Source organism: Aquila chrysaetos, chromosome 24 (assembly GCF_900496995.4).
Source record: "Aquila chrysaetos chrysaetos chromosome 24, bAquChr1.4, whole genome shotgun sequence".
NCBI lineage: Eukaryota > Metazoa > Chordata > Aves > Accipitriformes > Accipitridae > Aquila > Aquila chrysaetos.
In genome coordinates, this window is record NC_044027.1 from 1,017,160 (window position 1) to 1,139,055 (window position 121,896).

Here is a 121,896-nt window from a genome sequence, read left to right on the forward strand (position 1 = left end):
TGCTAATTTCCTGCATTTCCACGTTTTCCAGGTATAGAGGCAGCCAGAGTGAATTTGAGCTTATTACAGAGCTTGTTTGCAATAAACCTGTTCTGAACTTTGAAAGGCCACGAATGGACCTCCAGTGCCCGGACCTGAACCCCATCAGCCTATCAACTGGGTGATGATGCTTTACACTAGAAACAGTAAACATCACACCCAGAAGCCTTTAGAAAATCCCTGTGATGTACTGGAGAGTAGAACAGCTCAAACAGACATTTCTGATGAGTAGTCAAGAAAGGAGCGCTTGGCTGGGGATGAGCAGAGCTCAGGAGTGAATGAAGACAAAAACGTGTGGAACAGGAACGAAGGCATGAAGACAAAGAGGGAAAGAGATGTCTGTGCAAGGAGGGGTGAGATTTAAATCACAATACAATTAGACAAGCCGTTCCTGCTCAAAATGAACATACCAATAGAGCAGCCCAGGCACAATCTACAGCAAATTTGGCCAAAGACACCTAAATTTGGTAACAGGAGAAGTCTCATTATAAATTATTCACTTCAAACAACTCCAATATTAAAGAAGAGAACAGGAAGAGAGGCTGCCCTGGCATAATTTGCATTTCTCACACATTTTGTAATCATCTGGAGCTGGTTTCTAGAGCCCACAGGACACCCCATCTCCCCCGGTGAGGTCCAGGGACAGAGGCAGTGCCAGTGGCATGGCACCCGCACGCACCAAACCACACAGCTCGTGTTGCTGACAGAAACCCCCTTTTTGGATCAATCGGGTTCTGTGTCCAAGGCCACCTTTGGGCCCCATTGCCAGGATCTGCTGAGCAGCTCCTCGCCCAGAGCAGCCCAGCCCCGGGCGATGGAGGGTCAGGCAGCGGGGCACTGCGCTGCAGGACACACATGAAAGGTTTGCTCTTTCGCCTGCCCACATCATGTTGCCATTTGTTCTTGTAAAAGGGGAGCAGAGTCACGTTTTGAGACAACTGACGCTTGCAAAAGGTTACCCTCGCTTTGGCATTTTCCTAGTGGATGTCACAAGACAAGTATCTGAAGTTCACAGCCAAGCTGCAGAATTAATACTTCGCTGCAGTTGCTAGTTTGTTCACTCAACAGCTTTAAACGGCTGGGGATGGAACTGAACACAAACCTGCTGGAAAAGCCTCCCTGTCTTGCCCGCCGTTGGACCACCCCACAGGGAGCTGCTCATACAGAGGGTCCGCTTGCATGCACTGCACATTGGAAAACTTCACTGGACCCGCACACAGGACAGGTTTCGAATGTTGCTGGCTGCCTGCCTGCTAACCGCAGCCCTTCCACCTTGGCTCCCCACCACTGCATCATTTCTAGAGCATCATTAAAATCTGCCTCCCTGGGCAAAAAAGTCTGACAAAACTGTACGACAGAGACCAAGCCTGCTGTTTGCAAATGCAGCTGTTGGAAAGCCATTCCAGGCAAACCAACACATTATTAATAATTAAATAATTATTTTATTAATTTATAGCACATTTTACAAGCCGATAAAATAGGGGAGCCTCATCCCCCCCATATCCCTTGAATCCCAGGGCCCTCCCGCTAGCGGGCTGAGGACATCCTGGCTGCTTCCTCCCCTCCATCCATGAAGACTACCTCGGCAGCGCCGGTGCGAACCCCTCCTCTACCCACAGCTTCTCATCAGAGCCGGCTGTCGGCTTCCCCTCCTCCTCCTTCAATTATCCTCTCAGTTCATATCTCCGAGCTTTCTCCGTGACCTCTGCCTCTCAGCATCTATCTTCCTCTGAAGCTTATACTAACATTAAGTTAGTCCTGCACAGACTTTGGGGGTGACAAATATTTCCCATATATGAAAATTTCAGCACAAATTTATCTCTGTGTTATTTTAAACCCTCATCAGCATAGTTTCCGTGTGCTGCTGCTGCACGGAATTGCATCTCTCTGAAGTCATCTTAACTTTGGCGCCTTTGCTGTGCGTCTCCTCTCCATGCCCGATTACATCCTGTCGAAAGCATTTTTCTTCATTTGCAGGAGCAGTGGTACTGCTTAATGAGGGATACCGTGCACTGCCGTCCCCTGCTAATGGGAGTCACTTCATTATAAGAAGGGCTCTTCTTTAAACCACAGCTTCATGCTATGCAAAGACCTAAGTCTTACCACAAGGATTTTAATTTGGGATTAACCGATCGGGAAATTAGATCACTCGTTGCATCAATCTTCTGCACTCCCTGTTACTTCATGCTCCACATGGCTTTGCCGCAGCCGGGTGCCAGGAGCTGGGCACCAGGAACCAGGATGCTGCTGGGGGGAGAGCGCTGCTGAGCGGAGCAGGGGTGGCTGGTGGCAAATAACCTGAATCCTGAAGTTTTCTCTTCAGACACCACCTGCTAACAGCCAGTGCTTTCCTCTAACGCTATTTTTGGTTTTCAAGTTATCTCGATGTCTGAGTCTTTTCTATAACTCGCATACAATTGCTGAGCTGCTCAGTCTTTATACTTTAAATAGGAACCACTTCCGTTTTGTGACATGTGCCTTTTCTCTTTGGGATGAACCTATCCCTTAGGAGTGCATTTTCTTACTTACGCAAGTAAGTTTTACTCAGAAGAGTAATTCCTTGAGACTCAATGAAGATACCTGCACGTGCAACTGCTTGCAGGTTATCCCGTCTCATAAAATAGCCTCTGTTTCCATGAATGCTCCTACTAGCAAACTGGCTCAGTAGTATATTCTTAGCACAGAAATGCAAGAGAGGTGTAGACACAGATGAAACAATTTTGTAAGACTTAAGAATCACAGAAAAGTTTTTTCATACTTTCAGTACAAAGATTCAACATAAATCTTTCCTTAAAAGCTTTTGATTCCAGAACTTACTTTTTGCAGTCTAAATCAGCTTAGAGTCCAGCAGAGCTTCTGCAGCCTGACTGCTCCCCGAGGCTCCCAGTGACCAGCCCCAAATCACCAGGTGTTGCTGTTGGCATTAGATTTATTGACTCTCCCTTCATGTTTGGCAGCTGGTTTAAATAAAAATCAATTAACAATGAGACTCACTATTCTGCCATTGTTTGGTGTGTGGGTATCTTACATTGTGTGATTACTCTTTAGTTTAAAAGTCAGGAAATCCTATATCTATGGAAGAAAAGTATCCCGTACTTCTACTGCAAGTCCCAGACACATAACCTGATTTATACAGTGAGTCAGCCTGGCAAGTAGGTGGGGATGTTATGTTACTTGTAGACAGGAATTCTTCTGGACTGCAAGCTACTTCGAAAAGAAATCCAACTGAAATATTTACATGCTATAAGCAGTATGTGGGAATCCCTTGTCCAAGGTCAAAATCAATTCATTATACTGCTAAAAGAAATACACTGGTATATACACAAATATTTGCATGTTATGTCCCTGCATATACATGCATATGCATGCACACACGGGTACACACCGTATCTTGTAAATTCTTGCTTTTTGCTTTCACTTCTAGGGCAACACTTAATACAGGATGCAACATAATAGAAGCCCCAGCTGGGGAAGCCATGATACAGCCAGGGTCCCAGAAAGTCAATTACACTGTAGGAGAGGGTGACGATAACTAATGAGATTTGCATGGAAATAACTGATCTCCTGATACAAAGGATCACACAGGCTGTGCTGGCAGACAGTGCTGAAGAGAAAGGTAAAGACAGAGGATCAGAATACATCAGACATGGCTGTCGTAATAAGCATTTCTTTATTCCTTTGTTAGAGACGGCCACGCAGGAGACTGAACTGGTGGAGATCTGGCTGCATTCTTGCAAAAGCCATTCATTGAAAATTAATGACAGCTTAAGTTTTCAATTAAATTTTAATTTAAAGTCTGTGACTGGTGCAAATCAGCATAGTTCTACTTGTGTCAGTGATTTATGTTAGCTGAGGATTTGGCCCGACATCTCAAGTGAAAGCCCTGCCAAAATATGCTGCAACAGAGATCTTCCAGCCAGATTCTTAAATGTGTTTAAGCCCTGAAAGGTGTAGAGAGGCATGAAATCAATGCGAGTCAGGCACTTCTGAAAACTCCATTAGGTGCCTGTCTGAATCTTCTGATGTTTAAAAAAACCGGCCCCGAGTAATACTTTGCCATAAAGGAAAAAAATCCTGCAACCCCCAAATCCTCTTTTATTTTCCAGGTGGGATCTGTTCACGGCACTGCTCAGGTTCCAGAGGAAGATCTCTGAAGTCTGTCTCTGCTCGAGACATCCCTTGTGTGGCTGAAGGAAGGTGACATCTTCAGCAGGGCACAAGCCCCTGACCACCAGTCTACATAAAATACAAACCCTGGGCTGACCTGCTGCCTGACGCAGCCGCCGCGCTTCCCGCAGCAGCTCTGCCTGTGCCCAGGCACCTGCCCACGCAGAGGCTTGGCAGGATTGGGCCCATGGTGCGCTTTTTTGGTCAAGATCACTTGGAGGTCAGAGCCAGGAAAGGCAGATAGGGACTGCTGGGTTTCACCTCTCTGTGTCATTGCAAAATCGCAACATTTCAAAGCATACCTAATTGATCGCTGGCATTTGAATTTGCAGAGTCTTTTAATTATGAAGGATTTAACTGTCTTTGCTGCAGCCCCACTCCCATTTTTGCCTGGTTTGCCTATTTTGGCATTAGCCTTTTAAAACCTAAATGGACACTGGGATAAAAGCGGGAATCAGACTTTTTAATGTTTGAAAGACACCTCCCCCACTTTGGAGAGGGTATAAAATAATTAGCCATTGAGAGACATTATATATAATTAATAAGCCATTACTGCTATATTTTAGGTAAATAATGCATTTTAATTAACACATTAATAGTAATTGTAGAGGAGCTGAATGACTGAGGCGCTGGTGGGGGTGCTGGGGAGGGCACTGCGCACCCCCTCCCCGCACCACCTCTGCCCGGCCAGCGGCAGAGAAATCAGTCCCGCGGCCGACGTGCCCATGGCACCGAGCTCTCGTGCGAGGCCGGCCCGTGCCGGAGCTCGCAGCGCTGCACGCCATGCACAAGGGCGCGGGTGCACCCGGGTTTCGGTGCCTGGCCTCGTGTCGCCGGGTTTGTGCCGGGCTCCCAGCCGGTTGCTTCTCCAGTGAGCACATGCTGTGGGAGTGTGTGCACAGTCCTAAAAAACACCGTGGGTTTAAATGGGTGCTGCTGTTGTATGTCACCTTGCACTTGTTGTATTAACTAAATATAGCAGATAGAGAACTTAAGGTAATATTAGACATGAGCAGCAGTTCATGAATTGCAAGCGCACGGTAGAGCTTTGCCTTAAATAAGTCCTCTTTTTAAACATGGTTTGTATTGGTGTGAGGATTGTTTCTGCTCTTTTCTTGCTAGGAGGAATGAAAGGCCTCAAGGACCTCTCCGCTGCCGGAGACAGCCAGCACCTCACTGCCGAGCTGGCAGCCCCCGCTCGCCTTCCTCACCTGGTCTGTCACCTTTCATGCCGACACCAAGTGCCACCCAGTGCCACCAAGGGCCAGGCAGCAGAAACGTGGGCTCCTTCTCCTTAAAAAGCATCACTTTGCAATGCTGGAGCATGGCTAGTCTGGGTCACATTTCTAAGAGCATCACCTAGCACCACCAGGCAGTTGGACCAGATGATCATTGTAGGTCCCGTCCAACTGAACTATTCTAGTCTAGTCTAGTCTAGTCTATGTAATATTCCACCTTGCAGCTGGGACAAAATGCCTGTCATTTCACTCTGCTGGCCCTCAGAGATTTCACGTCCTGGCCAAAGGATGAGGGGAATGAACCCCTGCAAGGCGTGTGTAGGGCTTAGTGATGGAGGAAAGCAGGGGCTGCCAAAAGCTGTCTTTTTCCTTCACCAGCTGTCAGCTGCCTCCCCCTGCACCCATGCTCGGCTTCAAGTGATGCCCTGCATCGCCAGCTGCAGCAAACCCTGTCTGGGAGCCAGGCAGCTCAAGATGCTTGGTGCCCCAGCCTGGGCTGCCTTATGGGAGACCCTAAAAAAAGGAAAAAAAACCCCAAACAAATCCTCACCGGCCCACTTTCTGCGCAGGCACGCAGGATGCTCACAGAGCAATGCATTTGTTTGTCATTTGGCAGTGGAACGTCCCGGGCGGTTGAAGGGACAAGAATGGCCATGCTACCATGCCACATCTGGCACAGCTGGAACACTGTGGGCACAGCAGCGCAAGCTGGGGAGGAGGAGCAGCCACTGAAATGATGTGAATCCTCGATGGGAAGCGGGTCCCCGTGCCACCTCTGCGAGCTCATGTCCTGGGAAGTCATTCATTTGTGGGAGGTGCTGAGCTCTCCCGCAGTGGAAATGAGACAGGTTCCCCCAGGAGTGAAATCTCGGTGTAGGATCTCATCCCTGCTCTAAGGAAAATGAAAATGAACCAGCTATAAATAACCTGCCATATCCTGTGTGTGGCACCTGCTGGGAATGTTGACAAGGCAGCCTGCTCTGCAGGAGGATGGCAAACGGCAGCGGGGGCCGCGCTGGGCAGGAAAGCTCTTGGCCTGGCCCCGCGGTGATGCTCCGGCTCCGGCGGGGTTTGGTTTCAGCTCCCAGCCTGGCCCTGAGCCACCTTTCCCCGGGCTGCAGCTGTTTCCTCTCCCGGGATTCCTCACGGTGAAGCCTGGCACGTGGAGGAGTGATATTCCTGCACAGTGCACACCAATAACTAATGCCAAGGCGAGAGTGGAACATTTCTAGTGATGTGCAGTGCTGCACGGCCTGATGGGGTTCAGAAATATGTACTAGTCATGACAAAGATCATTAAAGCTAAGAAATTTTAAAAAACAAAACAAAACAAAGCAGAATTAACAAGTTTTCCTAGTGCTCCGGTTTTCCAGGCTTTCCTTTTGTTTGGAAATGATACCACTAGTTGGATTTCTCTTCTCTGCTTTAAGTTAATCCGGTGTCATAGACATCGGTAGAGGGGCTCTGACTAATGCGAAGGCATCCTTTGCTGAAACGCAGCCTGTAACAAGGAGAATGAGAACCCTGAACGCTGCTGCAAAGCGCTGCGGGGCTGGGATAGCCGGGTGCGGTTCGGCGTGGGGAGAGGAGATGCTGGGAGTCGCAGCGGCTGGAGCCCTCGCTCTGTGGAGCGGGAGCAGGGAGGGTATGACGTCGGCAATACTGGACGCCAAACCCCAGACGTGACAGCACGGCAATTAGCTGTGTTAATGCCGGAGCGGCACCGCGGGGGAGGCTCGTTGCTCCCCGGCGGGCTGGTGGGTGCCTTGTCAGTCCTGCGTGCTGGCCCAGGCGTGGAGCTTGCTTCTGAGCGCATTCCTCTCGCGTTTGAACGGCATGGCTCCGCATGTCTCCCCTCAGGGCAATATAGCCTCTCCTTGGCTCGCCTGTGATGGTTCCAGCCAACACCCCGGGGGGGGCACCTTGACCTGCCTCCTGCACCCCTGCCCAGAAACACCCAGCCCCTCACCGGCTCTGGCCACCAGCCCCAGCCTCCGCCGGGACACGGGGACAGAGGCGGAGAGGAGGGGATTGCTAGGAAGTCGTGAGGACTCGGTTGTTCCTTTACATCCCGTTTAATAGATCTGTGGCAGGAAATTTAATAAGTTAGGAAGTTTTACACACTCTTTTTCTTTTTTATATTTAATGTAGTCATTTCTCAATATGCCATTCTCAAGAGGTTCTTTTTTTCTCCTTACTGTTGAAATCTAGCTGGACTGAATCATTATTCCTGATGTTCCACAAGTCCTGTTCTGAATATTTTTAGAAGAAAAAAGTGAGATTTCTGCTCGGGACTTTTTTGTTTATAAATTTTGCATAAATTTCCAATACAAAAGCAGCAAAAGGCATTTAACTGAATCTTTTCAAGAACAGGAACAGCTTGTGATGTACAGAGCAAAACCATTGGCTTTAACAGGCTGAGAGGTTGGAAGAGAATGAAGCAATTATGGGGAAGGAGGGATGTGGAAATGAGGGTCACTCACACTTTACAGAAAACCAGCACAACATTTAGTTATCTCTTAAGCTGTGAGGGCCTGGCAAGTCCAAGGACAGGGAGGCAAAGGCTCTCTTGACGTGACTGCTTGTATTTTTTCTGGGAATGATACTGAGGGTGATGATAGAAAACACTTGTGACTACAGCTTTAGCCCTGAAAGTTCATGCTTTTGTGCATTAGGCTGGAATAGCTGGTTACAACTCATTTGGTGATAATTGGGCTGCGTTAAATTTATACAGAGCAAAAGTTCAGGAGACATGAATCACACCCTTCCCGCTCCCCAGCATCAGCAGCAATGGGACAAATTTGACTCACACCCATAGACTCGATAATGTTAGTTAAGCACCTTGAAACAAAAGTCTGTGACAAGTTGTATTTGTCAGGCTCATTTGTACTGTTTGGAGAAAACATACTGCGGGTTCACTCTCAGTGATGCTCAGAAAACTTCAGACCAAATGGCAGCGATGGATGGGTTCGTAGGATCAGAGCAGGCAGTGCCAGCTTCTTCCAGCCAAGATGGAAGAAACGAATTGGCCATTTCCCCCCCACTGGTTTTCAGTGAACCGTTCACGGCATTTGCAGCCACATTCCGGTCCCCCTCGGAGTGGCACAGTTCGGTGGCTTCACGGGCAGCTGCCCGCTGCCCTCAGGAACCTCGCTGCCCTGTAACTGCCCTTGAGGTGACCCAGCCTCCTGGAAGAGGAGACCTGCAAGGGCGAGACGCGGGGAGTGCCCCCCGGGCTCCGCTAACGAGGGTCGGCAGGCTGAACCGCCGCAGCGTGGGCGAGCAGAGCGCGGGGCACCGAGACCCGCGGCCGGAGCTGCGGCGTCCGCAGCAGCTGAGGTGTCAGACGGCAGGGAAGCAGCTCCCATTTCTCCATCGTAAGGAAGTGCCTGGGCAGGGAAGCAGCTCCCATTTCTCCATCGTAAGGAAGTGCCTGGGCCTGCCTGTTCCCCCCCTCTCGCCGGTGCAAGTGATGGGCAGCGATGAGAGCCCAGCCACGGGGTGGCATTGCCCCTTGGTTTTGCTGGTGTGGCTGCCACCGAGCGTGGCCACCGGCAGGCTGGGCTGCAGCCCTCCTTCCCCGGGGCTGACAGCAGGGAAGGCTTCTCTGCACGTCCGTCTCCTCCTCGTGAGGTTCTGCAAGTGGAAGCAGGCAGGGGAGTGAGCACCGGGACGCTCCTCCGTGCCCAACACGACAGTTGTCCTTCCAGCTGGAGGACAGACCTGTGCCACTTTAGACACCTTGCATGCCCTTTTGTAGAGCTGGCCAAGAGGGATTCTTGCCAAGCCCACTCAGCCAAAGTACAAGAATATTTTAAAATCCTACCTCTTCTCCAGCCCCAGCTTCTCCTATGGCCATTGAAACCAGCCGGCGGAGCTGGTTTCCTTCTCGGTCGTGCTCAGCCTCCTGGAAGGAAGATCCCCAAGGAAGGGTTAAATCAATCACAACTAAATTCACTGGCCCTTTATTAACAAGTGTATCAAATTTAAATAATTAGCATTTTTATGTCACATGCCATATACAGGGACACCAAAGGGATCGCAGGCACTGAGCAGAGCCATATGGTCCTCTGATTAATAATGTCAAGCAGAAGCAGGCAGAGCATTCAAGGGGAAAAATACGCAGGTTGCAAAGGCAATGAGCTCTTACATGCCTTAAGCAGTGTTCTCCCTACGTTTGGGAGCTGTAGCCGCACCGGGGGGGGCGGGGTGGGCTTGGGCACTGCATGCCTTGCAGGGGCTGTGACGGCCGGAGCCCCGCGGGGAACCAGCATCTCCCCCATGGGCAGCCTGTGTCCTCACTCAGTGCCTGGTCCTTGAAAAAAAGAGGAGCCTGCTGTGAGTTCCCTTCTGACTCACGTCCCCAGACTTCAGTAATGAAGGTCACAGCTGGATCACTCGGCTTCAGCCGAGGTCTAAAAACGTCAGTGAGAGCAGCAGAGGTCGGGCAGTGCTGGGTGCTGTCCCGGGCAGGAGGGGCCCGTGGTGGTGGCAGTCAGACCTCCCCACCACGGCCGGGGAGTCGCTTCTTGTCTGGAACTAGGTCAGATCTGAAAGTGCATGGCGAGATGGGGATTCGTGCAGACAGGGCCACCGTCTCTTCTGTTTCTGAGTAAGGTCATCAGCAATTTATCTTCAGACATGATGATGAAGCAAGTGGCGTGTGTGGGAGAGTGCAAATGTCCCTCTCCTACTAAGGGACAGAGATGCACATACAACTTATGATCACAGGCTGCAAAACTCTTGGCAGGGATGTTCTTGTTAGGGAGAAAGCCCCCTCCCTCCTCCGCCTCCGTGCTGGGGGACAGACGCTCCACTGACAGCTGGTCTTGGACCCAGCTGCAGCTAATGCTGCTATTCCCACTGGTGGCATGTACAGGATTTACAAAGGTGGGTTTTCTAAGAAGGAGCTTACAGCTTTTATTGCTCCCACATCTCTGAACAGGGTAGATGAGAAAGAAAAGTGCTTTTCCATCTGGCTGCAAAGGACTGTTATGTTCTCATTCATACGTAAAGCAGATCTAGCAGAGAATGTTACAGACTCAATGACAGTACTCTACAAATGTTAATATGGTTTTTAATTGGAAGAAATAATAGCTTACTGCTGCACACTTAGCAGACCGCTCTCTGTAGCTACTTGATCCTACCCCTTTCCTAAGACAGAAGGGAAAAAATTGCAATTCTGCATTGCAGTCAGGATTTATTTTAAGTAATTGAGGTGCTCAGCTGACGCAGATGGTAACCCTCTGCTTATCCTTGGGACGGCAAAGGCAGAGCCACCACTTCTGCAGCACGGGTCTTGCTGACACCCTGCCACGGCGGGAGGGAGTATCCAGAGCCTGCAGACACCCCGGTCCTTCGGAGGGAGGGGGACAGGACTCCTGAGCCCTTCCTTAAGCAGAGACCCAAGTCTGCGCCTTTGGCTGTTTGGTGCAAACCCTGGGGCACGTCCCAGGGCTGGGGTACACCTTGGGGCTGGCACCACCCCGGGGTGCAAGTGCCCGAGCAGCCGGAGCTGCTGAGATGGGCTGCCCATCGCACGCGTCGGGGCAGCCTCCGGGAGCTCTCGCCGGAGGCCGGTGCAGCTGCAGCCGTGGCAGAAGGTGAAGCAATAAATCCGGGCGCTCCACAAGCTGGTGTGAGCGCCTTGAAGCAGCTCGGTTGTTCTCGCTGCGCGACACAGCTCAGAGGCGAGGAGTTTTGCTGCGCTGCTTTGCCTTGTGAAACAGATGAACAAATAAACCCAAACTCGGCCAAATACAAATGACAAACGCTGATGGCAGCAAACCACTTCCCGCTCCATCGCTAAAGTCAGCCCTGTGGGTTGGGCTGCATGGCCTCTTCAGGGCTTGGTCCATCGCCAAGTTCTGCTGAAGTTAATGAGGGCCTGTGTGCACAAGGCTATCAGGAAGATAATCTGAATTAACTTTTAAATGGATTAGTCAAATTGCATTAAATACCTTTGTAGACACTTTTGTTTAGAATTAAGGTGGACTAACTTGATTTTGTTTGCTTCACTTTAATTCCAAGTAACACCATCTAAATGGAAGCTTAAAGCAATTTAACCAAACTGCTTGAAACTTGCACCTTAATTAGTCAGGTGAATCTCCCTGAGCACCCAGAGTGGAGTTTGGGGTACCCTTCAGCTGCCTGTGTGGGGTGGGATCCCCCCTGCCATGGGGCTGGGGCACTTGGCAGTGTCTTCTCCATCTCATCCTGGGGAAACCTCCCAGGAAGGGACTGCTCCGACCAAGCTTCTGAGCCCTGACCACTGCCGCGGGGTGGGGGTCTCAGCCCCCCCAGCTATCAGACACTCGGTCAGCTCTCGGCTCACGCGGGTGCCCAGGTCTGCTCGGATGGTTTGCACCCAAGCTGTCCCACCTGCACGCCTGGGCGTTAGTGAGGAGAAGGGAGAGATGGGAGGTTCAAGAAAATGGGACAACAGCCCCCTTGTTTGGAAACTCTTCTGGTGCCGACAGGCGGCATCTCCCATGGCAGAGAAGGAGATTCGGGCTGCCACTCCGGCTCTCCCAAGCCTCTCTGCCTGCTTTAATTTGCCTCCATGCACACGTTTCTGCTGCTGCTCCTCGCTTGGCCAGTCTAACCTCTGCCACGCTGGGGAGATGTGGACTTGCAGAGCCTACTGCTGCGCGGGATTACTTGCTTGAGCTACAGCAGAGCCTCTGCCGGAGAAAAACGTTCAATCACGGTGAATCAATCCTGCTTGATCTTTGTACTCCAGACACTCTGTTTACATCTTCACTGGGTTTTTCCTCCTCGTTTCCACATTTGGCACATCTGTGGGGCACGGTCTTTGCTTCAGCTGGAGCCAGGAGGGCAGACGGCGACTGCTGGTGCTTCCCGGGGAGCCCCCGCTGGCCCCCAACGCAGCTCGGCGCTGAGCCTGCCAGGCTGGAGGTCGAGACAGCATCTGGCTTTCAGGAGCCTGACCCAGGGATTTAATTGCTTTCTGCATTTGCGTGGGGGAAACAGAGGCAAAGGGAGCAGGAGAAATCTTGTCACGGCCGCCGAGGCACGTGGGGTAATTAGGGTAATGGTCGGTGGAGTGTATTGGCAAACTTCAGTTAATCTGTTTGCAGCCAATCCCCCTGGCACCGCAGCTTTGCTCCAAAAGTCTCTGTGTCCTTCTTACCGGTGGCGTGTGGAGCAAGGGATGGAGAAGGGCCATGGAGACCCTCCTTGGGAAAAGGCAGAACACTGAGAACACGAGGCTTGCCCCGACCAGAGCACATCCTCAGCTGCTTCCTCCATCCACCCACGGTACGGTTCATCCTTGGGGCAGAGACGGCAGGAGAACTGCAGAAAAAGAAAAAGAGTTCATTCTGCATTCATTCAGAGCATGACCAGCATCGGGAAGCGGCAGAGCTGCCCTCGCACCCGTCGTCCCACCCGGCCCCGGTTCTCCTCCTCCTCCTCCTCCTCCTCCTCCTCCCACGGCACAGGCTGTGCCCCACGGCCACCCCGTGACCCACCGGGACACCAGCGAACGGGGCAGCACCGCAGAAGGACAGGGGTCTTGGAGAATGATGGTGTTGGCTGGAAACTGATGTCAGCTGGCATGATTTTCAAGGACAGAGGAAGATAATTCCTGCCCAGCTTCACTTGCTGCACAGAACGGTAAGGACAGCCATGCAGCTCTCCCCACTTTTGGAAGAATTACAACGCAGCTGAAGTATTTTTAGTAAGACCTTAATTCAATAGTCAAAATATTTCAGGCTGGTGTTCATCAGCAAGTAAATTCAGAATACAGGACAAGAAAAGCAGCTGTGCATTATTTTTCTGAGTAATTATACTTGAATCTCTGTGGTAGAGAGAGTGGGGAAAAAAGTAAATTATACAGAAAATGCATTCAAGAAGATTTTAATGTTATTACAAACCTTCATTATAATGTATGATCAAGCATGTAAGTGAAAATCTTAGGACCCGTGGGTAACATATCGATTCTGGCAGACATTAAAATTTCTATTTGATGCTTAAGCAAAATCTAATCTGACTTCTGATTTTGCAAAATATTTTAGGGTAATTAGGCATGTTTGTGCTTTATTGATTCTTAAAATGAACATAAGCATGTGGGGAATTGCTAACACTCTGGATTAAAGAGAACGAGACTCCTTGCTTTGCGAAAGTTCCTGCAATTAAATCACCTTCTGCTAATATGGCCCTCATTATTCTGGATGGAAATGAATGCAGGAAAAGCTAAGGGAGTTTAAAATAATAATGATCATAAAAGTGAAGCTTTAGGTTTTAAATGAAAGTTTGGTTTCTCGTACTTTTGCTGATGGCTCCCACAGGCTTTGGATAAATCTCTTGTCTGGAGGATAAAACCCCAAACAGCCCCAGAGCGTGGGGGGAGGCAGAGCAGCAGCTTCGCCATCGTCTCCCTTCCCTCTGCTTTGCCACCGCCTCTAATTAGGGCAAACTTTGCAGCATTGGGTAGCACCCCCAGACACGCTATTTACTGACACTGCACGTCCCCTTTGCTGCTTAATTTAAAAATAGTTTTTATGATAAGCAAGAGGCCGAAAGGATGCTGGGTTTGTCGGCAGAGAGGGGGTTTGGGAGCATCGTGCCAGCACAGCTCAGCCAACAAACGGTGTATTGCCTCTGAGCAAACAGCCGGTGAGCGCAGGCCAGCTCTGAAGGACCCGAACCGAAGGGGGTCCGTCAGAAATCGGCTTCTGAGAAGTCAAGCTCAGAGCAAATGCTGAGGGCAGGATCGGCACCGACAGCCCGATGCCCCGAGCCCGGCTGCCGTCCGTGACGGCGTGCTCTCCCTGACCTGTGCCGCCCATAACCCTGCTCAAGTGATAACCACCCGTGGCCGTCGTAACGGACGTGTCTGGTCGTGTGGACTGGGGGAGACAGGTAACAACACAACAGCCAAGGGCTAATTGGAGCAACGCGCCCACCTAACCACAGCGCTGGTTAATGTCCGACTCAAGCCAAATTTGGAACAAACTAACATCTGTAGTTGGTATGTAAATATGACTATAAGTCAATTATCTCACTCCATAAATAGTGGACAGCCCAGGGCCCGTCGAGCTCTCCTGCACGGCAGTGGGATGCACGCCAGGATCTCCCCTTGGGTAGGGACACCTCTCAAGGTCACTCCTTGAGGTTGAGAGAACCCTTATCGTGCCAGGTTCTTGGGAAGTGAATTGGGAATAAGCATGCTGAAACTTTGAAATCTTAGCTAAGTGACATAAAGGATTGACTGTGCACAAATAATCCTTTAGACATAAACCATTGACCAAGTCTGGGACAAAGTCTGGATCCAGCTGTGCCTGAACTCCTCTCCGAGAAGGAGTTTAGAATGCAAGTGACTTTCTGAACCTCATGACTCAACGGGACGGTGTCCCTGACAGTTTTGTCTGACCCTGTCCTCTATGTAGTAAATAATCAAGTGTACCTTGCCATTGAATCTTGTTAAACCAGTCACATTTATTGTCAAATTTTATTAACTCACTGTCTTATATCAATAAAATATATTTTTGCTTCTCTCTTGCGAGTGAAATGCATCACTCCATCCGTGACACCGTCCTGATCCAGATCGTCCCTGTGCTGTGCTTGCCGAGGGAGGAGATCACCCAGCACCTTCCCGTGCATTTCCTAGCAAGAGACCAGCGATGCAAATCCATCCTTGTGCCACAGGGATATTTACTGCTCTGCTAATTTTTGCTGCCTTTTCCCCAAGCATTTTGGAAGACTGAGGCCAGCGTATGAAGCTCTGGCAGAAAACCGTGACACCTCTGCAGAGCTGCCTCTCCCGAGGGAGGAGCAGAGACCTGCCTCGCTGCATCGCCGCAGCCCCGTGGGTGCTCGCAGCCAGGCACCGCGGCTGCGCTGGACCTGCTGCTTCGCTGTTCCCACCCTGTGCTGAAGGAAGCGAAGGGTTAGCAGGTCTGGGTCATTAGTCCCATTTAGCTTGTCCGCACCACCGCTCACACGAGATCTCCAGGGGCTTGGTGAAAGAAAATGCCTTCTTACCAGTTTTATACACGATAACACTTCAGACCTGGTTTGTCCTAGTCCTGTAGCTGAAGAAAGCAGGCGACGGGGAGCCTGGCAGGCTGCGGGGACGAGCAGGGGTGAGCCAGGCTGATGGATGCTGAATCCAGGGTCAGACCTGGAGTCAATGGACATTTCATTAAGGCTGGGAGAGGCTCGTCTCCAGTTTGCTTATTAATATGATTACAAATAATCTTTCATCTCGGAGACAGAGGACTGGTTCTTACCCTGGCTGTGAGTCAGAGCGCTGCGTAGAGGCGATTTGTATTTTCTCCTCTCTAGCAAGCATGTGAGACTCCTCCAGATGTATATTTTAGCCAGTGCTGTGAACTCCAGATGCAACATTTTGGACAGAAAACCAATATAAGGACATGTGTATTCCCACCCTGAGCTACAGCAGCACAGACAGCGGCACAGAGTGTGCCTCCGTCTGCTTCCACCCTGCCTTTATCCACAAGTCCTCGCATCCCACAGTGCTTCATCAGGTTTACATCCAGCATAAAGTGAACTCGGAAAGTCATAGATTTTAAAGCCGGAAAGTACCGCTGCAGTTGTCTAGTCTGGTCTCCTGCAAGAGTCAGGCACAGGACTGCCTGGAATATAGTGTTCTGATTTAACTGACTGCCTCAGAAAGGTAAGTCTAGCCAGGGTCTAGGCTCCCTGATCCCAGGAAGCGTAGTGGTATTAAACTCAGTGCTTGAAAACCCCACGTACCAAGGGCTGTGCAGGATGGTAGCGTGCAGCTCTGCTGCGGGATGCAGGTGGGGCCATGTGCTGCAGAAACACCCATAGCCACCCCGAGCATCCTCAGGCAGGAGCTCATCGCTCTCCACTGACCCCATGGGATGTGGCAGCTCAAGTCCGGGACTGGAGGCTGCAGATCCAGCCCAGCCATGCCGAGGACACAGCCTGGACCTCAGAGCAGAGAGGACAAAGTGCCCCTGGGAGCAAAACCCACATCCACTTTGCAGGGTACATGCTCTAAGAGCCGGCTCTCTGCAAGTGTGTGAAGTCTGCTCAAAATGCACAAAAGGACAGGAGTTCAACCGGTTTGAACAGATGGCTGAGTAACATTTGCTGCTGGAGCCTGCAGGTCCCCAGCAGGGCCTTTCTGTTATCATTTACTGCACTTGCCATTTTTCATGGTGATGCAGAGACATGCACACACGCGTGTGTGCGCACAGCACTGAGCTACACGCGACTGCAAGGGGTGGCTGTGGCCCCCCCGTCCCCCACCCCTCGCTGGCACTGCAGGTTAAATGAAGTCATAAATAAGCAATAAGCAGAGATAAGTGTCTGATTTATTGGGGAGCTCAAAGGAAAAGAAGAGCAAAAGCAAGGTCACATCCACAGTTAAGCACATCCCTGACACAGCTCTCTCCTCTCTGCTCCTCCCCTTCTGCTCCTCCCCGATCTGGGAAGCACCGAAACAGAATTTCTACCTGCACTTCACGCTTTGGCTATCTTTGCAATATTCAAACCAGCCCATTTGCTCCAAATCCAGGCAGTTTTTCTTAATGCAACGCCAGCGTACCGCGCCATGGCGGGATGACGGCCGTGCTGCTCCTGGGCTCTCCCGTAGCGTGGCAACAAGTGCTAAGCAACACGGAGTTTGCAATCAGGACTTCGGTCTGGCTTTCATCTGGTGAGGGACCACTCGGTTAAGAGATTACTCTGTACAACACACTGTCCCTCTGCGGGGCTGGCAGCGGTATTACTCACCTGAACTTGCTTGAAGTGGATGCTCATTTAATATATATCTCTCTCTCTCCTCACTCTGACAGGCAATATGTCAATAAGGGAAGCTCGCTTTAATCCACATTACTCTGACCGGGGTGCTTTGTCAGGATGAGAGCTTGTGAATTTCACCTAACGGCTTCTCAAGGGAAGAGGCTGCTTCGGTGAAAGGGGAGTTTTGCGTGGGGTGAAGTTTCTCTCCCTGCCGGTCCCCGACTTTCCCTGCGGGGTGTGCTGGGGGCTGTCGCCCTGCCTGCGGGCTGCCAGCCCTGCTGCCGTGCTCCCAGGGCTGCGATGGGTGCCCATTCCCAAGGACGAGGGCAGCGCCCACGCGGCCCCGTGCCAAGGCATCCCTCCTGCTCCCGAGGGTGGGCATCCCGGGATGCACGACCCTGCCGGGGCCGTCCCGGGCGGCCGCAGGACCCCTCCGCTGCTCTCCTGCACAGCGCAGCCACATCCGTACGGGGCCCCGGGCTGCCCTTCACGTCAGGGTATCGCTGCAGAGCAAGAAAGAAGAAAAACTTCCATCTGGCAGGAAGGCAGCTGCCTTACCTCCTGGCCAGGAACGCAGGCTGCGCAGGAAAATGTGCATTGGAAAAAGCAGTGCCTGAAAGATACCTGGGAAGACAGACTGCTATCTCCTGTCTTTTTGCTCTCTGTCATCACCTGCAGCATTAAATAAAGCCAGGTGGCCAGAGATAGAGGGGTAAAAGCGATGCTTCTGCATGACATACTGAATTTTCTGTCACTTGGTACTAAATAAGCCATGGCAGATTTAAAAGCAGTGTGATTGCTGAAAAAATAACCTTAATAAAGTGGGTATAAATAACTGTATAGCAGTACGTCTGTGTGTTGGAATTGTTTATGCAGGTAAAATTTAATAGCAGAGGTGTGACCACATTTATAACAGAGTAATCAGTATGTAATTTCACAAACCCAGTGTGTTTGCTCACAGGAGACAACCTTAATGTCTTTTAAGAAGAGTCATTAGATTTAAGTAATAGCCAGCACCCAAGTACTCGATCAGGCAGATATAGAACAAATCAACTTTTATTGCCAGGCAAAAAGTAGAAAACCCAATTCCTTGGAAGCTAATAAAAATTTTATAATTTTTTTTTTGAGTCAAGTAAGTGCAGGGCTTATTACTTTGTAGACGTCTTCATAAAACCCAGAGCAAACCTAATCCAGACGAAAACAACAGCTGTGAGGCACAATGTATTTGACCAAGATGGATGCCTCAGAGGTATGATATTCATTAGTTCACTAATTCCAAATGGTAAACAAGGTTTAATTAATTTTGATGGTCTGTTGGTCATACATAGGTGTGCGCCTGGGATGCAGCATTAATAACTGAACATACAGCTGCTGTAGGAGCAAGTGTTTTCTGAATAATTCTGCATGTTCTGTTGACATTTCTGCTGGGAGAAGTTTCAGGGACAGAAGAGGGGGAGCATTAATCTCCTAATTTTGCTCTTCTGCAAGAGCATTGCTGGGTGTGAATGGCTAGCAATGCAGCTTCAATAAGGATTTTCCCAGATTAATGAGTATAGGGTATGCTTGGACGTATCTAAGTAGAGACTAAGTGCCTAATTTGCTACTTTTATGTCTAATTTGTGCATTCAGTGATGGGGGTGGGGTGGGAGGTGGTGTACATTTGCAATGTTAGGTATTTGCATAAGCTGTACCAGTTCTCTGATGTGTCGTCCACAATAACTTCTATTGTTAGTCTTTAAAACAGAGTTTAGAGGAAGCGGTTATCAATGCTTCATTGCGAAACATCTTGACCTAAAGCCCTGATAAAGACCCAGTTTTAGAGAATGAACAGTTACTCAGCCAGCAAATTTACATATGCAAACACTCACTTCTGTAGCCAATTACACATCTGCATGTTCAGCTTCCCAGTTTTATATCCAGCTGCATGCACAAATTAGGCTGCTGCTGCATGCACAGCTTGTTTAAAAACTTAATCCTTTCTTAGTTTTTAGTTGAGCCCTTGGTAAAAACATCACTTCTAGCAGTCAGTTCCAACTCTGCAAACCTGCCTGCAGCAGCCAGATCTTATTTTTCTACATTGATGTTACTGTTTTCTGCAGGGTGACTGCTACTCATTTGTACTGGCATAAGTGAAAGGGGAATAGGTGCTGTGGTCCATGAAGATATTGCATGTTATCTCCTTTTTAGAGTCTGAGCTCAGCTGACAGTGCAGCATCACCCCTCTGCTCCCTGCCTGTCTCGCAGGAAGCGCAGGTCCCATTTTGTCACCACGACAGCACATTCCTGGAGCCCCAGCAACCTCGTTCGAGGGAAAGAAAATAATTCTTTAAATGGGATGCCTCACCTCCAGCAAGGAATCGCGGCAAGCCTTCTGCTAAAACAATATCGTGAATTGCTCCCTCTCCTTCATTTCCAAAAGATCCCAAAGTGCTTCTTGTACAACCAAGTAGAGAATTACCTTTATCCTCAAAACAAGACGGTTATTTCCATACTCTGCCTGTAAGTGACATGCATGATAGCTCCAAAGACCGATAGATCCATGATAGATAGATGCCTGACAGACACAAAGATCTTTCTTTGCATTTAACTGAGCCACACTGACTTCCATCAGGTTTTCCTTTCTCACAGGGAAAAAAAAAGTGGACACAGCCCGAGATGATGCGACTGCCGCACTGACACTCCATGTTTCCCAGGGTCCTTCCAGTACCCACCATTCCCCTCTCTCAGCTGCTCAGGCTCTGCTCTATCCAGGGTAGAGCCTGTAGTTTTGTTATGTGTGACGACGGTGGCTGGCATCATGGGTCCCTGCCAGGGTCCCTGCCAGGCTGCTGCACCCCGGACAACTGCTGTTAATAATAAATCTTTTATTGATGGATTTGAGGGAGCCTCCTGATGGGAAGCATTTACTCAAGGGGTATCTAAACAAAGTCCAAAGCCTGAAAAATCAGATTTTGTTGCTGACATTAGTGACCCGAGAGAACAAAACACTCCCGCAGACAAAAATCGGATGCAAAATGAAGATACACAGAAATAACAACAAAACAGAAGGCAGTGCGGGGCCCCTTCGTGGTAATGCATGCCTTTGGCTTTCCAGGTGTCTCAAGGAGGGCTGCTTCCCTCCCAGAGTCATCCGTCATGTCTCTGCCCGCAAACAAACCGAGTATCAGCAGCAAGAATGCCCTTCAAGGACAAGTGCTTATGTGGAAATGCATACCATAATTACCATGATAAATGCTGTGCTAGATAAGTGAGGCGCAGCAGCACATACCGGTACTTGGTGCTAGCTGTCCATGCACCATACTAAACAGCATCTCTGCTCCCGTCCCCCACCATGCCAGGCTACATGCAGATCGCTTGGCCCCGCATCCCCCACCCTCACCGCTGACCCCCGTTTCGGTGAGCCCCTTCTTGCAGGGCTGAGCCCCGGCATCCCACCGCCCCACGGTGGTCCCTCCGACCGCTCCGCTGCGCTCCCCCCAGCTGCACCGATTACTCATTACTCACTTCTGATTTAAAAACTGGAGTTTGTTGAACTTAATAAAGACAAGGGGTGGGGAGGAGCACTGGAAAGGCCCGTGCTCATCCAGGTGCTGTGGGCTGCCATTAAAAAAAACAAAGGCAACCACCTTTAAAACCTTCTTGCTGTGCTCACGGAGAACTGAACGTTGCTTTGCATTTCTGGCAGAAACCCTTTCTATGACGGGGCAAGAGAAGGATTCTCCATTTTTGGGGAAAACTTCAAATGCCCCAGCCAGGACACTGCAGGGACGAGGACGTGCACGTCTGGCATAATCTCCCTTGTTGTCTCTCCATGACATTACCTGTGCTGTGCTTCCACTTGAGAAAGCTCTGCTTGTGCCGATGAGACTCTGGGGAACTGGAAAGCTTAGCGCAGATCTCTCTGGAGAGAAGTTACGGCGTGAAAGAAAATCTGTCACCAAGCTGCTGCTCGGACGAGCTGTGGAAATGCCCGACCCTTCAGTGGGAAGGGGAGCAGAAGCAGGGCACGGTTTCACTGCAGAACATCTGGCCCAGCTGCCAGCAGTGTTGGACAGTAGTTTGGAGGGGGGAAGGATGGCCACAAGGCACAGCTGAGCTCTCCCAGGGTTGCAGCTCCCCAAGGATAATTCCTAGAAATAAGCTTACACCTCACATCTGACTTTGCCATCTTTTTTCCAGCTGTATAGAAGTCCCTGCTATGAACATTTTTGAATTGCAGGCTAGGAGTGCACGCTGCTCGGCAATTGCCCAGCGGCAGTCGCTCCCGTCTAACAAATGGCACCTTGCCTTGAGATGCAGAACTTCCCTGGGCTCCCCAAAATAGCCCTAAAGAGGGAGATGTTAATTATCACTTCAATGGGCGTGAGTGCCTCCTTTGCATGGGTGCCCTCATGCTCGTAAGCAGCTGTTCTCAGGAGACGCTTGGACAGGCTTGGAAAGCCACCGTGAGCCCCGACACTCGGCTCTTTCCTCTCCAGTGCCACCTCTGGACAAGCACGTGCATTAATGGAGCTAGTTATAGGAGAACCTGCCAAATAACGAGGTTCTGTTTCTAAGAGTTCTCATTTCTCAGTCTTTGTGATTTTTTTAAAAAAAATATTTTCATTTATCAGTAAGCTTTTGTTCTATAAATCTCAGAAATCTCTGAGAACCTGGAGAACCTGCCCAGGCATCCCCGCCGAGCCACGGTGCCGGTGCCCGGGCAGCAAGCCCAGTGCTGGCTGGGAGAGGAGCCCCGTGCGGGGGCAGAGCCACCCGCCTCCCCTGCACGAGCTCTGCCGCGGGTGGGTGCTGCCGGTGGGCAGAGCGTGCTGCCCTGGCCGTGCAGGGGACGGTCCCTTACACGCCGCACCGCGGCTGGGACCGCTGCACCCCAAAGCATTGGCCACCCCCTAAGAAGCGGCAGAGACAGATCTATACCCACTCCTCTATTTGCATCAGAGCAATATTAATATTACTAGTGATAATTAAATTTCAATCAGTGACCAAGCGAACTCCAGTCTGCAAAGGCTGAGCCTGCACCCATCAGGTGCCCGAAGCAGTTCTGGTTAATAACCATCTCTACACGCTGCTCTGGGAAACACGGGCAGCACAAGATGCCTCCTCTGGCTGCAGGACCTCTCCGGGCTGGAGCTTGGCACAGCTGAGCAGAGGGGCTCGAGGTGCAGGGGTTCTCATCAGGGCTGCCTCCGCCGTCTCTCTCGTGTTTGGAAATGTCAGCATCGCTCATTGCTACTGACACAAGAACTGCTTTTCTAACATGAATCACTGGTCATGGCCAGAAAAAAAATGATGCTGAGACAGTCTGATTTATTACTAGTATAAAGAAACACTGCGCCAGGATTACAGCAAGGAGTTTCATTTCAGTGGGCACGGTGGAAAGAAGAGTCATTTTGATTTTTCTTTTTTCCCCCTCTGAAGATCTAAACCCGTAACTGAATCTTTCCACCCCGAGGCAGATTTCACAGTGGAGGTATTAGGCTTGTAAACCATAATTCCTCTGCCCCACTACAACACGAATGGAAAAATAACCTGGCGTGCAGCCTCGGAGTCTGGCATCAGTCACAGCACCGACAGGACGGGGCTGCTACAGTCCCTCCACCTGTTCCTGCGAGCTGCCCAGCAGTTAACAAAGTCGGTGATTTTCAGCTACTACTGCTCAACACCTTGGTGTGTAATAGATGCCGGTATCCTATTCCTGCCAACACATGCAAATCAAGCCCCCAGCCCAATTCCACATTAAACAGACCCAGCCCTGCAGCCCAGAGCTGCTGGAGTGAAAATGGAGGAGAGGAACAGGCTTTGTACAAAACTTTCATGGATGGATCATTAAAATGTCACAGTACATAATTTGCTTAAGTATTTTGGAGTTAATTGCATGACTAGTGCATTTATTTCGCCTAGGCGTCCTACAGCTCTGTCATTGTCCTTTGGCGATGTGCGGCTGGGGTGGGATACGCCGCACGCCCATCACGGACCCACCCGTGGAGGGGGTTGGCTCCAGGGGACCGTGGAAGTGTTTACTGTCGCCTCTGAGTGACAGTGGGACGCGGACTTGTTTTGTACTTGTGAACTGGAAATTTATTTAATTCAGGCTCAAGGCAAAGTCATGGGCTCACAGCCCTTTAACGTGCTGCTGGATTTGAAACCAGCTTGCAAAACTGTTCCCAAAATAACCTTGCGAGTGTCTTTTATCCAGAGAACTGTATAAAATATTTTTGTTCAACGACAGAGATGCAAAGAATTTAAATGTCAACACTTTCCCTAGAGAGAGGGGACAGGTTTTGGGGACTATTTCCAGCGTGACTCGGTACTGGAACCCAGGAGGGCCGCGGCCGTAGGGCAGCAAAGACTGAGCGTGGTTGTGCTTGAGCTCATCCTCGTCTTGGTAAGACATGCCCATCTCCGCGGCAGGGTTACAGTACCACTATAAGAAAAACTATCAGAATGTATAAAAAAAAAACCCAAAAAAACAACAGCTTTTCTATGGGATTACTTTCACCATCACTTCATAAAACTCTTCAGTTACCTGCACACAAAAGCTAAGGGGAGGCTCTCGTTCCTTGCTGCACGGTACAGCAGTTCCCAGCAAATCCGACCCCAGGGCTGGGGAAGGCGCCTGCACAAACGGTGTCACAGCCAGGGCTGGACTGATTCGTCTTTCACATGGTTCACCAGGAATCTGCCATGTGGTTATACACAGGGAAACTTTGTTGACAAAAAACCAGAGCTGGAAATACGCTTTAATGAAGCACAACAAGAATTAGCTATAGTCACTTCCCCTCCCTCCTTGTATCATAGACATAAATATATGCACTTAAAGAATGATGATGTTTTGGGTAATCACGGCTAAATAAATAGGACGGAAACTTTGCATACCTTATGGAAAAGAATTTGCTAGCTGCAAGATTTCAAGTTTCATTTAAAAATAATCAAGTCATTGGAATGAAGCCTATACCCCAAAACCGTAGCTTTCCATTTCCAAGTGCTATAGCCATAATGCAATAATGAATATATTTGTCTTCTTCAGACTGTCATCCTATTAGTTGCTGTGTCTAACATAATCTGCTTTCAGCTAACATCTATCATAACACACAAATAGAAGAACTGAACTGCATTAAAAAGAAAATTGATTCCCTTCCGTGCCCCTCTTTGTCTGGTTTCTTCATTTGCCTATTAACAGCCCACTGTGCAATTAATTATGTACAATTTCAGGTACAATCCTTGTACCCCTGCAGAAGAGAGTTGATCAAGTTCTGCAGACATTTCCAGCCTGGAGGTAATATTTCTCCTCCTGAGCCACGCTGCGGGTTTCTGCTGGGACCTGGGTTGCACACAGCAGCTTGGAGAATACAATAGCACCAAGGAACACGCAGGACAAAAATTGTTTGCTTAAAATATTCAGGACTGTCCTGATGAATAATGGATACATCCATAGAAACAGGGCTCAACCGCACACAAAACAATGGTTAAATTAATCAGGTAATTTAACCGTGAGGCATAATTTGACATCTAGTGTCTCACTGGCGCTACTTCCCCAGCTTTCCTCCAAGCAGGCTAGCTTATTCTCATCACTGCAGGCTGGAGTTTCTTAATGCAAGGCTTTTAATTATCCTTAGAGCAATACTTCTCATCACCCCTGAGAATAACCTTCCCCTCCCAGAGCAAGCCATGGACTTCCAGGTACACACTCGCGGTGTGTTAAACAGATCCACCTTCACCTAGAGGAAAGGCAGGGGGGGACTCCCTGTCCCCTGCTTTAGCAGAAGAGCCACCGGCCAGCCTGGAGGTGCCACGACCCCCCCTCACACGCAGAACCCCCCAGCCTGCAGCACCGCACTGCCCTTGCGAGACCCATCTCTGCGAGGTGGCTGCGTCCTCCAGCCTGGATGCAGATGGTAAAAAAGAGCTCTAAAGAGCGGCTTCTGCTGTAGTCCAACTGAAGTACAGGGGGTGCCAACGACATTGTTATTTTTCATGTAGAGAGGGACTTTAATTATTTACAAAGCTCCCACCTAGATGCTCAGCGTGCCTGGCACATGCTTTTTCTCCCCCTTGCTCTCCTCTCCACCTCTCAATTTGAGAACAGATGCATCCGAACACGTGGAGACGGGCGCTGCCGTATCACTTCCCCACACCCAGAGCACAACAGGGCCGGATCCTGCGTGCCCAGCGCTGGCCGGTCCCTGTCCTCCCCTCCGCAGCAGCACCGGTGATCCACAGCATCCCCGCTCCCCTGCCGGCATCCCCAGCCCATGCCTGGCCGAGCTGCCACCCTGGCAGAGGAGCGATCGGAGCTAATGAGTTTGGCCTTGGGCAACCACCTCTCGCTCCGTCATTTTTATTTTTTTTGGAGCCTTGCAGCCCAGGGTGCTTGTTGCTCCTCCAACATCAACAACATTAACAAGCTCTGACATCTCATAAATTTCCCTTGGTAAAACAAAGGGAAACAAATAGGAAAACAAGTTTCAGCAGTACAGGGGTTTTGGTGCTTTGAATTTTTTCCTTCCTTTTCCATATATTGGATTTTGTTGTGAGCAGCCCCTTTTATCCTTCTGGTGTCTCACTGCTGCAGCCAAACTGCCCTGGACAGCGTGGTGCAAGCTAGACCATAGCCATTTTGGCTTCGGGTAGAAAATGCTTAGATAAAATGAGATCTGATCTAAAAAAAAATAAATAGATCCAATCCAAGCCCAAACATAAAACTGTTACAAGCTTAGAAATAATGGGGTTAATCTCCTTTCTCTTAATTTTCACCTTATTCCGGAGATGACCAAGAGAAACTGGATGAAAAGCAGAAAGTTTGTATCTGTTCTCCTGCCATTTTCTGCCTCAGCAAAAGCTTCTGCAGAGCCAGGAGAGCCCTCCTGCACATCTGCAAGCGGGGCTGGAGACGGGACTGGGAAAGGAACCGGCTGTTGGTGGAGACTTTGCAGCTGAACAAGCATCAGCCCCTGGGGTCACTCCAGCTTGCGTGCCTCGGTTTCCCCTGTTAAAAGCGTGTGTAGTAATAACTTGTCAGAATAATAAAAATCTTTGGTAATGTTTAGTTTAGGAAGTGGGAAGTTAAAAATCTGAATTGATCGTCACTGTCACAAAGACTTTGTTAGAATGATCTCTGCTGTGGCAGCCCTGGGCCCTCTCGACACTTTCCTCCTTGCTCTCTATAATGCTTTGCTGGTGCTCAAAATACAAATTGGCTTGCTTTAGGAAATGAGAAATCTCTTGCCACTGAGCCTAGCTTCTGCTCATAGAGTGGGGATGTAGCTACTGTAGATAGACAGGATTTTCCCTTTCAATCAAGTTTGGAAGTGCAGCTCCTCCAAGGTGCTATTAGAACTCGCAGAAGGATGAAGCAGCTACGAGCCATTCTCTCTTTTCCATGCAATTGATTTTCTTTAAATATATATCTCAGATCATCTCAGAGACACTTAAGTAGGGCTCTCTTGTAAAGCTCATTTTGTTATCGGCAGCTGGATGTGGCACTGCAGCAAGACAAGCCAAGCTCCATCCTCCCTGAGCTTGTGGGCAGCATTTCGGATCAGAGACTCCCAAGGACGCAGCTAAGGGCCACGGCTTCTTCTGAAAATGTTTTTTTATTGTCATTTACCCCTGTTCAAAGGGAGTCTCAGCTGGTGCTAAACCAGTAACGCACAACTTCCAGCGAGGGCACAAACCATAACGTTAATGAAGCCAAAATGGACTTCTAGCAAACCTTGTCAATGCCTGAACGTAGGTCCCCAGGTTGGTTGTTTTTTCCAGTTACTGCCCCATCAATATCATAACATATAAACTATGATTAGAATAATGCTACTGGAAGGGAATGTGAGGTGGAACAGAGAAACTGATTTTCCAAGGATAAAATTACTTAGTAGCAATGCTGGATTTGTGAAATGGCATTTTGGACTCTAGTGTCCATTGCTTTAAGCAAGGCAGAATATTTTCCTTAGGGATCTGGTTCTTACTTGAAGCTCCTGTGTCCCCTATGTTATTGTAGCATCATAAATATTGGGAGTTATGGTGCCTTGCAGCAAGCACGCTGCACATTGCTGAGCTGGTTTGAATTTAATATGAATTTAATATTAGCATCCAATAGTGCTACAGCAACTGTCAGGAGGCAGCCCTGTATTTATCCTGTTTTGCTTTCTGCCTTTTCCTCTTACTCGTCCTCTCTACGTGCAGAGAAATAACAATTAGAAAAACCATTTCAGGGCACAAACCTCCCAGAGGCCAGAAGAGCCCTGCTGACATCCTCGCTGGTGTGATGAGAGTTTGGCACATGGAGTAAAGTGGTGGCAGCGTGGCCTGAAGAGGAATTGTCTTCCATCTCCATCCAAAAGACTCTGAAGTGGCCATGGAAAGTTCACCCCTTCTCTGTTGCACAGGCTGGTCGCGGGACTCGCCCAGCATGTCGGACGGCTCAGAGATGCGCTGCTGGGATGCCACGTGCCTTTCCAGAAGAACAGGGCTGGGTCACCAACTTCCACAAGCTGTGGGGAAGCAGACGAGCATTCAGCTGCTTTGACCCTGGATAGATTGTCACTGGACTTCTGGGTGCAGGAGCAGAGCAAGAAGAGTTTTCCAAGGAAACCTTCTTGCAACAACACCGAGGTGTCAGAAGGACACTTGCAAAGGAGGACAATGAATCTCCCAAGTTGTCATGCTTTTGGAGAACATTTGGAAATTGTTTTACTGTGGCTCTCTGGTATTTTTAAATGGAAACATTTCTTTGGTATTTAAATACATTTTAGTTATTTAGTACTAAAAGTTTAAAATGTTCTGAAGAATGGAATTATAAACAATAAACAAGATTATTTCAAATTCTGGATATTTGAAAAATATTGGAGATTTCAACTCCTCAGCTTGCTTTTCATTGGGAACAGTTATCAGCATCTTAACAGCTCTCTGGAACAGTCCTGCCCCAAAACATGCCCCCAGCAGAGCCAGCCATAATAGCTGAATTAAAATAACATCATGGAGGAGCTGTGCTGTATTCTCGGAAGACGACAACATTATTCTGGACTTCAAAAACCCCTGTGTGTCTATTGCTCTCACTGCAATTCCACTCTGCATTCACAAACCCATGTGCACTGGCACCCATTTTTTATTCATTCATCCTCATATTCTGCTTTTACAGACCTTCAGTCTGGGGCTTGCGCAGGGCTCTACTGATGTTGTTTGATTTGGCACCACTAAACTGTGTACGAGAGGAAAAACCATGAACCCTTATCACTCCTCCATTTACTGGCATGCTGTTGCTGCTTTGGTGCAATAGGATATGTATTTAATACCCTGGCAAAATTGTGCCACATTTTAGTACATGGAAATGAATCGGATGCATTGCATCCCTGCCCAGGGAGGCTCCTGTGCAGAGCACGCTGCTACCACAAGACGGACCAGAGCTGCAGGATTAATGTAGCTGCCTCTTCAGAAAATTACTACAAGATCTTCAGTTGCCCAAATCTCTTTTACCTCTGAACAGGAAAAAAAAACCAAACAAACACCCAGCCCCCCCAAAAAACCCACACCCTACCCAAACCCCACAGACAGTTCAGCAGTTTGACTCAGAGGTTGCTGCTCCTTGCACGCTGACGGAGCCCAAAGGGTTAATCACCTGATCCTCTCCTTATTTATCTGCAGCTGGTTTACTACAAATGAAGAAAAATAAGTGCATACTACATCACCCATCATCATATATCACATTAATATAATAGTAGAGGGTGTCTGCAGATCTACTGCAGGCATAAACTGTTTGTTATGAATCTTGTTACCCCGGAGGTTAGTACATTTCTTGAAGTAATATGATTTAGGGAGAAAAGTTTATTTCTCACTGATCCGGTACAAATAAAATCTGCATTCCATCTATGAAAACTTTTTGTTTAATACTTTATATTATGCTACAAAGAAAGGAAAAAAAAGTATATATATACCCAGTGAAGAAATCCCATTGCATGAAGATCAGAAATGAAACCACCAGCCCTGTAAGCTGTGATTTATCAATCAGCTGAACCCCAGGACAGCTCCACTTTGACTTGTCCTGTGTTTTTATGAGCACACTAAAAGCAAACATTTCACAGCACAATCATGAATCCTGATGTTTGGGAGACAGACAGTACATCTCTGTCAGTTATATGGGTTCAGAAAATAAAACGATCTGAAATAGCACATCTGATTAAAAAGAATAAAACACCATGTACATCAAGAGACACTGGAGCCTGAAAAAGTGGTGGAGACTGGTGGTACTGTACTGCTCAAAGGAGTGGAAAAGAGATGGATATTGCAGAGAAAAGACCCAAGAGTTTATCATTAAGTGCTGTGCCCAAGAACATGAATATAATTACAATTTTAATGTAAATGATGCACTCTATACAAATCAGACCTAGTGTCAGAAGTCTGCCACCTTATCCCAGGCATTCAGTCTGCCTGTTATTTAACCAATAATATTCACATGGGAAGAAACTGGTAGAGCAATTCCTGGGTGAACAGTAATTGGTTTGAACATGATTTCTCTTACCCCAAGGGAGACTGAAATCACAAATAAGATAAGGCACACTTTAAAATTAATTCCCATGTAATTGTATAATGTGCAAAGGGAGCAGCAAAAGATTGTTTGTCCCATCTTTGTTCGGAAGGGTACCAGCGCTGAAGGGATACAGGATGGAGGTGCCTGGAAATCAGACCCAGTGCAGATGAAGAGGAGCTGTCTAACTATGGGATCAGCCCCACCAAAGGGCTAGTGCAGCACTGCACAGCAGCAGTGAATCTGTCACGGGCAAAAAGATGCCTCCTTTTGCAAAAGAATGATTTTAATGGTAATTTTTATTTCCTGATGGAAGAAACTGACCTCACAGTCAGAAACTGGAGGTGAAAATGGAAAACATTTCTCCATGTGTTGTTGTGCTTACAGCAGCACAAAATCCACTCTCTCCACCAAGAGAGCAGACCCTGTGCTGGCTGAAGATGCTCTCGCCCCTCTCTTGGGGAGCATTGCCCCAGGGCAGAGTCAGCAGCACGGAGCAGGTACCCCAGCCTCGCCACTCAGCCCAGCCCTGAGCTCAAACCCCTTCCTCGAAGGCTGGTGTCCACGTGCCAGCTGGAGACCAGGAACAAGAAGGGGAGCGTAGCGAGCAAGAACAGCCACGTGTGCCCTTCCGAAGCCGTAAGCCCATGAGGCTCTGTATCTGCTAATGCAAAGGCCAGTGGAAACAAGCAGAGCAGCAGAGGATATTTGTAGCCAGATATAATTATGTTTGCAAATAACAAACATGGCTATTTGGAAGGAGGCACTACCCACATGAACTTCATGTCACACGGAGGGTACAGAAGCACTGCTAGGCATTTCTTTAGATACTTCCCCCCAGCAAGCACTACTCAGTGACACGTCCCGCTCCACAGGCATCTCCTTCAATTAGAAGCCTCCTGTCTTCAAGGAGGTTGGCTCTGCCGACACTCTTGGACTGAGGATGCAATTGAAGACCCGGGCACGGTCCGCCGGGTAGCCGCAGCCTTGCCCATCTGCTCCAGTGGCTCTCTGCCTGCTCGAGTCAATCAGGCTGCTCTGCTGAAGAGTAAGTGCCAATCAAAATAGGATTAAACGGGCAGCTGGCGAGAGCGAGCAAAAGTCACCTCTCCTGCTGGGAGCGCCCAGCGCGCTGCTTCCACGTGCCTCCCGCCTGGCACCGCCGGCCGACCCTCACTGCGGGCATGGAGCCGCGCGCTGCTGCCAGGAGGACAGGTTGCAGTGTGCTGGCTGCCAGCAAGAGCAATTAAAACCACTTGGTTTGTCAACGCTTACGCAACACGAGAACATTATTCTTTGGCACTTTGTCTTAAAGTAAAAGCCCCACTGAGGATAATGGCACAGAGCAGCACTGGCACCCGCTGCTGCCCTTTGGGAAGAGCTGGGCTTGTGTGTCGGTAGCAGTGCCTTCAAAGGCATCTCCAGGGGTTTGGCTCCTTCGGCAGTGATGGAAAACACATGCCACCACTCACCGAGACCTTTTACAAGGGGTCGTAACAGCCTCTCAGGAGGGCCCTTCGCGCGAAGGAGGACGAAGCCAGCAGAGCAGGTAGTAAGCAGAGGAGGCAGGACAGATGGAGCAGCAGTGGCAGCTAGTCAAGAAGGTGTGGAATAGCTGCCCAAAGCTAAATAAAGAGAGAAAGGCTGCTCTCATTTGTCAGAAGCCTGTGCTGGTATCTATCCCATAAGCACAGCACCACGTCAACATGAGCAGCCCTCCTGTCCCATAGGTTGGAGTTTTTGAAGACTGCTTCATTGGGAACCAAGACAACCCTCCTCCCTTTCTCGCTGCCCTTGTAATGTGCACTGGAATGGAGACATCAGCCACGGCAAACCCATTTGAGAGCTGCATATTGCACTGGTGTCCTGTCAAGGATTGGCCCTAGGAACAGTCCACAGAAACTCCTGACGTAAGATGCCCAGAAGAGGCTTCCCGTGGTGTCCCTCAAGAACAGCTCTCTGCTGCTGACGGCTTCTTTCTGTGAAGAGCCAAAGACATCCCTGATGGAGCTGGGCCCAAGCCCAATGCCATTACTGCAGCAGGGATGAGTGCTGGGCCACTCGTTCGGCATGACCAGGTGGAGAAACCGATTCGTTACCGAGGGCTTTGCTTTCTCATGTACTCTGGCCTCTTTTCCTCTCTTTGGTGCTTACCTCTTTCAGATCATGGCTGGTATTTATGTCTCCTTAGCCTTCACCTTAAGCCTGTATGTTTCTTTCTCATTTCAAGGACCTATATTGTTCCTGTAAGTAATGTTGGATAAGAAATGTCAAATGCAAATTGAGCTCAGAGATGCAAAATTCGAGAAAAAGAAACAAAGAGTCAGATGTAGGTAAAAGTGAACCCTGAAGCCACTTCTCACCCTGAAGAGGCATCAGGAAGGGCAGATGGCTCAAGAAGCACCAGTAACCGACTAAAACACCAGCAGAGGCTGAAGAAGTGATGAAAGGTGAGCATACATATGCATGGCAGCAAGGCCCTAAGGGGACGGAGGGAAGGATGGGGCTTTTTTCCTCGACTCTCAAAACCACTTGCTGGCTTTGCCAAGAGCAGATAAATTGATACAAACCAAAAAGATTTGAGGAGCTCTCTATGAGGTAGCTTTGGCATTATTAAGCTTATCTTGGGAGCAGAGAGAAAACAAGGGACAGAATGTCAATTAATTTGAGTGCAAGAATTCCCCAGCACAGCGACTCAAGGAAAGCAGGAGAGCAGCACAGATGGCGGTGTCAAAAGGAAATGGATTTTTCTGCACAGACCTAGGAACTTGAGGCCCTTTTCATTTCTATTTGTTTAAGGATTCTGTTCAGCATGGAACAATTTGGGCTGGATGAATGCTGTCTTACAGAGTAATAATTGGCACTCTGAACAAAGAGGAAAACTCTGTATGAACAAAGCCAGCATGGGCTGAGCAGTGCTGGAAGGTGAATGGACTCATCCGGCGTTGCCTCCACCACACAGGCTGCAGCAGGGCTGGGAGCTGCTCCCAGCAAAACCGTCCTCCTCTTGTTCCTCTAAATGTTGTAATTGCCAGTACTGCTACGAGGAGTGGAGCACCCGGGGCTGGGCACAGCCCTCACGCCGTGCTATGAGGAAAGTGCTTGGCTTGACTTTGAACTTGATCAATAGCAGGATCTTGGGTTCAGGCCATAGAGGAGCTCACAAATAATGCACGTCTTGCTGCCTGGCACTGCAGGTAATTGATCAGCTGGGAATTGCACACGCGCATCTAGGATGAACTCATTTAATGTACTCCCAACTTGCCTCTGTGTAACCACTGTAGTTTCAGAAATGCTGTTTGCATCTGGAAAATACATCATCAGTGACAGAAGCGAGCTAAAGCTCATTTCAGTCATCGTCATTAAATCCAAGAGAACAGAAAGACTCCTCTGCTTTGATTTTTTCCTGCTCATACACTGAATTTGGTGCTCCTGACAATTGCCAGGTATTGCAGTTACGCTTTTCACCTGAGGCAGGTACAGCCTGACTGATGCCAGAGCAGATCCCTCGTGCTGGCCCACCCTTCCTGGGGACAAGGTGCAGGGAAGACGGATGAGGCTGTGGGCTGTGACCTGGTTGTTCATCGACCAGGGTCTCCCCTGCTGGGTCCTGCTCATCACTCTCCCTGGCATAGCTGCATACCGACCTACAAGTCAGGGTACAGCAGCCAAAATCCTTTGAACTTCTGTGCTTTTGCGTGCGCTGCCCCGTGCGCAGCAGCAGAGAAGCCCCCCTGCACTTGCACCAGCGCAGTGAGGTCAGACGCTACCCCAAGGAACACGGCTCCTGTCGGGGCTGGCACAGCAGTGAGCCCTGGCACGCTCCTCCAAAGCTCCGAGTGCTGCAGCAAAGCTTGAATCCTGCAGCCACGTCTCCCGAGACTGGCCCAGAGCGTGGCAAAGCACAAACCGTGGCTCTCCACCCGCCTCCACGCCTGGCAGAGCGCAGCCCTTGCTCTCAGCAGGAAGGACAGCGGGCACCATCCCACCCCTGTTCAGGCTGCAGAGCCGTTCGAGCCGGCTGCATCCGCACGATGTTTAGTGCTGCAGAGCCCTCATTTATTTCAAAGCCTCAGGTGCTGCTGTAATGCAATTGCTAACAATAAACTCTTCGAGAATACAGATACATCCAAAATAGAGAACAGCATTTAACCCCGACATGCTTTCCCGATCACGCGCAGCTCCCCTCCTGCCCCGTCAGCTTTCCTCCTCTTGCTGCATAACCGCTTTTGCTAATCACAGTCCCTTGGTGCGTGGAGCAAAGTCCTCTCTTTGTTCCTCCCACTCAGTTTGGAAGCCCTCAGGGCAATATTTTAACATTTCCTTTATCATTCGCACTTGATTTCTGTAGAATGTGTGTTTATGCAGGTTTTCCCTGGAGGATCATTCTAAGCAGTGATGCTACATGTTTATACTTAACACGCTCTTTAAGGAACCTGCTCTATTTGCAACACTCCCGTGCATGCACAGAGATGCTCCTGGAGGAGCAGAGCTGCCACAAGGTATTTTCCCTTAAACTGCTCAGAATAAGCACAATCCAACAGGGTCAGTCTGCGAGGGGCAAGAGGGAAAATGGGTCTGGTCCCATCTGCCTGCACCTAGTCTGCCTTGGTACAGTCACAGCCAGGGACAGCCTTCCCCAGGGCAGAAGGGAAAGCATCCCAATGGCAAAGCCAAGAGCATGAGCAGATCTTTACAAATGCTCACCGATTTGCCCTGCCATGAGGGTTGTCTCAGCTGTGAAGGACAGATCACTCAGTGTAGCACGCTGGGATCCCACCACAACGTCGGAAAGGACAGCCTGGATGCTCTGCGGGGCTCACAGCGCAGGAGCAGATGTCTTCTGTCTATATCTGGAAAGTGAGGCAGTGTCTATCCACTAGCTAGTTATAAGTCAGGTCAAAATCTTCTACAAGTAAAGCAGCAGATATAATAAACTCTTGAGGAATTTTCATTCCCAATAAACTTGAAACACTGTTTTCTCTAATACTTGTATTAATAGTTTCACACTAATAGCACGATCCTTCCTGGGAAAAGCAGGGAAGCAGTGCTGCTGTCTTAAACCTCCCTGCCATGAAATTACCTTTTACACTCACGCAAGTCATCAGGAATGATGCCTACCTTAGAGTGAAGGATGCCCTTTGAGAGCTTTGTGCTGCACTGGTGGAAACGCCTGCCAGACTAATGCTGACACAGTGTAGGGTCAGAGAGATGCCCTGGCCCATAGATAAACTGATAGCGGGATTTTCCTTCCAGCCCCATCTCCTTTCAAGCTGCAGCCAAGCAGCTCTCATGGCACAAAACTGTTAAAAGATCACTCAGGGTCTGAGCCATCTCTTTTGGTATCTGCGCTGACGTATGGTAAATGAAAATTAAATGATCATGAAGCTGGACTATCGGCTCTCTTTTCTCCACCCCTCCACGAGACTGCATGGCCACAGCATGCAGAAAACTTGTAGCTGATGGCCTGGCCACGAGGCTCAAGGGAAGGTTCCTGCAGATGATGTTTCAGCAAAACCCCGATAAAAGCCACGTTTGCCTCATGCTGCCCTGCCTGCCACTCCCTACATCGCTCTCTGGGCACAGTCTGCTCCCCATCAGCATCTTCCACTCCCAACTTCAGAGATGCTTTTCTCTTGCAAAGGGCTGGGAGTTTTTGTTCCTGTTCCTCGTTTAGGCCCGACATGGCTGCTGGAAGAAATTTTAATTAAAAGCTGTTCTGCTTTTATGTCCAACATGCTTCAATGGGCAATACATCTTTCTGATGCCGGAATTGCCTACTTAGTATTTCTTACACCCTCTAAGCAGCTGGTGCAAGGCAGCACTCGAATTAGGATAGGGAGCTGGATAGAAACTGCGTGGTGCGGCCACAAAATCCTCTGCATCTCCATTAATGCTACTAATTATAGCAGTGGCTGGATTCCAGCTGATGCCCCGCGAAAATGAGACTGTAGGCCTAGAGAATAGGGAAAACATGCTAAAACCTATCCAGACGTCTCCTCACGGGTGGCTCGCTGTCTTCTGCGACCAGCGTTTCATTTAGTGACACTGGAAAATGTCTCAAATAAAGGATTGTTCCTCTGCAGAGCCAGCAGGAGAGATCTCAAATTAGGAGGAAGCATCCTCCCAAATTTACATCCTCCTCAACCACTGCCATGAGATGTACAGAAACTGGCTCAGCTGCAACACCCACTGGGTCAGCACGGCTGTAACCCTGTCGAGCCAAGCAGGGCTGTTCTCAGCTCTCACAAGTGACACACAAGAGCACAGTCTGGATCACACCTTTTCCATTTGGATAAAAAAAAGTCTTGTCACTTCCGAATAATGTGGATCATCGTGCTGCCTGGTTTGTGGTCTGCGCAGGGAACGATTGCCCATAGCACTAAGGGCATACAGTTTGGCAGAAAAGAAAATGCTGGGGAATGAAAGAGAATGAGAAATAAGAGGGAGAAGCAGCTGCCTGAGCTTCTGGGCTGCTGAACTGCCTGCGGGTCAGTTTGCCAGCTGCAAAATCCAGGCACCAACTCCCCTTTTGCAAGGGAAGGTGCCTCTATCTCCCTTGCACTTATGGAGATCTGGGAAAGGCTTTGGGCTTTACTTGCAGCTGCTTTAACTGCTGGCATCTTTGCAGAGTCAGGGCTCTCCCTTGAGCAGGCAAGACCCAGCAAATCCTGGCCAAGGCCAAAGAAATTGCATTTTTTCCTCTCTTTTTTTCAAGTGAAACGTTAATAGTAAGCTGCAAAATGGATTCTTTGTCCCTTTACGAAGTCAGCCTGCACAGCCACAAAGCTCCTTCCCCTTTATCGATCTGCAGGTCTCTGCATGAGCTTTCAGGAGCCCCCACACTGGACATGAGCTTTGCCAGCAACCAACCACGCATCAAAAGCCATTACAGGTAGAAATGTTGTCAGGCTGTGTATAGGAACATATACATTTAAAGCTGAGAAACTACTTAATAAATTCAGACCAACACTTTGTGACATTTCCCACAAGACTTTAGTGCTGTTTACAAATTCTGAAGAACACCTTGAGTCATTGCTGGCACAGAATTATGATTTATTTCAAGGAAAAATGGGTCAGAGTGTGTGGGTCTGTGTTTAATGTGAAAAGGGATTTGGAAATGAAAAGTCAACTGGCATGAAAGATTGCAGGGCAAATGTAAAAGCACTAAAGCGTGTGGGTGGTCTCTGAGCATGTAATAGGATATTTGTAAGGAAAAGAAACATGCAGGATTGTAAGCTTTAATAAAACAGTTCCTTTTTACCAAATCAATAACATAATTGTAATTTTCCAAAGCAAATTGCCTCTTAACTCCCTTTTCTCAAGGGGAGAGTGGCACAAATGGGAGAAGGACTGAGAGATTACTGAGACAGCAAGCGTGCACATTATGTGCGTGTATGTGTGTGGGACCCTCCCCTGCCTCCACGGCAGAGGTCCTGCTCGCAGCAGGAGCACCCGGACCAGGCAGAGCAGGACTTGGCTCATACCGGGGATGAGCAACCCCCAGACAGAGGAGGGTTTTCTGCTCCATCGCAGCTCTCTAACTTCCCACATACCGCTTTTGTGCATTTGCCAAAGGGTGTTCCTGAGCAGCCTGAGTGCTCCGAGATGCAGTTGCGCTGGGAGAGGCGAGGGCTCAGCACATCAGGAAAAGGCTTCGCAGAGATCGAATGGGGAATGCAACAGCTTATTGGAAACGCAGCGAGGCGGTGGGGTTACGCGTCTTCTGGAGGTGGGGGGAGAGCAGTGTCAAGGTGGAGCTGGCACGTGGTGCCAGAGCCCAGCAAGGGGGGAGAAGGACCCACAGGGGCAGAGCGGGCAGTGGCAGGACAGGAAAATCATTGATTCAAAACGCAGATAATGGCAGGGTGTTATTTCTGTCCAAGAAGACTACCCACTAACCAGGCTTCCCACATCTGCCCAGTAGCATGAAAGCCCAAACTACATTCCTAGCTGCTTCATCAGAAGTTCCAGTGTATCATGTTGAAAATTAATAAATCATACAATTCCCTTGTATGAAACTAAGCTCCACCTTTTGTTTCAACACTTAGAGAGTATAAGCACAGTTTATTTTTCAAAATTCAGAAGAAACACTTAAAGGTGAAAGACTCACAGGAGTATCTATGGCTGCTTCATCATTCTTTAGCAGCTTTCATTGTTCACTGTAAAATAGAAGATACCATGTTTTAACTGCTATAGATTAGCGTAAAGAGCGTCAGGCAGTGAGCACATCTTTGGCTTAGACTCATTACTGGGCTCCATCTCTCTTTTGCCTCACAAGGGTGATTGATTTCCTTCACACCTTCATTTGGAGCTGACATGCATACTAATAGAGAAGATTATACAGGCATGGGGGGTCTGTTCATTTTCTTTAGCTTTTAGGAAATAAAACACTTTCAGTAAGAAGAAAATGTAATACCCATCAGATATTTTGGACTTGAATCAAGCAATAAATACCAGCACAAAGATTGATGCTCAAGTTGGGATGGAAGTACTTTAGATTGGAGGACAGGTAACCCCAGCAGACCATGACTCTGCTCAGCTCATTAGAGGCATTAACATGAAACAAAATGCAGTAATAAAGGTCAGAAGCCCTGCCACCAACACAGGGACACACTGCCGTGCAGGAGAGGAGGGCAGACTCCCCAGGATCCTGCTGGGCCAGATGCTGGAGGGGACAGGGGGACCACTGCAGAGGGCTGGCAGCAGCAGGCAGAGCAGCACACAGCTGAGGATCCTTCCTCGCTCTCCTCCCCCAAGATAGCAGAGCTAATTAGCAAGAACAACCTTTCTCAACACGCATCTGTGCAGCACCAAGCACACTTAGACTGTAACCACAGGAGCAGCTTCCCTCTCTCCTTCTCACAACAGAGATATTCCAGTGCTACTGAGTAGTTAGATGCCCCTGTACAAATGACAATTCCCCACATGCAGCAAAGTAAACCATGATGTGCTGATGGGCACTAAACTGAGTATACCTGAGACTGACCCACCAACAAAGCAACCCAAGGTAAGGGAAGCATCACAGGCCCAAAGCACTGCTCACACACACCAGCTCCCAGACACATTCCCTGCCACACTGAACAGGGAGAAAAACATGAGGAAACCCTTGGGAAATTGTACCAAAAAAAGGAGAACAAAATACAGGAAAAACAACTTACTTACTCATAGGCTAAGCAGGCAGCAAATCCTCCTTACACCATCCTTCTCCCTCTAAAGCCTATTCCAGGGCTGACCTGTGCTGCTGTTTTTATTTCCTCTGGAGAAGCAGGTGACCTCAATGAGCCTTCTCCTCACCCTCATCCCCAGCCAGACCTCCTCCTGCCTCCTTAAAGCCTAATTGGAGGATCACTGCCAGTAGCTGTGAATCTTTTGGTTACTGGGGAACTTGTTCATCCTTTTAACCTGCTCTTGCCATATGTTTTGCAGGTTTCACCCTTGCTTGCCAAAAATTTGCCCTTTTAGCAGAGAACAATGTCTAGTGCCCAAGCTAAAGAGTCTGGTGAGCCTTTCCATGGAGAGCTCCCATGGGAGCCAGCTCCAGCTTTCCCTGCTCTTGCTGGTCCTGGTTCCCAGGGCATGGCCACTGCTCTGTGCCTGAGCAGTGCAGGAGTCTCCAGAACTGGGTGAATAAAAGAAGGAATATTTATCCAAGCATATTCAAAAGTAATTAGACGTGTAAACCTGAATTCAGATGACAGAGTTTTCCTGCACCCGCAGTTTTGCAGTGACAAGGTCAGCAGTTTTGCAGAATTGATTTAAGACAAAACCTAGTGCTTACTCCCCCTCAAAGTCTCCCTGAGGGACTTTTTTGTGCTCTCTTCTAACCCAGTAACTTATTTCATTTGCCTGAGCTGCTGGTGGACAGTGCTTGGGAGGGAAAGGCTGTCAGTCATCCCTGCTGATGAGCTCTCTGTGAGTGCTGGGGAGGATGAGCAGCAAACGCCCAGGCTCCCACCATCTGTGGTCCTGTTCCCGGCCGGGTGCCTGCAGACACAGCACAGCAAGCAGGCTTTTAATTAGGAGTGAGAGTCAAGTGCATAGTGTTTCTACCAAATGAGCAGCTGACAAAACCTCTGGGTATCCCGGGGATCTCAGAACGTGGTGTCAGGTACCTCCTCGCTGGGCTCCGAGGGAGGTCACAGCATCCGTCAGCCAGCTGGGGCTCAGGCGCTGGTCCTGCCCGGGACGGGGCTTGCGAGGTGGCCTGTGTGGCCAAATCTGCTTGATGGTTTGAAAACCTCAGCTGCATCCGTGCCTCTAGCATTGACTCCCCTGGGAGAGTGGCTGGAGATTCCCAGTGTGCCACTGAGCAAACTCTTCTGCAGAGGGATTTAGCTTTCTGGACAGTTCAGAGTCAGAAACCAGCTTCAGGTCTTTTTTTCTGCAAAGGAAAAAGGAAGACAGTTTGAAAGACTGCCATTATCCTCCAGGACAATAACACAATAATTAAAACCACCCTACACAGCCCATTTTCCTTCCAGATCTTGGAATACTATAATAGACAGAATAACAATTGCCAGGACCCTTTTCTTCTACCCCCCAGAAGAACCTCACAACTGACAGAGACTTGAAAGCTTGGAGCCGGGCTCTTGGGGAGAAGATGAAATGCTGCTCAGAATATAGATTTTGGTGCCAGATGGGAATTACAGCCCTGATCCATCCTCCTCTGTCACTGGAGTCTGTGTTGCTCTGTGGGCTAAATGGAAGTGAATACAGTTACTTTCCCTGTCTTGGGGGAAAAAATGACATTCCATTTTGTCTCAAAAAAATACACATTATTTAACTTATAAAATATTTAATCTATGTAATTAATCCTCTCATGACAGCGCTTTGCACATTTTTGCTGGCAATCCATACTTTGAATGGCCTATAGTTATAGCTAACTTTGTTTCCTTTTTCTCATGAAATTAATCAAAGGCTTGTATTCTAAATTATTCAGGAACTGAATGAAGCCTGCTTTCTATGGCTTGCAGCAAGAAAACTCCTATTTCTTTCATGTGCCAGCAATACAGCAATTCAACTTTTCCAAGGGGGAAAATACCAGAAAGCAGAGGCGAACCGCAGCCTGTGGTGCTGGCACGGGCAGCAAGTCGCCGCTGCACCCTGGTATCACAGCTGGGGCTGAGCATCCCCTGCCTGACAGGTCCACGCACGTCCTCCAACTACCTGGAAGGAACGGCAGCACCAGACAAGAGGCTTCAAACCACCAACGCTCAGATGCAACATCTAAACAGAGGTGGCCTAATTTCCAGAGAAGTTGGGCTCCTGCAGCAATCGCTCAGTTCAGTTTGATTTATCATTGCCAGCTGCAGTTATGGGGCTGAACAGCGTGGCTTCTCCTTTCATGACACTCTAGGAGAGGTGAAACAGTGGCTGTGGGGGCCACAAGCTTGGGGTGCTTTGAGATCTACAGAGACAGGGCAAAGATATACTGCTATAATCCAGAGCAGGATCTTGCCCTTAAAATGCAATGATCTGTGCCTGGGCCTTGGCCAGCAGGATTGCAGCATGGTGCTGGTGTGCCACCAGCAAGAGCATGGGGCTCTTGAGCAACCTCGTGCCAAGAAGCAGCATTCCCTTCTGCTCCTCCCGACTTCAGCCGCCCATCCTGTGCAGCTCCTTTCTTTGCCAAGAACCTGTCTGGGCTTCCACGTTTCCTTTGGGATATGCTAATAATTCAAGCAAGGCAGAGGGACACATGCCTGCAAAAGTTTAGGGGTAATTTACTATACAAAACCAGATAATTAGGGACCTGAAGTCCATGGGGATCTTTCCTTGGCTATAACGGGCCACGCTTCAAGCCCACAGTGCCTGTCTGCTCCTCTGGGAACCACTCGTCTTGAGAAACTTCAGACCATTTAGGAGCATCAAAAGCTCAAAGCACCCCGCGTCTTCCATTGCGAGCTTGAAAGGTACATTTTCTTCACCAAAAAAAAGTGGATCTCTCATGAATATCCCACCTGGTTTTGAGCCCTGAATGCTGCTCAAAGTCTACATCAGTGGGGCTTTGGGGCTGGCGAGCTCAGGCTGTTCCCCAAGTGTTTCCCTTAACCTGCCCAGCACCACCCTGCGCCGGACACTTCTGCTGTCCTTGCCTTCATCTCCTTTCACACAATATGTTTGTGTAATTTCAAAGGGTTTGATTTGCATTTGGTCCCCACCGGTGCTGGTGTTCATATGGCTGGCCAAAGCCCCGTCTCCTACTGCAGTGGAGCTGCAGGAGAAACCTGATCACAGGCTTGGCGAGGTTTTGAAGTGCTTTATCAACACTTGCTCTTCTCAGCTCCTGGATGTGCATAAGGCTCTTGCTGGATTCAGAGTTCAGCCCCTTTGAAGTTTTCACCTCCAGGCTTATTTTTTTCAGCAGAAAATTCTCTCTTTCACCACTTGTGGAGGAGCCATATGGAAAGTCTCACTGCAAGGGAGACACTCACTAAGAGCTGCATATGAATTTCCTGAGATCCTTTTATTTTTCTTATCTAAAATTCTTTCTTCTTTCTCTGAGCAGCCACTACTTGCAACCTCCCAGGAGTCGTCTTTCGCCTCTGACTCTTGCCCAGCATCATTGAGGATTTTAGTGACTCCACTAAGTACAACCAGCGAGAGCTCCGGTTTAGATTCTGGGCCTCTGGAGATGAGGTTTTTGTAACACGCAGAACATCACCACTCTCTGTCACATGGGCTCTGGGAAACCTTCAGAGCTCACTGACTCTGTCCCCTCCAGACTGACAAATCCTGTTCTCAGGGAAATAAATTACCAGTACTTGGCACAAAAAGGAGACCCAAAGGGGTCTGACAGTTCATTAACCGCACCCAAGAAAATGTCCTCATCTGCCCTTTACTCTTCAGGCTTTAGTTTGGAAGTCAGTCTTTGTTACCAAATAATATGGGCAAATTAACAGAAAACTCTATTTTCTGGCTGTTGCACTACGCAGTGGGTTGTCAGCCACTAGCACTTACAGAAATGCATCCCAAAGCACACCAGCCTCGCATCAAGGGAAGGGGCAATGTTTGTTAGAAAGCATTCCCAGCGAGCAGTTGGATGGAACAGCGACAAATTCAGTAAGAAAACCTTAAGAGTAAACAGAAAGCATTAGTCATGGCTTCGGGAGCCAGCAGCTGCGTTGGCAGAATACAGTCAAGTTTCAATCTCTTGTATTGTTAATCAGCTCCAAAATTCATAGACAAAGAAAGTAATAATAATTAAAACCAAAACCAAACCCTTGATTAAAGCATGCGTTGCTGCACAGCAAAGTTCAGCATAAACCAAACAGCTTTGCAGGGCACCGTCCTAATGCATCGAAGCATCCAGTGCCGCGCTGTGGTACAGATACAGGAAGTCTTCTAATGATGAAACAAGCATTAGGAGCATCATTGTTAATCAGGTTTTATGGATTTACGAAACAAATATACACACTTATCTTGTTTAATATTATTTTCCAGTTGGAACCTTATTTTAATACAGATGCCCTGAAATCATACCATTCATAAATAATGCAAGCAATAAAACCTTTCTCTTATCCCCTAGCGCACACAAATGTGCTTAAATGTGGATTTAAGCAAAAAATGGTAGAACTTTGGGTTTAAAAAACAAAAGCATGTACAAAATACCAGCCACTCTGAGACCTGGTGGCAAGCTGAGAAAGTCAGTGCAGCTTCCAGGCTCCAAGTCACAAATGAGAGTTTATTTTTAAGGAGAGAATTCACGCCCTTGGTTTTGTGGTTAGATTTATATCACTGGGTCATATTTGGTTTATTTGGACATGGGGCATGGATATATGATCAAACTGGCAGTGGAAGCACACGCACCCTCGCCAGGTGTCTTCACCTCGTAGAGCTTCACCGGGGCCACGGGGACTCACAGGGGTTATCATCCCCCTTTGCCCACAGAGTTTGCACAGGTTTCAGAAAGGCCCCCCCATTCACCAGCGAAATGCTCTTTGGAGGATGGTGGCATGAGAGCGAGCTGCTGGAGGAGCTGCTGCAGACAGATGGAGCTGGACGCTCAGCACGGGCAGTACTCCGGCTGTGTTAAAACCTGCCAGCGCTTCAGTTCATTTGCTATGCATCTTCTACATAATTCATATCCCAGAGACTTCTGAAAATCAGGAACAATAAAAAAGGCAGCAAAATCGGTACTTTTGGTCTGGTTTTCACAAGGCAAAACACACCTAGAAGAAAAACATGGTCTCCCTCTGCTGAATTTGGCCAAATCTAACCATGGGCAGAACTGCATTTCCAACCAGTAAGAGGCAACCGCCTTTTTCCTTTGAAATCTTCAGAAGAATCAATGTGTCTTTTGTGCTCAGAAGCCTGGGACTAATGGGGAGAAGGAATGAAAAGAATCTATGACCTGTGGGGCATTTTGCAGGCACAGAAAGGGCTTAGAGCAGGCACAGGCAGAAATGCCCGTTAGGTTCCCTGCAGCCTGATCTCCTGCCTTGGTGCTTCCCCTGCTGCACATTTCCTGGTATTTTCCCGAAGTTTCTCCAGCCAACTTTCAGGTTCTAAGCAATGATCCCTCCACTGCTGCTTTGTGGAGATCACCACCTACGAGAACATGCTTTAAAGGCTTTTTTCTTGCTGTTCAGAGCACACGCTCTGTGTTTGGAGTTACCGAGGGCACGAGGCCCAGAGGTCTGGCGGCAGCAGGTCCCGCTGCAACTCCGGCTGCCACACTCCTCCTCCTTCCTTAGGCATGCTGGAATATGTTCTTATGAAATGCATTATGCCCCGAATGTGAGAAGCTTGTGCCCTTCTGCAGCCAAGAAAGGCGGTTTCCCTGCCAGGGCAGCCCGGCCATGACTCCCGCAGGCTGGAGATGCCCTGTGCTGCAGCACGGCCCTGCAGCCCCCAGAAACGCAGGAGACGTGGAGTTGGAAGAATCTGAGAATTCAGGTAAATTGCTCTGGGGGCTTGGTACAAACCCCGCAGTGTTAGAGTAACTGGCTTTAGAGTAACAGACTTTCCCAGGCTTGCGGCTGAACACCAGCCTGGGGAGGTAAGCACAAAAAAATCTGTTTTTCCAGCACACACCACCTGCAGCCCATCTCTCCTCCTGCCAGCTGGACAGGGTACGGCGCTCCATTGCCTTCCAGGTGAGACAGCAGACAGCAGCGACAGAAGCCTTTAGACCTGCTGGCACCACGGCTGAAATGCCAGCGGCAGCCTGGGCTGCAGCTCGCTGCTCCCCCTGCCCCAGACCCTGACCCAGCCGAACAAAACCCCGCTGCATTGCCCGCTGCTTCCAAGCCCGAGCTCCCGGCTCTGCCAGGCTGTACCCCATGTGTGTCCCTAGCTTTGCCTCCTTTGCACCCCGCTGCGATATGTGCCTGCTTTCTTTCACGTGCCGACGGACCCTACGTGCTTGCTTTCCGCCCACCGCCCACGTGTGATTGCACGCGTGAAATTAAATCTATACGTGAATACAAGTACGTACGTCGTCCTCCCATCATTCCTTCCATCCCGCCCCGGCGCCACATCTCCCCTTTCAATCCACGCAGCTCCTACCCCTGCACACGCCTGTTTGGGTGGGAGGCAGGCGAATGCAAGAGGCTGCAGAGAGATGAGAGCCTGATGTTCAGGAAGCCGACGCTGACAAACCGCACAGTCATCACTCCCAGCAGCCGCCTGCTCAGCCAGCAAACAAGGGAAGAAAATAGGCTCAGTGGCTCGAATAAGCCCCAGAGCCTGCATTTGAATTTACAATGAGCTGCTCAGTGGAGCTCAATCTGTCAAGCACCATGTCCCATTAAGATGAAAATTTGAAGGTCTCAATAGAGCAGATAGATAACCTCTTTTATTCTCTTTTATTAGAGGATGCTTGTGAGGCTGGCAGGTCAGGCTGGCTCCAACAGGCCTTCCACTATTGCAAATGCTTCCCCAACAGAAGCTGCTGTTTCAATGGCCGGGTACTCCTTTTCTTGCTTGTTTGTTTGTCTCTTGGGCTTTTATTAATTCTCAGCTCATCACATTTGCATGTGCTTATGCCAGTGCCTCAGTCCCGGGGCTCCTCGTCTGCATGATGCCACTCGGCGCAGGGTGTGCCGGATTAAAGCCCCCCATGCTGTGCTCGCGGGGAGGTGTCAGCACCAACCCGGCTCTGCCCAGATCTTGCCCGCGCTTCGTGGGAGACCTGGGCAACGCTGCCCCAGCAGAACAGGCAAGTAGTGGTGGGGCTGTGGCTTTGAACAAGCAGAGAAGGAGAAAATGGGAACATCTGGGTTATAAATCACCTCCCGCCCAGCGGTCTGCTGGGGCTGAGCACTCAGAGCCTTGGTTTTACCCAGAGCTCCTGACAGCTTCTTTGTCACCCCTGAAAATCCAGCCCTGAGTGAATGCAACTCCCTGCCAAAAAGCAGGAAAAAACTCACTTTGCTGTTTCCCTTCGTCATTACAAGAAACAAAATGCTTTACCTCTCCCTGGCTCAGCAGCAGGTTGTACCGGCGCAGCTTTGAGAAGGAGCTGCCTTGTTCCCGGTTCAGAGGTGCCACTGGTGGCAGCTCCTGTGGAAAATTCTGCATTAGAAAAGGATGCCTTTCCCAGTGTCAGTGAGCCAGAAGATGTGTGCTCCTTTTCTGCAAACCTATTAACCCTTTCCTACTGCTCACCCAGGAGTAACGGGGATGTGCTCCTTACTCCTTCCCTGCCATGTGTTTTGGCTATTGCAAGCAGTGAATATTTGCAAAGCATTCGGTGTTTGTTGAAATATTCTCTCTGGATCAAAGCTCAATATTTCTTGGCTTCTCTACGCTTTCTGAGCTGCCTTCTGCTCACTGTTATATATTTGCCTTTCTCTCCTAGGTTGTTAATAGGACTGAACAGCTTTTGTTTATTGGTTGGGCTTCCCTTCCCGTACAACCCACCAAAGCGCTTTGGCCTCTCTCATACCTTTCCTGTCTCCTCTCGACCAACGTGCAGCTGGGATGAAAGAAACCAGCAGGCAATTTCCCTTTCTTGGCATTAGATTTACTGGAGTGTTTTAAAACACCAACAAACTATCTTTATGGCAAGAATGTTGACACTTTAAAAGCCAGGTTCTTTGAAAAAACCCCCACCTTGTTCTTCTTGTTCTGCTTTCTGCAACGCGGGAGAACCGTTCTGCTTAATATTAAAAAAGTCCATAGTACCGAGCTATTTTCTTAGCCAAAATCCTGGTGCTCAGGTATCAAAGCCACCTAAACAAAGTGAGGTTTTTCCTTTAATGCAGTGTTGTCTTGATAACAGTACGGGGACCTCAGAAACACTCTCCCTCCCCTCCCGCAGCACTGTCAGAGTGAACACCAGGACCTGCCACCAAATCCCGAGGGACATCATGCTGCGCTTGCTGCCTGACCCCCGGGAGAGGAGGAGACCCCGCCGCTGCGGAGGAGACTTGGTCTCTCCCCCGAGGGAGGACAACAGCTCTCCGGGGGCTTCCCCACCACCTTACCCTGCCTGGAAACGTGCTGCTGCCTTGCATTTTTAGCGGAAAAATGATGTGGCCTTGCCAGCAGCTGCCAGTTCTTTTTATTGAATTTAGAATCAATAGTGCATCAAGTGGCTTGGGATGTTATTAATCAGAAAATTGGCATGAAGGACCAGTGAGCCCACTCTTTTCTTGCGGAGCGGCTGTACATAGTTCTGGGTAGTGCTAATTACTCCTTGGGACCTGCCTTTCAACTGCGTTATAGACAAGGCAAACTACTGCCTACCGGCAGTGCAAAGCCCAGCTGCTCCTGGTTATTTTCCTGTCATTGTGATTGTAACCTGCGGCAAAATACTCTATTGCATTTCCTCAAACCCAGAAGAAAGGATGTGAAAGTTGGGGAAAAAAGGCAGACATATTTTGGGTCAAAAGCCACTAAAGAAATATGGGGCATCCTGCCAATCCTGGGAGTAATATACAACAGCTTCTCCTGATGCTGTTATTTCCCAGGTTCTTAAGGTTATATATATATATATATATATATATCCAGGCTATAGGCACCAACTGTCTTTCATCTTCCAGATGCTCTCTGGGTCTCGCTGGACAGCATGATGAACTGCAATGTTCAGATCCTGAAGCTGCCTGAAAACTGGGCTGGTAATTGCACAACCCCTAACGAGGTCTGCCCGGTGTACCCGTGGGTACCCGCAGCCCACCTCCTGAAGGCAGTACAGGACCTGATGTACAGAAACTGGCTGTTTTCATGGAAACTAGTTAATCATATTCAGAGCATTTAAACTAACTTGTATAGTACCTACTTGTCACCTCCATCCCAGCTCCCTAAAATGCATCAGCATGGCTCACAAGCAAGTTGCATGTGTGCAGCACTAGGGTTCATTATATGCAGGTCTGCGACAGGTAAGATACTCAACTCTTAGAAGACTTTCCATGAACCATTTTCAAAGATTTGAAACCTCTTCATTTCTTTTTCACTTACCGTTTATAAAAAAGTCACTGTTTGCAGGACCTGTTCAGGGTCAACAGATTTAGTAGTGTCTCTATAAAAATAACACAGAATTTCTGAGCCTCTGAATTCGTGCCGTACACAGCGTACCGCAGAAAGGAAAATAACTCCAAAAGTATTAGAACATACTTTAATAAGCTCAGGTCTCCTGCCTGTGACCCTGAAAGTGTGTTTATCTTTGGGCTTGTCTTGAGCAATCGTTATTCCACCACCACCTTAGGATAAGCACGAATGCATGAATTTACAGCTGCAAATCCCATTTGACTGCATGTAATCTAGTGGTTTTCCATGGCAAAAAGGTTTGAAATTCTGCACCTGTCTTGCTTTTGCAGAGATGGGATTATGTTCTTATATAATTATTGTATCATTGTGTCTAATTGGATTTCCAATGCCATTTATTTCATCATGAGGCTAACCTGGAAGTAACCTCCGAATGAATTTATTAATCCTAATGAGTTAGTAAATTTGCATCTAATAAACACCAAAAGGAATGGAGACAAACATACTGTTACCTCCACTGAAAGGATTGTTAGGTGTATAAATGATGAATCTTCCCCAAATCATCCCTCCAGCTCTCACCTATCTCTCCATAGCCATAGGGATTAGGTTTGTCATCACAGGACCTCCAAATTATCAAATCATTGCTTTCCTGCAGCCTTCCTGGTCTCCTGAGAGAACCTCTGGTCTCCTCCCAGGTTCTTCCTCATTCCCAACACATTATGGAGTTTTTCTGCTCTTGTGAAAAAAGATGTAGAAAACATTCACAAAACTATGGAAAATGTGTGCATCAAGGTATAATTAAACAGCAACAGATAGGACGTTTGTGTAGCTCAACTGTTAAAAAGAGGAGCGAGCGATACAGCACGGGCACTGGTAGCCTGGATCTGTAGCAAACAACCTGTCGCTTATGAAATGTGCAGTGTATGTGCATTCTGTGTGAAATTGCTTATTCCACACGTTGCTCAGGCTGGGTTGCTGGTGGATATGGTGACTGTGCGTGTGTTGTACCACGGAATGACACCCACTGCCGGGTGTCTGTAAAACGGGAATGAGTAAACCTCAAAAAAAATACAAAGTTTGTGCTTGCAAGTCCCCCAAACCAGCAGCTTTTTTAGATCAAAAAGAAGAAAATTAAATATTGTGTAATATTGAGTATCTGTCAGGGAAAGTTTTGGGGACAGAAAGCGCTGCTGGAACCCGGGGCTGGGCACAGGTGAAGTTTGCAATCGGGCCTTGCCCATGCTACACCCGCGCGTCAGGCTCGGGATGTCGCTGTCCTGGACTCCTGCCCACATCCTCCTCTGGTCCTTCACCTCCGCTTGGAATATTTAGAAAGAATAAAAAAACCCTGACCTTTCTAGCAGCTATATGATGGTACCAAGATCCCTTTTAATCTCCCTTCATTCCTACATTACAAATAGTTTTAATGTTAAACGTAACAGTTTATTGCTATTCTCATTCAAATAAGCCATTCTGCCGCCTGCCCAAGCTCTCTCCTTTCTGCCAGCCTGGCAGGAGCGGTGAGGAAGCCAAATGAACGCAGAGGTGAGCCAGGGGAAGAAGCAGCACTGATGGAAAAGTTGCCGAAAGCACTCCTAAAAATGAGTCTGTCTCCTGATTTTCCCTTCCCCCTTGTACACTCAGTCAGCTAAATCTGTTCCTTGCTGCAGCGGACAGCCTTTCCAATCCATCCCACCCCTCCGTCCCAGCCCCGGCAGCACCGACACCACTAAAAAGGGCTCCAGTGCAGAAGACAGGTCCCTGAGAGCAGCACGTCAGGCTGGGGCTACATCAGAGGGGAGTGGGATGGATTTCCTAACGTTAACATTCAAGCTAGTGTGCTGCACAGTGGGCATTTTGGGGGGTAAAACTTAGGTGTTGTACCATAAAATCTCAGTACCATAGTTCTACCTGCTCTGGAAAAGGCAGCTATAGATACCAGAGTCATTTGTAATTAAAATGTGTGATCTTCTCAAATGCATGACTTAGTTTTTTACGCAAATCCATATTCTGCAATTTGTAGGCCGTTCCCATTTTAGGATTATACTGGCAGATCAAACGCATGGCAGTGAAGCCCTGTGATCAGTGCTATTGCAATTTCAGATGCTTTAGATCTCTCGTCTTCACTTAAGTTTATTTATTTATTCATGATGATGTCTTCTCCTGGCAAGCTCTTGACCCTCCTGTTTCATGGCTTGCAGCAAAACTTCATCAACAATGACTGCTTTTAGTTAAAAATCTCACCATCAAGTGGTATTGAGATCAAGCTCTTCTTGAATTCACATCTCTCCACGGACTGTGATTTTTCTCTCTGCTGCTGCATTATGTGATTTTTCATATTGCTTCCAAGAAATGGGGCTGTTACGTGGTCAGCCTCATAGCTCCGCTGCATATCTGAGAGTCGATTCCTCATCCCTGCTGCTGCTGTGGCTTCTTCCTCTGATTTTTAATCAAGAGTCCAGACATCCTTGGTTTAAGATAGATCTAGGGGCCATAAATGGAAACCTGCTGCCCCCACAATAGGAATTGGCATGCAAAATATATTTTTAAATTATGGAATTTGATTCAATTGTCACATGCCTTAGATAGGAAACTACTTCAACTTCTCATCCACTGGCTTCATGTTTCCCAGCGCGCAGCAGAGCCCAGCTGGGACAGGAGGAGAGGGGCTGACTCGACAGACACCCCGGCACCTGAATTGGGGTCCCTGAGCTGGGCTCTGCCCCCCCCGGCGGTGCCACCCACCTCCAGCCAGGCTCCAGCAGTGTCTGCGCTGCTGGGGACCCCCACTGTACTGGGGGGGTGGGAAGGGGGCGGCTGGAGCAAGGGGAAAGATGACCAAAGCAGCTAGAGAAAGAGATGCAGGGAGATGGGGGAACACTGGGAGTTTTCTGCAGCACCCGAAGGTGCCTGGGAGCTGGGGCTGGAAGGGCTGGAGCGGGGGACAGCCAGGGTGCCTCAGCCACCCTTCTTGTAGGTCCCTTCCAGCTGAAATATTCTATTCTGTTCTGTTCTGTTCTGTTTTATTCTGTTTCCCAGTGGTTGGACAGGAGGGAGACAGAGGGAGCAGCCTACAGCCTCAGCCCCAGGGGTCCAGGGTACATTTTCCCTTTTTTACAAGAATCTGGTTGCTACTTTGGATTCTTACAAAAGTACAGAAAAAATTTAGAGAGATACTATGGATACAAGACAAAGCATGCCCAGCCTTGCACTAAAAAGCCTGCTGTTTTACAGCAGCTATTCATTTGTAGCCCCTACTATTTATCACCTTGGTATCTGATCACCACGTAGCAGTGTACTAAAGATGCAATTAGCATTCTCACAGATATTATCTATAGCAATACACAGTCATAAAAGCCAAGAAGTGGAGAAGGCAGCATCCAGTACAGCTCCCACTCTGCTTTCTGCCCAGACTATAGATTTGCTTTATACACTGGAATTTCTGACAACCACAAATAATTGGTGTTTCAGTTTAATCTAAAATATAGCAATGTCTCCTAGCATCAAATAAGACGTTGGTTCACATCCTCGTGTATAAACACCACTTCTTATTGCTTTTTCCTTGCAGGTTCCCCATACAAACACTGACCCGCTTCAAACCTGTTGAAATTACAACAGCCCCAGAATCACGTTATGGAGAGGTATGATTGCCTGTTATTTACCTGCCAGGAGACCTGTAATCAGATCTGTTGTTTACCCGGCTAACAAAGAGACCTGTAATCAAGTCTACAATTTCAGCGCCTGTTTTGCTAGGTGGGGACCCAGGCTGGGTATGAGGTCCAGGGAGGTGGGGGGGCTGGTGGGGAAGTGCCAGGGTCTCTGAGTGCGGAGCAGGATTTCGCCCCCGGGGTGCTCAGCTCCTCTCTGGCTCAGGGGCAGGTGCTGGAGGGGCTGGGGGCAGGAGGGGGAGAGGAGCCCGCCAGACCCACAACGGACTATACCTTCCTGCAAGAGACCCAAGAGCTATTGCTCAAGATTTTAGGTACATTGTGCCACACAGTTTTCATCCAGGCCTGTTTGGGGAAGATGAGCGTTGGCACCATGTCAAAGATGACTTTAATCTCATTATGAATATTCATTTGTTCATGTTCCGTGACAGTTTTCCTTGGAGTCTCAGTGCGGCTGTGGCCACAGCAGGCCGGAGCTGGGCTATTTCCCTGCGGTACTTCTGGCTCCAAATGCACGGAAACAACAGTGGGGGAAACTCTACCATTCAGCAAGTTTATGGGCAATGCAATTTATTTTATGATCAAATTACACCAGGGTAATGCTGCCTTTTGCATCAGACAATTCAGTTCTAGTAATTGCTACCCTGGGGGTCTCTCCTCTTCTCTGTATACCCAGCCCATTTATAACACTAATGGTAGCAATGTGTGAGCAGAGGGAGGATAATAGACCTTAAATAGCAGCAACATCTTGCTGGAGGAAAGAGAGTGCTTTGTCTTTATATTTCCAAGACTTGTTGAGCCTTATGAGGTGCATGCCTCTCTCAGTGAGCTGTGAAACAACACAAAAAGTTGATGCCATGTGAACTGCTTTCTGATCAGACTGATCAGACTGCTTTCGCAGTGTGCCTCCTCCAACTCTGCTGCCTCAAGATGTGATCTGTTTCCACACACAAACGCTTTGCACCTGCATTAGCCTCTGCACAGATTGGTATGTGCATGCATGTGCATACATCCACTGACCAAAGAGACGAGTTTGCATGCATATAGGTTGCACAGAACCGAGGAAAACCTGCAAAGAACTGGAAAAAAAAAAGTCTTTTGTTTGTGAAATGTAGCCAACTGATTTTCCAAATGCACTAGGTAGGAAAGGTTAAAGTACTCTGCTAGGTAAAAATTCTGAATATTTCCAAAATACAGAAAGGCAGACAACCCAAGTGGAACATAGTTATATGGAATAATCTCTTTGGTTGCCTATGGTAAGCAATAAGGCTACTGTAAGTCCCTCAGATGTCTGAACTTGTTCTATTTTTATGGCAATTATGAAATTGGAAATGAAAATTCTTCATTCGTACGCAATTTTTGGTGCCTGTTCCCCAGCTGGCCCTTGTTCCCTGTGATCTCTGCTGCAATGTCCCTTATGATCTTAACTGAGTTGGGCAGGATGGATCGAGTTTGTTACTGCGCGAGGCAGAAAGTGCAAAGCAGGACAGAGTCTCAGAGGCACTAACAGCCCCGCCGGGAGGTCTCTGCCGGCTTTTTTATACCACCCCTCCCCTCCTTCCTTTTACTCGCTATTGTATTTGCAACCAACTCATAATATGATTTTGCTCTGGACTATGATTCAAATGAGGTAAGGCCTTGGATTGCCTCTTTTTTGGTACATTTAACAAAATACTTGTGTATAAAATCAAGCTCCCCTCTCAAGCAGCAAAATGAGGTGAATATGGCTCAGCATTTCTTTTCATCTTACAGATAAGAAGAGCTGAAATGTCACAGAAACATGTTGTTAAGAATGAAAATCTTTTCACAGCCTTCCTTGACTTTTTTAAAAAAGGTGGAAATAAGTGTGGGATTTGAGCATGGTATTGCTAAAAATCATATGCTTGTAATTAATCAAAAGGAATACAAAAGTAGCTCCAACTTGAAAATCCATACAAGCATTCATTATCATGAGATCTCTAAGTCTCAAACTCCATTTAGATTTGCAATTCTCAAGTAAGCTGTGATAGATCAAAACAGGGGCTAAAGTCAGCCAAACTGGTGAACCTGAATAAACAACTCTGGGGACGGAGGACTGGCGTTACGGTCTGTGTGTGTTCAGCTACATCCCCCAGCTGGGGCTCACAGCCCCTCTCTGAGCACAAATAAACCGGCGAACAGTGGCACTGGGTCCAGCCATTAACAGCACCTGCCTTTGTTCTGAGATCTTTGCAAAATCCTTATCTGTCCACTCTGCTGATGCCTTTACCACCCTCACGGCTGTACCTGGGACCGTCAGCAGGGACGGCTGTGGGTGCAGCTCTTTGGCGGCGCGGTTTGCTCTGTGCCCAGCTCTGTGCCAAAGCCTGGCCACGCGAGCAGCGGGCGCGGGAAAGCTGCTGAAGTCACCGCGCACCGGGGGAGAGCACAGGTCACTGGCTGCGAAGGTTTTCTGCCACGGTAGCATGGCGACAGTTTTAGCGTCTAATTAATACCATCCTCGGGAGAACAGGACTGAGCTGAATGCCAAGGTTGCTGGCCACAGAGAGAGGATGAATAAGAGCTGTCAAATTCAAGTAATCAAGGAGGACAGAAATGAAAACCGTGCTGGGTGGACAAAGTCAGCAATAGCTTGGCCTGAATTGCATTTAACTCCCCAGAATGAGATACTCAAATTCCAACACTGGGAATAGCAAATGTCTGCTCCCCCTCGAAGGTGCCACCGCTTGCTCTGAGCTGCACCCGCAGCCCTGGCAGCAGGGCAGACCCTGGGGGGCTGTGGTTTGGGAGATGTAGGTCTGAGCGGTACCTGCCCGAGCCGACCACGTGCGGGAATTTCTGGTGCCGAGTAGTGTGTTCAGCCGTAACTTTAACCCCTCTGTTCTTCCCTTTCCATATCTCTGAAATGAAGATGGCATTTGCTTTGCTCAGAGGTGACCGGCAAGCTCTGCAGTTAATGCCCGGGGAGCGCTGCCTGGTGAAGGTCAAAGCCTCAGCGGCACTGCCATGTTCAGAGCAGATTGATGCCGACCGGGAGGGAGCAGGAGGATGATCTGTCTAGGCTGACACCTGTCAATGGGAAAGAATCTGCACAAACGACACGGCATAATGTATTTTGAAATAATGTCCTCTATTTTGGGGAAAGTCACACTGCAAGCTATGTTGGAAGCAAGTCTTGATCTATTTAAACTGTTTTGCTTGGGGTTTAAAAAGGACAAGAATTTCTTGGTGGGGGGAAAGCAACAGCAAACTTTCAACCAGCTGTATAATTTCCTATAAATATTCCACAGCCCCTGGGATCCCAACACCCTTGCTGAACACGTGGCATCGAGCACTGTGGACCATCTTCTCTGTGTGATGAGGCTAGAAAAGTGGTTAAAGGAGTGCTGGAGGATACCTGGACGCCTGCAAAGATGAAAGGCAGCCCCTCCATGCTGGTGCTGGGCTCTTGACACTGCTGGAGAGCTGGGCTAAAGCAGCCTTTTAACCCTAAGTTAGGTGGACTCCAAGAAGAAGAAATTATTGACTAATTTTTGCCAAGTGCCTCTGTCCCCACCCTTGGAAAGTGGCAGGTAAATGGCAGCAGCAGATACACCATGGAGGCCCGGGGAAGGTGCTTCTCCCAGCCTCTGCCTCATCCCATCCTCGCATTTCACTCACTTCAGCTGACTCCTGGTACGGATCCCCCATGATCGCTGGGGTCCTCCCTGCCTGCTTCCTCTCCTCCATCCCTAACTGGCTTGGTTTTACTCTACCTTTTATGCGTTCTTTCATCTGGGCTGCTTTCCAACCCTTTTTGCTTTGATATGGCCCATTAATGTCAATAAGGTATTTTTGGAAGCACCATTCCTGATGCCTTCAGATCTCTTCTGCTGTCTCTGCTGGCACCTGCAGCGCAGAGCACACATGGCCGCAGACAGAAGGGTTTTGAATGAAACGGAGAAAGCAGCGAGTGCCCTGCACAGCACCCGGCTCCCGGGGATCACACCAGTGGGTTTGCAGGCACGTAAATTAATCCGAGGCTGCCGCATGCCCTTACGCTGCAACGTGACAAAAAGCTACTGCTGGCCACAGAGAGCCTCGCTGCAATTTATTGATTTACTTTTAACACTTCATTCCTCAGCAATAATATAAATCAGCAAGAGAAAAAGAGGAAGAGGAAATAGCTTCCAGCAATGCTGAATGGACTCTCGGTGCTTGCGTGCTGCAACCTTGGTTCTACCCGGCAAGGTTACAGCTCGGAGGAGTTACACTACTATCTCATAGCTCATATTTTTTCCCCTTATTCTTAAAATAGCTTACAGTGGTTAAGACATTTCTATAATATCCCTGGGTGAGCTTCTGGGATGCACTGAATCACGTCAGTTCCTGAGGAAAGTCAGGAGCAGCAGTTCTGCTGGCAGCCGGCCGCCCGCGAGCGCTGCAGGAGCTGGGGGGGCCGGGGGCCGCCCCGGAGCAGGGCAGAGGGGCTGTGGTCTGGGCACACGCGGTCCCCTCCTGCCAGTGCTGTCCCACCCGGCAAAACCCGACCCTGCGCCGGCCGTGGGCACCCTGCGCCACGTTAGCTGGGAGCAGAGGATGGAGACGGGCTTCGGTGGAGTGGCTGAGCCCCGGGGCACAGTCCCTTGGCAGATTTGGTTAGAAACCACTGTCCTCCCAGGAAGGCACTAATGGAGAAGCTCCCGGTTGCTGCAGTTTCCAACACCTGCCCAAAGCGGTGCCCTGGGCTCGGCAACACACTTCTCTCTCACGGAAGGCATAAGGAAAGGCAATCTCCAAACCAGGGTCCTGTCCCTAGCCAGTGACTGCAGAGGAGGGTTAGCCAGGGATGGACGTGTCCTTAACATGCCAATTTACGGGGTATGCAAGAGAAACGCTTCTCAGCAATAATCACCATCACCGAGCCCAGAGAAGGACACGCGTCTGAGCGCAGCTCGGGTCTGGCCGCTCGTCCCTCGCCCAGCTCAGAGCCGCGTCCTGCACAAGAGAGCCTGTCGGCAGCGGAGGAGAGCACCTCTGGGCTGCCCAAATCTCAGCTCGCAGGAGAGGGGAGCGGTGAAAGGACAAGCAGCTGAGCATTTCCTAGCAGAAGAGCTAAAAGTGTTATTTTAAGAATTAAAGTGTTCCCGTTAGAAAAGAGTTTTGAATGATAGTCTCCCAGGTATAAGACACCACAAATAGCATAAAGTAAAATAAAACGGGGCAGAAACGGGTACCTGTTACAACAAAAAATAGAGTATACTTTCTCAGCTGAAATTCCCATTTATCGGCACATACGTAGACCCACGCGCTTTTTCTACAAAATTATTGTTCAGAAAATTATTGATCCACATCTACTCTTAAGTGTATCTCTCATTTTTCTTCTCCTTTCCACTAAACAGTCATACTTGATAAATCTCTGTTATATACTCACTTACACCCTGACACTCACACAGTGCGCGCATGCATACGCACACACACACACGCAGATCCTCTTGTGCCTTTAAACACAACTGCTTTGGTATTTCCATGTGCTCCACACAGGTATTTGGTCTCATCCACCGAAGCCTAAAGAGATTTCCTGAATAAGATGTCAGTCTACTTGTGGAGATGAAGCTAAATATACATCTAATACCTGCCTGAGTTCCCAAGCACTTGGACATGTGGCTTTTTTGGTGCCCAGCCCTTCCTAAAGCATGCGGAAAGCACAACCCTGCTGCTCTGCATCTCAGCTGTGTCCCCATCAGCACGTAGCCTGGCAGGCTGTCTGGGTTTGTACAGAGCACATTTATCTTCTGCGGACAAGCCAAAATAATCATAATTTGCAAATAATTTTTTCAGTCTGCACCTCCTATATACCTGCAAGGGTGGATGTGAGAAGTGGGACATTAATCTCAGCCTTTTGTACCTTTTATCTTCAGGTTAAATGAATGTGGAAACAACATTTTCATTGGCATTTGCTTGTCTGTATAGCCTGTGTCTCAGGTGATGGGGGTTTCTGATTTCAGGAGCTCAAGCAGCCTGAAACCTGCCAGGTCTTAAATTTATTATTGATTCCTTCTACTGTCTCCAGGGACCACTGCAAAAGAGCCAGGCTAAAACCCCTTATTTATGATGCATGGCATTTTCAGCACAGGATGCTGATTGAAGAGGATTTCAGGTATAGCAATTATTCAACCACAAACACACTGATGTTTAACTAATAATCTGTTTTACCATAAAGTCCTCTAATCCCTAAGGATTGGGACATGCAATATATCACTCATAGCACTGGGCCTTATTGGCCTCATTAATATATGAAGTCAAAGATGAGCTAGGTGGGGAAACACACTCCCTGAAGCCTTGCATCCTGGGCAGCCCCTCCGCAGGACAGGGGGTACGGGGAGGAGGACCTGGGCACCCCGGGAGGACAGGACAGGCTTCCTGGCCAGATCCTGACCCTGCTCCATGGACCTGCTAGAATTAGTAGATAGGGAGAGAAATAAAAATACTGGGGATAATCTTAAATGTCTAAACTCAACAAAATTCCTATTTTAGTTTTTGGCAGAGATTCCTTTGGGAAGAATGTCCTTGATCGACATCTGCCATCGAAAGTTCCTGCATTCAGGGGTGAACGTCCTGAGAGGTCTCGCTGCCGGAGGATAATGAGAAGCCAAGATAAGACCATCTTCAGAGTTGACACTGGAAGAGCCCGTGCAAGAAATACCATTACATATGCACTTGCAGATTGTTAAGCACCTTTCAGTATTTTAATGAGCATTTGGATTTTGCAATGAATGTTTTCTATTGTGCTACAAGGTCTTTTAATGGCTGTACTGACAGTGAGACACATGTTCACAGAGGAAACCTCTTTCTAGAGAAACAGGGCCCCATACGAGCAACTTCTACTTGTAACGAATGAATCTGATTAGAGAACTTTTTCGTCCCTTTCATCCCGGGAGGAGGAGGATGAAAAAGGATTAAAATGGAAAGCGAGCCCGGCGCTAGGGATGTGCAGCTTAGCGCATGGGCTCTGGAGGGATCTGAACTGTTCATTCCTCAGAGCATCAGCACACTGTGGAAAAGCAATGAGAGAGGTTTGATTGTGCAGATTTTTATCCCATTTCCATTTAAAGAGAAGTGTGTTCTTTCAGGATTCTTGCAACACTCACTGTACTGATGTTCCTCTAGTTCTCCATCATTTTCCATTTGCCTCTTTTTCCTCCAGTTGTCTGCAAAGAGACAGATCCTTATATTTACACACATTTGTTTGTAGAAATAAATATCAGGATAGGTGTTGCTCTGTAAAATATGACCAGGGAACACACTTTAATCTCTACTAATGATGGTGAATTGCAGATTTTATAGATTAAGGCAACGCGACTGCTTTATAATTGCCTTTTCGTACAAGGATGAACACAAAGCTGTAGCCTCACCACAATGTATTTATTTGTCCTGGGTTAGGTTTGACTTGGAAATGCCATTCTGTTCACTAAATGATTAACAGCTAATGAAATCTTGCAGCCACCTTCTCTGAAAATGACACTTAGAGAAACAAAACTTAGAGAAACAAAACCACTTTTTGCACTTTTCCTTTTGCCATGCGCTTCTGCCTCACTCAGTAAGGGCAAGAGTTACAATCGCTTGCTGCGTTTGCCCTCCTGGGGACACGACGTGGTCCCTGAAGGCAGACACAGGCTTCACGCTAGCACCAGTCCCCAGGGAGCTCTTAATAGAGAAATCTCTTCCAGCCGGCTCAGAGCACCTTCGTCACAGATGAGTGCCACGGCTTCAGTTGGCGGTTGTATTTGTTTATCTTCTCTACAAGTCAGTTCATCACCTGGACGTGGTCAGTTGTGAAGCCGCCATGCTGGAAGCCCATCGGATCTCCAGGTCTCCACAAAAAAGCCCAACACCCTTTTGAATAGACCCTGCAACGTGGGGTGGACCGAGGGAGGTTTATGTCTATCAGGTTTCCTCATCTAGCAAAAGACGGGGTAAAGAATTATGAATGGGAGCATCAACAATCTTCTTCAGTCTTCCACCCACTGTAGGAGCGTCATCCTTCATTGCACAACCATGTTCCAGAGATTTCCCAAACACTGCGGGGAGCAGCTTGGCATTTTGGCCACTGTGAAACAACAGAGCCAGACAGAAGTACCTGGTACGGTTCAGCCCTTTTCAACACAGTGGTGATGCTGAAATGGTTCTGTTTCACCTGAGAATTTGTCAATGACAGTGTGTAGTTTGGGGAGTTTTTTGTCATTCTCCATCTCGGTTGAGCACTCTCCATTGGCAATAGTTTCAACACCAGACCGTGCTGTGAGGGAGAGATAATCTACACATCATTTGCTTTTTTTTCTTTCCTGCCCCAGAATTGTCGTTATTCATCCCAATATGGAAACATGTGGTTTGAAATATAGTAACCCTTTTTCTTTATATACCTGGAGTATGCTTGAAGTCAAATGGCGATACAAAATTTACTTGCTACTGCCACCAAGGATTTTTTCTGGCAAATTATTCAGTTTTATTAAGCACATAAAGACCTACAAAGTTGGTCTTTTAATGTACTTATATAGCCATAAACTTATATCACTGAAATAATTGCATTTTAATGATTTTTTTATCTTCGCATAATTTGTATATTTAACAATCACACCAATAGAAAGAGAAAGGTTCACTGTAGAAGCTTTCTGCTTAGAGATTAGGTACACGCTTATTCCTCATCCCCACACTGCTGATGAAAGCTTGCTAATTCCCTATTATGTGCTCTTAATGGCTTCTGTGAAGATAATCTAGCCGTTACGACGTCTTGCCTGGGTCTGTTACAATGCCTTGGTGCTTTGCACACCAGGTTTGAAATGCTCAGGCTGCTCTAGAAATGCAGGTTCAATCCTATCTGGGCAGATTTGCTCTTCTGAAAACCATCTCCGAGGAAAACTTGTCTGTTGGGAAAAGTGGCTGGAGAACCCTGCTCCCTCGAGCCCTGGGCTGAGGATTCCCATGGGATGCAAGAAGCACACATCTGGACCGCAGTCAGCTAGACCTCTTTTTTACAAAGAAAGAAAAAGAATTATGTCCTAACTTCTTTAGAAAGCATACACAGATCCAAAACTGGTTTGGCTGGTTTTCACCTCATGCTGTCTCTGGTGGACTTTTTGGGTGACTGTTGGGAGCACCCCAAAGCCACAACCTCACGCTGAAGGTTTGTCATCTCCCACAGGCACCCCAGTCCTGCAGGGCTGGTGCTCCTTCAGGCAAAGCCCTGAGAAACTGTCCTCATTACGGTAGGGTCTTGGGTTGTGATAAATACACAGCAGTGTTTTAAACTGCCTAATTAAACCTTTAATTTAGATTCAATAACAGTTTAATAACATTTATATCTATAGATAGATATAAATAAACGAAGAAGTGCTGTTTACTAACAGCATACAGGATACTGTCAAGTGCCACACAATTCACAAAAAAGACCTATGCAACAAATGGTTAATCAAGTTCTCAGCTGAGCATTCCCTGTAATAATTTCTGCTTATTTAGTGAAATCAGAATTACAAATTATTAAACCCAGTTAATAATTAGTTTAAGTGGACATTAATTAGCATTGACTAATAATGAGATTCTTACTACACCCACTTGCTTATCTGAAGACCTTCTCCTGTTTAATGATACAGAAATGAAAGTCGGATGAATCAGTAATATTTACAGCTTATTGAAAAGAATTGCCCAAGTCAGAAGGAATAAATTAGCTGGTAATTCCAGAAAAGCCAAATGTATAATTATCGTGCCATAGGGTGTCTTGTCCTGTATCAAGCTCCTTGCTGCTCCTGCTGCTGTCGGGCAGTGCCGGAGCTCTTCTCCGCTAATGCTGCGTCTGCTGCCGCTAATGAGCTGCAATCAGCACCGCGCGAGAGGGGAATCTCCCCTTTGCGGGCGGCTGCGAGGGGTCTGTGCAGCACTCAGCATCACTGAGGTCCCTTCTTCAGGGCTGGAGGATGAGTTCAGAAAAAACACTCAAGCACCTTTCAGGGCACAGGAGCTGGGAGCACATTCTTAAGTTCCACTGATTTATTTTTTTGAAGTAATTGAGGTCGAGAGGACTCAAGTCTCCCACTGAGCATGTGCTTAAGTGGCGATAAGAATCAGGCCTCCATCTCCCGCTGGCTGTCGGGAGTTTTGCTTTTCCAGAAGCAAAGCTTTATCCATTTGGATGGCTCTCTCTGCTGCATGCTGCTCTCGTAGGAACGGTTCTACCCTGTTTATCCAAGAAGCAACAAATAATCCCCCTCATAGTTAAACTGTAACTGCAAATAAAACAATTAAACACCTTATACAATGAACTACAAAAACTGAATTCCAAATATATCCTTTCTATCTTTGTCATAATTTCAAAGTCTTCACATGTTGGGTTTTGGGGTGGGGCTATTTTTTCTTTTTCCCCTTAGCAAGCTGCAAAATGTTTTAGCACACTTTGAGCATATCCTCTATTAACTTACTATGCACACATTTAATTTTTCTAGGGTTTTTAATTTAATCACTTAGAGTGACGCACAGGTCTCTGCAATCCTTTTCATCTTGGCCCACGGCACATGTGGAAGTAGGACTGCAACACAACATGTTATGGTGAAGTTTCTCCTTTCTGCTTTAGGAATGAATTACATTGCGGCAAGCTATATTTGGAGCTCTCAGGCACAGCTCTCCATCCTGTGGCTTTTGATGTTTTATACGTTTGTCTGAGCTGCCTGCCTGCCATTTGAGCTGGCTTGAAGTTATCAATGTTTTATCACTATTCAAGTATAAAACCAGTTTCTCCAGCCCCTCCCCTTCCAGCAGTTTTCTTCCGAATGCAGTCAGCCTGCACAGAGCCAGAGCCACCGCGCCTGCCTCCCCACGTAACGAGCCTCTTCGTGCCGTGTGGTGTTTGATCAGGTATCAGCTCTCGGCTGTGTCACGTCTTGGGCAGGGCAGATGAAAGCGGCAGCTGTGATGGGATTTAGGCGTGGGAGGGTTAGCGATGACGATGCTTTGAGCTTCTAACGCGCCCGTCATGCAGGGAGCTCCACGTGTCTCGCCATCGCCTGGCCAGCCTTGCAGCCCCTAGAGAGCTGAGGTCTGGTGCGGATGCTGGGTGGGCAGGGAAGCTGGTGGAAGTACGTAAGAGGGATGACTTTCTTTGCCGTGAATTGCTCAATTCCTTGTATTCCTCCCCCACTTGTATGTTTGTTAGTTGCTTGATCCAAGTAAGTTAAAGCTGGTTAAGGCAATTTAGCTGCAGGAATTCAAGCGTAAGCACCCACATAGACAGGCGCGGAACAGGACACCCTCTGGTCAGTGCCACGGTTTTGGTTAAGTACCTATGCTTGGTAAGCTGTGCTGAATTTGGGTGCAACAACTAATCCCAAATATTTGTCTCTCTATAGTAACTGTTGCACATTATTTCAAACTTTGCTAGCGCCTTGAGATGTAGCCCACAGGAAAAGCTTTTCTTGGTCTTCATCTTTGGAACTGGCAACCCTCTCCTGGAACCTGCAGATGCCTGGTGTTACTGCCAGCGTTTGGCTTAGGGCTAGGGAGAAGATGGGGAAAATGTCTTCTGCTGTAAGTAAGGTCTAGCATACTGTAGGCAAAAATGAATTTTCACTGCTTCTTAATGACGATTAGTGATTTTGATACCACTGATCACATGCACTCCCAGAACATTTGATTAATGAGACCATTTCTAAGAAGAAATAATAAGCCCATGGCTAAAATATGACAGGAACAGAGAGATCTGTTTGTACTTCTCTCTCATAACAGGCCCCGACTGTAGAGAAATTCCTACAGGTTGTAAACAAAAGCCTTCTAATGGTTTTCCTCCTTCCGTTTCCCTTTCCCACAAGCTACTTGCATCATTAGAAATCAATGCATTAGCTGTAGATCTCTTGCTTTGGGGCTGCAGGCAGATAATACCAAAGTATTTCTACTCATAACAAAAGTGAATTTCAAAAGCAGTAAAAGGGAATCAGAGATCGACTCCTGCTGATCAACAGGAGCATCTGCTGCCACTGCAAAATTACCACAGGCAGCTCTCTGCAGGGACGGACCTAAGGGCCTGCGCCTGCAAGGACCACGGGCATGGCTGAGCACAGCCCTGTCGTGGTGGGCAGGCAGGTGGCGAGGGTCAAGGCAGAGATGGCCCCAGAACATCAGCTCCACAAGTGCCACCCTCTGCAAGCCTTTTTCCAACATGCCACAACAAACCCCTAAGCTGGTAAAACAGCAGGAGCAGAGGAGAGAGGAAGGTCACAGCTACATTTCTATGTCCTTGTAGCAGTACGGAATTTCTTTGGTTCAATCCCCCTATGTGCTCTCTCTCATCCGAGGGTCCTCAAAGGCTTGTATCAATTCTCATTTAAACTAAGTTATCTATTTTTACACCAGATTTTGTATGAGGAACTTACATTTGGACTTGCAGCAATGACCAACCAGGGAAATATTATTTGTCCTTTCTTGTACCATGATGACAATACAAGCACAGCGGGAATTGTCAATACAATTAGAAGGTGGCAAAAAGTAGTGAAAGAAATGAGTTCATGCCGTGCAGAGGAAACAGCTACCAAAGGTGTACGGAGTCTATAGGTTTATACAAATACATGGGATATGCAAGATTAGGAGGAAAACAGACTCTCCAGGATTGTTATAATTGTGCCTTAATATCATGCTTCTGGGTTTAATCCCATCTCTGGGTAATCAAGGTGGAGAAAGCAAAATGACAATGCCTGGTAGCCGATTATTCCAGATCTGGCTATGTGAGGTTTCTATAACATTCTCTGAAGCCGCCGAGACGAGTGCTGTCAGAGACAGGCACCACTTGAGATGGCCACTTGTTCTGCCCCAGCCCTGCAGCTCTTGTTTCTGGTGAGTGAGAGTGGGCAATAAAGGTGCAATTATGTTGAGACACAAGAAGAAAGAAGATAAATTATGGTCTTGCATTTATATAGCACATTTCATCCCAAACTATTGAGTTAACTGATTGATATACAAATTACATTTTGAGAGATCACTCTATCCATCCCTGACATGCAGATATATATAATGTAATCATTATTTTTTAAAGCAAACTTACTTATTAATGCAAACCCTACAATTGGGGTGAGCTCTTCTGGGCAAAGATGAATCAGAAGTGACAAAACTCCACCATCTCGTGACGAGCACGCTTAAGAATGAATGGAATAATTTAGATACTTAGATCCCTCCAACATGGTAAGTTCAAAGCCAAACAGAAAACGCCTCTCTTCTCTAAGGATTCAAAACAGACTTTGCTAAAATGTAATTAAGCTCTAAGTCCCTTGAAATCAATCCCTTCCAGAAACTAATACCCACCTTGCTGATTAGACAGTGGGTAAGCCAGGGGCAATTAATGAATTAGTATGAAAATTGTTAACCATGAGAGCAACCAGTTTTGATGGGATAATTGCTCTTAGAAAGACTACCTGATGGTTAATATCAGAAGAAGTGATGTATTCAGGAGAGGGGAATCTACTATGTTAACTGTAGCTAATTAGAAGTGACCTAATTCTCATTAATACTATGTTTGATTGGATGCAAACTTGAATCTGGGAGGCTAATTAGGGGCGTCGGCACGTGTTGCCCCAGCCGATGCCAGCTGGGAGGTTTTCTGCTTTATCTCAGACAGGGAAAAGAGGTGGGGAGCTATTCTCATGGCAGTGGGAAGTGTCTGTCGGATCAGAAAGGTGAAACTGCCTCCTCGTTAAGTTATTTTTCAGCCCGCCCCGGAGGCGCATGTCCACCCCTGCCCACCAACTGCAACAGGTCGCAGCTACGTTTGGTGGAAAAGTGCTTATAACTGGGGTGTAATCTGGGCTGTAAATGTGTCAGCTGAACTCACGTCAGCAACTAGAAACAAGCCCAGTAAAATTAAGCCCATCGTGTTTAACCACTTTGAATAATGTGTTACATTTCTAAATTTTCCAGCATGTGTTTGTTCAGTGTGGCTGAGTGGAAGTGTCAGGGAAAAATGTTTGGTTTTCATAGTCCTGCAGTTAATGACCAATTTTCCACAAATCATAATAGTCTTACACCATTAGGTTTTATAATTAAGTCTTTATTATGTGATCCTGTTTACTCAGCACACACAGGAATCTGACAGCCATCCCGCTCGCCATCAGACAGTCCAGGAATTACTTGTGCTGCAGCGCAACTTTGCAAATGATGGCTGAGCTCCTCCGACAGCACCAGGGATCACAACTCCAGGCAAGGAGAGAGGCAATTTCAGCAGCAAACATAAAGTAACCCTGACACGGAACCGATGCCGTAGCTGACGTGAGGCAGCGTAGCGCTATCCATCCCCAGCCGCTGAGAAGCTCCATGCTGGAGCATCACCTTTTATATTAACTTCAGCAGAGATGCCCCGTTTGCCCCAGTGGAAGAATTAGCCCTGCTGGTATCGCAGCTGCCTGCCTGAGGACAGGGAGGACGCCCCAAGACTGTCAATGTCGCTAGCAGGCAGCAGTTCAATGACTTGCCCAGCTATGATGCTGCTGTACTATCCTAAGAGGGGATGAATGTCATTAGAAAAGGGAGGTGTGACTAGAAATGCAGGGTCCCAGCACGTTTTCTGGCTATATTCATTGCATGGGAAAAGATGCATTTCAGGTTTTCCCCCAGCCCTTGTTCTGCAATCAGTTTTTCCTTCATGGAAGTCGCAGCCAAATGGGAGCTTTGCTACTTGTGAATAAAGATGTGGGTGATTCACTGGGCAATCAATATTCATTCCAGAAGGGAACAACAGCTGCATTCACTTATGTACAACTGAGGGTGAAAGGTGGCGATCATTGAATTAATCATTAATTGAGCATTATAGCACTATTTATATGGCTGGGCAATTAATGACAAAAAAAAAAGCAACCGCAAATAATGTATCGAACAAAAATATCAAAATTAATTGTGTAAATTGTTGGCAATAAATAATCTGACCAAGCCTTATCAATTCCTTTGCTTATTTCCTAGGAAGGTTTCGAACTGCTGTGCCAGTAACTTTTCATGGCAGGTAGGATTTGTCACCTTTGCTACAGCCCAGGGTCAGGCCCCCCCCCCCCCCCCCCCAGCTATCCGTGGGAACAGAGCTCAAGGAGCAGCACTCCACTTCTGGGCACTGAGTGTCAGCCCCGGAGGGCTGTCCAAATGGGTGTTTATACAGACAAAATAACCCAAAAGTCACATAAATAAGGGTTCGGGTTTGGTACTCCTGCCCTCTAGCTCTGTCCATGCAGGACCTCATCTCTCATCCTCGCCCACGATGCGATCCAATGCCCCTCCACCACCACCCCAGACCTCTGCTGTCACCTGGTTTCATGCTTTTCCAAAACTGCCTTGAGTCACCTCCATGATTATTTGCCAGAGCAAATGGAGCTAAAGAGGAATTTATACATGCTGGACCTGCCTCATTGGTTTCACACCATTTTAAAGAGGATTTAGAGTAGCATAAAGTTGTTGTGGCAGAGTGGAGAAGCTGAGCGGGTATATGTATTTACATTGCGTTATACTGCTTGAGATAAAGCCCAACTTAAAATCCCTTAACACTTTTTGACAACAAATTAGTTTCAGATCAAGGGCTCCTGCTCCGTCTCAAAATATGATTTTCACTTCCAAATTATTCATCTCGCCAGAAGCTGTTGCTAACAAAAAAAGGCAAATTTTTAATGGTTTGTATGACGTCCTGTTCACTTTCAGTATTCTTCATAGAAAATTCTCTTTGTCACTTCATGCCAGAGAGTAAACTTTTCTATTGCATCAATTAAGCAAGGCAGCCCAGGCTTTTGGGTACAAACCTGTCTGCGGGTGCACTTTGTGCAACCTCTAAATGCAGCATCCCTTGCACCCGAACTCCAGGCCGAGTAGAGTCTCAAACAATGATCCAGTCCCAATGACGATGATCCAGTTTATTACAAAGGTCTCCAAAATCAGAAATTTTAGTCAAGATTCTGGTACTATCTCTGGAAGGTGTTTCAACAGAAAATAAACTTCAACCCCCTAAACCTCCCTTTCCCTCTAACTGCACACTAGCATCAATTTTCTGTTTCTTTATGTTACTTGAAGCATCCAAGAGCTGTTCTGAAAACACATATAAACAGTGCAAGAGCAACTTGCATCCAAAGGTGTGTCAGAAGCCATCTGGAAATCACAGCAAGGCAGCAAACCCGAGTGACAGAGTGGATGCACAAGCATTAGGAAATTGAGGCACGAAGTGCTGGGACCTGGTGGAAGGCTCACGACATCCCGAGCAGGAGCAGCGAGATGCACGTCCAGGGAGGGATATGTGAAGGGAAAGGGCACATGGATGCACTGAGAGCTGCACCCGGAGGGGAGAACAGGATTTCAACAAATCCCAGAACTACTTGTTAATACAGGGGTGCGCTACATGAAATTTATCATGAAATTTCAGAATATCATTCTTCCATGCTGCAGTAGACTGAAAACTTTGTCCTGATAACTTTTCTATCCTCAGCAGAAAATGTCTTCCAGACAAAATGGATAATAATTAAAAAAAAAAAAAAATCTACTTTTATTGTCTATATTTCCAGTTGAGAAAAAGAGGAAAGGGAAGGATTTCCAGTAAAATAAATAAAATTTAAAAACTCCATTATGTTGTAAAGATCTAGGTGTTTGTGGAAAAATCAAGTTTGATGTTCAGATATGGAAAAAAAAAATACATATTTTTGGGGATGTTATGCCCCAAATAATTCAGAGAACAAGCGTCCTAATTTTCCAACCTACCAATGAGGCTCTTCCATGGCTCTATGGCTGTTTACACCACTTTTCCATTTCATCCAAAACACTGAAGCAGAAGCAGAGCCTGCATACAACAGCATCCCTTCCCCAGACCTTCCGGGGCCGATTGCAGGTTTGGTCTGGTTCTGCAGCACTGACGCCAGCCCGAGCAGGGCAGGTACGCAGAGGGGCAGGACAGAACCTTGCTCCTGCCCTGGGCCAACCTCCAGCCCAGCGGGGACCCTGGCTTTACCTCCAGCATCGCGGCAGTCCACAGAGGAGCGGAGCAGCTACTGCCAGGGCTGGTGCACTGGTGATGGAAATGCCAATACACGAAGCTGGTGCTTAAGAAAAGGGGAGGACCACACCTTGCACCACTCGCTGCAGCTCTCACCAGCACAAAATGATGATAACTGCTATGAGCTTTCTGTTTGCTACCAGCGCATGAAGAAGCTACTGGAAGCTCCCGCTTCTCTTGCTGGAGACCGTGAGAGGGCTGATGCACAACGACAGCAATCTCAAGGCTCTCTGCTCGTCATTGCGGCGCTGTGCGAGCTTTAAACTAACCCAGATCCTGCTAACCATGTTTTGTACAAGCACTGAGTTTGGCATAGAGCAAGTTTCCAGTTCCTTTAATTGCTCAGAGAGAAAAGCAATGGTAAAACCCCAGGAGGCTCACACGTCCTGCAGCACCCGGTGTGCCCGAGGGACGGCCCGCCTGCAGGCAGGGACGGCGGTGGGGAGGATGCTCTCTGCGGGGATGGTACCCTGCCCTCCCCTCCACCCACACACATCAGCCTTCAGGCTGGGAACAACACGTTCTGAGAAGCTGAAGAAAGGATATTACACAAGTCAGGGCAAATGGGGATATTTTTCCCCTTTAATTGTTTGCTGCTTGGCTAGCTATCGATTACCTTTTTTGCAGAGTTGCTATTTGTTTTTCTTTGCAATATATTGGATTCTCAAGGCTTTTAATCAACTGTAATTGATTGTGATTACCACTAGCTGCTCTTGAGCCTGGCTGGCTTATTCCACATGCTCAAAGCAGGGTTGTCTTACTCCACATGTGTGCGGAGACGCCTGCATCCCCTGCCTGCCTCCTTCCACCCCCAGCTAAGCACACGGCCAAACCCAAATTTTGGGACAAGCTGCATCAGCCAAACACAATAGCAGAAATGAAGGTATTTCTTCTAAAAATTCCCAGTCACCCTCCACTCCTTGCAGAGTTCACATTGTCATCCCAGCTTCCCTCTCCACTTTTGAGGGGAACCCTGGAACTTCTGATTAAACTTTAGGATTGAGCCTTTAAAAACTTACTGCTTGCTGAACCTGAACTTGGAAATTTCAGCAGGTGTTCTGGTTGCAGCTGGAGCAATGCTGGGATAAGTCTTCTATTGGCTTAATGATTAATTGTATCCAGTGGAAAATTATTCCACAGGCACAACAATCAGCACTCAGTGTTTCCAAATGTTAGTTTCTTCTATATATGGGTGTTAGCAAAAAGCAGATGGCAAAGATAATTCACTGTCTACTGCACTATCCTCACCCATTGTCTTTGCCTATTGCTGTGAACTTCAGTCAGGTTCTATTTACAGCTATCTCTTCAGCTGCTGGATATCGCGCTGTGACAGGCTGTGATTTATGGTTATTTTGTCTGCTGTTTTAATTACAAACTTGTTGTGCTGTGATTCAGTTTGAGATCAGAAAGGTCCCTCTGAGGCTGAGAGAAAGGGGTTAATTTTGATGTTCTCCTCAGAGCAGCAGTTTGCAGGTGCAACTCCTACCCAGGCAGATGCTGGAAAGAAGCAAACACTGGAGGAGGACTCTGACTTCCCCAGAGCCAGTAACATTTGGGCTTTCTGGCTTCTTAATCACCTGCTTTGGCCACCTGAGCAAAGGTTCAACCATCCATTAACGGAGAGAGCCTGAGGCACATAAATCGCCTGCTGTTTGCAGAGACTTTCTCCCTTCTGTGACTGCAAGTGCCTTGCAATTCCCAAGGTTAAGTTTGGACTGATAAATGGTCCTTTTACAACATCATATGGGTCCTGTCTAGATTGCTCTTGAGTGAAGAGGCTTTCCCTTTGGTATTTGACTGTCTGGATAACCCAGTGTCATCGCCGCCCTCCTGCCTGCTCCTCTGCCCGTCTCTCAGGACCTTGCAGTCTGGAGCTCAGCATTTTGTCAGCATCCCACCTCTGAATGCAGCACGCTGCCATTTCTCCATGGCGTCCCTTCAGTCAGGTATTCTCTTGTTTGTGGTTCTGCTAAGGGTTTTCTGATTAAATTACTTGGTCGCTTCTTCTGTTTGCTTTCCCCTGCAGGCTTTTCTCAACCAGACTATCTACCACACAAATGTTTCTGTAATCCAAAGACAAAGTTGTCCCTGCTAGTCATTCCTTTGCCCCTCTGAGACACTGATCATTGAAAAAGCCCAAGCAACCTTAACACTCTCAGCTGTCAAGATGTCGTGGGAATTTTGAAACATGTCAACTCCTTTTTAGCTTGTGAGACAAGAAATCAGCTAGATGGAGGCTTAAAGGAAAGAAGGAGAAATCATTCCCCAAACTAAACAATGCCAATTTTCTTCCCTGCTACACACAGAGCATCAGCATCGATAGAAGATTCTGCTTTCAACTGCTCCAATGCGAAAACGTGCAGCTGCTTCATTACTTTGATTTCTATGACAGCCTATTAAAGATTATCACTGCCATCTGTTCCCTCTGCTAGGTGAAGGGCTCGCTGGCTGATTGCACTGTAGCTAGAACTTGACTGAATGTGGACTCTGTCTGTGGAAGCTATAATTAACCTTGGCCACAGTGGCTTTAGCCTGCGGTGGGAGCTGATGCTCCCTGCAGGACACGCTCCCTCCGGGAACCCAGCCGGGGTCCGTGCAGAGCAAAAACCTCCCTCCCGGCCCACGGAGCCACCCCACAAAACTCTCTAATGGGGATAGAGTTTCCTATTAAATTTTCTGGGATGGTTATCATTCTCTGTTTAATACTGTACACCTGTAGAGTAATCTCTTCCGAACACAATTGCATTCCACTGAAGCCTGCTAATTTTACCTGTATTAGTGGAAAATCCTCTGGGATACCCTGGGCATACCGGCTGCAACTGGTTTTAACTGCCATTTAACTCTATGGGGCTTGAGACTGGTATGGGGATCTTTCCAGACTAACATTCATGGGGCAAGACTTGACATATTCATTCTGAACACTGCTGAGTGCTCCCAGATTCTGTTACTCCTTGTGAATCAAGCTGCTTACGTCCCACCTGCCTGCATAGCAGATCTACCTGCTTTCTCCTAAAGGCATCAGTCGCTTGAAAGGAAACACAAGATGTCACAGGGGGTCAAATCAATAACATTGAGAAATACATTTTCTTCTTCAAGAAGAAAAATCTTGCCATTAAAAAGAAAAGCAGAGCACATCAGGGATGAGTAGAATGGATGCGATGAAAGACATACGGTCACTTCATTTCATATCCCAAACCCTGGGAAAGACAAGCACTGAATGCTCTTCTCTCATGGACTTGAAAACATAAAAAAACCCAACCCAAAACAAAACATCAAAATTTCTGATCAAACCTGCTCCTTTTGGTACTGCAGCTGCAACTTTTTCTGGTGCAAAAGCATATCCTTCATGAAATTCAGATTTGAGTGCTCCTGAACATTGAACTCAAAGTCAAAATACAAAGTCTTGAAGTACTTTTATATCACAGAGAGAGAGAAATTTCTCTCATCCTCAGAGCCAACGTATAACTCTAAGGCCAAATAGCCTGTGTAGGACGTCCCTCACTAGTGTAATACAAATAGAAGCCTATTTTTGTATAGCATTAGGTCCTGGAGACAATCCAGAGGCAGCTATTACAATCCATGCTGACTTCAGGCTGACTCACACCCTTAACTCATACACACCATTGTCTTTATTCAGATTTCCCAGTTACATTGCAGGCATCTGACATTGGTTAATTACAGCTTTTTTTCAGCAAATATTTCTTTTGTTTCTCCCCTTTATATTTAGTACATTTATAAAGGGGTAAAGCAGGCTTTAATGAAGATGTTCTAATTGCAAAAGTCTGCAGTAGCACTGGAGAGGAATGGAAAAAATTCTTCATATACAGTAAACAAAGGCTGGAAGCTGGGAGCATCCCCTGCCCAGCTCCTGCCATGTCAACCAGCCGCGAGTGCACGGCCCGGCCCCCAGCGCAGGCTGGGCAGAAACATTGCCAACCAGGATGAAAAAGCTATTATTGTTCCTTAAGGAAGAAATGGCATAAAATTAATTTTTACGTCAGGATTTGCCGCCAGCTAGGATCTCCTTGACCTGTTTGCCAAGGCTTATACGATCCAGCTCCCCATGACCTTGGGGACGGGCACCAAGGCTCCCTGGATGTCAGAGGTGAGCCAGCCCAGCGGCTGGGTGTCACTTACCCGAGGCAGAGACGTAAGGTAACAGCCATGGGCCGGGCAGCGTCGGACCGGGTCTGTGGGTAGAAGAGACGGAGCGAGGAGGGCTCGGGAGAGATCGCTTTAACACCTTAACAGAGCTTAGCAGAAAACAACAACTTTCCTCTAGGCTTTTAAAGGTATAACCTAGAGAACCGTAGACAGAAATATATTTTTTACTACATTCTAGAAAATGGCTTTCTCTCACCAAAAATCCTACGGACTGATACAATTTTCTGTTGACAAACACCATACAGCCTAGTGCAGAGGACATCTCCAGTAAGGGGCAACTCTCGTCCCTCCAGGACAGATTGTGTGTTTGTGAGGGGGAATGCACTGAATAAGAGGTGTGGGGGGGAAAGTCCCAAGGGGAAGGGAGAATCAGTTCTTCCAAATGCTGCACGGGTGCCATTTACAAGCAATAAAGGGATTTACTGGCTGCAGAGACAATAGCGTGGCTCCCAAGAGAGCAGGCCACCTAACAGCCATCAGTCATAGCAGAAAGAGAAGATGATTAAAGGAGCAACTGCTACATGCAAAGCACATAATTGTGGAAAGGGTAATTTATAGACAAGCAAAATAACTCATTCCTGTTAACTCAGGTATGCAAACTGATGGCATAACGCAGAAACAGGGGAGGGAAATGAATCACTCTCTTTTCATGTGCCAATTATACAGGTTTTGAAGCAGCAACCCATAACATCCTTGGCTTGCCATGCAGCACCAGGAGCAAGCCAGGGAACTCTGTCCCCTCCTCTCACAGCCAACACCGTTCCTCTGCACGAGGCGTCCTGTCCTCTGAAGCCCGAGGCAGATGCAGATGGAAAGCCTCAGCCTGCCAGATTTTCTGCAAGATGTTTTATTTATATACTCTTCCTCCCTGATTATACTCTGCTTGAAATAGAGCACCACTCTTTATTTCCGCCAGTGTTCACAAGTCCTGTCTACTGGTAAATTTGCCCACAGACGGTGAAAAAATTAGAGGGATAAAGATCTCCCTGGTTAAGATGAGCAGCTGGGTTGTAGCTGGTCCTGAGCCTGTGTCTCCACGCAGGTAACGCAGAAGGTGCCATTTGGCAGCTGCTGAGGATCTGACCTTACAAGTTTCCCTAGGGCAAGAACAGAATGAACAATTCCTGCTGCAAAATGGATGGAGGATCAGACTGGCACAGAAAACACCTCGATGACAGCCCGTCTGAGCTGCAAGCCCCCAGGCTGACCGTGAGCATGTCCGTCAGCATTCCCCATCTTCAGGAAAAAAAAAAAAAAAAAGTTAGTGCTAATGGTCCATCTTGTTCTGTGCTTTAACATCTGCCTGGAAAGGGGGAAGCTCAAACGCCTTTGCAAATGCAGCAGAGCACTGCTCTCAGTTCAGTCCTAGCAATGGGGGACACAGGGAAAGCAGGGTGATGCCCTAATGCTGTGCCGTAACGCACATTCACTGAGTTATTAAGACCTTCCAAGGGATGCTGGGGACAGTACGTCCACTCTCCAGGGGACAGGGTGGCAGGACGGAGGAGCCGCATTTCACGTTCGTGACCACTTTCACCCCAGCCTGCAGACTGCATGCTGTAACGGCTGCTGGCTGCTGGTGGGAAACAAGGAACAAAGGAGCAAGACAAACATTGCCATTTTATAAATAACTGGCCAGATCAAAGTCCCATCAATATTTACTTTTGCCTGGCAATAGATGTCTCCACTGATGGCATATGGGACTAATGGTGCAGCTCCATGCTCTGATGGGACACACTGAACAGCATTACCTGACTTTCTTCAGTTTATTTTACCAGAGACAAATCCCATTTTATTTTGCCTCTTTTTGTGGAGCCACTTTGCAAAAGCAGATAAAATGAGAGAGCTGAAAGTAGAGGCAGAAACGCAGAAAGCGCTGAATAAAGGCAGCGGCATAAATCCGAGGGGAAATGGATTTAATGGTCTGATCAGCTGTCTGAATGCTGCACCGTGCCCAAAGCACAGGGCAGGAATAAGGACGCATTAGACCATACCTTCAGTTGAGAATTGGCCAAAACCCACTAGATTTAACAGATTACAGCAGATTATGCTAAATAATGATTTATTTCTTTGGAGCTGGATTTCACACATCTGGTTTACAGCCCAACCACACAAATTGGCAAAGAGCTAGTGTGGCCTGCATAAGCAAGTTTAAGGGAATGCAAAACACTGTTAATGTGTTGTCATTCACAGACATTAAGGTATACAAAAGTGCAAATTTATAACAAAGTTTTCCTAGCCTCAGGCCTTACACGCTTGTTTTCATACCAGCCTCCCTTTTAAATCAAAATGGCTGAGAACTGGAGAACAGAGCAGAGGTGCAGCTGTCAGAGCTGCCTACAAGCTGTGGAGATGAACAGAAAGTTTCAAAAAATAAAATTTTGAGGAACACCAGAAATGAAAATGTATGAAGCTTTTCTTTCCCTCTGTTTCAAAGAAATGAGGTGTTTTCAAGAACACATCATTGGTATTTGTGAACCCGAATACCTACAGATGAGAAGACAAGCATTGAGAAGTCTCCAGAAACACAGGCAGATAATAAAGCAAGCCCCAATCTGTGATAGCCCTTACCCTTCCTTCCCTTATCCAATAAGTTTTATTCCAAAAGGAGGGAGGAAAACTATATGGAAGGCAAGAGGAGATGTCAGCAAAGACTCAGCAAAGAATTCAAATGGTGTGACCAATGTGGCATTCAGAATAATAAATGGCTCATTCTACTTATCAACTGCACTTTTTATTATTATTATTTTTTAAGACTGGCTTCAGACTCTTTATTCAGTTACTTGGACCTATTGATGTCTCTTGTGCCAAATCAATACACTTTCCTAGAGAACATGGAGTAAAAATCCATACTCCTCCTGCTCGGCAGTAAAATCATGCAGGCTTGGTGTTCAGGTGCCTGAGTGATTGCTCTGTGGGTAGGGTATTAAAACTGTCAAGTGTGGATGCTCGGGTAATAAAATAACCCATTTCCTGCGTCGATCTGCACTTACCCCCTCTTGGCCACTGACCTGGAACATCATTTGCAGAATGCATGTGCAAAGCAAATTACCAGGTGAGCTCTGGGTCCTACTCAGAGACATTTTTTGCTAGCAAAGTCATACTGGCCCAGAAGATGCAACCTCAAGAGAGATCAGGGCTCACATTAAGAACTGTTGCAAACACAACCCTTGAGCACAGGCACTGGGGAACGGCTTACACCAGCGGGAACCGAATTCCTCCGGCACGCCTTGGGCGCAGGTGGGTGCTGAGGAGATGCCACCTCTTCACTGACAACGGGCAACCGAGGAGAGGGGGAGGCAAAGAGAAGCTTTGAAAGTACGCAGGGAGAGGCGGCCACAGAGGATGTATGTCAAGGGAAAAAGCGTTTCTGCAGCGGTGGGTCCAGGTGAGAGAACGGCATGGACCGCCACGCAAAGCACGTTGCCCAGGGGATCTGCTAACCCAGGAGCAGCGCTGGCTGCTGTGCTGCACCTGGGCATTCCCCAACACACTCCTTATTCCAGTGGCTGCTAACAGTACCCAGGGCACATGTGGAAATAATTAAAACATCGCAGTATACCATCAAATAACCTATTCATGAAGGCAGCTGCATTTATCAAGGCAGCACAGAGTGTTTTCAGCAGGGCCTTTGCCACCGGAGAGGGCATTAGCATCACTAACGCCAGCTCGGCTAACGTGCTGGAAGTTATTTGTTTTCTGCTAGCCTAGGCAGATGATGACGGCATTTATCACATTCTGTACCCTTGCTCTGTGCCTAGCTGCAGGGCATGGGGCTAATTTAAACCAACAACTGAAAACTAGATGGAGAAAAAGTGATTTTCTCCATCAACATTTATTGACAATGGACTTCAGTTCTGGACCTGCCGGAAACTGCAGCAAAAGCCAGTACTCCTTCACATCAGCTGCTGCACCACAGGGCTAGCGGGACTGTAACTGTGCCACCGCTATATAATTTTAATTCCTTCTCACGAGGGAGGAAGCGGGGAAATGCTTTTTGCTGTGACTCCTTCTTTCCCCATCCTGAGTTTAGCAGATGATAGAAGAGATAAAATTGGCTTCCTTTGAAACTTGCAGGGAAAAACTGCCCTGCAGTCACTTGCACAAGGATTTGCTAGCAACAGCATACAGCCATTTCTGCCATTATTGCATTAGTGGATTATGTTATCTTTATATTGTTCAAGGGTTTAACCCTTCTTGACAGCCACAGGCTGAGTGCTGCTCATAGGCTTCTTCCGACTTGTTTTATTGGGTTCCTCAAAATAACTAAGCTACAAGTGGCTGAGGAGTTTTGAGCCATTGTTAGAAGTGACAATTTAATGCTTATGAGCCTTTTGTATTTACCTCAGCAACAGCAATAATGACAAGTGATCTGAATTTTAGTTCTAAACCCCACAAGAACTAGTACATAACAATGTAGTATAACGCTGTCCATGGCATGCTCCCTCTAGTGAATGAGGAATGCAGGTCTAGATTGACGCTCAGTTCAGTGTGCCTCTGCTTTTCCATTCAGGCCTAAAGTTGGGTTTTGATGTTGGTTTTGGTTTGGATTTTTGGTTGGTGTTTTTTTGTTTTGTTTTGTTTTAAGGAAGAGAAAAAAAGGGAATCTGAAGAGTTATACAATGTTTGTAGAGTGCACACAGAAACTCCTTTGAGACAGCTAGAATCTAAGAAACGAAACGGGAATGGAATAAAATTTTGGCTTATCCTTATTTTTTTTCTACTTTATAACAGAATTATAGATGGACTTTTTTTCTTCCATTTGAACTTTTTCCTTGAATCAAAGTGTCTTTTCTTTTCTCTGTATTCCCTCAAGGCTGGCCTCTTCATTTCAATGTCTGCTTATTCAAAAATTGGCCAGGCAGCCTGCCTCAAAACAACTTTGCTCCAGGGAAAACAACCAAGAGCATTTGATATGGGTCTTGTTTGGATGCTCTTGGTCACCTGGTGAGCAGATCCTGACTCCTTTTTTAAGAGGCAGATACCAGGCTGACATGCTGGGGAGCTCCATTCCAGCACACAGTTTCATTATCAAAGAGTTTATTGAACTGTGAATAAGAAACTGGATGATTAGAAACTTACTGAACCTGCCCCTGTGAAACGATTGCCCTTGCTCCATCAGCAGGATGAGCAGGAGCCTTCATGCACCAAATTTCCCCGTTTTATCAAGAAGGATAAAGAAACAGAACTGCTCATTAGAGACAAACCATTTATAAGGTTTTTTGTTTTCCTTGCATCTCCAAACTACTTTTTCATTGGTTTGAGATGATGCAAGGCGTTTTTAAGTAATTTTTTTATATAGCCACAGAGTTAGGAAAAAACATTTTGGTTGGAAGAAAACGTTCCCTTCAGTGCAAAGGTTTTTCTTTCCCAACTGCTTGGTTTTCAAACACACACAGAGATTAGAGTTATTTGTTTTATATTGCCAAACATACTGTTTCAAGTGTATATATTTATGACTAATTTTTGAAATCAGATTTATTATAGCGTTAAAAACAATTTACATTAAAATGAAAATTGAGCTCATTCACCCCATTTTATGATCATTGTAATAACAGCATATTCTGGATCATTTCTTGGTTTATATTCAGTACAAGCATATTTTAATGAGTCTATTGCTGTGGATTTGAGTGACTACATTGAAAGATGCTACTAAACTGCATCTTCCTCTCCTTGGCTTTACTATGTCAGTTTTTTCTTTTTGTTGCTTTTTTTTAGCATTCCTATCGCATTTAGAGGTATGAATGTTAAACCCATCCTATAGCGCTTGTGGAACCAAACAACCCTCTAGGCGTGTCTGGTAAGAGACTTGTGTTTCGTTAGCAAACCCCAGCATTATTCTTCCCTCCCTGACCCAGTGAACTCAGGGAGGTGGTTTTCTAAGGAGCATGTCAATAATTGATCCTTAAAGGACTTATGCCTATCTCAGTCAGGCTTTCCCTGCCACATTTACTCCAACATATGTCTGCAATCTACAGGGGCAACACAAACAGATCAGCCGTCCACATGACTGCACTTGGAAGCTAAAAATAACCTGCTGAAGTGAATACATTAAGTTCTGTATGCAAAACGCCTTGTGTTAAGTGTCTGTTTGCACTGCTGAAAATGTGTATTGAAATATCCGTGGCCTTGATGTCTTGTATTCACAGAATAGGGCTTTGGCAGCCAAAAATACCACCCACCACACATGCTTAAATAGCAGGCATATTAATGTGTTTAATTTTTCCATTCTCTGCTGTTTTGAAGGTCAGGTATTTGCCTACTATACCTAAACAGCTTTCAAACTACAAAACAAAGAATAGTTAAAAGTAGACAATTAGGGCTTAGAGAAAAGTGTCTCTGAGTAGTCATTCAAATCCAAGAGGAAATTTCAATTAGAACATGCTTATTACTCCTTCATGTTTGCTTTCCGCTAATCTTTGAGCACTTAAGCACTGAGAACATAAAATAGTCTTTCTGCCTCTCCAAGTGCAAGCTAATGGATGAGCTGGTGAGGAGGAGCCGAACCTCCACGTGCATCTGGCACTGTGTATTTGCAGGAGCTAGAGGAAATACAGTTCACTTTCTTTCCTTGCTGTTAGTAATTAATAACAGCTACTGAATTTGCTTATGGAGAAGAAGAAATACTGAACCAGCAGCTGCCTTCATTACTGCTGACAGAAACCTGGAAGTGCTCAAAAACTTAAGGGATTTGCCAGCAAGACACCAGTGAGATTCTTTCAGCTGTAACCAGGAGCAGACCACGGCAGGGGCCACCTCCAGACACGGTGCCAGCCTTCGTGCAGAGCAAGCCATCTCCTCCCCCCATTAACGCCCCCAGCCACGCAGCTTTTCTGTGTATACGAATCACAGCGCTGGCCTTTGCTTCAGTGCAAAAGTCAACCATAAACTACTGTAACCACAAAGTAATTCTTTTACTTCAGGAGCTTTGGACAATCCATACTGTCAATATTTGCCGCTTTATCTAGTTTGATTACATCCTTTAATATTATTCCAAAAGATCCACTGGTTTAAACAAAGTTCACTAAGGCTGAATGCTTTACAAGGTTCAGGGGGGTTTTGTGCAAGTCCTTAGGCATTTTCTCAATTTTCTCAGTATTTGGTTTCTTCTACAATTATCGACTTAGTCCAAAAATGGAAGAGTATCCCATGCACATTTATGAACATACTCATATATGTGCTCAAATATATATAAATTTATTTATTCACATGCGATGAAAGTGCCTACATGTTCTCCAAGCACCTTTATTACCAAAGACAATAAACACTGGCTATGGGTCTTGTATGTCCAGTAACTGTAGTTCCTGAATTCATAATCTTTCACATTAGTATCCTCAAAACATTTCTGTAAAGCAAAGTAAAACTATTAGCCTTACTTTATGGGAGGGAGGAGAGACAGGAGAGTCGTTATGGGGACAGACAAACAGATGCTCATCTTCCTCCATTCTGACCTGTCTTTATCTGGAAGCTGTGCATCTGCATAACACAGTTCCATGCCATGAAAATCAACAAGCCCAAGTCCTCTGAGTAACAAACATTAGTAAAACTGCATTTAAAAAAAAAGAATCCACAGCAATTTTTGCTGCAGAACCAGATACAACTTCACGGGGGGTTGTGAGCTTTTCATTAAAGATGCAAAGGACTGCCTATATGGTCAAGAGAAACAGAACTTGGTGCTTTCATGTTGGCAGGAACTTATTCCTGAATGGCAGTTTGTGCCATTCATCCATTCCAGTGTGAGCATGGAGCCAAGCCAAAGCCAGTGCAGAATAATCCCACGAACACACAAGCTCTGTTGTCAGAACAACATTAGTATGAGCCACCACACTCTGTGGTAGTCAGAGCTCCAAGTAGAGTGACTGGAGGTAAACGGAGTTGATTTGCCATCTCTGAGATGTGCCGATGGGGAAAAAAAAGGACCCCGGTGACAGAGAAATGGAGGCCTGGTGAGAGGAGGTGCATGGGCAGAGTAGAATGGGCTGAGCTGGTCTGACTGCCTTCTGGTGTGGAAAATATTCCTATTTTGAAAATAACCTTTATTTTGTATAACATTTAAGGAGCAAGCTTGCTTCTTTCGTAATAACTGATGAAATTGCTCATGGGAGGGAGGAGATGAGCATTGTTACCTTTTCTATTAAGATAGCTCTGTTACAGGAACTCCTTCCCACCGGGGAAAACTTACTGCTCTGGAACATGCAACCCTGTAAATTAAAACCACCCAGATACCCATACATAGCAAGGTCTAAGGGGAGCAGAGGACAGCTGATGGTACCTACACCGGAGCAACGCACTGGCCACTCATCTGAGCTGATCGGAGCCCCATCAATACCCTCAGCCAGGTGTGCGCACAGACACGCACCCCCGCTCACATTTCCTGAGGTTTTAGTCTGAGAATCTTCTCTTTTGGGCTGTCAGCAAATGTGACACACAGCTACAAAACAGCAAAGACTGCTTTTGACAGCTCACATCAAAAGAAAGATGAGGTAAAATGCATTGAAATAAAATAAGGAATGAGGTGACAGAAGGGGCTTTATCTGACAGAAAGGATTTTAAAGTGGGAATAGCCCTCATTAATCATGATCTACAAATAGAAAAAAGCTTTCATTTGGTTCACACCACTATTTTGTTTCTACTTATGCCTAAGAATTCCCCTGAAGATTGCTGTGAACGACGCTATGAACTCTTACAGACCGAAAGGGAACACGTCTCACTCCCAAGTCCAGCTTCCCTTCACAAGGCAGCTGAGCCGCACTGCAGGGCCAAGTCCAAACTGGTTTGGGGACGTACCTCCTGCCACGGGGCCCTTAGCTGTATTTGCATCCTTAGCCTCTGTATCAGAAACCAGATTGGAGAAATTAACTCTGTTCAAAACATTTGTACTCAAGGAGAGGGCTGCTGTTACAGAAAGCTTACAGAGCAAACCAGAAGTATTTTTGGAGTACAAATAACATCTGTATCAGAGACAATTCCACCCATCTTTGGCTAACTTAGCCTGAAAGAAACCAGATAATAGGAGTTTTGTTTTGAAAGTGTCTCCACCTGGAGCTAAGAGAGACCTTTCTGCCGATCGATGGCTCCTGCCCAGGTACCGACTGGCATCCAGCGCTCCCAGAGGCTGCACGCAAAGGACACAGTGCACAGAGCCCAGTTTTGCAATATGTTTTAGTAGGACTCAAGCTACCAGTCTCTTCTGGCCCATTTCTGAGCTTGACCTAGCCCTCTGGGTCATGTACAGGTGTAACCTGGAAAAGGATGGGTTCATCACCCTCCAGGAAAAGGGCTCAGCTCACAAATGAAACGCTTTCTTCTTGCTTATCCTAAAGGACTGGTATTTGAGTTAAACTTCACAACATAAAAACTTACAGAGTGCATTTCTAAAACTCAGACACTCAAAAATCCTTACACTAATTAGCTCAAACTTCACGGTATGCTCATACTGCAAAAACCATCCTTTTCCACTTGTTTTGAAGTGGGCAAATTGCTTGGTGTGGTCCTTATTCTTTGTGCTGGTTTATACCACATTTTAGTTATTATCTTTTTAAGTGAGCGCTTTTACATTATGACAATGGTAATTATGTCTTACGGGAAGGTGCTTTTTTAACGGATTTGGGAGTGCACAACATTATATATGTGTATTTCTAAATAAATGATGCTGGCTCTTACAACCAGCATTTTTACGCAGACCTAGTGCCTCTCTCCATCACTGTGCACAGTCTGCATAAGGAACAGCAAACACAGGAGATGGTGAGACCAGACGATACAAACAGAGGATTTCAAGGATTTTCCAGGCCCTGTCCTGGTGCCGATCTGTCCCCAGGACAGGGAGCCCTGGTAGCCATCCCAGTCCCGTCACTAACCCTCCGAAATAGCAACATCATCTTTCACCCCCCACCTATTCAACAGGATCACCGTCTCCTCTGTTGTCCCCCAAATGAGGGATAGCTGCTTCTGCTGTGGCACTGGGAGAAGTGTCCTAAGCTGGTTCTCTAATTATTCTAATTGATATTTCCGTAATAAGCTTTTCGCTAGTGAGAGAATTCACATTAAGTAGCTTTTCTTGTCCAATATTCCTTCTCATTTTTCTTCCTTGTCTGTTACTAACATCTGTTGAACAAAATTGATAACAATAGGGGATCCATTACTGTCATTCCAGGGGTGCACCATCAATCCAGATGCTTCAGAGGTTAAAATAAAAAATACTCTCATGTTCAGAAGGGAGTCAAATGCTAAGTAGATATGCTTTATCACCAAAAAATTTAAATTTTTATGGAAACTGTGTGATATCTGGTTATTCAACTTATTAGTACATTTTGTACTTTTCCCCTTTGTGCACCACTTTCTATTTGTTTTTCTGTTGTTTATAGTCAAACCATATTATCTTGTTGCATCACTCAGTCATCGCGTTAGCTGGCACCAGTCCAGTTTTATCCAGCGAGCATATTAATCTTGAGAAGGCACCTGGGGTTTCACTCATTCTTACTTTGGCTTTTAATAGACATGTCCGCACGCACTCTATTTATTACCTTGTTTATATCAAAGAGCAAACTGAAGCTGTGAGCTGTGCACCCGAGTAAATCACCTCAATTATCAAACTTAGCTACTTGACCAAAGACTTTAAACCACTATAAAGTTATACTCGCAACTCCGCACTCAACTACATGAAGATATCTTAGTTTGCAGCCCATAATACATATCTACCCCAGAGAGGCAGTACATTTATATGAGTTTATATGCTTTTTATATTAGCAATCCTTTAGAAGTTCTTTGAGTAGACAGAAGTTCCAGGTCACAAAGAGTGAAGCAGTCTGAGACTGTAACGATGTGCTCCAGCTGAGAACGCCCTACCCATGGGTGACTGTTCCAGACCCCAGAAACTGCAGCTCTTGGCTGTCAGTATCCCATAGTATAAATTTGACGAGAACATATAAGCACTTTAGACATATGAAGAATAAATAACAATAAATAAATAAATCAATCACAGATGTGTTAGTAAAAACTAACAAAACAAGGTACTGTAATGACCGAGATAAGCAATCCTGATGAGCCCCTGACAGTTTCTATACTTCTCCAAAGCCTTATGAGTCTCTTGGTTCTGCAAAATTAAACCAGAAATCTAAAAATCTTTACCTTTATTCTAATTTTTTCCCCCCTGTATTTCCATTTCTGGTCCAATTAGCAATACCTCAAAACCAATTTCTCTCTCCTGGCATTTCAAATCCCTACAGGAGGGCTGTCTGCTTTTCAGCAGGAGATGTAGCTCCGATGTAGGCAGAAGCCTGAAAACCCAAGCATGTTGCAGAGATGAGGTCTGGCTGGAGTCAGACATTGCTGACACCAGAGAGCACCCATTTTCACCAAAATCATGAGAGAGATGTCAAACTTAATTCATATAGAGCCAGGTGCCCTCAAAAACAGAAGATCAAAGCAGTGGGCAAGCTCAGGAATCAATGCGGTTATTAATGAGTACTGGAGAAAGAAGCCACCTGAATAGATGAATATACTGAGAAAATCTGAGCTGAACTACTTCAACAAGCAACAGCAGCCCAGGATTACAGGCCATTGAGTGCGTCAGTGACCAAGAGAACCAGCCACTTGCTGGTATACTTAGGAAACCACCAGTAACTCCCTCTTCTGCTTTCTGACAATATTTAGACTTTCATTGGGCATCACCTCTTTATTCTGTTAACACTCTGAGAGTTGGGAGGCAGATTTGGAACGGAAACAGCCATGTTTACTGGCACCTTCTCCTCCAAATAGCTGGCAAACTTTCTTTCCGACACATACTTGCATTTCTACAAAATGTTCTGTTTGGGTGGGCACAAGTTGATTTTCCTTATTTTTGTGCAGGGCAAGGTACCTCCCAAAGTTTCCCTGTATCAACACAGCGAAGCTGATGAAGACACTATTATCCAATCAGACACAACAGTTGCACCAGGAGAGATTTTAAGTTAACTGTTTTAACATCATTCCCTGCTCTGCTTTTCACATGGTAATTCGTACAGGGGGGCAGGGTGGGGGTTGCAGAGTTATCACTACTTTTATTTAAGACCACAATTACTTTAACAGATCACTTTCAAAAGACTCTCGCTCAGTCCTAGCTGTTTGTTAATGATCGCTCCATCATCCTCATCTCAGGCAACGGATCCAAGCTGGCAAATATTTGGGTTTATAATTGCGTTAGCAAATTCCAGATTTTGCATCTCCTGCTCCAGTGAGGGTGCTGAGACTGACACCAGTGCAAGTTCATTTTCTCATTTAGTATTTGCAGACAAGCTGTTGTCTTTATCCTGATCGAAAGACGCTGCTACCAAGGCCTAATACTCAGAAAGCACCCAGTGCTTAGGTGCATGCTTAAATCCCACTGCAGCCCAGTTAAATGCTTTCCTGAATTTTAGACCAGGCTCTGATTCAAAGCAGGCTGCGGAGGGAAAAAGAGGTCTTTTTGACATGTTTTGAGCAATTTTACTGTTGCCACAAGGTGCTTTTTTTCCTCTCCCATCCAGAGGAGGAATTGTTCCATTTCACTCCGAAGGGATGTCATTAATTCAGGTGTCTGTTATAAATGTGTATTTTGCTGATATGTTCTGTGTGTCATTCAAAGTGAAGTCTCTCCCATCTCATAGTTCTGCAGCACAACAACTATCACAGTCTGGAGCCAATGCACCATTGAGGAAAATTATCATCCAAAAAGTAATTAAATTAATTGACCAGGGAAGTGATTCTGTGAGGCTGTGGGGATAATTAAAACTAACACATGTTTTGATGCATTTATAGCATAAATGCTCAGGGCCACAATGTTAACTGGCCTTTTTAGCTCCATTCTTCACCCACACAGCCATCCAGGTGTCCACCTCCCCGCCCATCGGTGCAAATGGGAGTAATAAATACATATAATGCACTTTTTTTCTTAATGATATTCATGTGAATGGGACCCACATTCTTGAGGCTCAAGAGGAACACGACTGAGATTTGCAAAATCATAAAGACAGAAGAGAAGGTCGATGCAGAACTGTTATTCACCAAATGCCTCAAAAATAGAACTTACTGAAGCTAGCAGGGAGGACGTCTGAAGCCGATAAAAGGCTTAAGGTTCTTGAATTGTCTGGTTTTAGTTTGGTTTTTAGAGCAGTGAGTGAACTGGAAACTGCTGCCAGGGGAGGCTGTGAAGCTAGAGCACGAAAAAGGAATTAGGTGGATTCATGGACAACAGGTCTGTAAAGAGATACTAAAAGCAGCAGGCCAGGATGTAGTCCTGAAGCCTGGAGGTTAAAGGAAAGAAATAGATTTTCTAGCTCATATACTTCTGTCCCTTGCTCTGCTCTGCATGGGGAGACCTGGGGGAAGACCTGGTGGCCCCGTGCCACAGATTCCCTCATGCCAGGAGAGGTCCCACAGCTCCGTGGTGCAGCCTGGCGAGGGATCCCCAGGTGGACATCCGTGCCACAGCTCTGGGGAGTTTCAACAGGCCCACGCTCAGCCAGCCACAACGACATCAAGACCTGCTGAAAGCAAGTTTGCTTGTATGTGTGTAAACTTGAAACAACAAACACCATCTCAGCAGGAGAGATGGATGGACAGTCTTAATTAACTGTTTCTTGTGGCATATTATTAATCATTTGGTTGATATTCCTGCAGTCCATTACAAACTTCATTAAATTTACTTGCCTCACAGGCATTTCTACATCTTATAATCAGCCTCATTCCTGTCAAAGATAAATTGCTTAATGGGATAAGTTGATCCTATACAAATGGAACTTGCTTTGAACTTGTGTTGATAAGTAGTATAACACTACAGCACCAGACAGAAGGTTTCTCTGTTGTTTATCTTTGTAGTGTTATGGCATGAAATAAAAATGGGTGCCACTTTGCTACCCGAGCTGCATTCATCAGGCTGTACAGAGATTAGAAAGTATTTTCTAATCAAGTATTTTCTAGTCAAGTTAAATAAACAAACTAAACTAGAACACTTAATAAAAGACTTAGTTCTTTGATGTCTGTATTTAATATTGATGCGTTGCAGCTACCAAGACATCATTTTCAAAACTTAATATTTTCCACTAGACCAAAACCAAGCTCCACAGTTTAATTGATTGTTTTAAACCACCTCTGGATAGTTGTACCAGATCCTCTAGTGCATATTTTTGAGAAACAGCTCATAATAGTTCATATGTTCTATACCTATCAGGACTTTATAGCCTCCTAGCATGTCTCTGCTTCTGTCCTCTCTTCTCCAAATGACGAAAATCCTCCCGTGCAGGGAAATACCTCATCATCCTCCTTGGACCAGAACAAGGTGCCTCAGAGCAGCTCTCCGATCCCACTGTTCTATTATGTTGCCCTGTGTCTTGGTAACTTGCTTTTCATTATGTGAGTCATCCCACTGAAATCAGACCTATGGGAGTCTTTAGTATTATGTCATGGTTGGAGAAACCAGAATCTATTCTATAATTACAGAAACTATAATGCTTTAATGTTGATGTGGGTGTAATCTCTTAATTAACACATATTTTAAAAAGCGCTTAATGCTTATGACAAAAAGCATTGAAACTTAGTGCACTAACTCAATAACAGCATAACCTACTTTCTTCCAAATAAGAAAGCAGGGAATTATTAGACATCAATGCATCATTCGCTAATGAGTTGTAATTCTGTATTAATTTACCTACTAGTTGATTAGATATGAGAGATTTACAAAATATGTTAGAGATTGTGGTTCCAGAAAACTAGTTCAACATTAGAAAAAAATAAGTTATTAGATTTTTCTCTGTGGTGCACCTGGAATAATTAATTAGTTGGCATTTAAATAAAACCCATTAAAAAAATTAGATCTCAGCTGACAAATTATAACATTAGAAATAACACACGCAATACCACAACGCATCCAGCTGCAGTGCTTAGGAGAACAAGGATTTTACGCAGTGCTCAGAAGTACACAGAGGCGAGGGGCAGAGCCATCCGTGTGCGTGTGCTCCCCAAACTAGGCATTTTGCAATTTCCATATTTTGGGCTTTCCCTTTTGTTTCTAAAGCTACAACCCTAGAAATTTGTTCCCTATAATTTCCAGTTATTAACAGAATTGCTGCTGCCACTCTGGCCTTTTTAAAAATAAACACTATGAATCTACTGTAACATCAGAAAAACTAAGGCTTAGGGAATTTTCTCTGTGAAATCCATGATGGAAAGTCATTATTTTTTAATGAAGAGAGATGGTTCAAAGTTGCTTTCTGACACTACCTCCCTTTTATTGCCGTAACAGCTGCTATCATGTATTTCACGTTCTCCTAATGCATACTCAAGAGTTATTTCTGGAAAAAGATAGTAAGTAAATAAAAGAGAAAAGAAAAACATAACAAAAACCCAGGTTCCTCAAGAGATAAGCCCTTGGATTATGGCCAGTCCCCGCGTACAGAGCGACGCACCAGCTCTGCGGCGAGGACCCGCTCTCCCCGACCCGCTCTGCAGTGCCTGTGCGCAGGCACCCAGCCGGGCTGCTCCGATGATGAACACCTCCAACGGATATAAATGCCAACAGACATTCCTCAAAGTAGCATGGCGTATTCAGAGACCCTGAAGTGACTTTGAAACCCAAAGCTCCATTTTTCAGAAGTGACATTACAAAAGTCCAGCGGAGCTGCTCTCGCTCTAGGGGAGAGCCCCATCAACTTCTTCTGGTTTAGCTAGCATAAAAACATACTGTATTAGCCCCTATAAATAGTTGATGTGCGTATACAGCACAATTTCTAAGATGTGTACTTAAGTCCTCAAGGTTTATAGCTTTCAGAAGAAAGCTCCGACTTCTTTACCACCTACTACCGACATTTCCACAGCAGTAACACAGTGCTGGTGCTGCTCAAATTCCTAAAGCATTTCCAGATTTAGCTATATTTGTTTCAATTTTATGCACTAGTCTCGCATGTATCCAAGTATGGGCTATTACTCAAAAGTCCTATCAATACCATCCTTATTTTAAAAAAAACCAAAACACCAAACAACAAAACCAAAACTAACCTGTTTTCCAATAAAGTGTCAAACTTATCTGCTTGAGATTTGAGGGACTGTAGAACTATAGATACAGAATGTCAAAAGTATCTATATAATAACTGAAACAAGTACTTAAAAAGACACATTTCAAGTAGGTCAGACTACATGCATGTTTTCCTGCTTGTTATTTGCTACTTTTAATACACTTCGTTGTCATCCCAGCTTACCTTGAAGCACAGATCGGTATTTCCAGAGGGTTTTAAGCACTAGTTGTGCACGAGGAGAGAACTCCCTCAGGCTGCCAAAGTTTCAGGTGTTCCTCTTCTATGTAATGTGCTATTTTGAACATTTACTGCTTTATGTCTCAGCTTCTATTTTTAGATTCCTTTAACCACATTGGGCTTCTGTCTTTGGGAAAGGACTGTGATCACATTAAAATACTGCACATTATCTCGAGTCTGTCATAACTCAGAAGCACATATCAACGAGAAGTGTCAAAATGTTAATTTCAGGAACAAGATTAGTAATTTATCTATTATATGTCCCCTTTTTGTTTTGCTGATTGCTATAGACTCAGATTCATCTCCCACTTTTGAAGGGATGTTTGTTTTCAAGATCTGCCTTATTATATTCTGTGCAAAGCAAATTTGAGTTTTGCAATTGTATATTTGTATCAAATGTTTCTCCTTCAACATGGCCAATTAATTCCACACCTCCCCTGCTTTTGAAACTGCCTTGAAAATCGCGTACACTTTCTATGAGCTCAGTTGTGACAAATTGTTAAATGCAAGTAACAAAAAATATCTTCAGCACAAATGAATTAAACTAAATCTTAAAGCAGCTTACTTGAGCAAGAAGACGTATCAATTCTCCCTACCGCTTTCTTTCAAACACTCGCTTCAGAAAACACAGTTCTGTGGATCTGTTGGGGGACACAGTTTTCTTAAAAAAGTGGGGGAAGAGGCAAGAGCGAGCCAGGATGGAGCTCCATGTACAGACGGCATCAAGCTACAAACTGCCCTGTTCGAGCTCCTCACAATAATACCATAAATTCAAATGCCACTGCTCGCAGCACAGAGTCGTCGTCTCCATCGAACCTCGGTGCACAGAGACCCCCGTAACAGCCGGGTTTCCCGGCAGCCTGCCGGGACACGTCCCACCCAGAGCCCGGCTGAGCCTCTGGGTCCGGCTGCTTTCAGCCTGACAGGGCTCATCCGCATTTGTCCGCCTCTTACGTTCCCAAATGTCTTTGGAGGTGGAAATGGAAGCAGCATTAAGACTGCCAGCTTTATAGAAATGACAAAAAGCAATTAAGGATTAGGATAAACAAACGTGAGCAACTGAAAGACCTGAATAAGAAAAACAACTTGCTGCTTTAACTGCAGCAAAATTAAGCACCTGCCCTATTCTTGATGTTTTTCTCCCTTCCCTGGAGCGTTTTCCCATGAAATGCTATAATCCCAACACTTCCTGACACAGAAGAGTCAGTGGTACCAAGAGGAGGAATCAGGCAAATCCAGCGTCTCATTAATAGGAAAGTGGGATGCTGAGAGGTCTCAGGGTAGAAAGAGCAGCAGAAAAGCAGAGATGACATTCCTCACAGTTAGCAGAAGTGTCTTAACTGCTGAAACTTGAAATAACCAAGAAGAAAGAGCTTACGTAAAAAGATCTTGCGTTTCTACAATAGCTGCAACATCAGGAAGAAAAGTAGCACAAGAGACATGTTTTATTGCTGCCCAGGACTGTGAAGTATTTTTGTCCATACACCCAGAGCTGAGCACCTACTTCCATACATTAAAACCTAAATGAGACATACCCACATGAAGGATCTAATGATCTACCCACACCACTTACTTAATTTGTCATTGCAGCAGGGGAAAAAAAAAATCCCACAAAACCCTCAAAACCACCAAAACACACAAGAGCCTTTCTTCCTCTAATTCTCAGCTTCTGTACTGGCTTGGCATACTGCTGCCTAGTGTAAGCCTAAGTGATAATTGGGCTTTGTCTCAGCTCAGACTCCGGTTTTGTATCCGATACATGAATTTCTTGCAAGGGATGTTTATACAAAAGGATAAATGCTGACACCTGCGAGCATCAGCTTTGGGAACAGTGCTGTTATAATCACAGTGAGCTCCTGACAGCCCCGAAGCCACTAAAGCAAACCCTCCGGGGTCCCAGCCCCATCCTGCCCTGCCAGGGGCTGTGCACCCCCCAGGTACCTCCCGGTCAGCCTGGGGCTCCTAACACCGCAGCAGCAGGCAGGGAAGAGCACGAGCATTTTAAGCAGGCTGTGAAATCATCTGAGGCCCATCTAGCTAAGACTCTGTTTTCCTTTGCCTCTCTCTCCGCTCCATTTTCCCCCTCCCGAGACCAGCTTTGTTCCAGGAAAGGCAACATGAAACTTGCCGCTCTGCAGTAAAAGCGCTAGGTTAGATCAGGAAGTTTTCATTATTTTTTCATACTAAGTCTCCCACCCATCCCTCTGCAAACAGGCGGCCAGGGAAGGGGTTGTGCGTGCTGAGGACATGCCCAGGGATGGGATGGGATGGGGCGGTGGTCGGGGCAGCCCCTCCTGGCAGCAGGGACATGCAGCTCGCCTCACCGGGATGGTGAGAGGGACCGTGCTGCCTTCCCCCAGGGACACTTTCCCCATGGGGGTTTGGGAGCTCACCCCCGAGTCCCTTCTCCAGTTCCTGGAGGAATAAGCTGTGGAGGGGAGGGCTGAGCCCTGCAGGGCTCCCAGCTGACGACCGAGGCTCAGCATTTCATGCATCACCAGCAGTAATAAAGTGAGTGTGCAGGCCAAATTATTGCCTCACTTACATCTGTGCAACCCCATTACCCTTTAGTGCAGTTGCACAGGCATAACCAAGGGCATAATGTGAAGACGATGCACCCGAACAAAGAATTGCTGCTGCCTCGTCCTTGCGGGTTAGCTGCACCGCTTCGCCAAGTGCATCTTTAATGCAAAGCTCTGGCAAACTCATAGCCAACAGAGGGGAGAAACACGCAAGCTGCTGAGACAATAAAATTCAATCCTGAATTAAAACAACAACAACATTGTTTCAGCACAGGATTTGAAGCAGTTGAAACAATCACACTAATTGAGAAAACGTGTCCCAGGAAGGAGGCAACTCTTCTGCCTGCTCCCCAAGCAAAGGCTTCTGGAGGCACGACAATCGCCACACAACAGCTGGAGTCCCTTACAAGAAATTTCATAGAAAAGTACATAATCTTATAATCATTGCCTGTGTAAACAAGTCATAACGTCTCAATTACAGTGAGAGTCCCCTGTGCTCCGGTTGTCTGTATATAATACTGCTAATTTAAAAAACAGAAGAGATTCTCAGAAGTTCAGAGAATTACCCACCTCCCTCCAAGTAGAATCTAAATGGAGTTTTCTGCACTACCCATCTGTTCATTTTATATAATATGTACACTTTTTTCGAGATTAGATTGTTTTCCTCATCTTTATACAGATCCACAGAGCTTTTGTAAGAATGAACTTGGCCATAGACTCAAGCTGTAGTGAAAGATCCCCTGCATTGACAGAGCAGCCCCGGTTATTAAGCAAGTATTTAAAGGAGAAGAAAGAAACAAAGCAGACCAAAAATACCAGTATTCCTTTTCCCAATTATGAGAATTATGGGAAACTCATATGAGGTTATCAAGGATATAAAGAAAAACCATTGCTTTCAGGTACAGAAGTGGGTAAGCCTTAACACTGCTGCTCTTTTGTTCACGTACCAGCTGCTGGCTCGTTCCTACCCAAAGGGGCGCAGCAAATCAGCGACTGCTATGTCAGTGATGGGGAAAGCACTCCCTGCCTGGGAAGGACCCGTGTACAAAGAGGGGAGTTCGGGTCAGCTCATATTAGCAGGAACAGATGCTTAAGGCAGATTTCACTTGGCCCTTTTTGGTCTAGGAAAAGGTTTTGTTAAGAGGGTCATCCTGGAGGAATTGCCTTTGTAAATGTGATGGAAGGAAAAGAGCGAGCTTGTTTCCCAAGTTTTGCACGCGTGAGTGTTGGGAGCAGATTTCAAGGAGAGAACAGAAATAAGCCATTTGGGTGTTTACAGCTCACTGGCATAAAGCAATTAGTGATTGTTTTTTCATTTATTCACCTTCCAACGAAATAGGCCCGCAAACTTCTCGGACACAGGCAACGTTCATAACAAATGGAAAAAAAAAGTGATTACAGGGCAGATGAATAAACCGCACAAGCCCTTGCTCCGCCCAGGTGCTGTGGAGTCCCACACTGAAAGCTGTTTTCTGGGTTTGTGCAGCACATTGCAGCTGCAGCGCAGAGCAAAGCCACCTCTGCGGCAGCCTGTGCCTTCCTTTAGCGATGGAAAGATGCACACTTGAAACACCAGGCAAGAAACTGCACCCTCATAACCATCACTGAGATGGTCCCAGAAACAAGGAAATATAAATTTGGAGGCTTATTTCATCCCATTGGAAAGGCTTCTTTCAGCTGGAAAAATACACATACGTATACCAATTCTAAAGCTCCTGGTACCAGCAGGCACCCTGAGGAAGAGCCGCTGCAGTCATTTCAGGGACCCCGCTTCTCTCTCGCCACCCCGTTTTCAGAGATCTGAGTATAAGCAGCTGGTGACAACTCCAACCACAGCAAAAACTTCCTTTTGAAAGATGGCAAGATTTGCTCTTGAAAACTTTCCTGTCTCCTTTTGTCCTTTTTTCCCCAGAATAAGCATTTGAAACTTGTGAAGCCCAAATTCAAAAGCAAGAGTTACCAAAGAGACTTTAAACAGAAAAAATGAATAAACAACTTCTTAACCTCAGACTCATCCTCCACCTAGACACAACACGTCATTTTGGAAGCCAAAAATTTCAGGCTCTGGGTATTGTACTTTCATCTTCCGCCATGACAACCTGAGCTTCTTGTAGCTTCTGTGTCCATGCTTTCTCTGCAAGTACGTAGGAGAGAGCTTTGATTACTGCATGGCAGGTGAGGGAGGACACGCTTCCTCCCAGGAAGGGAGGTTGGTTTGTTCACACTTACGGAGCCCCAGCTGAGTGCAAGGCCCAGGGAAGTGTCACACTCACAAATCCGTGCTTGAGAAGCCTCAGCAGATGCACTGGCCATCGGGCAGCCATATGGCTTGCGAACACACCCTACTGTGTGGCAAGACGGCTACATCTCACAGGGTAGCTTGGTTCGGTCATTGTCACTGCCTGCATGGCACGGGCAAGGAGCGGAAAAGCACGAGGAGAGGCAGTGCAGGACTCTGGCAGGGGCACAGGAATAGCGGTGGAGAGGTTCTGCAGTAAAGAATTGCCTTCAGTAGGGAAAGTAACCACAGGGGTTACATCCAGGAAATGTAAGATCAAGACAGTTTCTCTCCAGCCACAGTGAAATCTGAGCTCCCAGCCAGGGCTTCCAGCATATGAGACGGCTTCGTGGTCAGTGCTTCTGTTTCAAAGGGCCAAAGATCTCATAATATCAGTATAAGCTTTTTCAAGTCTGATATAAAAAGCAAGCAAATATACTTGAAGTGAACAGATGCCTTTTTGCGTGCATTAAGGTGGTGCACAAATGCCAACGTTTTCCCTATGCCTCCTCCTGCTTCTTCACCTCCAAATCTAAGACTGGATGGGCTAACTGCTCATTCCCTCTGTCATTCCCTACCCTTCTCCATAGCAGAAAGGAGAAGATAGAAGTTGACAGTGCCTAGATTATTTATAAGGATTAATTCCCACGGGGCTCCCCGTGATGTGCAGCAAACACTTGTTATTATGCTGTCCCATCCTAGTGAAAACCACTTGGTGCTGATGCAGTAATCAGTCGTCTGCAGAACCAGGACCTTTTAAAAAAAAAACAAACAACCTAGCAGGCTTGAGCATAAGAACAGCAAGGTGGCTTGTGGGTTGCTTTCATTCCCCTGTGGGTCTCATTTCCTTTCTGGGTCTCACTCTAATAGACTAACAACAGTAAGAGTAGGTGCTTCTCAATAATATTAGACCACATCACAAAGCTTTGTACCCTTCTTTCAGGGACAGACGGTCCCTCTGCACAGAGAATACACTCAGAGCATGGGCACATTCAAACAGGGATTTTTAGCTTTTGTATTGACCCCTCTTACAGAGTTTATCAGTATAATACCTCTAAAGCCAGAGCAGATGTTTTAGTGTAACTGCTGTAACCTTTCCAGAGGTTGAGTTAAGGTGAATTCTCGCAGCTGCAGGAAATGCTGGACACCTTATGTGAGTCATCCCATCAGTAGGCAGCCCCAGGCTGCCAACCCAAACACATTTTATAAGCTAATCAGGGCCAAATGAGGTGGATAATTTGGTGGATATTCCCTGGACATTTCCTAACTCCTTGCTGCTTTTCACAAGGAAGCAGGGTGTAAAGGGCAACACCTGGGCTGAGCTGGTGTCTGAGGAACAGGCATATTGCTTAGCAGATCCCATGCATTGCTCGCATTTGACCTTAGCTGCAAATTAGAAACAGCCAAACAGACCCTCAGTCAGGCTTTTCACAGGAGCCACAGTTGCTGGCAGGTATGTGGCTGTGTCGCACATAAGCCTCTCCCCTGCTCCGGGCACACAGGGTCCCAGGCACTGGGGTCCTTACCATAGCCAAGTCAGAGGTACAGTACCAGGGTCATTAGTGGATGAAAACTCGTGGCCTGAGGCTCACTGGGTGATGCAATGGTCCATTCTGGTTTTGGACACACTGAAATCTCTAGAAATAAAGTGTTGCACTTTGCTACTGAGAGAAAAAGCAGCTTTTCTTCCCAGAAATCGGCTCAACTTCCCTACCAGAGAGAGAAAAGAACCATGCAGCTGTACTCCCCCAGCTTGGGGAAGAACATTTCCACCAGGCCTGACCTCGCAGCGCAGCATAAGCAAAGGGTTAGGATCATCTACAAAGACCGCAGCAGGGAGAACGCTATACAGCACCCTGTAATTTGCAAGAAACACCATTAATGCTAAAACAATAACCCTCTGCACATACACTCCCACACAACCCTGCCCAGCACTGCGCCATTGACAGCTCAGCAGCTTCTGCATTCGCAGTCAATGTAGGTGGGTTGAAGAAAGAGAAACATGTTCTTTTCCGATGAAAAGCTCCAGCAGCCAAAGGAAAGACTTGAGCCCAGGCTGGTAAGCCCCGCAGGGCACAGAGCGAGGGGCGTTAGGAAGACAATGGATCAGGCACCGTTTCAAGCTGCTGATCTGTTCCAGGCTCCAGCTAATTACCCTTATTTCACCTTGAATTTTAAGTTCCATTTAATTCAGTTTAAATTCCAGTGCAGCTCTTTGAAAAGAAAGCAAGCAGGAGGCTGGGCACCCAGGGAGAGCACAGGCGCTGTGCAGGAACAAACCCTTGCTCCCGGCTGCTCCCAACCCAAAACACATCCTCCAGAAATGCCTCCCCCTTGGTACCTACAGCCGTTGTTCATGCAAGGCCATGATGAAACTGAACTAGTAGGTATTGGAGCAAGGTACCGATGGATACAGTTCACACTGGGTGTACTGGCTCAGCACAAGGACCGGTATATCTCCACTGCAGCCCATTTCATACAGGTTCCCGTTATGCTCACCATTACAGTAGGAGATTGTCTGCCAAAAGTGTATTTAGCACCATGACTAATCTCTTCCTCTGATGGCTCTCAGCCTCACAAGGGAGTCTCTCTAGGGGAGCGTTTCATCTTCTTACAGGCTTTTCTATAAAATAGGTAAGTGCAAAATGAAAGTAAAAATCTGAGAGTCACGGGTGCTGCATAAGGAGGCAGCCTTGCTGGCTGTTACGTGCTTGCATGGTTTGCTCCTGACTTGTAATTTCTTTTTCATTAACAAGTCCAGTCCTGAGAAACACTATTTAACTAAATTATATTTTGGGCTTTATTTTCCCTGCTGTAGAAGGGTATAAACCCAAAAGCATACACAATGCTTAATATTTTCCCAAACTTTTATGTAAAAGCATCCCAGCAGACAATAAATGCCATGAATGATTCTTGTGCTTCCAGAGAAAAATCAATGTCCTTATCAACAAGCAAATGGTAGCTGCAGTTATGAATATTTAACATACAGTGTTGCTATGAGTTTAGAAATGCCTTGTGTACCCCCAACCCAGCCCTCTAATAAACCCTATGGTCTTGTGGGATATTTTTTAATAAAAAGAAATAAAAAACATTAAAGCTAAGTCATTAAGTGCTGGAAGTAGTCATGAATGCCAGATGCAATCTGTGCAACCCATCAGTATAACCTAGCCGTAAGTCAGGGCCACTTCCTAATGTATTTCAAATTTATTCTTTTTGTATGGTAAAACCATAAAATATTCTTTGCATTGCTAAATAAACAGCAAGTGCAGTTCACTTTAGGATGATGATACAAGTACTTAAGAGCTGAACCGAAGAATAAGTCAAAACCAAGGGCAGGCCCATCCTTGCACGTGTAACTGCCATTGCTATTGCCGCAATGCATCCAGGAGAGCAAGGCACCGCGGTTCTTCCAGATTTGGCATAACTGGATGCTGGATGTGATGTAGGCATTGCCCCAGGAGCACTAAACCCAACACGTTCGGCAAAATGTCTTGGCCAAAACCCATTGCTTTCTCTCTTTTGCCTTCTGGCCTTCAGTCTACATGGTTTAAGTTCTATGAATCTTTTTTTTAAACCACAAACATGTGGACTAATTATGTTATTAGAAAAGCCAAGCCAAGCCAGACCAATCCCTGTGCGGCTGTGTGGCTCCTGGAGCGAAGGCACAAAGCCCACCCTGAACCCCTGCTCACTAGTGCACTCTCAGGAGCTTTCATCCCGTTTTTCTCTGCCAGAAACCCTGCTGGAAGTTTTCAGTAGCTTTTTTCCAACTAGATATTCTAGAATTGCCTGGCTGCTGGTGTTCTTCTCTTCTCTCTCACTTGCCAGCTAAACCCTACAAGTTTACAGACACTGAAAAAATAAACCATGCAGTAACGACGCATCCAATCACTCCTCCCCCAGGCTCAGAAAACAGTTTACAGCTCATTCTAATGCAGTTCCAGAAATGAAGGTTTCTGGCTTAATTTCCCAAAAATCTTTTAGATAAATCTCTCAGATTTATGAAGTTATTAAAAAAATTAATATTTGCCCTCTAGGAAATAGTAGTATTTTGTAGCTACACCCAAATTTAAAAAACAAGCTGAAATATATTTTTTCTTAGAATATTAAGTCCTGAAAACCTTCCTGAGAAGTTCCAGTGCCAAAGTGTTGGTATTTGGGGATGAAACCTGAGAGCCAGGTGCATTCTGCTGCCATGTTTGCAGGTGATGCATCCTGTGGTCCAGCAGCGCTGCGGGAGGGGGCCGTGCTGCACCGCAGCTCAGGCTGAGAACACAGCGTGCAAGGAGAGCTGCACTGCCAGGTGATGCCCTGGCCTGAGCAATTCTTAATCATGGTGATAAATGCCCCTCGACACATTTCCGTGTGAGAAGCAGCTGAGCCCGAGAGCTGCAGGACCCAGCCCTGCAAACTTGTTGAAGTCCTGGGGTAAAAATATTTGAATGAATTATTTTTTATGTTCTTCATGCGAGACCCTGGACTTTTTAAATAGGTTATATAATTTCTGGATTGATACTGAAATTTTCAATGGAGATCACCCAAAGCCCTGCCATTTGCTGGGTAGGAAGGGATGCGAATTAGGGAAGTTGAATAAATACTTAATGTTAAAGTTTCCCTTAAGTAAATGACTTGTATGCATAAATAACATGGGGAGCTGTCAATAAAATCATCCACAAATTCTGTCATAGAAGAGTAATTATGGCTTCTGCTTGCTAGTAATAAAATGATACATTAGCTGAGCTTATACAAAACACAAACACCTGATTTCATTGAAGATTAATGCTAATGTGCCAAATTGCCAGACTAAACTTAATTGCTCTTTTTTATCTTCATTAAATGATAAGCAGCAGCCACAGAAGCGGTTCTGGTGACCTTGGATTTACATAGACCTTCAGTGACAGGAAAATCTACTGCTTTTATTTCTAACTCAGTAACTTCACTGGGAGCCGCAGCATCCCATGTCCCCTTCCGAGTTCAAGCCTGCTCTGCAGAGCCCAGCTCTGGGGTTCATGCCTAATGGGATACACCTGAACCCCCACGGTCCAAGAGAGCTATTTTTGCCTGTGTGACACCCTAAAACTGAAGTTTTTACTTCTTCAGAGATGACACAGCTCCTTTTCTTTCCCCGTTTGTGTTTTGCAACAATACATTTGCAGAAGAAAAAAATATAACCCAGCTACTTCCCATCTCCATGGCAACATCCTGCTCTGGCTCCAATTGATAAATACTTTGCAAAACCCTGTTACTGTAGGTTAGTTGTTGCAAAAATTATACGCTATCACTCGTAAATAACTCCATAATATGTAACATGTTCTCTGGGTGAAGAGTAATGGCCTGATTTACCCTTTGTACATCTGAGCTTCCTTCATTTTACCCATGGTTTTCCAGACAGCAAGTAATTGCAGACACAGTTTAATCCATTTCTGTGTCCACGTAGCGCATTTGCAGGTTTCTGTTAGGTATCTCGATAACTAAATGGCTTTGCACAAGACCACAGGAGAGGGAGAGCACAAGATCCCATGTACAACCATTTGCAGTCGGTCACTTAGAAAAAGCTGTTGTTGCACATCTGTCCATATCTGCTCCTCCCACCCCAACCCTTCCCCCGTAATCCTACCTCTGCAAGTACAGAGAGGAAAGAGAGTAAAGAAATGTCCTTGCTCATCTCCTGCGGCTAAAACCTGGGTAGGACCAAGCAGAGAAGCTAGGGCAGAAGGGAAGGTTTTCACGTTTGTGTTCTCCTGCACAAGCAAGCAAAGGGGCAGAACTGCCTTGCCCAAATGGACTGGACGTCCCTGCCCAAAGCAGCTGGCCTTCCTCCTCCTTGTTGACTCTTCTTTAGTGGAATCTGTCTTCTTTTAACTTTGGCCACACTGAGTCAGCAGGAGTGTACTGTCCCTGCTGGAAGGGCCCTCCAGGCAAAGTTCAAATGACCAATTAGTGTCTCTATGTACTTTTAAGCTGCTTTCCCAGCTTGCAAAGGCTGAGTCAGTAACCTTTAAAAATGCAAAGCTTATCGTGGGATGCTTGCAACTGCATCCTCAAACATAACTGCCTGGTGATGGGAACGTGTTGCTGGGGCTTGCTGTCTCATTCTCTCTTTTGCCATCGGTATTTCCAGACCTCTCCAGCACACAAAACAGAACCTGACCTGGGGTGAACTGGCCAGGCCCAGACACAGAGAAACACCCCGGAAAGTAACACTGGTTTGACCCAAGACTTCTGCTTCTTGCTGGTCCCTACAAACCTGCATGGCCTATCAGCCAGTGCTTCAGCTGCCAGATCAACCCCTGCAAGTCACAGCCCAGGTAAAGCATCTCAGGAAGAACATGGGATATTTGTGGACCCGGAGGGTAAAATTAGCTTGGGCTGCCTTATGGGATGCCCAGGAGGTAACAGGCAATCAAGAGCTTCTTACCTCTGTATTGATGAGTGCCATCAGACCAGATCATTCAGGAAAGCATTAGATCTGGGCCTGAAGACATCCACAGAAGGTAATAGCTAGCCAAATTTTCCCAGTAGTTAATGATCCTCAAAGTTCAAAATTTCTACCTTGTTAATTGGATTTTTCTGGCTTCAGCTTAAAGCTATTGGGTCTTTTTGTGCCTTTCTCTGAAGAAAAAGCCTTTCAGTACCCAGAGCTTCCTCCCTGAGAAGGTACTTATCCACTGAAATTAAGTTACAAGCTTCTTTTTGATAAGATAAACAGACTGAGCTCCTTAAGTCTATCACTGTAAAATATTCTCTCCAGTGCTTAATCATTCTTTATTAATCTTTTCAGCTCAGTGACATGGCATCAGGAAGGTAAAAAAAAAAATAAACCAGGCAACAAGCAGAAAAAAAGCAAGCCCCACTACAGGAGATAAAGGGATATGCTATCCGAGGGAGTGAATAGTCCAGGATTTCACAAAAGATGCTAAAGTTGTTATACAACTATAGTACAAAATTAATTCAAAGACCTTACCGAGGTGCAGCACTGCTACCCTGAGCGGGGAAAGGCGAAGCGAGCTGAGGGGAAGCTGCCTAATGCCGGTCTGCGATAAACGTATATCTTCTGTATTTCTTAAAGCATCTGAGACGGGGAGTTGGAGTCAGACTGATAAGGTGGGTTGTCCTTTTAGTCAAGGATGTCAACATGGATTTCAACATGTTCTTACAAAACCCCTTACAGATGCACATCAGACACCAGAGGAAAAGACAGATCTCTATCACAGCGCTTGTGAAACTGCATCAGGGACTACTTCAAAGATTAGTTTATAACGAACATAAACTAGGCTTAAATTAGGTGGTGCGAACCAGATAGCTGGGGCTTCTATGCACTATATTTATTGATTTACAGATTTATTTGCAGTATGCAAGTCAAGTCACTGAGTGCTCCCAGGATAAACTAGCCCCCTGAGATCACACCAGTGATTTCCAGCGCTCTGTGCTCACACACAGCTCAGTCCTCTCCTCGTAACTGCAGTGCCAGTCTGGAGGGGCACCACGCTCCCAGCGTAACCGCCGAGGTGGGTGCTGAGGAGCGAGACCACCCAGAGGAGGCACCGGCAGCAGAGCAGCTCCGCTCCCAGCCCGGGGAGACCTGCAGCAGCGTTGGCACTCCTTAGGAATGCCCCACCACTGAAAACATGAAGAATTCATTTTGGTCCAAAAAGGTCACTGTTTTTGAGCTGCTCATCACAAATGGCCACCTGGTAGTTTCTGCAGGAGTGAAAATCAGGGCTGGCCCCATGGACAGAGACATTTGTGGGACTGTGCAGGTGCTGGATTATGCCCAAAGAGCACGTAACAAACTGAAGAACAGATTCATTTGCATTCCCCCTGTCAGTGGGAGCCCCAGACCATGCTGAGAAGAGCAAAATGCCTGGTCACCCCACACTCCCCCCATTTACACCATCATTCCTGCTAGTTATAACACAGCAATAATTGCTCTGCTACGATAGCAAGAATTAATGCTCTTTTTTCCATATTTTGCAGGTGCAGTACAGAAATGATACCGGTTGTCTTTTGCTATCTTCTAAAAATCCTTGCTCCTGACTTTTAATAGCTAGCAATAGTTAACACTTGCAATTCTTATTTCATTTTTAAAAAACTGGTTCACTTAAATATGACACTGACAATGACAGTGTCATTTGTTATATTACTGACCCTTTCACTTTATTCATTTATAATTTAATTGTCAGTTAAATTTGATCAAATATGTCTGAATTTAAGCCATTTGAATTAAAAATAATACATCTTTTCCCTTTTATTCCCTGTATTGTGGCAGGTGTTACTCGATAATTCAATCAGTGCCTGCAGAAAGCTGCTGTTTAATTAATAAGAAAATGGCTAACCATCTAAATGAAAAAAACCAGGCATGGATGAAAAGCCCTGATGAGAAACAATTGATCTTGATCTTGACTATAAAATTCAGACATCCTCATTTACACTTTTGCTGGATTAAGAAGAACCAGACCTCCATGGGGATGAGAGCAACCGCCCCAGCACAGCCATGGAGGCACTTGGGGCACCAACAAAAGTGATGGGATTTGCTTTCCCCAATACCTATGGATCAGCAATAGCAGTCGGCTCAGGCTGCCAAGGCTCTCCTTAATCCAGCTCCTCCCTGCAGAACATTTGTGGCTGCAAAATGATTAATAACATTGCTTTTGCTTGGAAATTCAGTGTTTACAAAACAAAGAGAAATTCACTTCTAAACTGTCCAGCCTTGGCAGCCCGCATTGTCACAGGCTGGGGAAAAAATCCCACACTGCCGGGGGGATGTTCTGAGAACCGTGGATGCTTCACAGCCTGTGAATTGGAGAAATATATCTGAGTGATGAACTGGATTTTTTTTTCCTGATTAGTATATTGTAATTAATTCTCTGAAGAATCCTTGCTTAGGAACTTTATTAAATCCCATTAAGACTAATGAATTGTTGTTGTTTCCTAATTATATAGTTGTTTCTAGTTTAATGAACTGTATATTAATAGACTTATAGAATGGACATTTTATTTTTAGGATGGAAATACTTTAAGTAAGGGATATATATTCTTGCTAATAGCATCAGTTGTCAGTTACAGTCTCTTTCAATTAATCTGTTGGAAAATATTGTCCTTTTGAATACAGATTTTGCTTATTTTGTTAGCTAGAGAGGCAAACAAAAAGCCAAAAAATGAAACACGTTCTGATGTTTTATGTAAAGTACATGTTTTTGCTCCTGTTAATGCAATTTCTCATTGCAAAACAAGATCTCCAGGCCTCTGTAACTAGCTGAATACTTCTGGCTCAAGTGATAGTACAGAGGAAAAGTAGTACAGCGCAGGATGGGTGCCCCATGAGAGTTTTTGTCTTCACAAAATAAATCAACAACATGGATGCTTTTCCAGCTGAAACCCATTTCGAAGGAGATGCATGTGGTGACAACATCCACCCGCCCACACCCATACTCAGAGCCCACCAGCATCACACAGGCTCGAAGCAAACCCTCGTCGAGATACACACAGCATCAATGGCCGAGATAACTTTGTGATGAGCACCACTGAAAAACGAGGCCGTGAAATAGCTTTCAGTGCCAGGCCAAGGGACTAAAAAGCCCCAAGCATTCTTTAGGTCAGTTTTGGTCACTACCCTACAGCAGGTGAGATGCACGCACCACTCCATGAATAAACCTAACAGGCACAGGGAGACAAAAAGACCCTTTTCAGCATCAGCAGAGACGTCGAGCATTACCCTACAGGGCAGCTCAGTAACACACTCCAGCTGGTTTATTGTGTCCCAGCAATGCAACGCAGTCAGGACACAGCCGCTGATCAGGCCAGTACACATTTATCATCCTCACTAAAAAACACATTTTCAAGATACTTTGCAGCCTCTCAAAAGTCGTAAAGAATTTACTCCTGCGGGAGTGAACTTGCTTTAAGGCTGGCACCTAATGCAAATGCTCCCTGGGCACTTCTGTGCCAGTTCACCCCCAGAGCTCCTCAGCCCATGCAGATGACAGCATTACGCGAGGGGGTTTGTGCTTCATTAATTCCCTTTCGGCCTCCCCAAAGCACACGTCCTTCCACGACTGACCCGAGGAGCTGTCTCTGTTACCTGAACCAGCTGAAGCCATCTCTGAGTGGAGAAGCTGCTGCACCTCGTTCAGGAGCTGGGAGTTTTGAAGTCTTGCTGGGGGGTCAAAGTCGGTGTCCAGGGCTGGAATAAAGGACAAAATGGTCAGAAATCCTGTCCTTGTCCTGGCCTTATACGTCTGTTCTCCAATGAACTGGCCTAGTGTAGAACCTGGGGTACGCTCAGACCTGCCAGCTGTCAGCAGCTGGCACAGTCATACCTACAACTGGTTTTATCCAAAGAAGCAAACACAGTTTCTCTGCAAATATCTCCTGAACTTTTCCTGAGGATATTTTGTAGGGCGAAATAGATATACTCCTAAAATAGGAGCTGCTTAAAAAGTAAGAATTGCTACTGCTTAAAAAAAAAGTCACCATCTTGAATGCTAATACATATAATCTTCAACACACTGCAGCCACACCACAGATTAATTTCCGTACAGAGATTATGTTAATATATAAAAAAAAGAAGTTGTGATATTGAGTTAGATCAAAGATTTTTCATTTTAGTCACTGTCTTTGGCAGCAGTCAGTAATGCCTATTTCAAAGTAAAGTCAAAGGCCTCTATAATGCACAGAGTTGAGCAGTAATTATTACAGGGAAAGGCATAAAGTTTAGACCAGAGTGTTGCTTGATCTTGATCTGACATTAGTTGCTTAAAGTAACGGATATTTGATGAGGAATGACAAATTCTTCGTGAGGCCAGTACTTCTCCTTGCAAAGATTTGGGTTTTTTTCCTTCCTAGCCTGGGGACAAAACTAGGCAGTAGGTCCTCATTTCACCAACGTAACACAAGCCATTCCAGTTGAGTATAGAGTCAAGCTATTGCTTTTTATTTTTTGTTTACACTACACTGAAGTTTAACCCCACTGAGATAACAGTTCAGGAGGAGGCACAGGAGAGGTGGGGGCGTGTGCGGGGCACGTTCATGTCCTGTCAGAGGAAAGAGAAGCTTTCAGCGTCCTTCTGCCACATCTACCCGGTGTTTACTCAAAAAGCTATGAACCGTTTAAGCCTCCTGTACTCTAGGAGATGCAATCAAACAGGAAGGAAAATGCTTCCAGAAGTGAGCCATTATGGATGTAAAACATAAAGCTAGCAGACACTTTTAGGACCGTTGCTCCAGCTGCCCCATGATCCCCAGCCATTCAAGGACACCTAATCAGGGACACGCTGGTGGGATATGCATCCTGGCCAGTCCACAGCAGAGTCTTCACCACAGCAAAGCAAAGTCCCTGCGGCAGCCTGGCTGAACCTGCAGCTCATTAGCCATTGAATACACCATCTCTCAGCTTCACCTCTGACTTCCCAGGCTGTTGCAGAGATGCTGCCCCAGGCAGAAAGCAGGCAGCCCTCCCGTGGTTGCTGCCTTTTCTTTTATTCTGCCTTCCCTGACAGCCCTGGCATGCTCTCCAGAAAAGCAACAGTTCTGGCCATTAAGGTAACTCTCTGGGGAGGGCACTATATAACTGTACTGCCAGGTACTGTGTTTATGACCGCCTGCTCCCTGCAGCAGAGCTGGAGAGGCTCCGGAAAGGGAGGATGAAAGACAGCCCCTTCCCCACTGCCTAGCAGGCTGGTACCCAGCCATGCCCCCTCTCATATGCATGGCAGAATGTCCCTTTCTACTCACTTTCCATAAGAGATCAATATGCTTAGCCTGAACAAGCACATTATGGATAGAAACATTAAGCTTTATAGGTACACTATAGCTGAATGAATTAAGCTTGATAGTCTCTTGGGAGGCTGATATCCAACCAGACCCATATATCACCTCCTCTTGCACTTTAACCACCTCTTTCTCTCCCAGCAAAAAGCCAGAGACTTTTCTCCTATTTCTAGAGTCTCCCAAAGGCACAGCAGCTCTTTGCCTTAATACACCCTCATTTGGAAGGGAACGTGAGCCCTGTTTGCAGGCACCCTGGCCATAACTTTCAGTCAATTCTCCACAGGCTCCCAGCTGACAGCGAGCCCCTCGGGAGGCACAGATCTCCCAGCATCGCTGGCAAAGACCATGCCCCTGCTCCCCCAGCAGACAAGCTCACTTTTTATTCAAGCCTACTTAGAGTTAAAACTAATACCTTCCTACAAACTTTTACTATCAAGCAAAGGAATGCTTAAAGGATGCATTACTCCTCTTTTGAGGATGGAAATAAAAATTCAAGAAGCCTCTTCTTGTTAAGGGAAAAGTTTGAAAGTACCTTAAACAACCCTTGAGAGAGGAGCCCATCTGCACTCCTCAGGCCACCTTCCTACAATTGCAAGCAAAGCCTGCAGCGGGGCCCCAGGTTGCTTTTGTAAGTGCCTGGGTAAGGAGCATCTGGGAGGGGGTGATCACCAAACCGGCCGCAGGTGAGCCCCTGCCCGTCCCGGGAGAGAGCCTCCCACCCCCCAGAAAGGCTGCGTGGGGATGGCCGGGTACCCAGTGCTCGGGCTGCAGCAGGGGTACGCAGCCCGTCCCCGTCCCCGTCCCCGTCCCCATCCCCATCCCCAGCCTGGGGAAGTACTCACCTCTTCCCCATCTCCCAAAGTCATAAACTTTCAATCAGACTTGCTTAAAATAAAGAGCAGAGAAATGTCAACTGTGGGAGAACCTTAACAAATTACAGAACAATCACTTAGCCCTTGATAATATTGGTTAACGATATTTAACGCAGGCTCTGGCTAATTAAAAATGAGCCACTCTGCTCAGGCACAGCTTCACTTGGACCACGCTTCTGGTATTTTAAATAACACCAGTCCTAGTACCAAGAATGCAAACAGCTACCTGCGCAGGGGTGGGACACATGCAGATTTCTGTGTTTGCCAGTTCTCGAGGTGTTCCTGGGGATTAAGTGAAATGTTTTGTTGTAAAGTCACAGCACAGCTACATGCTTCTATGGTAGCAGAAGCAACATTTCGAGGCTGAGTGGGAGACAGTGAAGAAACTCACAAAAGACCTAATTCTCTGCTGCTCGCTCACATGTGCGCTTGTTCCTGCCAAGGCAGACTGCCGCCATTTGATATCTTTGCATTTACACCCTCCTCAAGCTTCTCGCCTTGTTTTTTGCCAATGAAAACAAAGGCAAATTGCAGCCAACATCCCATTGTTACAGTTTTGCTCTGGCTGCAAGAATGAGATTTCAATATAGCAAGAATAATATATATGTTATAATTTTGCATATTTTTCTCCTAGGAAAAACACAAGGAGAGTCTTGCTTTCCAGGGCAACAGCATTTTTTTTCCAATTTTTCTTTTTGGAAGGCTCTATCAGTATTTGCTTTGCAATATGTAAGTTTGTTGCTCCTCTGCATTGCTCAGAAGTGTTATGAGTTTTAATTAGCAGGTTTTCAGTATTTCTGACTCATTATAATAACAGACAAGAAATCACAGTTAAATTAATAAATCAAGTTTCTCTCCTAAACTGCTGTTGGGCAGAACTCGGAATGTTTTTAATATGTGTAATTATGTTCAAGGATCTTGTCAATCATTATATTAATACAAATCTCAGACTTTTGGAACCAACAGAAAGCTCTGGCTGGGCCCAGGGCAAGCATTACATTAATATTCTCTCCTCCAGCCTGCATGCATGCTTCTGTATGATCAAGTGCTTTTCTATAATGCACACAAACCCCACTGTGGTCCCAGTCCCGAACATCCTCAGCTAAGCCTTACTAGCAGCAAGGCTGAGCCCAGCCCCGTGGCTGCCGTGGAGCCAGACCCCAGCCTTGCAGAGAGGCTGTGTCCAGCCTGATCCCCTGCCCTCAGCCCACGAGAAACCAGTGTCTCCTTGGGATGAGAGGGAAGAGCTTTCCCCGGCCACCCTGGACGCTCCTGTCAGCACACCGGCTGCTGCTGCCCTACTTCCAGCGCTGCAGAGAACAGCAAGGCAGCATAATCCAGACGGCTTCTTGTAAGCAGCCCACCAAATAAATGAAAAAGCCCTGCTCTGTTAACCTGGAGATGACCAAGCAGAAAAATTCTTTGTTACTTGAATCCCCAGTTCAAAACAAACGCTGATTCAAGATTCGTAATTGCATTTGAGACTCCAGCATCTTGCTGCCACTTGCCAAAGAAATCTTGTTTGGAGAAGACAAAGAATCACTTTGGAACAGGAAGAGTATGAAAGTCATAAATACACAAACCTTTAAGTGTTTTCTCATTGTTAAAAGTCTGAATATTAAACAGGATTGCTTCTCCAAACATTCCTCCATCAGGTATGGTTTTTAGTTGTGTCAATGGCACCATGGGATAGATGCATAAATTAAGATTGGCAGGATCGGGATTTTCACTTAAAATTACTTTTCTGCTGTTACAACTAATTTAATGACTACAGGATTTTATTGGCGGCAATTTAAAATAGATAGGAAAGAGACATTTTCTCTGTTGACCTCCCTTCAGTACGTAACTCAGCGGCCCAGCAAGCCAGGCTGTGTGGTGCCAGCACCTCCTGCCACGCTGGCACGGGTGTGCTGTCGAGCCCAGACGATGTGTCTTTAATAGACACTGTGCTGCCAAACTTCAGATGAATTTACAATCCTTTTTTTTGCCTTTAGCTCTAACAGAATAACCAAATACAGGCATAACTGAGCAGTTACTGTGACAACTGTCTATCGCGTACACTACAGCACACACGGCTTCTCACTTTCCGTTACTGTTTTGCATTATTTACAAAGCACAGCTCCAAACAATTCACTTAATAAGTGCGACCAAAATAATAACAACTTTCTAGTTTTGAAAACACAACATTTGTTGTCCTCTTCAGTGAAATACATGGGCTGGAACGGGAAGGGGGTGAGGACTTGCTTTTCTCCCACTTGTTTACCACCCTGCCTCCAGCAATGGCTGATACCTGGATGCCCCAGAGAACAGACAAAAATATACGTTCATCTATGTTTACTGCTGCCATAGAGATAGTGCCCGTGGCTAAACGTACAGTGTTATTTCACAGAGGAAAACTATCTTTTCTTTCACAATGTTCAGAAAGGCAGCTAAGAAAAACAGGTGAGTATTAAAATATACATTAAAAAAAATATAAAGAAAAAAGCACTTCTGTAAATTCCTCATAACTCTAATGCGATTTTTTTTCTAGTAAGTCAGAACAGTTACAGATTGAATTTTCGCCCTGAGATGCCGAGAGGTGAGGAAGGCACGTGCTGAGATGCTGAGAGGAGAACATTTCCCTTGCTGTGTGTGCTGATCTGGGGAGGTGCAGACCTGCGGGGAGGGGAGGACCGGACCCTCCTCAGGGGAGCTCTGAGCTACACGGATAGAGCGGGCTGTGCTGGTGCGTGCCTTCGGGATGGGGTGCTGGAGGTTTCTAGACGTACCCATGGCTCGACTCACGGGGTGCACGTCTAAGCACAACTTCTGCCGGCTGGGGAGAAATGACACCCTTGTAGGCAAGTCCTGGGGAGTCCCGGTGCTCCCAAGAAAGGCTTTTTGCAGGGAAGAGGGTCTGCAGGTGCTGGCAGGAGGTGATGTGCTTTCTTGCCTTTGAAAAAAGTTCTTCTGTTTATCTTTCTTCTTCCCCTCCCATGCGGTTGCAAACCAGCCTTGTGAAAACAGACATCCAGCACCTCAGACTGACAACTGAGTGCTTGAATCTTGTCACAATATAAGCCCCAAGTACTTCACAGCCGGAGGAAAATAATGCCATTAATACAGCAAAGGGATCTAGATGCATTAGCTACACCCAAGAGAGGGCTCGCGCTGCACATCTTAAGCATCCGAGACAGCAGATGGAAAAGCAGTACTAGAAGGGGTTTGACAAGCATGTCTCTCCTCTCTCTATTCCATTTAGGAAAGCTCTAAATCACACAGGCACAATAACAAAGGAGGCATCCTACCCCCAAGAAGCACTGAAGGAGCCCAGGCTGCCACGAGCAGGTTTCATTTTTCCGCTTCGAGTAGCACTTGCAGAGGCTCCCGCAGGCAGCGTGCTCTGCCTGCGTCCCGCCGAGCCCACGCGTCTCGGGCACGGGCACCCACGCAGCCACCTTCGGGGCCGGCGGGGAAGGGTGCTGGCACTACCTCTGCACCCAGAGGTGGTTGAGCGAGTGCTAATTGCTTCGAAGAGTGAAGTGGCACAGAGCGGCCAGCCTGACACGATGCAGCTCGTCAGCACGGGCTCTGCAAAACCACAGGGTTTTACCTGCCAGGTTCAAAGTTCGGCAGCGAAATTAATTGAATTCTTCCCTTATGGAGCAATAGGCCGAGTGACATGGATCGAGGAACCAGGAGAATACAGAGTGAACCATCATCTTCCAGATTTCAAACCTTCAGAATTGAGGCAAGTTTAAACTTTAGAGACTTAGCCTCTAAAATGGATTGTTTCACGATCAGAAATCATTGCTTTGTAACTATTCATGCGAAACTGCAGTATTTCCACCCATTGCCGAAGTGAGCAACATGTATAAGAATAACAGACAGGTTCCCTACATATTACATACATCAAACATTTGAAGTATGCTGGAGCCATTTGCAGACTGTGCATCAGTGCTTGTATGTGTCACGCGGTTCGCATCTCATTTTGACACTGAAGAAGAGGAGCATCAGTGTACTAGTTATTGCTTGAGAGGGGACCATAAAGAGCGTATTGCTAAGAGGTTTCTCATTAGTAGTAAAGAGCTGGAGATTGTATGATTCATCATCCCCTTTTTAGAAAGCTTGCAGAGTATGGAAACAGCACAAATACAATTCCAGTTGCAACGAAACACTGTGTCTTTGAACATTAGCTTTGCTGGGCAGTAATAATCATCTCCATTTATTTTATTTAATCCTTTAAGTGCACAAATGTAAAATGGTTCTGTAAGTACCTAGAGGATAAATGAGGTTAAAACATTCATGGGCGGTGGAATCAAGTCAGGCTCACCCTGGTGTTTTGTACATTCAGCCCTCTATCATTTTTGCCAGAACCATTACTAAGCAATCAGCTTTAAACATTTCAGACCTTGGTGGCAGGGCTTCTGCGTAAAATGTCTGTCTGCTTTTACTGAAATCCAACTCTTAATTATAAAAGAGCTGCACAGAAAAGATAAAAAGTAATAAACACACCTCACTGTAGTATAATCGCACTGGAATTAGGAACAAACTGCGGGGTTTTTGGAAAGAGACTTATTTCCTCAGAGCTCTGGAAAAACAGATCTGCACTGAACTGCAAACCTCCCTGGGTCCCAGGCGTAAGTCAGCACAGCTTCAAATCGGATGTCTGTATGGAGCGAGAGATGCAATAGATACGTACACAGATAATCACAGCGAGCTAAAACCGAAGGGGAGGCTGGCAGCCCGCGAGCGCTGGCAGTGCTGGAGCAGTGCCGGGGGAGCTGGCAGCCCGGCAGGCAGGAGCAGAGGAAACCCCCGCGTTCCAGTTCCTTCTCTTCCCCAGCTGCAGCAGTTGTTAGCATGGACCATCGCTGCTGCCGAGGGGAGCTGAGGCCTTCGCAAGTTTTTAAACACACACGGATACTTTAATTCATTGCCGTCGCCATCTTAATGTAAATTTACAATATGAATACTAGGAATAATTTAACACCTAGGAAAGGAAAAGATGAAACAAAAGCCTGAAAACCTTGGCAGTCTCTTTGAAAGCAAAGGAAATGTCACAACTCTCTTTAACTGCATCTTTATTTTCGCAGGCAAATTACAAGTCCAGGTTCAGAAGTGTTTTTGTTCTGCCATTCTGCTGTGACAGTGTTTGCTGGCAGCCTCTAATTCATTCAGGAAAATCCACAATAGAAGTGAAGAAGAGAAAATGACAACAGTATTGCGCAGCTCCTGTTTCCTCCCTGCCAGGCAGCAGCAAACACTGACTTTCGGTGTAAAGGGGTTTTAGGACTTCTTAAGCCATTCTCGCCGCTCCTCAGGCTCTTGTCCGTGCCTCCGGATGTTTTCTTCCAGACGATCCAAACCTGAATCACCACGAACTCCCTGGTTCACCTCTCAGCTTTTTGTTTTACCTAACAGACTTCTGTGCCTGATCAGTCCAGATATAAAGGGCAAATAAGATGCACAATAATTAACATAGAAGATCTGTGCTGTTCCTGTAGCCAAGATTAATACTATACATTTTCAGAGCCCTCAGGGATATAGGTTCTGGAAGTCTGATATATGGTTATTATTCTTTTAAAGGAAAATAGATTTACCTAATTTACAATCAGTTCTGATGGTGGGAGGAGGAATTTAATCTTTTTTTTTCTTTTGATAAATACACTGCAACTTTTCTATAATCCCTATTAATCTGATCTCCTAGGGAAAATTTTGCTCATCCATCATCTTGTGGCAATCTTAATTCCCTTAGTGCCTCCAGGCAGGAGAAATAGATTTCCTCATACTAACCTCTTATGCCTCTAAAACTTCCAAGTGAAAACTCTGGGGAATTCAGCCCTTGTCCACAGGAAAGAAAAGGTGTCTGTGGAGGCTGGAGCAAAGGTGCTGTGGGGAATCACTGCGGTGCCTTCATAAAGCGTTCCCATGGGAAAGCTGAAATCCTGCAGGTTCCCTCCCTCCCCGGCTGCTCGTGCAGACAGAGACGCTATTCAACAGTCTCCTATTCAAAAGCAACAGGGAAAGAACATCTGTTGAAAAATAAATGCAGGACTAATTATATATGATTGAGGATTTTAAACTGCTATTTTTAGCTTTGCATTAAAAAGACTTGATGAATCAAATGTTTGTGCTCAGCATTTTGATCTAAAACAGGAGCAGAGTGTTGACTGCATGACCTGCAGAGATGGAGCACGAAGCCCAGAGGTGCAGTGGTGCTCACTGTAGCCTGCTGTGAAGCTGTGCATCCGTCAGCATTTGGGTGGATTGAATGGAACCAGCAATTCATTTGAATAAGAAAGTCTCTATTTTTTCCCCCAGCAAGAGCAGGAGCAGGTGAACATCAAGGCTCTTTTCATTATCAAGTTTGCTTCAGCTCATTATGCTGGGAAAGATCCAAGCAGCCTGTTGCGGTGACACATCTGAAGACGTGCATGAAAGGGCCTGCGTGCATCATCCGAAAGGCAGACAGATCCCACAGAAGGATTCCTGGGTTCTGCTGGGCTCTGATCCCGCATCATTGCAATGATGTCATTGGCAGAGAATCACAAGAAAATCTTGACAGAATTGTTTTTCATCTGCTGCATTAAAAAGTAAATGGACCCCGTGGAAATATTTTAAAGGGGCAATAGAGGGAGGGCAGAGCTGCAGCGAGTGCTCGCAGGCATAGCCTGCGCCCAAGCTGCAGCGGGAGAGCCAGGCTGGACCCTTCCTCCAGCAGGTTAGTATTTAAAGAACCGAGCTGGAGACATAAAAGGAAGATGGACACAGTTCTGGCGGCTGCCAAGAGAGCCATCAACGCCCAATGCAAACACACTTGCTCCGGCGATGGGATTGCTTTTATTGCTGGCCTCCCGAGCCGGGCAGGACGCTGCTCCGTGCCTGTGGGTGCCAGGTGGGTGCTGTTCCCCGGGGGTGCCCGGGCGCTCCCAAACGGCACCCGGGCTGTAACCAGGACTGCAGAAACAGCCAGGAGAGCAGCTCTCGGGGGGCTGCATGGAGCCCCCGGCGTACAGCCAGGAAGGCTTGGGGGGAGCGGTATGGGCCCCCCCACATTGCCCAGTGCTGGGAAAGGCAAATCGTCGCTGCCTGAGCTGCTCGTCCTGCTGCATCGTCCCTCTAAACCTGAGAGCTGCTTCGTAACTGAGGGAAGAGCGAGTAATGTGCAATCAGAAGAAAAGCTGTTTTTCACACTTACTGCCCTTGAATTGGCAGTGAGACATCATGTTTTATATTAACTTCATAATAATTACAGTTATTACTGAATTCATGTATACCAAAGAGGTTACAGCTCCCTAGGAAAGCTTATAATATTATTAATGGATATGCCAGTCCATTGGTGTTATCATGTAACAAGCTAATTCAAACATTTTGATATTAAACAGCATACATCCAGAAATTCATGGATTTGCATGTGGTTGTTGGCAGCAATGGCAGTCGCACACATCTGGCACACATGGAATTGTCCTTTGAAACAACTGCTTTACAAAGCACTAGTAGCACAACCCAAGAACAGTAATAACTGCTGCCTTTATTTAAAGCAGTGAAATTAAAACTAAGGATTTTTAATACAGAGGAATGGTGTGAGAAATTAAGGAATTGTTGCTAGCTGTGGACAACCAACGGAAAGGAAGATCTTGTCTTTAAGAGAAAGTAAGGAACTCACCCAGCCTGTTCCCATACTTTCCACATGATTAATTGCAGAGATTTAATTTCTGTGGGCATGTGTTCGCATCGGCAGACAAACTTTTCCGTCAGATTAGAAGAGGTGACCCATCTACAGAGCAGCTGTTATTGTCGCTTAGAGATCTGGAGAGTGGCTAAAGAAGTCAGGAAAGGTCATCTTCGCACCAGAAGGCTGGGGTAGGAAGGGAGGCTGCTGGCAACAGCCAGGGAAATTCTCATACAAGGAAAAAATGTTTACGATGAGGACGGTCAAAGATTGGGGCAGTTCCATCTCATCCCGTCATCCCATGCTCGGCACAGCCGAGGGCACTTCCATGGCCCCCCGCAGCCGAGGCACTGCAAGGCCCCTGCACGGATAACGAGCAGGTTGTGGAAGCAGGAATTCAGTCTCACGTGTGCCATGTCAAAGTGACATAAATTCAGACTGGGCCTATAACCTCACATTGATTTTTACTGTAAATCTAATACTTGGAGCCTGCCATCAAATGAATTGTTGCACATAAAACCCAACCATACACATGATAGGAGTAAAATTAGACAGCAGGTCTATTCCAGGACTGTTGCAATTTCCTCCATAATGTCAGACTATAGTAACACATACATATTTCAAAAAAATTAAATTGCTATTAAACTTTCTGACCATCTTTGTAAATTAACCTCTCTTTCATCTCGGCAAGAGCTAGCTTTTGATTTAGCAGGAAATAATTTTTTGAGCAGTTTCCAGGCTTCTTCCATTAGGCGTTTGGGCTGTGGTCAATAAGCCTGAGTTAATTACCTGCTTAAAACAGATCATGCTTCTGCGTGAACTGGTGGCTCATCTGTACTGCAAATACTGGTTTTCTCCCCTTCTACTTAAAAGTGAAGCTAACCCCCCTGGACAGCCCCCATGGGAGCTCTAGCCACAATTTGCACTTCATTTTTCCAGTGCAGAACTCGGGACTGGGAGCCCTTGGCCATCAGGTCTCAGGAAAGCAGCTGAGCGCATCCCAGCAGTCGGCTCTGTTGTAACCCGGAGCTCCTTCCCATCCCGCAGGCTGGGAGGGCGAGCGGAGCTGAGCTGCAGCCTGGGCAGGCTGTGGTCAGCACTAGAAATAACCACGCAGCTTCAGCAAGTGGTTCTCCCACAACGAAATAGAGCATTTCTTGTGAAAACTAAGGCAACAGGTCCTGCTCCTACCTTTCTTGGTGTGCTCTGCATGACCCTCCAAACTGATGCCAAACAGGTCACTGTCACATACAGCTTTGCTGGGATGTTTCTTTGGCCACCAGCAGGTACAAGGTCTCTAAGTCATCCCTCAGAAGATCAATGCCGCCTTCTGCCTTTCCCCAGGGGAGGCTCTTTCCTCAAAAAGTATTCTGTAACCAAAAGTACAAATGCAAATATTAGGAACCAGGCCACTGCATTCTGCTGTGACCGGGTCAGCTAAGCCTTGTCTAATAAAGAAGATCTACCGAGCTGGAAGCAGCTGGCGATGGATTGGGCTGTTTGCGCACACCTGAACACGGGGACACATTGCTTCCCATGGCTGTGAGCACTGCAAAGCTCAGGCACATTGTAATAAATTGCTGCAACACAGGGTAAATGATGTGACCTAAAGCAAAAGATCCACCAACCACGATGCCTGAAGTCAGACACCGCCAACGCTTTATGGCATCGTTACTTCGGCAGGTGAAACAAAGGTTCGCTCAGGAGTAAGACACGCAGGTCCCATGGGCTTCCATAGCAAACATCGGGTATTCAGCAGTACTGAACAAACTGACGTGCTTATTTTGGAACCCTTGATCTGCATTCTGAAATCTCACCTCTCTGATAAGCTGCATAAGAAGATCTGATTACTGGTATGCTAACTTTGTGACATAATTTGCTCTAGATTTGCACCTGAATCTTTGCTTTTATGTTCATGTATTCACAGCTTCAGCCACAAATCAGCAGCCCATGTGCTCGGCCTGTGAAATCAAGGGGAAAAAGCAACACCAAAGAGATGGACTCTTTTTTCTTTTTAATGTGTGGTCTTCCACGTGAAAGCCTTGGCCCACGATCAGACAAGGCTGTGTCCAAACCAGGTGAACCCTCATTTATCCAATATCAACAAAGCCCTAATTGAGAGATCAGTTGGGAACCTGCCTCTTCACGCGCAGTTTGGAGAGCTGACAAAGCCACCTGTAGGGGCTGGAAAATAAGTTCTGCCTCATTACAAAAGAAATTGCATCTAAATGAAAAACAACATATAATAAGAGCTCTAAAATGCCTGCAAAATGCTGCCAACCAGACAGGTAATCCAATGATATATAGCACACTCCATGTCTTTGACAAGGGTCACCCTTAATTATTCAGCAATTGAAGGAGCTAAACTCATTTCCCCAAAGGCTTAAATGTTTTTTATTATAATGTGTAAATTCCAGGGCACAGAATTAGCTGGCCAGAACCTAAGAATTGCATCCCTTTGATAGATTAAAACCTAAATAATCATATGTATAGCAAAGCAGAGGCATATTAACCAGGCTTTTCGCTAATATTTTGAAAAGATTTCTAAGTCAGGATACCCTTCAAACATTCCCCTCCCCTTGTGTTTGGCTGTAGCTGTTATTAAAATTTTAATGGCCTAAACTGCAAAAGATTTATTAAATGTGTGGAAGGCTGGGTTAGCACATCTGCCAGGCTCTGCAGAGGGAGCTCACAACAGCGGGCCTCACTGCAGCAGGCGCCAGTCGGACAAGCAGTGCCTTCGTGTTCCATCACTGCAATAAAAGCTACGGGCTCCTCACCGAGCGGAACGAGAAATAGATGGTTTGGTGTGGGGAGAGACACATCTTGAAGTTGTGCAGTGCACTTCGAGAAATTTTATCTTCTTTTGCTGAAAAATACGCACTTCTGCAATTACTTCCACAAGTAAATCAAATCTCATCATATCTTCTTCATGTGTGATTCAGATTTTTTTTTTATTATTGGTTTTTTAAAGCATCTACCACAGTTGTGTGCACACAGGAGCAAGTCCAGGTGCCGAGGACGCCAGGCCAGTATGGATTTACCCAGTCCGTTTGGTGGAGTGCCTTGGTTTGCACGGGTGGGACCGGCTGAGCAGGAGAAAGGCTGTTCCCTCTTGCTGCAGTCTTTCATAAATCTGAGGGAATACAGCCAGCCCTGTGCCAAAATGAGATCAGGATAATAAAAGACATCCTGGAAATAGACAATAATGGTAAAATGATGTTTTGACATGGAGGCCATATATGGTTGATGGGAAAAAATGAACAAAGTAGATGATAGAGGAGGTGCTGGAAAAATAGTCTCTAACAGCTGATTAGACTCCCATTCAGCAGATCCCAGACAAATGTGATAGATTTCATAGAATAAATCCCTAGCTGTCTTGGTTTATCTCCACACTCCTCCACTTTCTTGCCTTTAGGATCACATAATCTCTCTTTTTTTTTTTTTCCTTTTTGAGGGCTGTGTTTCTATTGCATCCTGCCAGCGCAAACACCTTGTTCTGTGGCACGCCAAAGCCGGCAGATGAAGCTACGAAGTTTCGGGGTCACCTGGACACGGAGCTGCCGCAGGAGCAGAGGGTTGGCAGCTCGGATGAGACCACCTCTGCGGTCCGTCCCGGCGCTGGCCACCCCGCAGGCGCACCGCGGGGATGCTCGCAGGGGACGTCGTCGGGACGTCGTCGGTCCTCTCGGGGGACGATGGCGAAAGCAGAGGCCCCCACTGCTGCGAGCACAGGGTCGCCCCGTGGGGTCCTCGTGACAAAGCGCTGCCCGCACGCAGCAGCGGGGTGCCCAGCTATGCCCCTTGCCTGCTCCCCTCTCCCGAGCCCCTCTGCTCCGCGTGGGTCTTGTCCTCGCCCCCTCCCCTTCGCGGCAGCTGCACCCTCACCCAAGCAGGACCCCACGCGTGCAGCCCCGGTGCCACCTCCACCGCTCCCCCCGCACCCCCGCCCGGGGTCTCCTGGGCGGCCGGTGCGCCTGGAGAGGTTTTCCTTCCCCTTGGCTCTTTGCGACGATCTGCTGGCGAGACAGCGGCGTCGGCATCCGTGCCTGCCCGCTGCAGAACAACGCCTCAGTGCAGGATTAATGAACCGAAGGGAACGCTGTCAGCTATTAAAAATAAAAGGTACAAGAACGTACTGTTGCAGGCAGGAGTACCACCAGCTGCATCGAGATCTATATTATTTAATCATGTACATTAAATTATTACAGACTTCTTTTAAACCTGACTCTGCTCTCACATATACCGACGTAAGGCTATTGCCAATTCATGAAAATCCTCCAACCTGTTTCTTTTATTCTGTTTGCGTATTTCTGTGTAGTCTTGCTGTACTCAGCAAAGTACCAGTTTGTGCAACAGCATCGCAATGCCCTGAGATTCATTTCTTGTTTCATAACACTTAGGAAAAGCTTAGAAAACCAAGTGAAAACCAAGCCCAGAGACAGAAAGGTTACACCGAGGTCAACACTTACTGAAACGGGGCACTGGAGCATCAGCCGGGCTCGTGCCCAAAATCAAGCGGTACAAACACCGTGTTCCAGCTCAGCAGACCTGGGGTAATTGATTTTTCATGGCCTAAACCAAGAAAACGGGGAAAATATTTTGAATCAAACTGAAAAATAGTATGTTTTCTTTCAAAACTGAACATGCCTCAAAATGTGTTCCCAAGTTTTGTATTTTGTTGATTTTCAATCTAAGCAAAATACTGGTTTGTTTTTCAGGGGTTAGTATTAAAGTAAATCTTACTAATATTTTAAAAAAGATGTTATTTCAGACCTTGAAAATGTAGATGTTGCATTTAATAAACATCAATAGTAAATGTTTTGACTTTCTGAAAAATGTTTTGGGGTTTTTTACATGCTGAAACACTTTGACAAATGCAACATGAATTCGTAAGTACTTTCAGCTGATTCAAACCTGCATTTTTTTCAACAAATAAAACATTCAGCTGAAATGTTTTTCCCAAGTCTAATGTTTGTCCTGTGCCTAAGGGTGAATTTCACTCTGTGTGAATAACAATGCGGTGCAGACAAGATCAATAAAACTCATATTTCATTTTATTCACTGTCATGTTCCAAGCGAACCCAGCGCACAGCTGTGGCATTACCACACAACACTCACAATGTATCTTTAATTCCATTGGAATGAGGAGCAAATTGCCTTTTAAATCCTGGTTATACCCCAGATTTGATGGAGAGCCCAGAGAATGATTGGAGCCTATAGAGGCGAGTGTGACTGCAGGCTCGGTCCTGGTGGGAGCCGGGGTTTGAACAGTGGAGGCTGTGTCACCCCTTGGCTCGGGTGCAGCTCCTTCTGCTCACGCCGCATTGACTCCCGCGGCTCCCCTTCCCCTCATAACTGAGCCAAGTCCGGAATAACAGAGCCGTGTTCTGGTCACTATTTATTTGCAGAGAGCGCCCAAGCAGCTGCCCTGGGGAGAGGACACCTGCCTGCAGACAGCCCGGCAGGGACAGCCCGCTCCCACCGCCTTTTCACGCGTGCTGGGGCTGGCGGAGGGGTGAGGGCACTACAGACGCCCCAGCCTCGTCGGGTGAAACCTGCCCCAGGATCGCAAGGGACACCTGAAACACCACCTGCTCAGACACGGTTTAATCCTAAATCACACCAGTTGAAGACCATTGCACATCTCTCAGCCACGATGCACAGGTGTGCTGGGAATGGCTGGTGTGTCAGAAACAGGTATTCATGGCAGAGTTCAAACACTGAAGTTCCTTGCAACCCCCCTAATCCCATCACAGCTCCCTGCTGAATTTCTTGCTCTCCGGCCCGGGTCACAGCAACTCCTAACCCTCCCCTTCAGCAATCCCACTTCCACTTGTAGACCTGGAGTCCCACTGGAGATCATGACCCCCAATTTGGGAACTTTTGACTTGGTGTTTCCCAAAGCCTCGTCATTACAGAGGAGTAAGTTGAATATTCACTGCTTTTGGATTACCAGGGAAAGCATTATGAAATGCTTCCAGTTTGGGCAAGAGACCTGCACGTGGCACAGGCACAGCTCCCTAGGGCTCCCCTCGAGTGGGAGCTCACAGCACCACATGGCTTTCATGGCTTTGGTTTTCTTCTTAATATAGAATCATTATTTAAACAAATAAACCAGCCAGTGTGTTTAGACGCAACAACCTTCCAAGCGCAAGCAGCAGCAGGAAAGGCTGTTCCAGGGAAGGTCCCATAAATCCGCATGTCTGTGCAGCAACCTGCTGTGCTGGCTCTGAAGCCCGAACCACCGACTGCTCGGAGCTGCTTCGCGTACTGCAGCTCAGCACTGCTGCTCAGACAGCATCAGGCCTAACGAAGGATGATCGCTGTGATTTATTGGTTTTTTAAGAGCTGCAAAGCCATGGACCAAAGAAGCACCTTTGTCTTTCTGAACCACACTCCCACCATTTATTTTTATCTTCTAAATCCAGACCAACAAGGCTGGCAAACGGAGAGGACCAGTTTCTGTGGTTACTCAACAGGATGAACATTCCCAATTGCTCTGGTAATGCCCTGCATCACCTGGCAAAACCAGTTTGGGGAGAGTCGGAGAGACCAGAGGGGTCCAGGCAGGGACAGAGGAGACTCAGCGGTACACACCCCGGGCTGGGCAGCCAGCACAGGAGGGCTTCCAAAGGCTGCTTCATCTTTTCCCATGCCTGTGACCATCTGCCTCTAGCAAAGCCATGCTCTGAGCTTCAGTACTGTGGTTTGTTTCTCCCGCATGACAATTTGAGAGCTCTGTTACTTTTTCCTATCAAATGATGGGTATTTTCAGTCCCTCTCATATCCATGTGCTGTGGGAGACAGGGCAACAAGCAGGACGGTTAGGGAGAATTACCTAAAAAGACACCCCAGCACCAGCAAGTCCTGGCTGCTAGCCCATGGGACTCTCCTTCCTCCTCTGTGGGAGGATTTTGTATTTAAATTGGTTTTGCTTTAAAAAAAGGCAGTTTCAGGAATGCACTTCTGCTCAGCATCCTCTCAGAGGCTGCACAGATCAATACCATGCTGCTCAGCTGCTGTAGCACACCGTTATTACTACATTATAACAGGTTGTAGTGAGCTATCTATTCCACTTTCTGCTTTTTCAGGACTCTGTGAAGACTAGTGTTGCATCAAACTGAAATGAATTTAAGTCAAAACACAAAAGTTAACAATGGAGAAGGATCCTCGAGGTGTCAGTTTGCATGTGCCTCTGCGGTGAAGGATTTTTCTCCGTGCCACGTTCTGTGAGATGCAGCCATTCTGCTCTAGTTCCCAGGGCTGCAGCTCACCAGGATATAACCTCAGGCTTTCGCAGCTGTGTGCCTATGGCAGCATCAGCTAGAACTGGGTTGAAAGCAGAAGATGCAACCACCAGCCTGTGCTGAGCTCTGTGCCACCAGCTAGCAAGGGGAGAGCACCATGTCCCTTTCCAGCCTTTCACTTCATTCCTCTGCTGCCTTCGCTGCTCCCTGCCATCCAACAGGGATTGGATTATTGGAAAATAAAACAATTTTTTTTTTTATATATATGAACTACAAAGGGATTTTACAAATTGGTAA

At 46.6% G+C, this 121,896-nt stretch overlaps 1 long non-coding RNA gene across 1 annotated transcript; it reads right to left on the reverse strand.

The window, feature by feature from the left end:
- Window positions 1–38,082: 38,082 nt before the first annotated feature.
- On the reverse strand, window positions 38,083–115,662 carry LOC115334867. The gene is made up of 3 exons (XR_003921280.1): window positions 115,541–115,662; window positions 104,136–104,237; window positions 38,083–40,107 (listed from the first exon to the last, which is right to left on the reverse strand). It is a non-coding gene; the product is annotated as an uncharacterized LOC115334867 (long non-coding RNA).
- Between the last annotated feature and the right edge of the window lie 6,234 nt (window positions 115,663–121,896).